This window comes from Amphiura filiformis, chromosome 1 (assembly GCF_039555335.1).
Source record: "Amphiura filiformis chromosome 1, Afil_fr2py, whole genome shotgun sequence".
NCBI classification, from domain to species: Eukaryota; Metazoa; Echinodermata; class Ophiuroidea; order Amphilepidida; family Amphiuridae; genus Amphiura; species Amphiura filiformis.
Genome location: NC_092628.1, coordinates 51,874,999 through 52,019,177, shown reverse-complemented (window position 1 = coordinate 52,019,177; position 144,179 = coordinate 51,874,999). Strand labels below are relative to the sequence as shown.

Genomic DNA, 144,179 nt, shown 5'->3' with positions numbered 1-144,179 from the left:
AATGACATTGACATCACAATTAGACCCAAAAAAAAAGGTTGTTCGGTTGTCCTCAACCGACCGATCTTAATCTTGAGAAAATTTGCCTTCCGAAAAAGATATTTAAACAATTTTTGTACACATCTAAACTGTTTAAAAACATGAATGAAGTCATACAGTAATGAAAGATCCAAATTGCAGCTTTATTTATTCAGTTAATTTTGGATATATGACCTTTTAATTTTTTTTAAAAATCTAACCGACCAGTCCTATCTACCATAAGGTGATTGAGGACAACCAAACAACTTTTTTTTTTTGGCCTTATACTGTGTCCCCCCCATGCCATTGCTTTCGGTGTTCATGACTTTGTATGCAGCTAGTATAAAATGGAAAGTATCGGTTGTGTCGGCAGGGCAGAATCTCTTCACCATTGCACAAAATTCTTTATTGTGTTGTTTTGTAGTTGGAAATTAATTTTGTTGTTGTGAATATTCAATCAAATGTAGCAGGCCCGTCGGAACCACTACAGTAGGTACGGTCATGGCCGCACCACTTTTCAGCCTAAAAAAATATTTCAAAAAAAATTTACAAAAAAAACACAAAAACACATAAATTTTTTTTATTTGATTTTAATTTCTTAGGTTTGCAGTTTAGTTCTATTAACTTACCATTAAACTTGTAAACTGAGCTCAAAAATGAACCAAAATTACACACAGGATTACTTTAATACTCTACTCAAAACACATGTCAGTAACCAAGCAGTTGTCCAACTGACACAACAGCAAAATGCACTGTCATGGGACAGCTTCCTGGAAGTTCCTCCACTTTCACAGCCCAACATTTGACACCCAGCACAAAAATCTGTGAGAATGCACACAAGATCCTTGCACAGATGATTAAACGGTGCTGCTTTCTGCTTTTCATACACTTTTTTCATGAAACAGGGTTGGGCTGTGAATGTGGTCCAGGAAGCTGTTCCATGTCAGTGCATTTTGCTGTTGTGTCAGTTGGATAACTGATTGGTTACTGACATGTGTTGAGAGTAGAGTATATTGAAGTAAACCTGTGTGTAATTTTGGTTCAATTTGATGGACAGGATTTCAAGATATGACCTTGTGAAAAATTATAAGTTTCTTTTTGAGCTCAGTTTATATTCATTTGCATACCCCCCACTAGCCACTTTCGGCCGCACCACTTTCAAATTCGTTTTGACAGGATTGAAATGCAGATTAGTAATTATATGATGTGATTATGTCCTCAAAGCATGAAATTCTAATGGATTATGGATACAAAAAATACTACTACTAATCCAGGATGTTAGATTTTCCTTATTTACCATGATATGGTTGACAAGTCTAATGTGAGTCATTGAATTGTTGTTCAATAGTGCTTGAATATGAGTTGGTAGCTACAATCTGTAGTACAGGCCATGTGTTTGGCACTGCATATACATGTGCATTATAAAGTTTTAAAACATAAAAATAAATAATATATATAAAAACAATTTAAATCAAGCAATAAATATTTATGCAATGAAGATGGAATTGTTTATGTGTTCATTTAAATTAATTAATAAATAATATACAAATACAATCTGATCAGTAAGCCAATCTCATATGTGCAGAATAAGGGACCCCCTCCATGTACCCCATCAGCTTACGTCAGAAGTGTGGAGGAGGCACACTCACATAACACCACCTCCAATCATCACAGATTTATTTTAATAGTTTTAAGTTAATAAAATAAATTGATTATTTTATACACAGCAAGTCAAATAACTAAATATGAGAACAAACTTACCTAAAAATCAAATGTATTTACTGTAATTCCTTGCCAATTCCTTACCCTGCAGCTGCATCAAATCTGCATGAAACAAGATTAAATGACCTAGAAAATATGTACTTATTTGCCTCAATTGCTGTTAACAAAGTATATTGACTGATTTCACTGCTTTATCACAAAAACAGTTGATTACGGACAAATCAAAAAGTTGGAGATGCTATATTCAACAGTAAAATGTCCTTGACTGCAATTCAACCACTACAAGTTCTACTACACTGAGATTTTTTCCAAGGTTTAAACAGTGTGTGGGTTTTGATCAGAGCCACAAAGCTGGACCTACCTGAAACACAGGAGGGCAGTAGTCATATGAGCTGATATGACCAGTATGTGTTTCAAATATTAATTTTACTACTTTGGATAGTTACAAACATAAAGAAGGAAATAAAGTTACATATACCGTAGGCCTACTGACGCGAGTATATTCCCACCTTTGAGTAAAGTCCCACCCCCAAATTTTCGAAAAATGTCAGAAATTAAAAAAAAAAAAAAAAACTTTTTCCGGTTTTGTAGTGTCCCTTGACCTAGACCTAAATACTAGGATCATTCATGGTTGACGTAAAAAACAAAATTGAATTTTGCACGAAGTTTTGTGTTTTTAATATGAAAATTGATACTTTGTTTTCATGTCATATTCTATTAATGGTGTAATATGACCATTTGTGTAATTAAGTAGCAAACCTTTTTAAAAAAATTGTGTGAACATGGCCTTAGGCTTGTATTTGCCCAATGTTGCAATCAAAATTTTAGTTTTCAAATGTGTATATATAATTGAAATGCTGATGAAATTTCTTACTGTATCAATTTTTAGTGTGTTAAAAATCTTTGATTGTTTTATAATTTGAGAAATATGTTTATTTAATTCAAATACTAAATGATGAATTTTCTTGTTATGTAAATTCTATTGTGTCATAAATCTTAAACTGTGTAAATTATTTAGTTTCCAAAACATGTCTTTTATGCTGTATTTTGGCAAGTACAGACTTGACATTTAATATGGAATATTTTTCGCAAAAATTCCAAGACTGGTCTGGATTGAGTCTGCATAGACCGCACGAGCTAAATATTAATTAGGGTGTGTCGGGAGATGGTGTAAAATAATTGTTTGATAGAAAATGTGCTTTCCATGTGTTTACATTATGGCGCTCATAATGTAGCGAATTTGCCTAAAATGGCAGATTTAGGGAGGCTGAATTTGAGTTTTGTGGGGGACACAATTTCGGACTTTATGCAACATGGTTCTGTTATTATTAAATTTATAGGAGTTTAAGGTGATATTTCTTAAACTTCGTCAGCAACTGGCATTCATCCCAGCTGAAATACACTAACAATGTACCAAGTTTTTGAACAGGGGAGGAGCTTAAAAATAGGGCTCTTAAAAGCTGTACGTACTCAGAAAGTTTGAATGGCCCCCTGGGGTCAAATGTTAAAAACTTACGGTACAGAAACAACTGTGCGGATTCCTGGTTATCCAATGAACTCACACTGTTTCTTTGTGTACAGTAAGTTTATAACATTTGGCCCCAGGGGACCATTCAAATTTTTTGAGTGCGAACCACTTTTTAAGAACCATATTTTTCAAAGCTCCTCCCACTTTCAAAACTGGTAGATCACAAGTGCATTTCAGTTCTGACGAACACTTATTGGTATTTCGGTTCAGTAAAATTGCCTCAAACCTCAATAAATTTGATAATATCAGAATAATGTTGCTCAAGTTCAGAAATTTCACCCCCACAAAAATTAAATTCAGTCTCCATAAATCCGCCATTTTCACTACATTATGAGCGCCATAATGTAAACTAATGAAAAGCACATTTTCTGCCAAACAATTACTTAAAACCATCTCCCGATACACCCCAATTAATATTTAACCTGTGCCGTTTTTGCAGACCTCTACCAAACCAGTCTGGGATTTTTGCGAAAAAGTATTCCATATTAAATGTCAAGTCTGTATAATGGAAATCTGAAATCTGAAATTTCTTTCTTGAAAAAATTCTGAATTCTTAATTTTATATTTGATAAAAACAATTTGTAGTTAAATTTGATGCGCTGTGTTGGTTATGTATTTTATAATATGTATATGTAAAATATGGGTTAGTTTCCCCATTTTAAGTTCATGATTGTGTATGCTTATATATTTATGTATCCTATGTATTAAAATATTTTGTTTCATTTTTCATTTCATTTCATTTCATATTTATTGAAAATAACATCGTGGCAAATTGCCAAATTGCGTCACTTTTTACAATATTAAAACATCAAAAAATTATTTACTATTATTACACATAAAAGTTATTAAAATACATATTACAAGAAATAAACAAAAGAAAAACATATAATATTCAGAATTATATTGCACATAATTATAAAAGCTTATCTCCACACTCACCCCATCACACCACACTCACACACACCCACTTGACACCTAAGCACACCTCTTACTCCCAAACACAGTGACCACAAATAATACGTGCCACACACCAAATCAAATAGCATCAAAAAGCATAAAAGAAACACAAAATTATATTGCACATAATTATGAAAGCAAACCCCTTAACTAATCTTATTTCCACACTTATCCTCACAAACACCCCCCCCACTCACTCTTGAGCGCACCTCTTACATGCACTTCCAAACACAGTCACCCAAAATAATATGCATACACACCAAGTCACTCAATGCACTCATATTCACTGTCATACCCATTTTCATTATTTTGATGTATTTTAATGTATATTTTTATGTGACCCCTGGGCCTCATGGAAGAACAGAGGATACCTTAAAACATCCACTGAATAAGTAACCCAGGCAAAAGAAGAAATAAAACAAACAAACAAACAAATATCAAATAATAGAATATGACATGAAAACAAAGTATCAATTTTCATATTAAAAACACAAAACTTCGTGCAAAATTCAATTTTTTTTTAAATCAACCATGAATGATCCTAGCATTTAGGTCTAGGTCCAGGGACACTCCAAAGCCGTAAAAATAAGTTTAAAATTTTTGTTTTTGTTTTTGTTTTTTCGAAAAATACGAGTATAGTCCCACCCCCAATTTTGAAAAATGTTCACCCAAAAACAGGGTGGGACTATACTCGAGTCAGTACGGTAATCAAAAGAAAAACAGCTAGACTCAGAGGGCTAGCGTTGAAAGTGTCACCGAGAGGGGGTTAACAGAACTTAACCTGGAACTTAAAGGCCCATTCAGTGATTTGCTCTTCCGGATGATTGTAAAAATCATCAAAATTCAGATTTTGGTACCTTTGTCATTGCCATAGATGTGCTAACATAGCATGCAAGTGGTTCAGCCGAAAGCTGTGTATTTAAGACAAAATAAGACATTTTAAACGAATCTGTAATTTAGATACTAACAGTATCTAAATTAGCTACATGTACATGTATTTGAATGGGGCTTCAACTTTGTCAGTACTGCTGTTTTCTTTGTATTTTGCCAAATTTGTCATTTCAAAAATACCAAATGACAATTTGAATGACTTGTCCTTCACTTTTAAACAATTTATAAATAATTTTTATTTTTTTACACTTGCCCTGGGATCACTGAATGGGTCTTTAACTTCTCTGCAAATACCAGAAAATAAAAATTGGGAAATATGATCTATAGAAAAAAAAACCCGTAAATATCACTATTGCCATGATTGTTGCATTGCAAAATTGACACAAATGATACTGTTACTTCTTTCAGGTTAATAGAATCTCAAATGAATGCTGCATGTATACAATTTCTTCTGACCAATTTTGGCAGTCATAGAGTGTAGTCTGGTTTAATAAAAGTGAAGATGAAGATGATGATGATGATGATGATGATGATGATGATGATGATGATGATGATTAATAATCATAATAATGGTAAAACCACCATGCAATAAATATACAATACTACTACATATAGATTTTAAATATTCATTAACAATATGTTTCAAATAAAAACATGTTACATACAATTTAAACACACAAAATTTCAATTCGAATATTTTGCATAATGCATGACATTTTGAAATAACACTTAGCCAGGATGCTACTTGTTTTACACTGCAAACAAGTTGTCATGCATTATTCATAAGCATGTCATAAGGAGGAGGCTGTGCTTGTTCTACAAGTGATAGTACTAACTCATTTATGACCCTACTGTATTTGTCTAATCGTTCTCGTTGCCTGCCAATTGTTAGCTGTCTAAATACTCCATCTCCTCAGAGAGTATCCTAGCTAATAGCATCAGACAAGATATATATTCAACCACGAGTTTACTGCTGTTACTCTATCATGCTCTCCATTTAATGCACAAAATAATTGCGATATTATTATGCTAACACATTTTCGTCAAATATGCAATTTGCTTAAGTTTATTTTGTAAATATTTGCATAGTTAATACACAGCGACAAAATCACTATACGGAGTCAATTTAGGGAAATGAATTTGTGCAAATCGACAAAATAGCTTTGCTTAAAAAACAACAGCTTATAACAAACATGACAGGCTTATGTTAGGAAATATGAGACACTTCTGAATAAAAAAAGACTACTTTGAAAGACAAAAACTCTTCGGGCTGATGGTGTATATATAAATACATACATGGGTAGATTTGTGGTGTAGCAATTCACATTTGGGCTGCTTGGTTTGGAACCTTTTTGGGTTGCCACTAAATGGCTGCAACACAGAGAAGGAAAGAACAAAATGTCAAATGGGCCAGTTGAGTTCAATTCCTAAAACTCGTTCACAGAACCAGTTCACCCCTACATACACACACACATAATAGTTCAGAAAGGCTATATGTAGGCACACAACATTTTGTCAAAAATATGTTGAAAACCAGACAAAAGCTGGAAAATTGTAAAAAAAAAGAGCCAAGAAAGTTATAGCACTGAGATGCTGCTAGAGATTATTGAAAATGTCCTATTTTGTTTGTTTGTTTTAGGGCTCATATTGAAATTCCCTTACACAGGAAGGTGTGCGCCATCCTGCAGCTTTCCTGTGCTAGCCTTCTTTTGTTAAAATCCTGGGCAGGGTGTATCACTGATGCATATAATCCATCCGTTTTATGACCGAGCTTTCCTGAGGCGCGCGCTTAGCGAGGGGAATCCTGCCTTCTTTCTGTGTGAAAACGTGGTAGGGTATTTCAATATGAGCCCTTGATCAATTTTTTTTCCTTTTTGTTGTTGAAAATCACTACTATTTTTTAATCACAACTATACTTGCAAATATACCCATTTTCATTCAAATTTTAGATAATTATGCATAGTTTCATACATATAATCCATACAGAGTTTGAACCCCTGGGAGAAGAGCCATTATAGAGTACCGAAGTGTGATGTCATAAAATTGTCTTTTTTGCATTTCAGCATTTTATGACCATATTTCAGTAGAACATGATGAAAAACATCCACAGTCCAAATTTGGTGGGAATCGGATCATGAGTGTCCGATATATTTCTGCATTAATACCTAATTAGCCCCATTGAAATCAGTGTAAATTGGCCTGGTTCATAACTGTTTGGAACCAGGCCAATTTACACTGATTTCAATGGGGCTAATTAGGTATTCATGCGTCCATATCTCGGGCCCTCATGATCCGATTCCCACCAAATAAAAGTTTTCTGTGACGTCATCACTTCGGTACTCTATAGTACAAATCTATACTTTTTTTAATTTTTTAAGTTATTGCTAAGTGGACATTGTCACAGAGCATTAATTTTCGTGTTTAAAACAGCTATCGTAAAAATAAAAACGTGTAAATAATTATGTTCTGGTATGAATAGTGTATGTACGGAAACTAAAATTTGCAAATTTAAAAACAAGCCAGGTAGTCAAAAATCAGCGAAACAACAAATTACATGTGCGAAAATACCACTTTATCAGTAGTAGTTTTCACACAACTGATGACGTATTATTATGATTTTCCTCATATGATGTCAATACCTAATTGGCTAACAGCATATTCTTGATGGTTTTAAAAGCATTTAGATTTGCCTGAAGATTGAGAGCAATTCTATTGATCATTACTATTCATATCAGGTTTCAGTATAGAACAGATAAAACAATGTAACTATTGCATCAGTATTGCACAGAGATTCTAAAACATATCTGGATTATAATATGCTTGCTTGTCTAAAAAGAAAAAGACTAAGTATTCAAATTTGATCATTGGGAGATCCCTTATGTATATCAATTCCATTCTGATATGTGTATCAGACTTTTATTCATATTTTAATATTTATTTAAACATTTTAAAATACTTCCACAAACATTATGTATAAAATTTCCTTTAAAAGGGATACCAATGACAGTTGAGAGAACACAAATAAGTTGTGAATGTCCAGTAGAGCCAAGGATTTCACTGATACCATATTCAAAACTTGAGAAATCTATAAAAAATATTATAAACCAGGTGATTATAGCCATATTGTAACATTTGCTAAGGAGCTTTCAATATTCATTAAAATCCTGTTTGTTACATGATTGTAATATACTTTATTAATCTGGCAAAAATCAAAACTTTAGGTGCTATAGTTCTGTCAAAATCTGAGATTTTGAATAAAGCGCAGGAACTGTTGTTTAATTATTATGATGGAAATATAAGTCGAACACGATGTTCATAACACAGTACGAACACGAGTGTACTGAGTGACACACATTGGATACATCATCGCTGGTAGTAAATTCCAATTTTCTTTGCTTTACTCCATATTTTAGGTCACCATGAACATAATAATTGATTTCCATGATTTGTACTTCATGGATTACAAATGAAATTGGATAATTGAAAGCCGAGACTAGTATAAAATGTAGTAGTCTCAGCTTAAAAGTACAAATTATAATGTACACTAACTGTACCTATTTTTATGTTGTAACTTTCCTACCGACATATACATGTACTTTCCTATCATTTCTGTACCAAATTACAAACTTTCCCAGATGATCACACTTGCAAATATGTGACATTTATGTCATGCCCACGTGCATACTACAAGATATTGATTAACTATAATACACATAATAAATAATTTTATGCATGATTTAAAAAGCGTTACAGTAATAGCATTTCCGAAATGAAAGATAAATGTTGAATGGATTATGTTCTCCCCTGCCGTTGCCTCGGGCTTGTCAAAATAGTAATGTCAGTACGAATCTACTCAAAATGATCTCATATAGATGACACACTACTGCACAATAAATCCTAAACAAACATCCAAAACATTATATCATTTCCCGTATCTTCTTCCTCACCTGAAAACAAACACCAAATCTGAGATCTCATCAAACAAGATAATTTTGGTGGAAATTGTGTGGAATTGGCCCATTATTAGACATGCATCGTGATGCCCAGGTGTATTATTCACACACTCGTACTGTATTGATTCAATATTGATTACTGTACAATGAACGCTTGCTTTTACCCGCGAGGGGGTGGGGGAAATCTCTAAGACGTTAGTTTTTTAATGTACCAACCTGGACGCCATTCACTATGTTCAGTGACACATTGAACTTGGTTTCCCTAGCTACCAATCAATTTTGCGCTTGTTGCATGCATAGCACTTAATGTACAGAAAATGCTAAATCAATTTGTGGGCGGTTTCTATATTAGAGTCTTTTGTTGATGTGACTAAATGACTTGCAAATGTTGAAAACATTTATGCATTGCAAAATCTTTATCCTTTGGTTATCAAAAGAGAATTGCTGCAGTCTCCGGTGAATGTTATTGACTACACATATATATATCTGACGGATGATACTTGGCTTAGGTCTTACGAATTGTGTAATATATATTCCATGTTAAGATAGTTTGCAGTTATTTTATTTATTTTTGTGACTTTTTTTGTAACTTTTTAACAATTGATTCTTGTGATTTGTAATTTTGTTTATTGTATTTTTTCTTTATATAATAAAAAACATATGAACATAAAAAATAAAAATAAAAGATATTTTGCAGTTTGTTTGATAGCAAGATGACCCTAATAATGTTGCTTAAAAGTTGGAAGTATTCAAACTACAGATAAGAATAATTTAGGGTAATAGTAACTTTAATTAATTTGAATGAGATGCCCTGAAGGGCAGGGATAAGCAAATGGTCAGATAACAACACCCATTAATTACCTAATTTGAACACTGCCTCACACCATCCAATTGTCCAGCAGTTTCCTTAAAAAAGAAAAACACCCAGTGGTTAAATCTAGCATTTTCACATTCACTTAGCGTATATTCCTATACATATCAAACTCTGGCTCATCCTTTTCTTGCACACCGTTCAATTCACATGTATTTTTAATAGCAGGATATTTCTGACAAACTTTCCTTTTCAAAACTCACACTACAGAACTACAATAATTAACTACTCACATATGCAGCTCTGTCTCATCTACAATGTACACATCTTAACACTGCATCAATTTTTCATAGCAGTAATCAACAGTAACACCTGTTTTTTGATACAGTGAAAATAAGAAATCGCACAAAACTCAACGCCATTTTGCAGTATTGAGTACGGCGTTGTAATTCCCCTATCTAACCTACAGGACAATGTACTAATGTAATTACCAAGAAGAATCCATTTATACCGTCCGGGGAGTTTCTAAATAACCTTAATTAGGCCGGGTACAAAAACCTATCGTCTAGCTAGACATCTTGGACTACTTATAAACACCACTTTTTTCCCTGCCTGAAAACTATATGACATCATTTGAGTCCCAGACAAGGTTAACAAAATCACATTGTAGGAAGAATAAAATGAGTGCTAAGGTTGTATAAATACATCTTTAAAATCAATGTTTATTCAAAACATTAAATATTAAGAGCTTTTTGATAGAAAATTGTCGAAGGCATACCCTGACCTTTTCAAAGATTCCATGCACTGTTTTTCGAGCAATGTTCTGCACGAGTATAACTTTGCAAGTCTAAATGCCAAACACTGTCTACGGCTACAATGGTACACTCGATAGATAGGATATAACTAATACCTTGTAATTCAAATCTCACTTGAGTCGAAGGATTTTTACAGCATCGTTTTAGATCGTGAAGATTTGTGCGTTGAATTAGGGCTGAGTGTTTGCATTAGATCCCATGAGAAGTGATTGGATGATGAACTAAATCTATGTAATATAAAATGGGTTAATGATAACAACTTGTCTCTATCCCCAAGGCATGGTATAACAACCTGGATGCACTAAAGTGCATTGATATCGCGATGGAATTTTGTAGGGTATGCAATTGATTGCCAGTGTACGCAAGGTCATAACTTAAAGTGTAAATGTGTATTAAGGTTATAGAACTATGACATTAGACATTGGAGTATGTGTTAGATCCTGGCTAATAAAAATAGCAAACAACAAGCATGATATTGTTGCATACAAATATTCAACTTATCATCATTGTATAGGCACACAGGAAGGGAAAGGCCTGCCAACAAGGGGGTTAATGCGTTAATGGGGCAATCAGGCTTGGGGTCATTATGGGAAGGTTAAGAATACACAGAGAGTCCAGAGTTAAAACAATTTAAACAAATTGCCTTTTGAAGAACTACTTTGGTGTAAAAAATATCTTTTTGTGAGAATTACAAAAAAAAAAGCTAAACTTTATGTCTCTTTAACCTTGACCCTAATCCTAACCCTAACCTAAAAACATATTCCGCCCTAAAGCTTGATCCTAACTCTAACAAACAGTGTCTAAAGTAGGAATTGAATACCTGAGTGGAAGAAGGGCCCAACTCCATTTTTTTTTAAATGAGTTAGACCCAGCATTTTATTGCCTGCAGACTGTTCTTCCTTGTGTGAGAAAGATGAGCCAAAATCCACTCTCTAAATAGTCTTCCACATACACTTAATCATGGTTTTCATGGAAGAAAGGCCCAACTCCATGGAGTTGGGCCCTTCTTCCACAAATATAGTGTTAAAGAGGAATTTTGTTCATCCATGAAATCTGCTTTTCACAACAATAAACTTTCATATTACATGAGTTCTACTTGTGCAATAAATGGTGATCACCTTCTTTCTGTAGCTATTTATAACACAGAACTGGCACTTGCAGTATATTAGTGGAAGAAGGGCCCAACTCCAGGTCGTATTAAGACCTGTACCGTTGCCATGGAAGCATTATATATAATTTCGAATGTTTGTACTTTTGTATGTTCATGTATTAAATGTCCCCTGAAGATGAAAACACTCTGTCTATACAACTTTTCCAAATATTAAGTTTTTTCTTAATATCTCAAAAACAGTTTTGATGGAGTTGGGCCCTTCTTCCACTCAGGTATTCAATTCTCAGTAAGATCATGCCAAGCATGAACCAATATAATAGGCTACCCCTATCATTGAGCACAATAAGTCAGCAAGCAGACCATCTCACAGGCTAGCTTACAAACTTTGTGGAGCAAAAAAAAATGCCTCAGAATATTGCACTGTCATAGTAATCCGCACCAAGACTGTGAATTATCTCATCAAATTCTATTGATCCAAAATATAATTTGATTTTGTGAACTTACCATTATTCGAAGTGAGCCATTTAGAGTGTGATTACTTACGTAAATGAACAACTCAGTACTGCAATTAATATTTGAAATATTGTTTGCACTGACATAATGCAACCAAAGGTAAAGTCAGCACGGGCAGTGTTCTTGGTGATTTCCTTTCCAACCCACATAATAAAATGCTTTTTACCATACCATAACATTTAGCCCTAAGCATATTTGGTCAATATTTTTGCTACCTGCCATTAAAAGCCCTTTGTCAGGTGAAAGTATAACTATTCTTATTATCAATATATTGCTAATTTGGTTATATTTGCCTTAGTTGTTTTCAGTAACTAAACACATCTAGAATTGCAGCACTTTAAACTTGCAACATATATCTACAATAACACATATTGCAGTCTTCAGTATATAACACACCATTTTAAACCTACAATATACGTCATACAACACATGATCACTTATAGTATAGCACAAATTGCTTTCCTCAGTAGATAGCACCAATTTCAACCTACAACATACAACACCATGATCAATATAACAAATTGTTATGTGCAATAAGATTAAAACTTTTAATCTACAGCATAATTATTTGCAGTAGATAGCACAAATTGCTATCTTCTGTAGATAGCACTAATTTAACTCTCTCCACGCGGGTGTCGACTGCAGACGACAGGTTTCAAAACATTTCAGAATTGTAAATTTTCATGACCATATTTGGAATCAGCATTAAAAATGCATTAAAATGAGTACAAACAAGCCTAGTATTGGTTCAGTGGTTCTTAAGATTGCTCTGATATTTGGAGAAAATGTCTCCAAACTTGGACTCTTTATGTTGAAGCCTATGGCCAGCATGCAGAGCATTAAACATACCCCCTACAACATAATTGCCTAGAGTGTAACACAAATTGATATCTTCAGTAGATAGCACCATTCTAAACCTACAATATACAATACAATTATCTCCAGTAGATAGCACAAATTGCTATCTTCAGTAGATAGCACCATTTTAAACATACAGCATATTTATCTACAGACAAATTGCTATCTTCAGTAGATAGCGCTATTTGACACGTACAATCTACAACATCATAATTATCTACGATAGATGGCGCAAATTGCAATCTTCATTAGATATACAATTTTAAAACCTAAAACATACTTATCTACAATAGATTGCAAAAACCTGCTATTTTCAGTATCATTTTATAACTATAAAATACAATATAATTATCTACAGTAGATAGCACAAGCTGCATGCTATCTTCAGTAGATAGCACTATTTTAAACATACATCCTACAACATAATTACCTTCACTATATTACGAATTGCTATCTTCAGTAGATAGCACCCAGTCCTGGAAAAATGTTCATTTCCAGGCAATAGAGATAGATTTCCCTCCAACTTAGCAGGATTTCCCACCATTTCTTATGTATTTTTTTTACCCAGAAAAGCAAAATTTTCCAATCAAATGACAAATTTCTCGGCATGGAGAGTGCCAAATTGCCAACTTTGTCCAGGCCTGATAGCACCATTTTAAGCCTACAACATACAACATCATTATCTCCAGTGGATTGCTATCTTCAGTAGACAGCACCATTTTATACCTACAACATAATTATCAACAGTAGATAGCCCAAATAGCTGTCTTCAGTAGATAGCACAATTTAAACCTACAATGTAATTATCAACAGTATATAGCACAAATAGCTATCTTCAGTAGACAGCACTATTTTAAACCTACAACATAATTATCAACAATAGATAGCACAAATAGCTATCTTCAGTAGATAGCACCATTTTAACCCTACAATGTAATTATCTACAGTGGATAGCACAAATTGCTATCTTCAGTAGACAGCACCATTTTAAACCTACAACATAATTATCTCCATTGAATAGCACAAATAGCTATCTTCAGTTGATAACACCATTTTAAACCAATAGCCTGCAACATAATTATCTGCAGTAGTTAGCACAAATTGCTATATTCAGTTGATAACACCATTTAAACTGACAACATAATTATCTACAGTTAATAGCACAAATTGATATCACCATCTACAGTATATATCTTCAGTAGATAGCATCATTGATAACACCTTCTTTAAAAACAAACTGATATCTTCAGTAGATATCACCATTTTCAACCTACAATATATGAAATAATTATCTCAAGTGGATAACAAATTGCAAATCTACAGTACATGTATATAACATAATTTGCTACAATTTCAATATCTTCAAATGGAGCATCCTTCACCCATAAAGATTGACAACACAAATTGCTATCTTTGGTAGATAAGCCTATTTTGGTATATCGTATTATTTCATTTTATAAATTATTTTACTGATATGATTAACTGTAAACACCCAGCCAACAAATCACCTTGAAATCTGTCATCAAATTCTTGTCCATTTGCATTGAATCAACTTAGAGAAAATAAACCTTACATTAAAAACAACAACTAAAGCTACAACAACAGCCTTGCTTATTAAATTGATGACACAATACCTGGTACAGCATGTGTACCTTACTTTCTAACACCCCATGTGCTGTTCTTTTAAACACAATCGCTTGAAAAAATAATCATACAACTTATTACCTCAATCCCAAGTCACACTGCTGTTGGCGGCTGCAAAATTATTTCACGCCCGATCATGATCCCTCGTTACACCTTTCCAAGCGAGGTTTTTTCATCAGTGCCACTTTGAGAAACATCTCTGCAGTGTACATGTACATTTAAACGCCGCTAGAAGAATTTGTAAATTAATATCAGCACATCCGCTATTTAGTATTTCGCATGACAGGGAAATTCACTGTAGTGTATTTGGAGGGAATCCCAGCATTGCAGCAAGCAACAACTCTTTGACTACAAATCCAAATTTTTACACCATCCCCAAATAAAATGTGTATTTCCAATGAGAACCACTACCCTCTAGACAAAGCAAGCCTCAAATGTCATTCTCGCCCCGATTCACACCTGGTTTTTATTAAATACCAATACCATTACATCAATTTTTTAACCACTTCTATTTTCAAGTCATAAAATGCTTGCAAGATTTACTTAACATCTTCAGGGCACAGAAGAAAAACCGGACAATACTTATGGGTCATCCACTTACTGTTATTTGACTGTGGGGCAAATTGTTGGCCAACTATTCATATACATTACATCCCTTTGACCACAGTAGCAGTTCATCCTCGCCGATTTACTCGTGGTCTAGACATAAACCGCCCACTTTGTTCAATTTATACGCACACTCTATTAACATACTATACAATTTATTGACTGAAAGGGTTGATATAATGTGTGCGCACTTCAGGGTTAATTCATGCAAGCGCAGGCAGTAATTTGAAACAATACAAGATAATTGGCCATGGAAATTCTAACGATGTTTGCTATGATATAATAAAGCACATGCATTTCTCCACAGGGTATATAGTTTTGTGCTGTACCACACATAGACATATGGAGAAATAGATTTCTATAAACTGGAAAATAAATTTCAACCTGCAGTCAAACGATTTTACTTTTTTGTTGTTGTTGTTAGCAAAAAAAATCGCTAACAAATATCTTTTACATTTTGATCAATCATGATCATGATATTCATCAGAACGTTGCACCTAAGATTAACATAAGTTTTCATTTTCACTGGAGGGCAGCATACTTATATTTAGATGATTCAATAACTGATACTGATGCAGCCTATTATATAAAATGAAATTCCTTGAAATTGTAAGCTTTTAATGTTTTGAATTAAAAATTTGCCTTATGCACTGCACCCCATTGAAACCAGTTTGAGTTATTTTTGCATCATTTCGCCTAAAATTTCTTTATGGTAGGCCCATTTTGCAGGTGTGGCATGGAGATATCGGCTGGAGAATTGAATCTAAAATCAAATCAAACAACTTTGTTGAATGTTGTGCATGTATGCATCTATTGAATGTTACACCAAATCTGCACTAGTTATGGTTATGGACCATTACCACCAATTTGGGTTGAAACATGGGGGGGTACAATCGGAATCAAGCACAATGAGTATTTGGATGCAAAAACTGATTTTTAAAAATTCAGGGAAAATTGGGTTAAAGCTTATACAGTTATGGTAAATCACAAGGCTATTTTTTGACCAATCTGAAGTGAATAATTAAAAATATTGCCATCTTAGCCTTAAAACCAGCAAATTGGAAACTAGAAAATCTGCTGCCATGTTTGGAACTCAAAATACCACGAGCTGTTAATATAAAATCACACAAAATGCACTTAATACAGACAGTGCATTCAAAATGCAACATCACAATGTAAGAAAATAAATCATGATTTAGTTTCAAATACTGTCAACATTTCATCTGAATTTGTCACTACATACTGTAAATAGAAAACAAATGTGCCGATTTTAATTCAAAGAAACATCCCACATTCAGAAAATATTGATCAAATTACGCATGTCCTCAAGACAAACTGTAGACTCTTAAGGAGTGTTCAATTTCAAGCTCTTGCCTGCCATCTATATGCATGTGAAGCAAGCCTTGCTCTTCAATATCATTAAAGATACATTCAGTGATCCCATCAAAGCATAACAAAAATAAAGATTTGTAGGAATTGCTTAAAAAGCGACGGCTAAGTCAAAAATATTGTCATAAGTTTTTTATTTAAAAAATGTGGCAAAAATAAAGAAAACAACAGTGTTGATAAATATAATGCTCAATTCAAATGCATGTAGCTGTAACTCCCCAACATTGACCAAAATATTACATTATACCTTTATTAGGTCTGTTTCCATTTTATCACTTGCAGGGTATATGTTAGCACATCCATTCTCTCTCTCTCCCCTATCCATGTTTAATTCTCCATCTGTTTATCTCTCAGTAAAACCTATGAATTCTTATCTCTAAAATATAACACCTGTATATGAAACGACTATCTTTCATGATCTTAAAGTATGATCATATTTTCAAATAAATAATTCAAACTTATATCTACAAGTACAATGTTAAATTCAGTATGTGTATTATTTAGTTATCTTTTATCTCTACTTCCCATCTCCTCTTTCTCCTCACATCTTGAAAGCAAAATTAATTATAATCTAAAATGCTTAAAAGGGGGTATTACACCCCTGCCCAGTTTTGTGCCTAGTTTTGCATCATTCTCAAAAATTATAGCGCATTGGTGACAAGTAAGATATGTATATTATAGGAGCAAGAACTACAACTACTGCACTGGAAATTTTATTTCAGCACAGACAATAGTTGTGGAGTTACAGTCAAAAATGAGGGAAAACCAATATTTGATCAATAAATCAACAACTACTTGCCTTGAATTGCTGAATTTTCAGTGCAGTAGTTGTAGTCCTTGCCCCAATAATATACATATCTTACTTGTCACTAATGCGCTATAATTTGTGGGAAAAATGCAAAAATAGGCACAAAATTGGCCAGGGATGTAGTACCCCCTTAAGCACTCAAATTCTTTTCGCCAGCCCATAGGGCTGGTACCTAATTCTGAGATGGGGTTTGTGTACACTAAAGATTAGCTAAGATTATAGCCTTCTTCTATTGGTATGAATTATTTTTTTACTTCTCGTGGTGGAAATGTTTTTGATGTCTGCTAATTCGATTTGCAAGGAAAAGAAAGTATGTTTTGCCGTTTCAACGAACTAAAAACGATTGAGTATTGCCAAAGTTGTTTGAATTAATTATGACTTAAAAAGTTATCATAGGTTAGGCCTACACATATAAACATAAACTTGTTCAGCAATCAGCATATCAAAAAAATGACATGGTCAAAGCAGGGGAATGATCACGAGGTCATATAAGTGGACTACTGAGCATAGCATGATGTTTGGTTGCCTGTGAGTGCATAATTGATATGTTGATAACAGATCTAAAAATGTTGTAGAATCAAAATCTTCATTATATGGACCACATTGAAGTCAAAGTAATTATCTATCCTATCCTGTATCGTTTTATGGATAAAATTGACTCAAAATGTTATTGATGATATTATTGCTATCTTTAACATCAGTTTTGTCTTTTCAACGGGAAAAATCCGATTGAAAATAAAGTTTTTAGGGCTAGCTATAATATTGAACAATATATCCCATATTTTGACATGCACTTATAGAAAATAAATAAATTATTGTCTTACTTTATAAATTATAAATACTGTAAAATGACACATAACTAAAGTGAGGCCAATTTCTATCTTTTTATTTGATTCATAAAATTACAGGCAACAAAATGAGTGAAGACTGAGAAAACACACAATGCAGACTATTACAGAATGGAGTAGGTAAGATGCCATGTGCCCATGTCCATAGCTTTGCAGGAGTTTCGGACTAACAATCAACACATTCAAAAAATACAGTTTAAAAGTGAAGATTGTAGTGAATGATCAGTCCTTTATCATGTGCTTGCCACTATCTACTTTATAGTAAACTATACATTGCGAAATAATATAAAATTATTTTAAAATAAAATGTGCATGTAAGTTGAGTTAACATAGCGAATTAACTAACAACTGCAGTGTATTTCTTGATTTTAATAATAAGCATGGGTAAAAAGCAGTAAAGACAAAAATACAGAACAATTTGGAGTAATGAATTAAAGAGTTGACAGGAGTTATAGGAGTTAATGTTTTTTGCTGTTTCAGTGTGCATGTTCTCACCATTGATGGTTTGGTGAACTGTCATGTAACATGGATGTAAGCGTGATCCTAAAAAATGCCTTTCACGGTGACCCAAACTATTTACAAGACCTCTTCTGCATTGAGGCTGGCCTTCCCTTTTAAAGGGAATTTTTATTAAGCATAATCATCATGTAGTACACGTGTGACATGAAGCATGTGCATTAGTTGGACCCTGTTCCAAATAATGGGTGCTGGACAGTTTGTCAACAAACATTCAATATATCAATATACCTTTTCAGCAGATGATCAGAAATCTTCAGAATTTAGTTCAGAATCAATTGTTGGAGATTTGAAACGCATATTCGACCAAGCAGTGGACACCGTGTTCAATATTCTGCATCAAACAAGACCAACAAAATTTGTGATTAGTGTGAATATTTATACCACATCATGCGGTTATCAAACGCTCCGTTACCAATGTGTGATTGGTTGTGGTGTTTTTGTTTATCTTGGTCGTGCATGACCGGTGTTTTTCATAAAAAGGTCTACAAAAAGCAAATATCGAGGGCTCATCAAAACCCTGCCTCTCTCCATTTTTGATGAAAATGAGATTTGGGTACCAACATTGTCAGGAAGAATTTTCTTTTAATGAACCCATTTCAAAGTTGTAAGCCAGTACAACAAGGCCTTGTCATGTGGTTATGTAGTAGTATAACCCTAACTGAACACAAGGTTTTTTTGCTATCGGAAGGGAAAGAAGAAACGAAAAAGGAGGGAAGATGAAGAAAGAAGTCACTTGGCACCCCCGGGATTCGAACCTCGGACCCCTCGCATGCCACGCAGAAGATCCCCAGCATGTAGCCACACAGGTGACGTTGACCCGGCCAGCGATTCCCCGGGTATATATGACTTAGGCTGATTGCGTCATCAAGTCACGTGCAGTGAGATTCAAACTGGAAGATATTAAAGGCAGTGTTGCACTGAGCCCTCAATATATATCTTTATGGGGCAAGCCTATTGGTAATAAATTGACAGTTGTTAAAATGTTGGGCAAGTTGTAGCACAGCAGCTACTTGCCCAAGTGTCTTGTTGTAAATTAAGTTATGCAAATAATATGCCCCCATATAAAGACTGTCATGAAACATAACACTGAATGATCATAAACTTAGAAATTAGAAACTAAGTCAGAGTTAGTTGGGATAATATGAGATTTATGAGTGGAATGGATATTCATCATATACAATAATTTATGAGTTTCATTTAACTTGCACACTACACTGGGACCATGATAATTTTCACTCTAAAATAAGATGGAGGCATTATAGAAGTGCTCTAAGCATGTTTTAAACAGATTGATTGAGTACTGAGTAGAGCAAAGTACACTGATCAATATGCCTTTTGTTTGGAGTAAATCTGACAGACGGTTTTCAAAATATATCAATTTATATTTTCTTTGTATCTTATTGTTTTTATCAATAATCAATAAAGTTAATGAGCTAAAATGACTGGAGAAGCTCATTAACATATATAATTTTAGCCAATATTTTGCTAAAAATCCATGCATAAATGTTCAGGGTACTTTTATTTTGCATACTTTTGCCTGAAACTTGGTCAAAGTGTTTCTAATATGTCCTAATGTATCATATAGTGAAGCCGCCCCCTAATTTGCATATTTGCATAATTAATTAGCATTTATGCAAATTAGCTCATTAATTATGCAAATATGCAAATTAGAGGGCGGCTTCACTATATAATACATTAGAAGATATTAGAAACACTTTGACCAAGTTTCAGGGCAAAAGTATGCAAAATAAAAGTATCTTAACATTTATGCATTGATTTTAGCAAAATATTGGCAAAATTACATATTAATGAGCCTTTCTAGTCCTTTTAGCTCATTAACTATATTGATTATTGACAAAAACAATAAGATACAAAGAAAATATAAATTGATGTATTATGGAAACCGTATGTCCGATTTGCTCCAAACAAAAGGCACATTGATCAATGTACTTTACCCTACTCAATTAAAACATGCTCAAAGCATTTTCTAATTTCTAGAAAATGCATCCAATACCACCTTAATTATGATGTCATTTAGTTGTGCTCACAACTACTGGTCACAATTGGTGCATAAATCATGCTGTCTCGATAATAAATAACCAGGGGTAGAATCCACTGTTCCAATGACTGACATTAAACGAATAACAGTTTATGGATGTCAAATCATAATGTGATTCAATCAAGCCAAATCAGTCGGAAATATTGATTTCCAGATATAGACAAACAAAGGAAAACCTTTCTTTTGTTGTCTACTGTTTTGGAAACACTTCAATTGTTCATATCTTTGGAACTAAATGTTTAATTTCAAAAGAGGTTTCTGCAAAATGTACCTTTGCGAATGCTTTATACAATCCTGTAAAAAACTTGAAATTGAATATACCCGACTTCAGACTGATTTTGCTTGATCGCACCACATATGATTCATTACAAAATATGTTAACCTTTATAACCATCCAAGTCAGTTTGATGATATTCAATGTAGCAAGTCTTGCAAAATAAAATCAGTAGTAAACGGCCACTTTGAATTCTGTCATGGACGGTCGGTTGTGTGCAGTCGTAAGTGAAACACTTTGCCCATTGATTGATATTGATATGATGCTAGCTTGTGTGTCAGATGAGTGCGTAGAGGAGACTGCATGGATTGCAGCAAAAATTGACTTCAAATTTTGCCTCATCTTCTTTGGGGCACAACTTGAATGGGAAATTCTAACGGAATATGAAGTGTAATATGATTCCATGGTAAACCATGTATCTTGAGGGTTTGCTCTTATAAGTCTCACCGTGGGATGAGGAGGATGAGATGATGTGGAATATTCAGGTGGCGGATGACATGATCGAGCCGGCAACTCGTGAAACCGCCCGGTCGTATGGCATTTTCCATATACTCGGTTAGTTTTGTGGGGTTCATTATCGAACCCCAACGGTTTTAGCTTGTATTAATATTATTTATCAACATAGGCCTATTTGTTTGTGATATTTCAAGCGTTTTAAAATTTCAAAATAATCCCATTCAATTACACGGTTGACGATGAAAATTTACTGAATTTAGGGACTGCACGTCATACACCACCTGGGAATATTGATGGAATATTCCTTGAAGAACAATGTCAAAACTCTAAATTGGCAATGCACTCTTATGTCAAGAGGTGTAAACCTCAGATGCCTGTTGAATTGAAATAAAGAAACACATCTATAATAAGCCAAATCGGCATTAGAAGCTTGCAATGCATTGTGGGACAGTTTTTGCATTTTTAGGACACTTTGTCCTTTGACCTATCGCGAAAATTCAGAAAAATTGGTTTTTGTGCATACAAAATATAATTTAAAAAAGTTTTAAACAAATCCAAAAAATACATTTATCATATAAATTAATTATCTAAATATTTTTAATGAAAACATTATTACAATAATAAATAAATAAATAATAATTAGAGCAATTTTCCCAAAATGTCAGAGGTCAAAGTGTCCTAAAAGTGGTCTCAAAAACCGGAAGTCACAATGGCGATTGGGCTTATTACCCCTGGGGTAATATTTCCGGACAACATGCCAAAAAATTGCTTCCCCCCCCCCCCTGGTCTATCAAAATTTGCTTCCCCTTCAGCCTGCCAGAAATCTTTGACCTTTTTCACATGCCAATTTTTTGGTAACACAATTTGCAAACGATAAATGTGATGTGATCATGCTAAATTAGATGTTTGTCACTAATATTGATTTTTGAGATACAGATTATTAACTTCTTTCATATTTTGTTGTTCTGATCAACACTTAAAGTCACTCATAATGTACAATCTTATAATATGAATTTGGCTAATTTTTTTCAAACCTGATTTTTTGGCATATTTGTAATGATACGCATGTCACAACTTGCACGTAAATGGAATCAGCCAAATTTGTTGTGTTTGTAGGTAAACAGAGCAAAGTTCGACATAAAGTCATAATTCAAGAATTATGACTTTATGTCCTCCTATAGAACTGCGTGTTAAACGGCCAAAATAACAAGCAGTGTTTACCTCGTTATTTCAGCTCAAAATGGACAGAAACCATTCCCGATAATTAGGGCCTATTACTGGTATTATTTCAGCATTTTGAATATATAATGACAAATTTAAAATTTGAAGGAAATTGTACATTAAGCCTTTAAGGTAGAAACATCGGCTACTGTGTCATGCACACATTTGGTTTAAAATGATACAGGATGTGTAGTTGGGTGAGAAAAACTTGCCTGCCAAATTTTGATTTTTGCCAACAAAGCGTTTTTGAGTTATGCCATTTTTTATCATTAGGAAACCCTATTGACTTTGTACATAAAGTGGTTTTGACACTAAGCCTCGTTCACTAAAATTGGTAAAAGTTTGAAAATGGATACTATTCTATGTTTAAATATTATTTTTTCTCCTTTCTATCACCTTTATAGAACTGCTTTTTGGATCTTTTTATTACAAAAATGTTACCAAATAATATTAGTGACTTTTTCCCTATATATTGGCCAGTAATAAAGGGGATATTTGAAGGTAATGTTAGTACTTGCTCAAATTTTCTTGATTTGATCTAGAAACACTGAATGACCCAATTTCATAATTATTGTCTGAGCTATAAACCATAGGGCCAATTTTAACAAACAAGGTGTCATTATGGAAACTTTCAGGCCTCAAAACTGCTAAATTATTGGTCTAAATAATATAAAAATATACATTTTTAGAATGGCAATGACTTGATGAAATCATATGTGAGGTCGAATTTGGGCCAAAATGCTCATTTTTGGAGAAAATCCAAAAAAATTGTTGGGCAAATTTTTTTTTTAAATTAATTTTAAAAACTAGATAAAAATGTCTAGGACCCGCTTATTTATTTATTTTTTAAAATTTTGACCAACTTTGAGAAAGTTGCACCAACAATGGTCAAAAAATGCTAAATTTTCAACAAAAAATAATCATAAAAAAAGCCCCATTTTTGCTCAAATTTAAAATATTTTTGGTGAAGTTGGTCAAAATTTAAAAAAATGTACTTCGTCCCAATTTAGCCTTTTTTGGAAGTCTCTATTAAAAAAAAACTGCATGATGCAACTGCATTTTTTGTCTGTTCCCACAAATTTTATTTCCCCCCTCCCCACCTCCCCCAGAAACCTGGCTACCCCCTGGGCAAAGCACCAAGAAGCTGTTGGCATTTACAGAAGTTGAGATGTACAAATGGTGCCAAAATTTGACCCATAATGTGATAGGAATTACAATTAACTTTTGCTTGGAAATTTCATTTTTTCTGGATTTCTCAAATAAAAAAAAATGCTATTAAAAAAGCTCCCCAAAATGAAATGTACCATATGCAGCTTACAGGCAACAAACTTGTTTTTTTAGCCTTTTTATACTCATCTTCTTTGTATGCTAATATACCTACTAGTTATTTTCCATCTTGCAGGCTAAAAATACATTTCAATAACTAGTAATATCCAAGTAATTTTTACCTGTTTTTGTGTAAGCTGAGTAGATGTTTTTTTGGTGTCAGTAAGGAATAAAAAAAAAGGTCATGGTACTCAATTATCGGGGAAATGCAGCGTTGTGAATTATACCTGAGAAAATGTTCATTTTGTGTATGTGTAGTGCTGGAAGGTCTATGAATGAACCAAACATTTCGCTTAAACCCATGTTCTATGATAGCGTTTGCTAATGATGTGAGCAATGCTTGGCATTTATATTTTTAGGAGAAGAAAGTAGTCAAGTATAATGACAAGGTGACATCAAAAACCATGAGTATATTGCAAAGATAGTAACAGCGTTCATATTTTAATAACCTCTCAGATGATGTCTGTAAGGCCCCCCCCAAAAAAAAGGTTGTTTGATTGTCCTCAATCGACCGACCGACTCAAAGATATTGTCTCTTATTTAAGCGAAAATACTTTTGCGTGCAGTCCTTAAGGGATATAAAATGAGCGTTTATTGCGGTTCGGCAGTATTTTTTGTGGGACATGAGAGCACCTCAGACCTATCAAATTGCATTCTGAATACTGAAACATGTCTTTCTGATATCAAATAATTTTCATTTTTGAAAATCACAATATAATACAAATTTTATGACAAATTATAAAAATTTGATATTTTTCAAATTTTGATATATAACAGTCCTCGAAGTAAATTATATAAATCTAATGATATATTCTTAAAGTGTATGTAGCAGGAGGAAAAAGCCGACGGTCAATTGAAAATTTTGACCTTTCGTATTAAAGATATGGATTTTTTTCCCAAAAAGACATAATTTTTTTTTGGTGTTTTGGGAAAAAATCCATATCTTAGATACGAAAAGTCAAAATTTTCAATTGATCGTCGGCTTTTCATCCCACCTACATACACTTTAAGTATAAATCATCAGATTTACAAAGTTTACTTCAAGTACTGTTAAATATCAAAAATATCAATTTTTAATGATTTGCCATAAAATGTGTATTAAATTGCAAATTTCAAAAAATCAAAATTATTTGATATCAGAATGATATTCTTCGTATTCAGAATGCCATTCGATATGTCTGATGTGCTCTAATGTCCCAAAATAAATACTGTCCAAACGTTCATACCCCAGTCCTTAAACTAACAATCTGAAAGAGAGGATGAAAATGAACTGAATTGAATGATAAACTATGATAAAATCGTGGATCTTGTTTTTTGAAGATCTAAGATAACATTTATGCCTGGGGTGTGCAATGTATAGGAATATGGTGTCAATTTCTAAAAATATAAAAAGCAATTGATCTGAATGTGGCAGACAAACTGCGATCAACTGCAGTGAGGCCACTAGATATGTGCTCATAAGAACCAATGGAGATCAATTACCCCCTGACGTGTTGGGTTATTTAAGTTTCACATGGAATTTTTTTAATAAAATAGAATGTGATAAAGAGTATAAAGTATGTTGTACTGAATTCTGTGGATCAATCATTGTTTAGATGGGAATATCCAGTGCATATTTCTTTCAGTCAAGCTTTTTCAAAGTTTCATGAAAAACAAGATAATCTACACAGAAAATATGTTAAAAATGTAAGAGAAGCTCAAAATTGAAAAATATTACGTGTGTCTTCATCATTTTTGTTAATTTGTGCAAGAAAAGATCATTTATTAATAAATTATGCATGTGAAAATATTACTTTTGCCACACAAACATTTCCATGAACAAAACTTTAAAAAGTTATATTTAGTTTTTGCCAGAAAACCAACAATAGGCTCTTTCTGGAGAATGGCTCACTCACAAGAGGTTTGAGTGATCACATTCATAAGGCAAAAAAAAAAAAAAAATTGTATGTTTGTCCTCCACAGCTTATTCTTGTCTGGAAAATCTGGAATTTTTTTTTTTTTTTTTTTTTTTTTTATAATTTTTTTTTTTGGATTTGGCATACATGTATTCCTGGACCTAGCTAGAGCTAAATGCTACAATCATTCATGGTGACTTTAACATTTTGTATCTTTAATATGCAGTTAAAGTTATAATTTGTGTTCATGACATAGTCTTTTAATGATTTCAAATGCAATGTATTTTGAAGTCACTAAAAACTAAAGACTAGACCTATGACATGAAACAAGTTATAACTTTGCATATTGAAGACACAAAATGTTTTTTGGGGGCTTTTTTTTATTTTCAACCATGAAAGATCTTAGCATTTAGCTCTAGCTAGGTCCAGAGATACTCCAAATCTGAAAACAAAATTGAACTTTACTTATTTTTATTTAAAAAAAAAATATTGGTCAGGCCTTAATCTGAGGAGCGGGCAGTGGAGGACAAACAAACAACTTTTTTTTTTTGCCTAATCAACAGAGTACACTCTAAATTACAAGGATTTAAAAATAAATCCTAAGGATTGTAGTTAGGGACCAATCAATTTTAGATTTAAAATTAATCTTATAGATTTGAATTTTAAATCTTAAAGATTTAATTTTAAGGCTGTAAGATTTAATTTTAAATCTAATACTTGATTGGTCCCTAACTACAGTCCTTACGGATTTATTTTAAATCCTTGAAATTTAGAGTGTATGGCTTGATAAACTGAGGCATGCATGATTTCTGTGATTTTAGTATAATGTATCCTCCTTTCATGGTATGCTTCAATGATTCGGACATTGGATTTGTGAGTTACACATAATTGCATGTATTGCAGGGCCCCATACGCCACTGTGTTGTCATCAGGTTCTGTCGATAAACAGAAAATACAAATTGAACAATGTTTTTGTCAAAAGACCCAATCTGAATGAAAGGTCATGCATACAAACAGTATGTACCACTGTGAGTATGTACGGCTAGTATAGATTTCTGATGGTATGCAATCTCAACTATTTGGAGTAACTGAGGGAGGGTGTATTGATGAGGTTGTGAATCACCAAATGCCCCTTTAAAGCAGTGGCATAGCCAGCACTTTTTCAGAGGGTGGGCAAAAGGGGCAAGACAAGTTTAAGGGGGAAAACTTTCACGAAAATGGTCAAAAATGGGCTAAAAAATACAAAAAGGCCTAAAAATCTTAAATATCAAGGTGGCCAGCATCCCACAGGGGGGGGGGCAAGACTTCTCACAGGGGGCAGCTTCCCCCTTTGCCCCCCTGACCACTGCTTTAAAGGGAAGTTTTACTCATTGATTTTGGTTAAATGACTGGAGCAGAGCAAATAGTCTGGCACCCACAAGAAGCCTCTGATTGCATTCATGCATTATTAGTAAATACACATGGCACAAGGGAAGTCCTTAATTAGTCGTCCTAGCTTTTAACATCTTAAATATCGGTCATCAATATCTACTTCAACAAGCCATCGCTGTATTTTGCAGAACAAAACAACTCCAGTTCAATTGCACTGAGTCTCCATCTGCATGACATGAAGGTATATAAATATACCTTGGCCTTGAAAGTTGGATATAAAATCTGCGATAAATGCAGTGTTGTGGATTCTGTTACAATTTAAGAATATTCATGCTTTTTCCTGTCAATTTTCTTTCTCATCATGAATAAAACTTGCATGCAATTTCTTTGACACTGGCTTGAGAGGCTTGAGCCTTGAGTACTGGTATTAAATGCATGGGAAAAGTATAAGCATAGACTGGTATACACACTATAGACAGTGGCTGCACCACAGGGGGCATGGGGGAAAACTTTTTCCCCCGCCCCTGTTGCCTCCCCCAGTGCAACCAAAAATTACAAAAATCTCCACTTTTTGCGGCAATTTAGCATAAAATTTGTTGATTTTGTCCCCTGAAATCCACTTTGACCCCCGAAAAAAAAATTCCTGGCGCCGCCACTGACTGTAGATGTATAGCTATCACATGGGTCAGGACATGGCAAATATTGCCAAATTGGCAATGAGAGCTGCAGATGTGAGGCAAGATGCAACTCCTGTAAATTGGGGCAAAACGTGGACAGAGGAATAGTTAGCCCTGGTAAATGTTTTCTTCAAAGAAGAAATCCAAATGATAGCTTCGTTCGAGCTTCGTTAATTTTCATGAAATGTGTACAGTGCAATGTCTTCGTTCGATCTTTGTTCAGCGTAATGTGTACGCATGCTTAATTAGTTAATCAAGATTAACGTATCTTCGTCGAATGTCTATGTCTCTGCATCTTGCTTCATCCTCAATTGATGAGTACATTGTGTAGGAGGATGAGATGGGTAAATCAAGGTTTGGCTTTTGTCTTCCATTTCCAAGATTTAAGACAACGTCTTTTGAACAGAAAGTGCAACAACCTCTTACTTCCATGATTTGATACAACTTACAAGCTTAAGGACTCAGATAGCGACTTTTGCACCTGAGAAATCGTATCAGGTTTTCACATATTTTTTGTTGGACCTGAGAGCAATCAAATTGCATTTTTAAAATAAGGAATGTCCTTATCAAATAATTATCAAATGATTTTTTTTTAAATTCGCGATATAATAGTACACATTTTATGCCAAATGATTAAACATTGATATTTTTTTAATTCAACAGTCTTCGAAGTAAATTGTATACATCTAATGATATGTACTTTAAATGTGTAGCTGGGATGAAAAACCTACAATCAATTTAAAATTTTGACCTTTCATATTCAAGATATTGATTTTTCCCCAAAAAACCTAAATTTATGTTCATGTTTTTCGGGTGCCCTTAAAAGTACTTTTTGTGAAAAATTGGTATATCGCACTGAAACAGCAAAAAGTTAGTATAGAGAAAATCGGCTTCAAAAAGTCTGAGTGGCACATTCCCATTTTGAAGACCCTTTTTTCCCCAGAATTTTTACAGTACATGAAAATAACAACAACAAAAAGTAAATAATGTAGATTATTTAGGCCCACTGTGAAAAGTATGTTGAACAGTGTTGCCAGATTTACTAAGACTAGGTAAAAGAATAATGTTTCTTGTCCGGAATTTTATTTATTTAAATTTGCTTTTTTTTTTTTTTTTTATTACTTTTTCAAGATGAAACGAAACTAAACGATGGCTGCCATGTATGCCTGCTATATTTATGTAGTATATGTGACACGATCTGGTCCATGGGGGCCAAAGGCGGCAAATTTGAAACTGAGATACAGGCAAAAATATGGAATAAAAAAACAATAAAATACATTTAAGCAAATAGACATTGAAAACTTCATAACTTTAGGACCAAGTACGCTAGATCTTTGGTGTTTTCAGTAGGCCTATATGATAGCCTATTAGCTCCTATTGTATGTATTATGTAATAATTACAATAACTCAATTTTCAAAAATGCCTCCTTTGGCCCCCACTAGTACAAGGAACTAAATACGTTGTCCTCATTCACAAACTGATACCCTCTGTCCAAAATTGGTATATATCGCACTGAAACAGCAAAAGGTTAGTATAGACAAACGGTCAGAATTTTGAGCCATACAAGTTTACATGGTGAACTAGGCCCCATGAATCAGATCGTGTCACATTTGGGCTCAAAGGTCAGTCATGAGTAACATGTTTAATTGCATGGTTTAATACATCAATAAACATGATAAATGGGATTACATGGTTTCTGTTGGAATGAGGCTTTGCATACAATTCTTTTCACAGGTTGAGTAAACTTTCAAGTTTCAGTGAAGCTAGGAAGGAGTCTTTTAAACTGTATCATCCCAAGGCCATAATTTTATAGGATTTACAACTTAGTTGGCACTCATTTTTGTGACACACTGTTTTCATGACAGGGAAAATCAGATTTCAGATTATATGCCTTCATCTTTTATTATACAAATTACTGACATTTTTCAGTATAAATTGCTGGAAAGCTTTAAAAGGACAGCAATTCATTGACCCAAAGTTGATATCAATATTAGCTAATATTCAGGGTGCACAAGAAAAAACACAGGATATCAAAATTAAGTTTAAAATTGTGAGGTTTTGGATTATTACTTTTCATGGGCATTTTCTAAATCTAAGGCCAAAAAAATAATAGTTTGTTTGTCCTCCACAGCTTTAAAAGAGGACGTGCAGGCGGGCAGATTTTTTTTTTTTAAATTTTTTTTTTCAGATTTGGCGTATTCCTGGACCTAGCTAGAGCTAAATGTTAGTGTTCATGTCATAGTCTTTTAATGATTTCAAATCCAATGTATTTTGAAGTCACTAAAAATAATAGACTTTGACATGAACACAAGTTTAACTTTTGCATATTGAAGAAACAAAATGTTTTGGGGGGGCTTTTTTATTTTCAACCATGAAAGATCTTAGTATTAATAGCTCTAGCTAGGTCCAGAGATACTCCAAATCTGAAAAAAAATTGAATTTTTACTTATTTTTATAAAATATTGGTCAGGCCTTAATCTGAGGAGCGGGCGGTGGAGGACAAACAAACAACTTTTTTTTTGGCCTAAGAACCACAACACTGAGACATTCCACACAATATAGTTACGCATTCGCATGAGCAAATTCGTGGCTAGACTTCTCGAGTAGAGAGCTGAAAAGGCCCACCTATTAGTTTTACGGTAGTGTTCAGTAAACAGAAAATATAATTAAGAGTTTATATTGTGTGCAATGCTTACCTGTGTAAATACATGTAGTACTATACAACGTTTTGTAGTCCAAGCAAAGCAAGTGTTGGGATGGTGGATGGCCAAAGGTGAGCGCTCCGGATCCAGAGCAAAGCTAAGACAATTGCAGACTTGAACAGTTGCTCATAAACAGACTCCTAAATTTCCACTTTGTTCTATATTTCCCTTGATAAAGCTCTTGATAGAAGTAGAAGGCTCAGTACATTTCGTTCTACAGCAACACTGACTGGTAGTCAATGATCAATGTCAAACCAAGACCACATACACGTGCGTTTGGGAGGAACTTGTAAACAAGAAGACGACAGGGTTGCCAAAATATTTCAGCTGAATATCAGCTGAATCACAGAGCCGATCAAATCATCAAAATTTGCCCAATTTTCTCATAAACCATTGGTGTCTAGGAATAAGAATCTATGTACCAGAAAGTCACGGAATGTGGAAGCCAATGTTGAAAAGTTGCCCAATTAATTGGTTTCTACGAATAGGCACAGGTTAACAAGACTTGAAACATCTCCAAAGGCACCCAATTGGGCTACAATATAGATTTTTGTATAACAGATGGATCCGTTGAGTCAGATTAGGAACGGTCATAAACACTTGTAACGGGATGATGCAAAGAGGGTGACCCTGACATTTTTTTACCCCTCTGAAGGGGGGGGGGGGCTTTAAAAATATGACCTTAATTTTTCTCGTAGAACATGAGTTTACACTATTTTCTTACCAAAATCTTACCAAAAAAGGGTGTCATTCAGTGAGATTGGAAAAAAGTTTTGGTATTAGATATAAATGGGGTTTTTTTGAAAAATTTAAAAATTTTTGAAAAATTTGAGGAAAAATAATGCAAAACGGGGTCATTCAGTGATTTCCCAAAATGTTTTGAAAAAGGGGGTCTTTTGGTGATAGGAAAACAAAAAAGGGGGTCTTGGGTGAGAGTGAAATTCAGTAAAATAAAAAAGGGGTCATTGTGTGAGAGGGAATTGAAAAATGGGGGTCAATGTGGCCGCACATCCCCGTCACCCATTTTCAATGAGTCCCCCCCCCCACCCGGGGGACACTGGAAAAAATGTGAATTTTTCATTTTGCATCCCCTCTGTTACAAGTGTTTGTGAATTAATTAATTAATTCATTAATTTATTCATTCATTCATTCATTCATTCATTAATCCATTCATTCAGCATTCATTCAACAATTCATTCATTCACTCTTTCGTTCGTTCATTCATTCATTCATTCAAGTTTTTCGTTCTTTCGTGTGCATTCATCCATCCACCCACCCATTCATCATTCATGCTTTCATTCTTTTATTCATTCATTCGTACATTCTTTCCTTTGTCGGGGGGGGGCACTCAACTTTTAAGTTTTAATGGTATGCCCGGCCCCCAACTCAACACAAAAGTTGACAACCATGAGAGTTACCAAATCTTTCAAAGGCCCCCTTTGCAATGATTTTTCATCAAATTTACCCCCCTTTTTTAAAAAAAAAAATCCATATCTTCAATATAAAAGGTCAAACTTTTCAATTGATCGTCGGCTTTTCCTCCCAGCTACATACACTTTAAGAATATATCATATATAGATTTATAAAATTTATTTCGAGGACTGTTATATATCAAAAATTTGAAAAATATCAAATTTTAATAATTTGTATTATATCGTGAATTTCAAAAAATGAAAATTATTTGATATCAGAATGACATGCTTCGTATTTATTCAGAATGCAATTCGATACGTCTGAGGTGCTCTGATGTCCCACAAACAATACTGTCGAAACGCCATAAACGCTCATTCTTGATCCCTTAAGGCTGGTCTTAACCCTGGAATTATGGAAACTTTCAGGCCTCAAAACTGCTAAATTATTGGACTAAATAATATAAAAATATACATTTTAGAATGGCAATGACTTGATGAAATCATATGTGAGGTCAAATTTGGGCCAAAATGCTCATTTTTGGAGAAAATCCAAAAAAATTGTTGGGCAAAAAAAAAATTTTAAATTAATTTTTAAAAACTAGATAAAAATGTCTAGGACCCGTTTATTTATTTATTTATTTTTTAATTTTGACCAACTTTGAGAAATTTGCACCAACAATGGTAAAAAAATGGTAAATTTTCAAAAAAAATCATAAAAAAGCCAGATTTTTGCTCAAATTTAAAACATTTTTTGTGAAGTTGGTCAAAATTCTTTAAAATGTGCTTCGTCCCAATTTAGCCTTTTTTGGAAGCTCAAAGACATGTATAGTCTCTATAAAAAAAACCTGCATGATGCAACTGCAATTTTTTTTGTCTGTTCCCACAAATTTTATTTTCCCCACTACCTCCCCCCCAAGAAACCTGGCTACCCCCCTGGGCAAAGCACCAAGAAGCTGTTGGCATTTACAGAAGTTGAGATGTACAAATGGTGCCAAAATTTGACCCATAATGTGATAGGAATTTTTTCTGAATTTCTCAAATAAAAAAAATGCTATTAAAAAAGCTCCCCAAAATGAAATGTACCATATGCAGCTTACAGGCAACAAATTTGTTTTTTAGCCTTTTTATACCATCTTCTTTGTATGCTAATATACCTACTAGTTATTTTCCATCTTGCAGGCTAAAAATACATTTCAATAACTAGTAATATCCAAGTAATTTTTACCTGTTTTTGTGTAAGCTGAGTAGATGTTTTTTTGGTGTGAGTAAGGAATAAAAAAAAAGGTCATGGTACTCAATTATCGGGGAAATGCAGCGTTGTGAATTATACCTGAGAAAATGTTCATTTTGTGTATGTGTAGTGCTGGAAGGTCTATGAATGAACAAAACATTTCGCTTAAACCCATGTTCTATGATAGCGTTTGCTAATGATGTGAGCAATGCTTGGCATTTATATTTTTAGGAGAAGAAAGTAGTCAAGTATAATGACAAGGTGACATCAAAAACCATGAGTATATTGCAAAGATAGTAACAGCATTCATATTTTAAAAACCTCTCAGATGATGTCTGTAAGGCCCCCCCCAAAAAAATGGTTGTTTGATTGTCCTCAATCGACCGACCAACTCAGAGATATTGTCTCTTATTTAAGTGAAAATACTTTTTGCGTGCAGTCCTCAAAACTAACAATCTGAAAGAGAGGATGAAAATGAACTGAATTGAATGATAAACCATGATAAAATCATGGATCTTGTTTTTTTAAGATCTAAGATAACATTTATGCCTGGGGTGTGCAATGTATAGGAATATGGTGTCAATTTCTAAAAATATAAAAAACAATTGATCTGAATGTGGCAGACAAACTGCGATCAACTGCAGTGAGGCCACTAGATATGTGCTCATAAAACCAATGAAGATCAATTACCCCCTGACGTGTTGGGTTATTTAAGTTTCACATGGAATTTTTTAATAAAATAGAATGTGATAAAGAGTATAAAGTATGTTGTACTGAATTCTGTGGATTAATCATTGTTTAGATGAGAATATCCAGTGCATTTTCCTTTCAATCAAGCTTTTTCAATTTTTTACAAAAAATAAGATATTATTAAATCTATCCAGAAAAATATGTTAAAAATGTAAAAGAAGCTCAAAATTGAAAAATATTACGTGTGTTTTCATCATTTTGTTAATTTGTGCAAGAAAAGATCATTTATTAATAAATTATGCATGTGAAAATATTACTTTTGCCACACAAACATTTCCATGAACAAAACTTTTAAAAAAAGTTATATTTAGTTTTATCTGCCAGAAAACCAACAATAGGTTCTTTCTGGGGAATGGCTCACTCACAAGAGGTTTGAGTGATCACATTCATAAGGCCAAAAAAAATTGTATGTTTGTCCTCCACAGCTTTGAAAGAGGGCGTCTTGGTGGGCGAGGCGGATTTTTTTTCTCCGGATTTGGAGCATTCCTGGACCTAGCTAGAGAGCTAAATGCTACAATCATTCATGGTGACTTAAAAAACCAACATTTTGTTTCTTTAATATGCAGTTAAAGTTATAATTTGTGTTCATGTCATACCGGTAGTCTTTTAATGATTTCAAATCCAATTTATTTTGAAGTCACTAAAAATAATAGACTATGACATGAACACAAGTTATAACTTTGCATATTGAAGACACAAAATGTTTTGGGGGGGCTTTTTTTATTTTCAACCATGAAAGATCTTAGCATTTAGCTCTAGCTAGGTCCAGAGATACTCCAAATCTGAAAAAAAATTGAATTTTATTTATTTTTATTAAAAAAAAAAAAAATTGAAAAAAAAAAATATTGGTCAGGCCTTAATCTGAGGAGCGGGCGGTGGAGGACAAACAAACAACTTTTTTTTTTTTGCCTAATCAACAGAGTATGGCTTGATAAACTGAGGCATGCATGATTTCTGTGATTTTAGTATAATATATCCTCCTTTCATGGTATGCTTCAATGATTCGGACATTGAATTTGTGTGTGAGTTACACATAATTGCATGTATTGCAGGGCCCCATAGGCCAATGTGTTGTCATCAGGTTCTGTCGATAAACAGAAAATACAAATTGAACAATGTTTTTGTCAAAAGACCCAATCTGAAAGAAAGGTCATGCATACAAACAGTATGTACCACTGTGAGTATGTACGGTAGTATAGATTTCTGATGGTACGCAATCTCAACTATTTGGAGTAACTGAGGGAGGGTGTATTGATGAGGTTGTGAATCACCAAATGCCCCTTTAAAGCAGTGGCATAGCCAGCACTTTTTCAGAGGGTGGGCAAAGGGGGCAAAACAAGTTTAAGGGGGAAAACTTTCACGAAAATGGTCAAAAATGGGCTAAAAAATACAAAAAGGCCTAAAAATCTTAGATATCAAGGTGGCCAGCATCCCACAGGGGGGGGGGCAAGACTTCTCACAGGGGGCAGCTTCCCCTTTGCCCCCCCCCCCCTGACCACTGCTTTAAAGGGAAGTTTTACTCATTGATTTTGGTTAAATGACTGGAGCAGAGCAAACAGTCTGGCACCCACAAGAAGCCTCTGATTGCATTCATGCATTATTAGTAAATACACATGGCACAAGGGAAGTCCTTAATTAGTCGTCCTAGCTTTTAACATCTTAAATATCGGTCATCAATATCTACTTCAACAAGCCATCGCTGTATTTTGCAGAACAAAACAACTCCAGTTCAATTGCACTGAGTCTCCATCTGCATGACATGAAGGTATATAAATATACATTGGCCTTGAAAGTTGGATATAAGACCTGCGATAAATGCAGTGTTGTGGATTCTGTTACGATTTAAAAATATTCATGCTTTTTCCTGTCGATTTTATTTCTCATCATGAATAAAACTTGCATGCAATTTCTTTGACACTGGCTTGAGAGGCTTGAGCCTTGAGTTCTGGTATTAAATGCATGGGAAAAGTATAGGCATAGACTGGTATACAAACTGTAGACAGTGGCTGCACCACAGGGGTATGGGGGAAAACTCTTACCCCCCCCCCCCTGTTGCCTCCCCCAGTGCAACCAAAAATTACAAAAATTTCCACTTTTTACGGCAATTTAGCACAAAATTTGTTGATTTTGTCCCCTGAAATCCACTTTGACCCCCCATGCCCCGAAAAAAATTCCTGGCGCTGCCACTGACTGTAGATGTACATGTATAGCTATCACATGGGTCAGGACATGGCAAATATTGCCAAATTGGCAATGAGAGCTGCAGATGTGAGGCAAGATGCAACTCCTGGGATGTAAATTGCAGCAACACACGGGGCAAAACGTGGACAGAGGAATAGTTAGCCCTGGTAAATATTTCTTCAAAGAAGAAATCCAAATGATAGCTTCGTTCGAGCTTCGTTAATTTTCATGAAATGTGTACAGTGTAATGTCTTCGTTCGATCTTCGTTCAGCGTAATGTGTACGCATGCTTAATTAGTTAATCAAGATTAACTTATCTTCGTCAAATGAAGGAATTTTCTAATGTGAACAGGGTCTATGTCTCTGCATCTTGCTTCATCCTCAATTGATGAGTAGGAGGATGAGATGGATATCAAGGCTTGGCTTTTGTATTCCATTTCCAAGATTTAAGGGGGTACTACACCCCTGGCCAATTTTGTGCCTATTTTTGCATTTTTCTGAAAATTCAGCAACTCAAGGCAAGTAGTTATCAATGATGTATTGATCAAATATTGGTTTTCCCTCATTTTTGACTGTAACCCCACAACTCTTGTCTGTGCTGAAATAAAATTTCCAGTGCAGTAGTTGTAGTCCTTTCCCCTATAATATACATATCTTAGTTGTCACCAATGCTCTATGATTTTTGAGAAAAATGCAAAAATAGGCACAAAATTGGGCAGGGTGTAGTACCCCTTAAGACAATGACGTCTTTTGAACAGAAAGTGCAACTACCTCTTACTTCCATGATTTGATACAAGCTTAAGGACTCGGATAGCGACGTTTTCACATATTTTTTGTTGGACCTGAGAGCACATCAGACATATCGAATTGCATTTTTAAAATAAGGAATGTCCTTATCAAATAATTTTGATTTTTTTTTTAATTCGCGATATAATAGTACACATTTTATGCCAAATGATTAAACATTGATATTTTTTTAATTCAACAGTCTTAAAAGTAAATTGTATACATCTAATGATATGTACTTCAAATGGCTGGGATGAAAAACCTACAATCAATTTAAAATTTTGACCTTTCAATATTCAAGATATTGATTTTTTCCCCCAAAAACCTAAATTTATGTTCATGTTTTTCAGGTGCCCTTAAAAGTACTTTTTGTTAAAAATTGGTATATCGCACTGAAACAGCAAATTGTTAGTATAGAGAAAGTCGGCTTCAGAAAGTCTGAGTGGCACATATTCCCGTATAAAATTTTTTAAAGACCCCTTTCTCCCCCAGAATTTTTACAGTACATGAAAATAACAACAACAAAAAGTGAATAATGTAGATTATTTAGGCCCACTGTGAAAAGTATATTGAACAGTGTTGCTAGGTTTACTAGGTAAAAGAATAATGTTTCTTGTCCGGAATTTTTTTTTAATTTACTCTTTTGTTTTATTACTTTTTTCAAGATGGCTGCCATGTATGCCTGCTATATTTATGACACGATCTGGTCCATAGGGGCCAAAGGCGGCAAATTTGAAACTGAGATACAGGCAAAAATATGGAGTAAAAAAACAATAAAATACATAAATAGACATTGACAACTTCATAACTTTAGGACCAAGTATGCTAGATCTTTGGTGTTTTCAGTAGGCCTATGATAGCCTATTAGCCATATTGTATGTATTATGTAATAATTACAATAACTCAATTTTCAAAAATCCTCCTTTGGCCCCCATTAGTACAAGGAACTTATACGTTCTCCTCATTCACAAACTGATACCCTCTGTCCAAAAGTGGTATATATCGCACTGAAACAGCAAAAAGTTAGTAGGGGGAAGTGGGGCAAATTGGTCCACCTAATGTCCCATTTTGCCCCACCAGATTTTACTCGGCTATAATACTAATACCCGACAACTTGCGACAAGTGACCACTACAAAACAAAAGGTACATCACCAAGTGTCTAGTAGACTTACGTTTCACAAAAATTGGTGCCGGTCGGCCTCCGGCTTCATTATTTTATTAAGGTGTCTTTAAGGCGTCCCATTTTACCCCACTGCAAGATTTTTCTGTAACAGAGGCTGGGGTAAAATGGGACAGCTGGGGTAAAATGGGACGCCATTGATTTACTATGGGACTTTTTTTGTTGGGGCAAAATGGGACAGTTTGAGTTAGCACACAGTAAATCAATGGCGTCCCATTTTACCCCAATTTGGCATATTTCTAAAAGAAAGCTTTTCTTATAATTTTCGAAGAAAAAAGTTACAATTGTTTTCTTATTTAATTGAAAGGGTAGCTTAGAAGTTATTTTTTAATTTGAGAAACACTAATCCGGACCATTGATTCAGATATTGAGCCACAAGTCGTGACCTCTGCTTAGACATGACAAAAAAATGGAATACTTATTTTGATGTGTTAAGCTTACGGCCCTCAGAAGTTCCTGTTTAATGAAGAATGGTGCTTTTAAACGGTTTGAAATATAAATAGACATTATATCAAAGTTATTTTGTTGCAAAAATGGGCAAAATGTGACTATTTTAAGGTATAAAAGTATTTCTGAAATCACTGTCCCAAATTACCCTGTGTCCCAATTTGCCCCAAGTTACCAAAATTCTGACAAACGGTCAGAATTTTGATGAGCCATACAAGTTTACATGGTGAACTAGGCCCCCATGGATCAGATCGTGTCACATTTGGGCTCAAAGGTCAGTCATGAGTAACATGTTTAATTACATGGTTTAATACATCAATAAACATGATAAATGGGATAACATGATTTCTGTTCAGTGAAATGAGGCTTTGCATACAATTCTTTTCACAGGTTGAGTAAACTTGCAGTGAAGGAAGGAGTCTTTAGAAACTGTATCATCATCCCAAGGCCATAATTTTATAGGATTTACAACTTAGTTGGCACTCATTTTTGTGACACACTGTTTTTCATGACAGGGAAAATCAGATTTCAGATTATATGCCTTCATCTTTTATTATACAAATTACTGACATTTTTCAGTATAAATTGCTGGAAAGCTTTAAAAGGACAGCAATTCATTGACCCAAAGTTGATATCAATATTAGCTAATATTCAGGGTGCACAAGAAAAAACACAGGATATCAAAATTAAGTTTAAAATTGTGAGGTTTTGGATTATTACTTTTCATGGGCATTTTCTAAATCTAAGGCCAAAAAAATAATTGTTTGTTTGTCCTCCACAGCTTTGAAAGAGGACGTGCGGGCGGGCAGATTTTTTTTTTTAAATTTTTTTTTTTCGGATTTGGCGTATTCCTGGACCTAGCTAGAGCTAAATGTTACAATCATTCATGAAAAACCCAACATTTTGTTTCTTTAATATGCAGTTAAGGGGTACTACACCCCTGCCCAATTTGTGCCTATTTTTGCATTTTTCTCAAAAATTATAGCGCATTGGGGACAAGTAAGATATGTATATTATAGGGCAAGGACTACAACTACTGCACTGGAAATTTTATTTCAGCACAGACAGCAGTTGTGGAGTTACGCTCAAAAATGAGGAAAACCAATATTTGATCAATAAATCAATAACTACTTGCTTTGAGTTGCTGAATTTTCAGTACAGTAGTTGTAGTCCTTGCCCTATAATATACATATCTTACTTGTCACCAATGTGCTATAATTTTTGAGAAAAATGCAAAAATAGGCTCAAAATTGGCCAGGGGTGTAGTACCCCCTTAAAGTTATAATTTGTGTTCATGTCATAGTCTTTTGATGATTTCAAATCCAATGTATTTTGAAGTCACTAAAAATAGACTATGACAAGTTATAACTTTGCATATTGAAGAAACAAAATGTTTTGGGGGGCTTTTTTATTTTCAACCATGAAAGATCTTAGTATTTAGCTCTAGCTAGGCCAGAGATACTCCAAATCTGAAAAAAAAATTGAATTTTTACTTATTTTTATTAAAAAAAACAAATTGAGAACAAAAAAATATTGGTCAGGCCTCAACCACAACACTGAGACATTCCACACAATATAGTTACGCATTCGCATGAGCAAATTCGTGGCTAGCTCTTCTCGAGTAGAGAGCTGAAAAGGCCCACCTATTAGTTTTACGGTAGTGTTCAGTAAACAGAAAATATAATTAAGAGTTTATATTGTGTGCAATGCTTACCTGTGTAAATACATGTAGTACTACAACGTAGTCCAAGCAAAGCAAGTGTTGGGATGGTGGATGGCCAAAGGTGAGCGCTCCGGATCCAGAGCAAAGCTAAGACAATTGCAGACTTCAACAGCTAACAGTTGCTCATAAACAGACTCCTAAATTTCCACTTTGTTTTATATTTCCCTTGATAAAGCTCTTGATTTTAAAATAGAAGGCTCAGTACATTTCGTTCTACAGCAACACTAGTCAATGATCAATGTCAAACCAAGACCACTGACCACATACACGTGCGTTTGGGAGGAACTTATAAACAAGAAGACGACAGGGTTGCCAAAATATTTCAGCTGAATATCAGCTGAATCACAGAGCCGGTCAAATCATCAAAATTTGCCCAATTTTCTCATAAACTATTGGTATCTAGGAATAAGAATCTATGTACCAGAAAGTCACAGAATGTGGAAGCCAATGTTGAAAAGTTACCCAATTAATTGGTTTCTATGAATATGCACAGGTCAACAAGACTTGAAACATCTCCAAAGTCACCCAATTGGGCTACAACATAGATTTTTGTATAACAGGTGGATCCGTTGAGTCAGATTTAAGGAACGGTCAAACACTTGTATAAACGGGGCCAAGAGGGTGACCCAGTGCGGGGTGACCCTGACATTTTTTTAATCCCTCTGAGGGGGGGGGGGCTTTAAAAATATCACCTTAATTTTTCTCGTAGAACATGAGTTTACACTATTTTCTTACCAAAATCTTACTAAAAAAGGTGTCATTCAGTGAGACTGCATGGAAAAAAGTTCAAGATAATTTATTTTTTTGACAAAACAATTGAGGAAAAATTGAGGAAAAAACGGGGTCATTCAGTGATTTCGTGATCCTAGCATCCTCTATTTATGTCATTTTCATTAGATATCCACGAAAAAAACCTATTCCCAAAATTTCAGTTGATTCCGATTTTGCGTTCGCGAGTTATGCATGATTTATATGTGTATTACACTGCATGCTCCATCAAATTTCACGATATCTTTGCGAAACAAATTAATCTGCAAGAAATATTTTGTACATAAACATTATGTAGCCAGAGGTTTCTAGTGATGTAAAAATCTCAACTTTTTTTTGAGAAAAGTGGGGGGATGAGGCTGTGGATCACGAAATGCCCTTTTAATATCAGAAATTTTCCCAAAATTTTTTGAAAAAGGGGGTCTTTTGGTGACAGGAAAACAAAAAATGGGGTCTTGAGTGAGAGGGAATTCAGTAAAATAAAAAAGGGGTCAGAGGAATTGAAAAATGGGGGTCAATGTGGCGCACATCCCGTCACCCATTTTTAATGAGTCCCCCCCAACCGGAGGACACTGGATAATTTGAATTTTTCATTTTGCATCCCCCCTGTTACAAGTGTTTGTGAAAGGTCCCTTATTTTCGTAAAATTAGCCACGATCATATTCAGGCCTTACCGTTTGAGGCGAGCGATCGCTCTCGCTCGCCCAAACTCGATTTTTAGTGAGCGATTTTCCACTCGCCAGACACTACTTAAATATAGCTCGCTATGAAACGCCCAAAAGCAGCCATAATCAATCAGCCAATTCTGCATTTAATCAATTTGGTGCCCCTCCAACTTAGGGGAGAAAGTCACAATTTTTAGCGCGATTCGCGCGCATTTCAACCAGGGCCGTTCCGACCATTAGGCCAGGTAAGGCGGTCGCCTAGGGCGGCAAACGCAGAGGGGCGCAAAAATAAAAAAAATATATATAAAAAAAGGGCGAAAAAAGAAAAGAGGAATGGCGAAAGAAAAGGGAAGAAAAAATGAGGGCGGATAAAAAGTAAAAAATGGGCAAAACTGATGAGTTTTCAAGGAGGTATGTTTTGGTGGGGCGGCAGGGAGAGGCTTTGCCTAGGGCGGCAAAATCCCTAGGAACGGCCCTGATTTCAACATAAGTACATCAATACCGTTTTAAAACCGAATCTCTATTTGATTATATCCAAATAATAAGTGATATTTGTGAAAGTTCAACCACTCGCCTAGCATCTGAGACGAACTAGCATCAAGCTAGCGAGTGATTAACCACTCGCCTTTAAAATCTAGATGGCCAGGCCTGATATGTCCCAGAAAAGTGCTCTAAAAAGTGTTGGGTTTTTCGCGACTTTTCTATCTTCTTTATGTAGTCCTATTATAGCATATGTATAAATCGACTCGCAGTCAGTGGCGGCACCAGGATTGGGGGGGCATTGGGGGGGCAAAGTGAATTTCAGGCCGGGGCAAAATCGACAAAATTGCCGCAAAAAGTGGAAATTTACGTAATTTTGGGTTTTTTTGCCTCAAAAGTGGGGGGCGGGGGCAAGAAAAATATAAGAAAATGCCCCCTTGCCCCCGTAGAGCCGCCACTGCTTGCGGTACAATAAAGCTAGACTTGATCCACCAGTCCTTCAACTGCTTACGCACGGTCATCGGGTTGTGCTTGCAGGAACGAGAAACGGCCATTTTATTCCGCCATTTTGAATTGTTTCGAGGTCGGGGCCAAGGGACTCAGGCTACAATAAAGCGTGATCGCGAAGATCTATAGGCAAAAAATTGAATAATTCAATTAAAACTAGTTTTATAAAAGAGACAGGGAATGGAAACTAGAGGGCATAAATGCAGGGCTTAAATGCAGACATGGTCACCAGGTGGCACTGCGTGTCTGACATAGTATGAATATTTTGATTAATTATTATTATAATTCATTCATTCATTCATTCAGTTTTTCGTTCTTTCATGTGCATTCATCCATCCACCCACCCATTCATCATTCATGCTTACATTCTTTTATTCATTGACATTTGTACATTCTTTCCTTTGTCCGGGGGGGCGGGCACTCAACTTTTAAGTTTTAATGGTATATATGCCCGGAATGGTATGTGCCTGTCAATAGGCCCCTTTTTTGAAGTCGAATATACCCGAGTGACCCCTTTTTATTAAAGTCATACCTGATGAACCCCTTGTTTTTAGGTCCGGCTACCCAGGAACCCCCCCCCCCTTTTTTTTTCTTCTAAATTGCCTAAAATGCCACAAAATAATACAGAACCTTTAAAATTCTGTTATTTTAGCACTTTCAGCAAATTTGTATTGTAAATTTGGGACAAGAAATATAATTTTGCTTCATTTTTCTACACGATGACCCATTTTTTGACATTTTAACCCCCCCCTTTTTGAAGTCGAATATACCCGATGACCCCTTTTTTTAAAAGTCATACCCGATGACTCGACCCCCTTGCTGGTCCGGCTACCCAAGGACCCCCAAATAATACAGAAACGTTCAAATTCTGTTATCATTAGCAAATTTTTCAGCAAATTTGTATTTGGGACAAGAAATATAATTTTGAGGGTACATGCCACAAAATAGCTTTCCATAGACTTTACGTGCAAAATAGGGGTCTATATGCACCCTTGATCCATTTTTTTTTCATAATGACCCAATTTTTGACATTTTATATACCCCCCCCTCACTTTTTAGATTCTTGAGCGCCCTGGCTAAAAACAATTAGGATCTACAATTCACAATTTAGGCCTACTAGGAACAAAAATTCGGAAATAGCCTATGCTCGAAGCCTACACCCCCACCCCCACCCCTACCCCATCCGATTGGTCTAGCGACGCCTACCGTACTTTTCAGTAGGGCCTAACATTGGCAACTGGAATTCGTTTTCAGAAAGCAGATTAGCCTTTTTGAAGTATGGCGGGCACAAAAGGAGAGGGTGTAGGCTACTTTGGTTTGCTTCTCAGCTGACAAAAAGATTACCCAAATCAAAGTACGCCATGCCTCTCTTTATGTGCCCGCCATATTTCAAAAAAGCTTATGAAAATCCATACATTTCTTTTATATTGAAAATTTACTCCTCTGTAAGGGGGTGTGCACTATAAAAATTATCACAACGCATGTGATGTGACTTCAATGGCTTGCCATACTTGTGATTTTTTTCTTCCAGGATAATGACGTCATCTTGTTAATATTCATGAAGGTTTTGCTGTGCAGGGCATATAAATAGTGAAAATTAAAAATGGCAGCGTACTGGAAAATGTGAAGTAAGCTTATGGCTAAAAATACATGCCAAGGACATTTTACGTAACGTAAAGTACCCATGCTACGATTACAAACAATTTTACTTAATTTGACGCGAAAGTCAACTTACTCACTAAGTAACTGCTATTTAAATTATAGGTATGTTTGCTCATTTGACTTCTTCGTGTTCCATATCTCTTTCCTTGTTGGAAAGGTATAACGTTGAGGAGATAGGAACATGTACCGTCATCCGGGACCTACTCTGCCATGTTTGACTGAGTAACGGTACATGAACACGGTCTTTTGTGCCTATGTAAATTAGTCATTGTGTAAAGCTGTGTTTATACCCATGGGTTGCTCATCATCAGACTGAATCCTTGACCGACAGAGGGTGTCAATATAGGCCTACGTGTCGCTTTTGAAAAACAGCGATTCATGCGCATGCTCAGCAGGCAAATCTGACGGCGATTTAGTACACTGATCATGCGTGCGATTCAGATTTCTGCAAAAGCGATTGAGTATAAATGAGTCTTTAGAAATGACTGGCGATTGTGTGTTCTCAAGTGGGTTTTATCATGTTAATTGGTGACCTAACACACATTTGTATTGGTTCGATCAAGCATTGATTTTTTGTACTGGATCGTTCAAGCATCTCCAACAAATTTTTCAATGTAAGTGCCTCTGGCCCTAGTGGAAGTAAAAACGGATACTATGGCCAGAGTTCTAGGGCTAGTGTTCCATGATGTTGTGTTTCATCAATCATGTATTCATGATTTCATTTTTTATGCATTGATGTAGTAAAGCTTAAGCTTACATTATTTTTTTTTTAAAGAATTCCTTTGACAAATTAAGCATTCTGCCTGCCGTTCAGCGCATATTATTTTCAACAAGGTCCTATGATGGCATATGCTAGGTATAATACAAAAAAAATTGAACTTTTTTTGATTCTCATCAAAGTAATCTCATATTAAAGAGGTAAATGAAAGAAAACTGATGAGGCATAAATGAATGTCATACGACATGTGGTTGCGGAGATATGCTAATTTTAATGTCTCAATTTTTCAGCCAATTTCCTGTACAAACTTTTTGTGCATGCACATATTAAAATGCTTATAGGCCTATACTGTGCATTGTGAGTACACAATTTAAAGAAACAAGCACTTGCTATTTACCGGTACTGAACTGTAAATGTAATCCTAGATTGATTGAATTTGAATTGATGTGAACATAAGGGCCTATCATTTTTCTTTGGAAGGGGGTCCCAAATATACAGGGGGGGTGTCATAATTTTTGGAAAGAAAAATAGGGGGGTCATAAAATTTTGATGACCAAAATGTAGGAGTCGAAATGACCACAGATAGTTTGTTTATCTTATTCAAAAAGACTGAATACAATTTTAGCCTCTTCAGGGGTACATGACTTGTAAGGTGTATCAGTGGGTGATGGGGGGGGGTCATAAAAGTTTGTTGCGAAATAGGGGGCATAATTTTATTGATGCTGACTTTTTGAAATTTGGGAGCCCCATGAAAATGATAGCCCCTAATATACAAATGAACATGTATGAGTAACATTTTGTTTTATTTCTGTTTTCTGATGCAGATTCCAGCTTTGACAGAGGATGGAAACCAGGGACTGTCTTTTGGAATTTGCAGGAGAGCATTACATAGCTCTTCTAGAGCCTTCAAGAGCTGTTTAGAACATTAACAATAAAATGTAGTGAGAGAATGGTCAACTAAGGAAAGCTAAAAATCACTCTCCGATTTAAGGAGAGCAGAAGAGAGCGATTGCTCTCGCTCTCCTCAAAAGGCAGTCCCTGGGAAACCACAGTGAGGGCCAACAGCATATGCAAAAATAAAGAGAAACTTATTCAAAAAAATGAAATTTGTGTTGAAGTGTCTTATTATTTTTTTGTCATTGAAAAACTCAAGGTTTTGATAGTACCCACCCGAGTACACCTTCCACACAAACAGTCTGCCAATGATAACGAACGAGGTCTTTTTGATTGGCTAGCCGTTTCCCATGACGTCATCCAGCACGTGCTGCACGCGTATCTGATTATACAGCCAGGAGTTCAACCCACAGGCAATCAAGTTCCCGGATGCAGCACTGCTGTTCGGTTCTCATTGACTTTGCATTGTCGCCCTCTTACATTGTAGCTAATCAGAAACGCTGTATATGTGGTCATTGGCAGACTGTTTGTGTGGAGGGAGCATAACCAATCTGGCTGCGTAGGAGACTACATCGACGGATGATGTCTTGCATACTCTATGCAAAATCATGCTAGAGTTTCTAGACAGAGAACAGAAGAAAAGGGTGCTTATTATAATGACTTATTAAAATTAATTACATGTATCTATCATATCTACTTGGCATGATTGAACACTACCTCACAATTGCGCACAACTTAAGTACACAAGCGATCTTAATTTTAAGTTAACCAAAATCATATAAATTTCTGCTGCTCATTTTAATCTTTCATGTAATTCTCACGTTTCACGATACGATGCGCTGCCAGCGGTTGCTCTTGACAGTCAAATTTTTGACTCCAGAGTCAACATTGCCATTCTAGCTGCTATTGAATTTTCATGTGAGTGTGATAATAAATATGTTGAAAACAGCTCCACGAAGGATTCCCTGTGATCAATAGATAGAAAACGGATCTACTATAATTGTAAATTGTTGTTTGAGTGTGCGTTCACATGTAACATTAAATACGGTAATGACATTTAAACCCACAATGATGTATGTTCCTGTATTGTTACAATTGAAAATGTCGACATCCAAAGCCCGCTTAATACGAATACAATAATTGTATTCGTATTACGCGGGCTTTGGATGTCGACATTTTCCCATGATGCCCTGCATATTTTGGCCTTGACTCAGCGACCGCTGGAAGCGCATCGTATTGTGAAACGCAAGAATTGTTTTACCTTTTCCCAAAAGCAAAACAGGCGCTTGACCAGATTTCTATTTAGTGGTGTAGATTTTTATTTTGTGGTGTAGAAATACTAAACACATAGCAAACTGCTTTCTAATATTGGAAAAGGACAGCAGGAACGATACAAGGAAAATTTGTGAAGCGATACACATTAGGAGAGACCCGCAGCCCCAAATCAACACCTCGCAGGGGTACAAACAGTGTTGTAGTCGAGGACCTCAAGGCCAAGGCCAAGGACTTGGTGTCCGAGGCCAAGGCCAAGGCCAAGGACATGGTGTCCGAGGCCAAGGACAACCCTCCGAGGCCAAGAACATTTGTCTCCGAGGCCAAGGCCAAGGACCAAGGACTTTCATAATAATGAACCATACTAAACCACGCCCGATCGGGGGATCATATTGTCGTCAACATAGGCCTAAGGCAATTTTATAGGCCTATGCACAATAAATAACGCTGAACGATAATCCTATTTATAAAACTCTATCAAATAAACATGCCTAATTAATTGGGCTCTTTGTCCTAGTTTAAACCAACAAAACACAAGTAGGCCTATGTTGTATTTTCAAACTTTTTCATTATACCGTGTTGTTTCTTAGTTTTACAATGTATCTAGACCAGATGCATCCATAACGTAGTGAAGATTACAATATAACATGCTTTTATGTGTTTGATCCGCATATCTACCATTATTTTTGATGTCAAAAAGCTAGATAGTGGTGTAGATTTCTTGTTGACATTGGGAGGGGATGGAGTTGGAACATTTTCTTGAAGTAATTAATGTGAATCCAGTCCCTTTTGGCGACAAAATAGGTATATGGTACAAAAACGTGTGTAGTGTAAAAATTGCCATATTGAAGCAAAGCGGGTGAAATATAGTTCAAAAGTGGAATAAATTTGCGCGAAGCGCACAAAATGTGGCACTTTGGGGGCTAAAATGGCCAAATATGAGGTTAATTTGGTTAGAAACCCACATACAGGGGTCAACATTGGACCATCCCCCAGCCCCCTGACAAAATATTGGGGATTTATCCCCCATCCCCGAATCTACTCCTATTGCATGGTTTCGCCATGTCGAGGAGAGCTTCGATCTGGCAGCATGCATGAATGGGAATTGAACCAGTCATATAACATTGCGTAAAGTTACAAAATGTATGTAATTCTTCCTTTCATTTCATGCCAGTTCAAGGCTTTCCTTGGTGGAACCGTGCAATAGGCGAATTGTACATGGTATAATATGTGTGACAAAGCAGCCAAAAATGGGCATCTATCTTAAGATCAAACACAGCAAAATGTAGCTGATGAAATTAACCAAAATAGATCAAATTAGTTTGATCACATTTAATCGAAACGCGTCCTACAATAGCTTCCAATGAGTTTCTTAAAATATTTAAAAAACCTCTTCTCTATTCGATATTCCTATTTTAGGAATCATATTGGCTGAGTGGAATTTTAATTAAAAATAAAGCCACATTTTTGGCCTCCATGTGCATGTTTTGCAAAAAGCAAAGATGATAGTTAAGAGTGCACCAAAATAAATAAATATTTTTGTATTTCAATCAGGTACAATAAAAAGCTATTCTTGTCATGTTTCTCTAAAAGGTTCTTGATAACTAAACAGCAGATTGTATAACTCTATCACTCAGGGTTCGATTTAGAAAATAAAATGTACATGCACAACTCCGATTTTTCCCTCAAAATGGGCCAAATAACACAAAATTTTGCATGCACAGGCAAAATTCTACATGCACAGAGCCAAAGTTACATGCATATGTGCATGTAAAACCCCTCTAAATCGAACCGTGCTATCACTCATTTGCCTGCATTTTTGATGATTTTGCCTGTCCTTGTCGTGTCCTTGTTGTCGAGGACCAAGGACTTTGAGGTCCGAGGCCAAGGCCAAGGACTACACGTCCGAGGCCAAGGACTACATGTCCGAGGACCAAGGACTTCACAACCTGTCCTCGAGGAGTCCTCGAGGCCAAGGACAGTACTCGAGGACTACATTACATTACATCACATTACACACAAGGCATTTATAGGGCGCCATTTCATAAAGACCACGGCGCCAAGATGGAACACAAAATAAAACAGCAAAACTGAAACAAAGCCACCAGATTATTGTGGGAACAGGAAGGTTTTGAGGCCTTTCTTGAAACTTGGCAGAGAAGCAGCAGTACGGAGTTCAGATGGAAGTGAGTTCCAGAGTGCAGGTGCGGTGAGAGAAAAACTCTTGTCGAAAGCTGATTGCAGGCCTTTAGGGTTGAATTCTGTTACAGAGAGGCGTGTAGTGTCTGTTGCAGAAGCATAAGCCGAGAGCGAGTTTGGTTGTACAATGAAATTGATTCGATGAGATAATTTGGTCCATATCCATGCAGACATTTGAACACATAGAGCATGATCTTATATAAAATTCTCTGCTTCACAGGAGCCAATGAAGTTCTTGCAAATACTGGCTGGCATGGTCATACTTAGAAGCAGAGAAAATTAATTTTGCACTCCAGTTCTGCAAGCGTTGTAATTTCATGATGTAAGTTGCATTAGTTCCTGCTAATAGTACATTGCCATAGTCTGGACGTGACAGCACAAGAGATGGAACAACATGGGTGCATGTTTCATTATCAAGAAAACGACGGATCCGAGTAATATTGCGTAAGTGATATGTGATGTTCTTTGACAGTGAAGTTATCTGCGGCAACATACTCATAACATCATCAAAGATAACTACAACACTGGGTACAAACTATACCGTGTGTCGAAAGTCCGTTCCGCCTATATTCCGACTTCCCATGGAGCGTAGCGTCAATATGGAAGTACCCCCTCTGTTTATTTGCCTTTGGGCTACTAGCTACAATGAATCCAAAGGCACATTGCAAAGAAAAAAATATGTCGGCCGTTGTTTTACATTTTTAGAGCTAATTTTGTATGTGTTGACGGATTCAAAGATCTGCAAACCTCAGATTTCAATGGAAAAACAATACTGACTGAGGTTTGCATACCTTCGGAGGTTATCGACCATAAAGAGACAACAACTTCAAATAAATTGCTAAGTGACATTTTAATTAATCTAAAACAATAACCAGTAACAAATTAATATCAAATTAATTGTGTAAGTTTAATTTAAAGCATCTTAAAGTGGTTTTCTTATGGGGGGAGGAACAGACTTATGACACACCGTATATCTCCAGTGTACATACAACAGCTTGCTGAAATCAGTGAAACCAATTGGCAACTCTAGTGAAAGATCTTCTAGAAACAACACTGATCTCAGCAGCATCTCACACACCATCACCCACTGAGGAAGGAACCAGTTGGTTCTGAAATATTTGGGAAAATAACCTGGTGAGTGCAGTTGAAAGTTTTAATCTTTTTACTTCTTGCTTTCTAATAGTTGGATATTTTTGATGTATTTTGTTTATTTATATGCATACATACTCAGATCCTTTGATCAGCACAGTGTATCTACCAATCCAGTCGCCATGTCTGTTGTAAAGCAATATGATGATGTAATCAAATCTGAGGGTGATGAGCGGGTATACCGAGGCTTAGAACTCAGTAATGGAATGAAGGTGATGGTTGTTAGTGATCCAACCACAGAGAAAGCTGCTGGAGCTATGGACGTGAACATAGGTAAGCTACAATGTAGTTAATGGTTAAATACATCAGAGAAGATGTAAGAAAGAGGAGGTTGATCCAGCTATCCTCAAATAAAATATGTGTGAGACCGCTCATTCAAAGTAAATGACCGCCCATTCAAAGTAGATGAATCACCCTATTTAGCCACTTAACAATAGAATACCACAATGGGGTTTGAACCTTGTGTGAGTGAGTGTGATACCCAAGTTACAGATAACTACCGGTACTTTTAGGGATAGGTCATTTGATTAGATTAGCATGTGCAATTCGAATCTGCCACTGCGAAATTCAACATTGTGTTACCCGCAACTTGAAGCAAAACACATTTTTTACAACTAAGCAACTGAACATCTTGATCATGCATCACCGCAGGTACACACCGATTCTCCAAAGTCAAGGGCTTATTACTAGTTGACCAAACTTGACAGCTAACAAATGAACAAAAGAATGTTACAATATTATATAGCACTAGATTTCGCGGTTCTCGGGTTGGGTGGTTCTTGTGACTATCTCTGATTACCCAACACCCGTTACTCATATAGGCCTACTTGCCCCGACCTTTTAAACTACTATGATATACGTCTCTCAATGATCAAGACCCAATTTGACACAATAATCAACTTAGTAGTTGTGTAGCTGTGATGCTTACTTGGCTGTAATCTGGAAACCCATCGTTCGCCTCTTTGCATCCCGGAAATAGTCATGTTCTGCTACTAATAAGCTTCTGCATGTGTGCCGTTTTGAAATAATGTGTTGATCCGATGAGATGCACCTGCACGATTAACCACACTGTAATGCTTTCCGATGCTCGCACTGCGCCTACGCGATAGCGAGCCACGCACACACGATAGCGCGCAGACAGAGGTACGGACGGACGGACGGACACGCCATGATTAGTATTATGATAAAGAAATCAAGATGATGATTTGAATAGTTTTGATTGAGAATTGCATACTATATAATCTGGCTCATCTTGAGAGTAAGGCCATGTTGGATTTTGCAATGGCAGATTTGAATTGCATACGCTAATCTAATCTCACAGGGCGTATACACACATGTACATGTAGATGGAAAGTTTGTTTGTACATTGTACGCGGGTGACGTAACTGCACTGATGTGAATCTGTCACTGCAAAATCCAACATCACATTACTCTCAACTTGTGACAAGACACACAAGACAAGTCCCACATCAATTGTTCTCTTTGTGTTGTTTTTAACAGGTTCCATGTCTGACCCTTGGGATATATCAGGTCTTGCCCACTTTTTGGAGCATATGCTTTTTCTGGGCACCAAAAAGGTAGGTTCATTCATGTTTAATGCACCAATACTTTTAAGCGAGTGTCCTGTCTTAATGACTTGTACCCATCATTTAATTTTGGCACTAAAAAGTTTTTTTGTCACCTTATTTGACACTAACAGCCATCTCTTTTCCATACTTTTTTGTGTGCAGGTATTACGCATATGTTGAAATACAAGTGACCAGTGTATCTTTTACAGTTTATTGATAGATCTCTTACACTAGCCCCTGTGCATAGTACACCACTTTCTTTTTATTATTTAAATATTCAAACTACCACATTGGTGTATACAGGTACACTTCAGTTCACTAACAAGTATGTAATTGTTTTTTAAAAAATGTAGATATTTATATAGCGCTTTATGCTGTAAACAGCCTCAAAGCGCTTTACATTTATTCTGCCGTCATTAGAATATGTCGGAACCACGTTTGCAGCCTACAAGTGGCGCAGGGTCCATCAGTACAACGACTGTGACTACCCCTAACAGCTTCCCATTGCACCTGGGTGGGGTGAGGCAAGCAAGGCAAAGCGCCTTGCCCAAAGGCGCAACACGGTGGTGGGACGGGAATCGAACCCACGCTTACGTCGAGCAAGCTCTCAGATTATGAGTCCAAGGCCGTAACCACTGAGCCACCGTGCCCTATGTTTCCATCCATCACTTTTGTGACATTTCCAGTTGTTTCTAGAAAGAAAATTTCAAGTGGTTTTGAAAGAAGTTTTATCATGGACCAAGTTGGTTTGACTAAACAAAAAGCATATCACTGACAACTTTAATCCCAGGTCAGAATGGCCATCAGGTTTATGGAAGGGTAGTTTTTTGATCCTAGCTAAACCCCTGATGACCAGCATCATGTGCATATTCTGTGAAGGATTTTCCAATTGAAATTTTAGCATTTTTATGAAACTCCTCAGAAATTGTGCAAAATGTTGCTATCTTGGTGTTCCAGGCTTGGAAATGAAAATGTACAGTGGGATATTGTTTTCAGAGACACAAAAATAGCTACTGAACCATGTATGATATGATATTGCACTAATGCTAATCGTAATTTCTCTTTCTTTTTTTTCCTTTTCAGTATCCTTCAGAGAATGAATACACTCAGGTAAGTTTACTCTACCTATAAAATGAAACAGAAACAGCTGGGCTCCATTTGGGCAATTGAAATTTGTAAATGGTTTGAGCAAATTGTAAGCACCTGTTACTTGAGTGTTACATGTATAATCTAGTAGTGAGCCAGCTTGCTCATTGTAATGACATAATTATTGTTAACTTGTCTTGCTTACTACTAGTTGTTGCATGTAACTTGAACTACAGTAAGCCAAAAATTAAGGTACCAGTTATGTTCACCCCTGTATATCCTAAACAAAGACAGATATGTCATAATTGGAACCAGCAGCCAATAGCTGCATCTTTTAGCTCGAATTTAAGACCTCATTTGTTGAAATTGTTCTAGAAATAAAAACACAACGATCCAAATACCCAAGGAAGATGCCAAATTAAAAGCTGCAGTTTGCTCCATTGGAAGCCTTATTGATGTGTACACAAAGCGTTTGCGAACAAGAAAAAATGCGCCGCGCTTCCATTGATTAGCACTAAAACTAGCGTCTTGCTTTCATTGATTAGAACACAAAAGTGCAACTTTTGATTTTGTTTCTTCAGTAGGTTTTAGATCACCGTTTCTTTAATTCTCAACCAATTTCAACAAATAAGGTCTTAAATCAGAGCTAAAGAGTACATGTATTAGCTGCTTGTTTTAATTTCACATTCTTGTCTTTATTTAGGATATACAGGGGTGAACACAACTGGTACCTTAATTGTGTGGCTTACTGTATAGTATATAGTTTTTGCTGTTTGATTATTATTAACGTTTCTGAAAGCTTGTCTGTAAGAAACCAGTTTACCCATGCAGAGAAATGGTTGCTTCCGTAATGACTGTTGATGTAAGGTCATTGTGTTTTGAACCGTGAGGTTATTGTTGTTATGGTTTACGAGTGCATCATACCACGTCCAATCGTAAGGCCCGTTATGGCCTAGCCATGAACCAATGGGAGTAGACCTAATGTTGATGCGGGTTTGCTTTTGGTTCATATCACATTCAGCTTTCATCAAATTCGGATCGAGAAAAGAGCAGTTTATCTGCTTGAAATTTTGTTATTGTCAGTTTTATCTATCTGTTTTGTGTAATGTTGGTTTAGTGTTTCTGCACAGTTTTTACACTTCTGTGGACTTTGGAATTGGTAATTTTTGGTCATCAAACATTACCTAATTGTACATCAATTGTTTCTTGTCTCCTGCATACTATTTATCACAACTGTTTTACATCTTTGAGTTGGAAAAACTAATCAGTTTTTTATCATTGTGTTTTATCTTTGACAGTTCTTGAATGCTCATGGTGGGTTTTCCAATGCGTACACCAACAATGAGCATACCAATTACTACTTTGACGTAGCACATGAGCATCTTGCTGGAGCTTTGGACAGGTGAGAGGCCATAATTTGTAATACTGTAAAAGTGGAAATTTTCGCGCAATTAATTTTTCGCACTTTGCCAATTTTGAACTGTTACCCTTGTTTTTAATTTGCGATTCTAAGTCTGCTTACATTGACCTATACGCAAAAGGAATATATTAGTGCGTTGTTATTTTTGCGGTAGCAGCTTGGAACGCAAAAAGCGCGAAAATAAATGTAGTGCAAAAATTCTGTTTTTATAGTAGTGCCCAATATTACCCATTTTATATTTCAAGGGTATACAGTTTATTCAATTAAGGTTCACAATAACATAATAAGGAAAAAGATTTGGAACTAAACGTGGGCTGTTGAATTTTTATGCCTCCACCGGAGGTATTATGTTTCCTGGTTGTCCGCCCATCTGTCCGTCCTAGCTTGCAAGTGCAATTTCTTGGAATTGGTAAGGCGTGTAGTAATGCAATTTGGTGGAGGAGTGGCAATTGGCGGTCTCCAAATTTCATTAGATTTTCGTCGCAAAATATGGTAATTAAGTACCTAATTTGCATAATATGTTTCCTGGTTGTCCATCTGTCCGTCTGTCCATCCGAGCTTGCAAGTGCAATTTCTCGGAACTGGAAAGGCGTATAGTGATGCAATTTGGTGGAGGTGTGGCAATTGGCAGTCTCCAAATTTCAGTAGGTTTTGTCACAAAATATGGTAATTAAGTACCTAATTTGCATAATTCATGCATATCTAGCTTAATAACCTTGTGCACAGATTATCTGGAGATCCGTATGGGTTACAATGATGAAACTTGGTGGAGATTAGCACAGCCAAAGGTTCTTCACCTGATTAGATTTTCAGCGCAAAATATGCGTAATTGCAAGGTCATAGTGCAAGGTCATAGTGGGGTCATTTTGGGTCATCCAGGGTCAAATCGCCATATTTTGTTGCAGGTTCATGAAATTTGGTGGGAACGACCACCCTAGCAAGACAAAAAATATAAATGTCATTTTGAGGTCATTCGGGGTCAAATCGCCATAGACTGCTGCAGATGTATGAAATTTGGTGGGAACAACCACCTTAGCGAGGCAAATAATATGACAAAAGGGGTCAAGTGAAATTGCACCAGTGAAAATGAAGCACGTCAAGGTGGAGGCATTGCGGCCAACGCTTTGCGTCGAGAACCGCGCAAGTCGAGAACCGCGAAATTCTAGTTTCATATGGTGTTTTACCTTATCACCAAAACAATGTTATTCCAGCTGGTTTGGATATTAGGTGTAAACACCTGTATCGCAATGGGCCATATAACAGTACGTATCGTATATCACCGTGGGGAAGAGGATATCACTCTTTGTTCATATCATCTAAAGGAAATGTATCTCAGGCCTAAAATTTTATTGGGGTTATGAGAAAAATATGAGCTTTCTACTGATACCAGAATAATTTGATGGGGTAAAGTTGCACAATATTAGCACAGCAAAGAGACCACCAAAAGGATTGAGCTCCAAGACCTGCTTCAAGAACAGTTTCAAAAGAGACTTCACTTGTGATTGCGGATTCACTTGATTGTGATCTGCCATCTACTTCCAGTATCCCAAAAGTTACTACCAGATCAACACCTCAGAAAACTAAATCAATTTAAAAAAAAAGGAACTTAGTGATACACATAGTTCAAACTGCACCACCTCTTACAACAACTTACTCTGAAAGTGTATCAAGGAAACAGCACACAAACAACACTCACTCCATCTTGCCCATTCTTCAGAAGTGAGGATGGACAAATCTAGCTTGCTCCAGAAAACCTTGGTATGTAAAAATGTTAAGGTTCACTTTATTCAGGTTGCCCAGGTACTAACCATATTGAGACTAATGTAATAACATCACATTATTTCAATTTTATTTAGGTTTGCTCAGTTCTTTCATAGTCCACTGTTCAACCAGGATACACAGGAGAGAGAAGTGAATGCGGTTGACTCTGAGAATGAAAAGAATATCAAGAATGACTCATGGCGATGCTTTCAACTTGAGAAAGCCACTTGCAAAGATGGACACCCATTCACAAAGTTCAACACAGGTGCGTGTCATGTAATAAATGGAGTTGAACCCTGTATCATATATGTTATGAGCTATTTGCTGTGCAAGAGCTCTACATGTACATCTCCGGAAAGGTCCAGAGGTGTTACAATTCAAGAATTATTTTAAAATCAGAAAATTTACCAAAAACATATATTGCAACCCAAGAAAACATAATGAACATCAGTCAATTATGTAATAAATTAAGTCAATTTGAACATCAACTTAAACACCCCAACATATTTGCATATTTGAACATTAGTTTAATTCCACAGTTAAGTGTATCAATTTTTACGGAATACATATTTTCACTAAATGCCCTTGACGTGAACTACAAGGAATTTGAAGGTTTTATATTTGGTGCTCCCATATAATATTAGATTCAGGAAAAAAATAAATACCAATTTGGAATGCAACTTAAATGATGCACAACCTGAAACAATTCAGTAGTGTTATGAAATGGCATTTAAGCATAATAGAGATATTCATTTTAATATTTTACCTAATTACTAGTCAGAGGTCATTGACCCAAGTTTAAATGTACACCGTATGCAGTATGTTATCAGTGTATTTGACTCTCTCTCTCTCTTTCATGTATACTAATGTATTTGATTTCATGATTTTATATATAGGTAACAAGAAGACATTAGTAGCAATCCCAGCAGAGAAGAATATTGATGTGAGGGCAGAATTACTCAAATTCCATGATACTTACTACTCATCCAACATCATGGGACTTGTAGTCATAGGCAGAGGTTAGTAACCAGTAATATGTACATTAGTAGCAATCCCAGCAGAGAAGAATATTGATGTGAGGGCAGAATTACTCAAATTCCATGATAATTACTACTCATCCAACATTATGGGACTTGTAGTCATAGACAGAGGTTAGTAACCAGTAATATGTACATTAGTAGCAATCCTAGCAGAGAAGAATATTGATGTGAGGGCAGAATTACTCAAATTCCATGATACTTACTACTCATCCAACATCATGGGCCTTGTAGTCATAGGCAGAGGTTAGTAACCAGTAATATGTACATTAGTAGCAATCCCAGCAGAGAAGAATATTGATGTGAGGGCAGAATTACTCAAATTCCATGATACTTCCTACTCATCCAACATTATGGGACTTGTAGTCATAGGCAGAGGTTAGTAACCAGTAATATGTACATTAGTAGCAATCCCAGCAGAGAAGAATATTGATGTGAGGGCAGAATTACTCAAATTCCATGATACTTACTACTCATCTAACATCATGGGACTTGTAGTCATAGGCAGAGGTTAGTAACCAGTAATATGTACATTAGTAGCAATCCCAGCAGAGAAGAATATTGATGTGAGGGCAGAATTACTCAAATTCCATGATACTTACTACTCATCTAACATCATGGGACTTGTAGTCATAGGCAGAGGTTAGTAACTAGCAAAATTACATATTGAAAACCAAAGAGACAATGGCAATAACAGCAACAATGGCTAATGCTTTTAAAATCCACATGCCCCTTATGGAAGATTTTGGAAATATCTTTCACTGGGGGGGGGGGGTATGAATAATAACTGTAATTAGCACAACTCTATTCAAAACTCATCCTCCCACTGTGGAAGATTCAGGTTAAATCTTTCTCAGAAGGTGCATGAAATTCAAATGGAGCTGCCTAATGTGTTCATGCAATTCAACTATTTTATATTTGATTTATAAGGACATCTCTGTTATCTGGCTGTATAGGCGTCAAAGAAAATATTAAGTTTTGTCCCCTTTGCTTTATTTCTATGCATTCTTAGTTGAGCGTGACATTGTTAAGAGCATAAATAGTATCTTTTGGCTTATAAGACCCGGGGCAGGAAAAGGAGCAGGAATGTGGGACTGAATGCGATGGTCAGAAAATATTAACAAGTGACAGAATATAAATAAAATAAGATGACTTATAAAATGCAATTAATTACCAAAATTGTAAAAAAAAAAAACTTCCTTATTCCAATTTTAGCCCAACCTTTGGATAATCACTGCAGGCAGAATAACACATTGTTCACTTATCCAGATTGTTCACTTACTTTACTGGCCAGTTCTTTGTCCCTTTCATAGCTGGATAACTAAGATTGCACTGTTTTGAAATTGTTTTTATGTGGTATACAACAGAATCTGTTGATGAACTGACCCAGATGGTGACTGAACTGTTTGCAGATGTAGAAAATAAGAATGTAACAGTACCTGAGTGGCCAGAACATCCAGTGGGCCCTGAGCAGGTCAAGGTAAGATGGAACACAAAAAGCATGACAAATATGCCATATAAGATTCCATCTACAAGCATATATACGTCTCTAAATGAGGGGTTTTTGACGACAGACAAAAGGCAGACACCCTCTACAAAAACATTTGGAGTCTGAACAACTATATTACTGGTACAGGTGGCTGTATAAACATGAAAGACCAATCCATTGTAAAACTTTTGTAGAGTGTGTCTGCCATTCATCTCTTTCATAAAAACACCTCATTTAGAGGCATATATGTGATGTGTCATGTCAAAAGCAGACACTTTTGGGCAGGATCGTAAATGGAGAAATAACCAAAAATCTGCCCCGGGGTGAATTTTTAACAATTTGGGTTTGTTGCGAATTTGTGATGTTATTAATGTGAGAAAAATATTGTCTGATAGTTTCAGACCGGAATATAACTGGCATCTGGCATACTTCCTACTCTCAACATTGTCAATAATATTTTTAAAGGCCGATATCTCAATTTCCAATTATATAATACCGTAGCTTACGAACTAAATATCTTCGCTTAGGAACGTCCGATTTCATTGGGGAAAACGGGATTGTGGAGCAAAATATCTCTTTATTTAAGATATGTAAAAACCTCGAAATTGATAACCTGCCCAAAAGTGTCTGCTTTTGACATGACACGTCACATTTGTTTGTAGATGGAATTCTACAGCACCTAAACAGATGAACACCACTCCAATCTTTTAGAGCATTGTACCATGTCTGGTGTATTTTATTGTGCTAAAATTCTATTCCATTTGCAGACAGTCAAGTATGTGATATCATCATTCTGTCTGCTGTACTTTGTTCACTTCTGTGAAGATAAATGACATATGTTAACTAAATATCCTAACAGATGGAAAAGTTACATGGTGATGAAAGACCTGTAAAATGAAACAATTTTATATGCTCATTTGTTATTTTTGCAAAGAATTTTGGCACAATTCATAGAGATTATACACAAAGAGAGCGGACTCTTCCATGTGTGCATGTCACACATGGATGGCAAATTAGTGTACCTTAGGATTAGGATTATTATTTTGTTATGTGCCCAGTAAACTTTGATTTAAAGTGTATGCTTTAAGTTATGTATGTGTGTTTTTTCCTATAACAAATGCCAAGTCCTAAGCATACAAACCTAAAGATAAACATTTTTGTTTTATATATCCAGCTTTTTATAAAATGCTAGAAGTGACAATATTTTGGTCTCCATGTGTCTCCATACGTCACAAACCAATATGGCAGTCAGATTTACCATATCCTTGGGACAATTACATTTACTAATGTCATTTGTCAGCAATGCTGGAATGCAAGGGCTTGAGCCAGCAATGTTTCGGATGAGTGACATCAATTTGGGAAGTGATGAATTTTAAACTTAACCAACATCAAAATAATAAGATTGGCGCTCTCAAGTCCAAGTTAAGTCCCAGCACTATTTTTTTCACCAACTTGAGACAAGTAATGAAAAGTTATCCTTCACCAAGATTTGCACCTGGTAAAACTGGGCCTCAAGACCTGTGGCTCTTTCTAACTGTGTGAAATATCAAGAAAGCTTGTGTTGATGGTGTGAACTGTATGAGCACAGGCCCCAGATTCCAAAGTGTAGTCCCTTGCAAGCAGCATACATTTTGTACATTTCAGTAGGTTGCATATATTTTAGGGCTGTAAACCTGAGGTAAACATTATTTTGTTTTTGTATGTTTTTACAGATGCTGTGCAATATAGTTCCAGTAAAGGACCTGAGGCAATTGAACGTATCATTCCCTATTCCAGATTTACATGAGTACTACCTCTCTAAGGTAAGATGCACAGAAGATTTTAGCAGTAGTATGATTTAGCTTGCAGGCCAGTCTGACATTACTCACTTAAATTATACAACTTTGTTGTTAAATTTGTGTTAACAGAATGTTTTACTGTGTGAATGGATTTCATTATTGAATATGTAAAAATCACCAAACATTGATGTTCCTGTCAAGTCAAAACAAGATGATAAAAATAGTAGTATTAAAATATGTTTGCCACTTTTGATCCAAATACCACAGGCCCCTGCCATACATATTGAGTACTAAATATCTGAATGATTAGTTTTGTTCATGTAATTTGCTGATCTAACAAGAACCTTATCAGTTTTGATAATTCATGAAGGTTTTAAAGCCTGTGCTTAAATTTCTTTGTTGCAAAAGATTGTCTTTTTCTCTACCCAATAATTAAAATGTAAACCAGTCAATCAATTGTATATATCATACTGCTTCCCCAATTATTTATTATTAAACTTTTTGTCTACAGCCTGCCCATTACCTAGGCCACCTGGTAGGTCATGAAGGCAGTGGGAGTCTTTTATCTCAGCTGAAAGCCAAAGGCTGGGTCAACACATTATGTGGTGGAGCCAAGGAAGGAGCTAAAGGATTCATGTTCTTTATCATTAATGTGGACTTGAGTGCAGAAGGGCTAGGTAAGTGTGTAGAAACCACTAATTTATTTATGACTTGCAGACAAAGAAGACATTTGGCTTATGGACAGGGTGTCAGTTGAGTGAGCGAAGGTAGTATACTGGTCTAACCTGTGAGTGAGGGGTACTGTAGGGTCTTTCAAAATTTGAGGTCACAGGTCATATAAGATCATGCAGCAAGGCCATTGAAATGGTTAACGTTTCTGTCATTTGTGTGCATGCTTAGATGGATTTTGATGCAACTTGGACATTTCTTTTAACACCCAATCTACCAAAAAAGTAGGTGACGCATTTGTTCAATATGATTTTTTCCCTCTTCGGTGAAGTGCGTGTTGTGGGTGTGCGTACCCCTGTCAAATGCATGTTTTCATTACCTTGTATGCTTTGCAAAAGCCTTCTGGCACGTGGCTAGAAAAGCGCGAGAAACAAAAGTGCACTTATGCACACATGTTTGCAGGGAGAACATCGTTTTGGTAGCAAGACGGCGGATCCATGCAAAGGGTGAATAAACTGCTGTAAGTTTACATAACTTACTGTACCTTCCATGTGTTTATTCATGTCAGATCATGTGGATGACATCATATGTCATATGTTCCAGTACCTTAACCTGCTAAAGAAAGAAGGACCCCAAGAATGGGTTCACAATGAGTGCAGAGATCTTGATGCTATGAAATTCCGCTTCAAAGACAAAGAAAGACCAGCAAACCTGTGTACAAGAACAGCAAGCCTTATACATGTACGTATGCTTTATAAAAATTGTGTTTCTAACAGAGTCTATTCCATATTCCAAAATAATTTTGCAGTATTTTCAAGGGTGACAAATGTAAAGATGATATGGTTTTCCAATAGTACTCTAAGATTTGCTTAATTGAGCAGATAAATTTTAATTTCAATACCGTAAACGTTCGCCTAATGGCGCCCCTGGCCTCCTTTGCCTTGGGGTAAATTTCATGTACAAAATAATATAGAGCTCCCTCCTCTAAAAATCCCAACAAGAATTAAGGATACATGCCCTTATTTGCTGGTGGAATTTTTATGGGAGGGCACTTTTAGTTTGTGTCTAAAATTTCAGTTATGTCAAGAGAGCCCATAGCGCCATTAGGCGAACGTTTACAGTATTTGTTCAAATGTTTATGAAAAGGGGTACAATTTCTTATTTTATTGTGATGTTCAATTTTGAAGGCTTTAGGTGTTAATATAATTATATTTTTCATAATGATATTGTAATTTCAGGAGTTTCCACTGAAAGAAGTGTTAAGTGCTCCTTACACTATGCCGGACTTCAAACCAGAGCTGATAGAACTCGTTCTCAGTCACCTTACACCCGAGAACTTAAGGTAAGGATGAATCAAGTTACACGTCTGCTTCCAGTTTCATTCTGATAAGAAAATGCAGTATTGACAGGGAAAATATTTTTCTTCTACTATATTTGCACTTGCGTCTTTGTGCCGGCAAGAAATAAACATGCCATAAAATAATGTGAGCAGTGGTTCACCTCTACTTTCAACTAAGAGTGACATTCATCAACATTAGTCTAGCATGATTTTGTCACTCGCCGTCAGTTGAGATATTGTCCTACCTGACAGGAAAATCATCACTATAAAATTGAGAAAGTTGAAAAAAAAGCCAAGCCTTTTCAGCAAGTACTTATTCAGATCAGGGCTATATGTTGATATCTCTGGAATGAAACAGCTTTTAAGGTTGGACTTAACCCTGGAATTATGGCAAACGTGTTTGTCTCAGTACTGTTAAATTATTGGTCTAAAGTGTATAAAGTAAATATTTGTTTCTTTACAGAGTTGCTGTGATTTCCAAGTCATTTGAAGGCAAGACAGACTGTGTAGAGAAATGGTATGGTACAGAGTATCATATAGAATGTGTACCAGAAGAAACAATCGAGGTAAGTTACGTGGCTCAGTTCTCGGTTTTACTATTGCATAACTATAGTTTTGCTAACATATTTTATCACTTCTATTTTTAAGTTCTAAAGTTCCAATGAAAAGCTTGAAAAGAGGCTGACAGCCTAATTGTGAAAAACTGAATAAATTGTGCTTATGCCTTATCCTTAAGTTCTGGTAACTCCTATTGTCAAATTCAGAATTAACCGGTCCCTAATTGAACCCAGATTTTCTTGATGTCCCTAGTTACGTAATAATCGGATTAACTACCATAGCAATAGGTCAAAACAATTTTTGAATATACCGCGCTGCACTGACACGTTCACACGATACCTCTGCATTGAACCATATCATGCTGGTCACTTGCACCTGTAAGATTAGTATCTTTGAAAAGACCAGTATTGTATTCAATCTATGATTGCAGACATACACAGGTGATTAGTTCAACCTGTTTGTAGTGCAGCGCGATATGTTCAAAATTGTTTTGACCTATTGCTATGGTAGTTAATCCGATTAATTATGTAACTTCGCCAGCGTATTGTGGAACACAGAATAAATTATAAACAGCTGTGTTATTTAATTAAATGAAATATCAAACATTTGGACCAAGGAGAGTGAATGCTCATCTTATGGAAGTCATATTCAAAAGAGAGAGATTTAAGATTGCAGCATGGATACTACTGAAGATTTAAGATTGTTTCAAACAAGGTACACAGATGAAATGAATAAGGAGAGAGGTAGGAGGATGGCTATGCTCATTTCTATTTCAATAAGACATCATCTCACATGGTACAACACTGTTGGAGATGAGACAAAATGAGTAACAAGAAGAAATTATAAATTTATGATGAGCCTTTAAAGATTTGGTTATTAGCTCTTATCAAGCATAATTTTTTGGGCTTTAAATAGCGCTTATATGACTGGTAATCCAACTTTTCAGTGTGTCCTGTTATTTGGATATTTGGTTTGTATTTTATTAATTTTATATTATTTTTTTGTGTAATTTTGTTTGTCAGAGATGGCAGGATGCTGGGCTCCATGACAACCTAGCTCTCCCGTTGAGGAATGAATTCATAGCAACCCAATTTAATATCAAGAAACCGGAAGAGGATGCTTCCAATCTACCAACCCTCATCAAAGATACAGCTATGACTAAGCTGTGGTTTAAACAAGATAACACATTCTTTATGCCAAAGGCCTGTATCTATATGGAGTTGTACAGGTAACTCACAAATTGTAGACATATACTTATGAAATAGATAGTGATGTGGTCGACATGCCTTATGTCGACATAATGTCGACGTCGGCACGTATGCCGACATGTCGACATCAAAAAATCATTTTAGTTTTCAAAAAATATTTTTGGCCAGAAAAGCAAGTTATAGGCCCAAACTGACTTGTTATTCAAGGTTGGAAACCAGAGAAATACTGCTACTAAAAATTAAAAAATGCCAATTTTTTTTACAAAGTTGGATGAACTTGTACATTTTGATTACCTTTGCTTCTATTGAACAGTCAGGGACACATTGAATTAGTATGCATTGCTAGCTGTTCAATAGAAACAAAAGTAATTAAAATGTACAACTTTTTCAACTTTGTAAAAAAAAAAATTGGCATTTTTTTTTTTTTGAGTAGCAGTATTTCTGGTTTCAACCTTGAATAACAAGTCAGTTTGGGCCTATAACTTGATTTTTGGCCAAAATATTTTTGAAAAAAAAAAAAAAAAATTTTTTTTTTTTTTTTTTTAGAATTTTTTTATGTCGACACACTGTCGACGTCGGTATACGAATTATATCGACATGTCGACAATAAAAAACGGTGCCGACCACATCACTAGAAATAGATGCATTTGTAGGATTGCAGATTAAAATGATTTTCCAATTGACACATCCAAAATTACTCACTGTTTTTAGACTTTGGCTTCTTCAGAATGATGACTGGGATCCACCTTTCCCATGGGATTGATCTTTACCTCCAGTGCTTTTCCCCGCGATTGACCGAGTAATGCAAAAAGCACCTGAAGTAACGGTCAATCCCCTGGGAAAGGTGGATGGCAGTGGACATTCTGAAGAAGCCATCAGCCAAGATGGCGAAAGTCGTAAAAACAGCAAGTAATTTTGTCAATTGGAAAATCTATGCAAATATACATATACTCTAAGCTTACTGAGGAGGGCACAGGTTAATTTAGTTGTTAAAGAATTGTGACAGAAAGTTGTCACTGGACTGTAATTTGTTTAATGTTTGGTGACATATTTGAAAGTAAGTTCTTAGTTTTTGTAGCAGTCAAGTTAGCTCAATTGATAAGGTGTTTCACTATGGTGCGAGAGGTTGCGGGTTCTAACCCTGGCGGTGCCTATTATATGCTCTCGTGGAAAATTGAGTCAGCTTGAATTTCCCTGGACAAGGAACTTACTGCTAATTGTCTCGTTGTAACCCGCATTTAAACTCGGGGAGCTGATCCTGGTTGCGAAGGTTATTTGTGGAATGTCTAGGGTGTGCGCTCTTGTAGCAGCAAAGTCCCTGTGTTGTAGTTAAATGGTTTATGGAATGATGTGGGCCGAAGTGGTCAGCGACAACCTGTAAAGTGTGCTGAGGCTTGTGGGTCAACGTATAGGTGTTGTGCCTGTGCGTAGCGCACTATAAATCACTGCGTTTTTGTTTTTGTTTTCATCTAATTATCAACTATTATCTTTATTTCTTTGTAGCCCCTTGGCATACATGGATCCATTACACTGCAACCTGACGTGCCTTTTTGCTGTCCTTTTACGAGATGAGCTTAATGAATATGCATATGATGCAGAACTGGCAGGGATTAACTATAGCATTGAAAGCACAATTTATGGTTTACTTGTAAGTGTTAACTTTTTTGTTTGGGTTTAACATAATGGAAGTATAATGAGACAACTTTTAGATTTAATACAAAAGTGCCATATATAAACTGACCTCAAACAGAAACTTATTTTTTCACAAGGTCATATCTTAAAATCCTCTCCATAAAAATGAACAAAATTTGCACACAGGATTACTTCAATACTCTACTCTAAACACTGGTCAGTAACCAAACAGTTGTCCAACTGACACAACAGCAAAATGCACTGACATGGAACAACTTCTTGGACCACATTCACAGCCCAACAGACTTCTTTTGCTGGGTTCCAGCATGTCCTTACTCAGTGACTACTGAAATGTTTTCAGCGCCATACAGTACTTGTTGCTTATCAGATAAATATCTGTATAATTGATTTACACTTTTATTTTACAGCTACATATAGATGGCTACAACCACAAACAGCTGATATTACTGGAGAGGATCATGGAAAAGATGTCATCATTTGTCATTGATGAAAAGAGGTTTGATGTCATCAAAGAGACGGTAAGTTCATTGCAGATAAGAATGAACATGTGCTGTATTAGTGCACAAGCAAAATAGAAGCCAGATAGGTCAAACTATACTTTTTCTGGATCTTTGTGACCAGGGGAACACGTTGGCATGGTTTATAACTCAATTTGACCAACTTTGAATTTTTTCCCTGTATAAAGTTCGATGACCATATTGGACAAAATATTTTTGGCCCTCCCATACAAAATCTGACATGGTGCAATATTCTGGTTCTGGTTCTGGTTAAATACTTCCCAACACTTTCTACAAAGCCAGGCGAGAAGGGTATTGTGCATAGAACGTCAGATGCTAGTTGTTACGAGCTGTGTTTTGATGGTGTTTAAGGACTTCTTTCTTGAATACTTTGGTTTCTGTAATGTCGACTATGGTTTGAGGAAGCTGGTTCCAATCTTTGGTTGTGTTGGGGAAGAATGAGTAAACCCAGCAGTCTTTCTTGCCCGTTGGTCTTTGGAAGGCTTTTGAGTGGAGATTTCTGGAGTGACGCCTGACAGGCTGCAGAAACGCTTGCTCGGAATGGCTGCCTGACCACTGGTGATTTTGTGCATGAGGGTGAGTCTGTCTGCTTTGCGCCTGAGTTCTAAAGTGTCCCACTCGAGTTCGCCATCATACTTGTTGGACTACTAGTTTTTCTGTAGTCTCTCATAACAAACCTTGCGGCTCTTCTTTGGATGGATTCAAGCTGCTGTTTTAGTTCTCCTGTATGCGGATCCCAAACTGTGGACGAATACTCGAGCTGAGGTCTGACCAAGGCTGTATAAGCCTGAGCTTTTAATTCTTTTGGGCACGATAGGAGGTTTCTCCTAATGAAGCCCAACTGGCATGTTAGCCTTTGCTGTTATGTTGTTTATGTGTGCATTCCACCTTAAATCACTTGTTATTTCAACACCTAGGTAACTATGGCTTTGGGTTTCAGTTAGAACCTCCTCGCCAAGTTTATACTCTGTGATAATTGGGTTTTTTATGAGTGATGCGCAGCAGAAAGCATTTGCTGGCATTAAATGCCATTTGTTATGTGTTTTGCCACTTTTCAAGTGACTCCATATCTTGTTGCAGCATGTGTGTGTCCTTTTTGGTAATTATGGTTTTATATACTACGATAATCGTCTCATAAAAGACGACATTTGACTTCAGGGTGGCTGGTAGGTCATTCAAGTAGAGCAAGAACAACAAGGGACTCTACCACCGCCCCCTGGGGACACCTGATTTTACTTCCACCCAGTTTGAGTTCTCACCTGCAATTACCACTCTCTGTTTTCTTGTAGTAAGAAATTTATTTAGCCAATGATGGATGTTTCCAGTAATCCCACATTGTGATAGCTTTCTCAAAAGTCTTTGATGCGGAACCGTGTCAAAGGCTTTTGAGAAATCCATCACAATGAGGTCGGTTTGTTGTTGTTTCTCCAGTGTGTATGCTAAATCGTGCACTGTTTGCACTAACTGGGTCTCACATGAATGGCGGGCTCTAAAGCCGTGCTGCTTTTCTGTAAGGATTTTGTGGACCTCAAGGTGTGACATGATGTGACAATGAAGTATGTGTTCATAAAGTTTACAAGTCACCGAGGTCAGTGATACTGGGCGGTAATTGCCCGGGCAAGTTTTATCTCCTTTTTTATGTATAGGAGAAATATTTGCCATGAGCCAATCATCTGGTGGTGAACCATGGTCGTAAGAATATTGAAATATGGTGGTTATGGCGGGTGCAAGCTCTTCCGCTGCCATTTTCAAAATCTTACCAGGAATTTCATCTGGACCACAGGCTTTGTTTACCTTAATCTCACTAAGCAGTTTTAATACCCCAGGGGTGGTAAACACGATCTCAGAAATATCAGGGTATTGGGTGGGTACAGTGTGGGAGTCATCCATAGGTTTTTCAATGGTGAACACTGACTCAAACTGGGCATTAAGCATTTCTGCTTTTTGAAAATTGTCCGAGACTAATCTCCCATCACTCCTCAGGGCAGCAATGCCCGAGTTGTCTTTTTTCATTTTGTTAACAAAACTCCAACACTGCTTAGGAGATTCAAGGCATTGTGATTTTACGTACTCCCAGTATGCTTTCTTAGTTTCTTTCTGGACAAATTTCCTTTGTTTTTTTGAAATTGTCCCAATGCTCGGGAAGATTTGTCTTCCTTGCTTTATTATAAGCTCTTTGTTTTCTTCTTAGGAACCTTTTGATTGTTTGGTTTATCCATGGTGTGTGATGTTTCTTTCCAACCATTTTGCTTGGTATGTGTGAGTCCATTGCCTCGTGGATCCCTCCTTTAAAGGATGTCCAGAATACTTCTACCCACACACACAAGTAAAACTGCCTTTTTTTTCCAGAAAAAATCAAATTACGTATGTAAGTACATCCCCGTTGTTTTAAATGAACAATGAACGAAACCATTATGAACATCTAAGCTGCCAAATCGCGTTCTTAATTACGCGAACACATTATCGCGCTATCATTGAAGATCTACAAGCGTGCCGCCGTTGCGTGTCGGCGCGCTCGCTGTCTTATATGGCTATCCACTATCGTGTCATAATGGATGGGTAAAAGCCAATCAAATTGCCTGTATTCTTGACAAGACGCACCAACTGAATTAGAGTCATCAATCAAGTAAGTCACTGTTCTATATTATGCTGCCCAGACTGTTTAGATGTACATTCAAGTTGGTTATTAGCAAATTAACATATTAGTTAGCATTATGTTGGAACTCTTGATACTTCCACTTTGTCTGGAGGTGGATCTACACTAATGTACCAAACCAGTGTCTTCACTGTGCTAATACAGTGATAGGACAAACTGGAGCATTCAGCATTCATTATTGAGGGGAAAAAGTTATGTTCAGAATCAACCCTCTATCTCCAACAATGGGCATCTTGTACATACCATCTATAATCCTGCCTATTAAGAACTGATCATAGTACAAGTCCTTATGTATAGGTACTATATCTGGAAACATACTTTCATTTGATTCTCATGGCAGTTGGCCTTATAAAACTGAAATAGAACCCCTTTGTGTATTTTTCATGTATTTCAATTTAGAGGTATATAAGACAAGTACAAGTTTGATCACAATGCAAACCTGTAATGAAACCATTGTGTGTTTTGTTGCTTTCAGTACACACGGATGTTAGCCAACTTCCAGGCTGAGCAACCTCACCAACATGCCGTATACTATACATCAGTTTTAATGGCGGAACAAGCATGGACAAAAGATGAGATGCTGGACTGTGTTGAGGGTAAGTCACATGTGATGTGTCATATCAAAAAGAGACACTTTTGGGCAGGTTATCAATTTTGAGTGTTTTACATATCTTAAATAGAGATATTTTGCTCCACAACGCCATTTCCCCCAATGAAATATGACATTCCTGAGCGAAGATATTGAGTTTGTAAGTTCTGGTATTATGAAATTGGAAATTGAGATATCGGCCTTTAAAAATATTATTGACAATGATGAGAGTAGGAATTACCTTCAAAAATGTCTCAAAAATACAAGATGCCAGTTATATTCCGATCTGAAACTATTAAACAATATTTTAAACATTATTAATTTGCAACAAACCCAAATTGTGAAAAAATCACCCTCAGGCAGATTTTTGGCTATTTCTCCATTTACGATCCTGCTCAAAAGTGTTTCCTTTCGATACACCACTTCACATATGTCACATAATTTGCAGCTAGTAGCCTGATAGAATTCTTGCTGTTCATAAATTCTTGTGAAATGTTATCTTTGGAACAATGATGTTAAACGAGGATGGTCCTAACAACAACTCCATCCCCATCTTTTCTCCATTAAAATGGAGATTTTGTTATCATTGGGAAGCACATATCTTTCTCATTGACCCTGTGAATTTTAGGGCTGACAGATGTTTGATTTGAATTTTGTAAGGCAAAACGTGTACAGAGTGGGTTAACCTATTTATCATTCCAACATTATTTGATAGGGCCTCCAAATGCACATTTTTATCTCTTGTTATATAAAAAAGGATTGATATTACAGCATGAAACTTCATACATTCACTACCAGATTCCTATTGCGACAGCCTGCACACTTACACCATCACCTAGGTACTTGACTGATATTGTGCAGTACATGAGAAGTACCAGTGGAGTACACTGGTAGGTCCTGTGTAGTTGTAGCAATTGGTACTGTAGGTACTCTGTGTTTACCAGTCAGGTACCTTGGCAATGGTGTACCTGTGCAGCATGCCTCAGTAGGAATCTTTGTAGTGTAGGGAGTGGTGGTCAATGTCATTGAACTGTGGTGAAATTGGTACATAGTAGAATACCATGAAGAACAAGGTGACCTAACAGTTACAGGCCGGGGTACTCAGTACAAATGACCATACGGGACGTGCCGCAAATATGGGTAGCATTTTCAGCCTCTTGGTATATCAATGACCCCTTTTTCAAAGCCTATTTTGGTATATGAATGGGTCCTTCTTTCAAAATTTTCTCAATTTTTTCGGAAAATAGCCCAATTTTTCCTTAATCTTTGTAAAAACTAAGACAATTTGGGTTAAATTCGGCCGAAAATTTTGACTTTTGGTATATCAATGGGTCCAAATTTCTTGAAAAATTGGTATATTTATGGGTCCACTTTCAAATTCTCAGCGGCACGTCCCTACCAAAACCAAACTTGAGTACCCCGGGTTACAGGCCAACATCAGGTCCAACGTGGTGTGTCTTTGAGGGCTTAGAGGGTAGTCATACCAGTGTCATTGTTGTTGGCTGCCAAATGGTATGATATATCATACTCTTTATTCTAGAAAAATACAGCGGTAAATTTTGGGATTAAAACCATATCCTGTTTTGCCAAGTGAAACATAGATAAATCCCTGGGCTAAATCCTAATTCTTTAGTTAGTTCTAACTGGCAATAGTTTTAATATTTGGCCAATTTGTGGAAATAAGAACCAAAATAAATTGTACTTTTAGGGTGTTTTTTGCATGCTGTGACAATCAAGCCCAAAGACTTGTATTGTACTAAGACTAATTTTAGGTTATGCATTCTAATTTTTGGAAAATGCAGTTTCTAATATCCTTTATAACCACTTATCAAAATTAATATAAAATATTACATTTTCTAGCAATAGCTTATACCAAGTCTTTGAATGTTGTGACTGAAATTGTTAGAAATCAAAATCACATGTTTTTGGCCCATTTCTCCTAAAATTTCAAAACTATTAAAATTTCATTTTTATTGCCAGTTAAAACTAACTAAAGGATTAAGAATTAGCTATGTTTCATTGGGCAAAATAGGATAATATGTTTTTAATCAAAAAAAAATTGGTGCTGTATTTTTCTGGAATATGAAGTAGTGTCAGCAGAATAAATATAAAGAGCTTTGATATCTATTAAATTACATATTTAAGACTGGGGGTCTGGATCAATTCAGCAATGTGCGGACAAAGCCAAAAATAAAGGTTCATGGAATTTGCCTAAATCTTGTGATAGGAAAGGTATTTGGGTCTAATGATTTTGTAACTTGATCAAAATTCGAAAATCCCTTGTTGCCATGGTAACGGTTCTTTGAAGATTGCCACAGGGAAAGTACATTTTTTCAATTTTACAGTTCGAAAAAGACACATTTTTCTAGCTAGCACTAATGAAATTGCTAGAAGTATGGAACAATTTAAATTACTGCTGATAAATACCTATGTATTAGACATTACAAAAATAGTATTGCCAGTTTTCTCACCCACCTAGAATATTGTGTAATATGCAATGCAAAATCCCTCTTTTTTGCAAGTTTTTTCATTAGTAAAAGTGGTATAATGAAATTCAATAACTCTCAAGAAGAAGTTTGCTGATTAAAGTCAGGGGTTGGATGAGAATGACTATGAATGGGGATGATCAACCAACCAATAAAAAAAATTGGGGTCTTTACCCCATAACGAAGTTTTACTTTGAAGAAAGTTCGCTATTTTCGATAAAAATGAGCTAATTACATAGCACTTTCACAGTATAAAAATCCTTTATTGGCTTGTGATTTGCAAATAACATACCCAGAATAGTTCATTGGCCCATCATAACCATTGGTTATCATTTATTTAAGTAATTTTCACTTAGTAAACTGCCAGTGACCCTCCCCCAGCCATATGGTTTAATGTATGAAACATGTGCAAAGTTGGGCGCTAAAATGGTTACCATGGGCATTAATTTCTTGGTGGTGGTTATCTGTCTTTTATAATCTCTACTCTTCCTAAACAATGGATAAATCGATTATAACTATTGAAACCAAATAAAACACATTATATTACAGTTGGTCACTACTCTGGAGTAGGCTAGGGGTTTTCCATGTATAATAATCATTTCTACTTCTTATTTAGGTCTATATTCACTACTGGACTCATTGATTGACTTTATCTGAAATACCTCACCAATAATCTAAATATGGTTTAAACATAATGAGAATGTGATAATTTTGTGGATTTATAATATTAAAGTCCTTTTTACCAGTTGTTTCTACCTTATCTGGGGTTTATAGCAACAACAGCAACTGACATACCAAGTAACATTTTTCTTTGTTTTATACAATGTTATCTATACATTTAGTTCTAAGACTGCATGATACTGAAAACAAATCTCAAATGTAAGAAAGATCAAACATTGTACAAAACAATAGAAAAATGTTTATAAAAACATGGGGGACTGGACAATGCACTTGAATTATTGTTTTTAAAATGCAATGTCACAGGTTTTTTTTTTTAAAGTTAAATGTGGACATGGTGAAGCCATTGCCAACCCATCATAAAGTGATGCTCAAGTCTATACTTTGTGTAGATTGTTAGAATTATAAACGGAGTCGCTCATGTGTGGGATTTTCTAATGAGATCATGAACAGTGCCTGACAGATGTCTGTGAGAGTTTTGATGCTGACACTGCTAAGTTTGTCATCTTGTACTCTAAATAATCTATTTGTCCCCAAAGTAATAGGAGTAATGGGATGATAAAGTTCTGGTTTCTGCACCGCTTCCTTTAGGCACTCTTGATATACCATTGTATCTGCAGGATCTGCAAGTTCATCATTGATCTCTCAAAAAAAAAACTACTTGTGTGTTGTGGGGTCAGATACTCGTCTCAGATGTAGGCCTGCTAAACATGCTAAATGCCCTCTTGTTGCTATTTTACATCCGCCAAAAACGCATTTGCTTAGCAACAGCAGAAGGGTCTCTCTATTCCCAGCCCGGATTCCCAGTGACCTCTCCATGCTCATACCCATCAATAATAAATTCTTTCTGCTTCTTGGAAATTGGGTTTGTTTGTTTCTTGCTGACTATAGGTTAAATACCACTAATGATGTATTACACGGGTTTCAATGGCAAAATGGCTAATTTCGGTGGACGCTTCTCATATTCAGAACTCTCACAGTTAAATGCCACTAATATCAGGTGAAACTATGTGATTTAGATGCCAAATGATCAAAAACTCAACATAGGTTGACCTGAGACTTTTCTTGTTTTAACGCACTGAACCGTAAACACCTCAAAATGGCAGTGCGCACTCAAGCTGAAAGTAACAATATGGTAGGGCTTAATATTTACTAAAAACCGTAGCTGCATGTATGAATTTTGGTACTATTACAAGAAAAATGTCATATAATGAGAGAAAATATACCATTTTGAAGCATCAAACCCTAAAAAGTACTTTTTGGCTATATTACTTGGTCAATTTCAGCGATTTTAAAGCAGTCTTTTCAGATGCCATGCAAACAAATAGTTACTCGTCAGATTTTCATGTATCGCCCAGGCCTATTAGTGGTATATAACCTTTAGGGCCAATTCATGACCTAATCATATCTCTGATTCAGAAAGAATGCATTGCTGTCCGTTTGTATTTCCTCTTATCTTGGCTAGAAGGCTTTTTAATTTTGATGTTTGTAATTTTGTCATATTTTCCTGACTGAATGTGAGCTACTAGCGTCAATGCTTTAATGCTTTATGTATGTCGATGTACATGTTTCCTTGGGTAACTGAATAGCGTTTGCAATACCTCTTGAATCCACCGTAGCTAGTAGATTCATCTACTGAAGATAACGCTTCACATACTTCCTATTGCTGATTGGTGTTCTCGTAGAATTGGTGAACACTGTTGATTGTACTGGGTTAGTACTAGTAGCTGCCTGATGTTAAAAGCAGCACATAGTTCATGATGTTGATGATTTTCAAATGTTTCTTGGTTACATTTTCTGATGTTGAATTCCCTGAAGATCCATCTGCTGGAGATGAAACTTTACATGCGTCCTGATGTTGAGGGCTAGGCTTAAAACTTCCAAACGGCGTACAAAAGAATTGCTTGCCCCTTCCGCCTGCCAACAAATCTTTGCCCCCCGCACATGACATATGCTTGAGTTCCCAATTTGCAAACCTTATAATAATGGTATAGATGTACATGTATATTATACATTGTATAATGCAAGCGTAGTGAGCAAAGAATTTGGCATATTTGAACATTTCTGCACTGTTTTTCTAAGCCCTTATCAGAGCGTGTCTGTAGTATAGTCTGCCCGTAAATGTGCTCCAATGTCCATTGCCGCCACCTAGCTTGCAGTGGCAAACAAAAATCTGGGCAAATCATTATTGCACAGCCCCTGATTGGTGTTCTCGAGAGTTGGTGAACTCTGTTGTTTGTACCGCTGTACCAGCTGTCTGATGCTAAAAGCAGTGGCAAACTTACAAAAACCTGGGCAAATCAGATATGTCGTTACCGCTAAATTGTCACTACCCAATGAGCTCCTCTGCGACGGCTAGGAACCATGGTATAGGTTCATGTACTAGACCCTGACCCCTTTGACCTGCCAAAATTGCTCCCCCCCTTTTTGGGGTTGCCAAAAGTCTTGGACACCCCCCACCCATATTCACCCTTCCTACAGGGCTTATCATTATTGCACAGCCCCTAATTGGTGTTCTCGTAAAGTTGGTGAACTCTGTTGTTTGTACTGGGTAGCTAGCTGTCTGATGCTAAAAGCAACATGTCTTCCAAGCGCTGCCATCTGTACTTGAATAGCGCTGCGATCTGTCTCATCTGCTTAACATGCTTAAAAGGCCTGTATGTATAATATAGTTTTTTTTGTACCATTTAAAACTGAGACTCAAATTTAAGAAGTCACTTAATCTTTTCATCAATAGAAATATATTCAATAATTATTTCATTACGGTTATTTAAACACAATCCTTTTAAGCGAAACTTGTCTTTTTTGCCATAAATTCCCCTTAAAAATACACATTTTTTCAAAAACTTGGTACTTTTAAAAAGCCAGAACTTCTTAGAAGTTGAGACCCCAATTTGTTGAAACTATATATCTGTCAGCAAGGGTTCACTCTAGCTATGCCACCATCACAATTACAAAATATCAACTTCTTCTTTACAGTTACACCCCTTCAATGTTGGGGTAAAATGACATTTACAATTTTGCCCAAAAATGTGTTTTTTCTACTTAAAATTAACGGATCTTTTAAAAGAGTGACAAGCTCTTTCTTCATTTGCAAGGACTACCAAAGCATGCTCCTATCTGAAGAAAAAAATTAAAAATGATATCACATCTTATATATTTGTGGCATTCGACCAAACTTTGCCGCTTTTTCAAAAATGAAAATTGTAAATTGTGGTCATTTTCGACTAATATTTGTTTTGTCCGTTACCATGCCAACAGGCCAAATGCAACTTTTTAAATGTCATTTTTAAAATGTCCCCCCTAAACCCTTTCCATGCTAAAAGAATCAAGGATTTCTATTTTTTTTAGTTTGTCCACATATTTAAAATTTTGCTTGACGGTAACAGACCCCTAGTCTTAAAAGGTGCTAATAAGTGCATACATTTATTTTATTATTTAACCTCGTGCATAATAACAATATGGGCTTCAAATTTGAATGCTTTTACACATGTGTGAATGTATTGATCATTGTCAAACATGATTTATTGCAGAGGTGACAATACCAGCTCTGAAGGCCTTTATACCACGCCTATTATCAAGGCTACACATAGAAGCACTAGTACATGGAAACATGAATAAACAGGTAAGAATATTGATATTCAATCAAATTTAAGTTTGACGACATCTTATAAATGGAAGTGTTTTTCGTTAGGAGCTTTATCCTCTCCTTCCCTCCCTCCCTAAAACATGTGTAAAATGTTGAAAATTCCAACATGAAAGATCAACTTTAACCGATATTTTAACTAGTTTTGTAGAAACTTTTGGTTTGTACCCTTATACAGGGTGTCCCAGAAAAAATTACCGGGTGAATGAATTTGGACATAAGTTGAGAAATAGACATTGGAATCCAAATATTTTAAAAGCAGCGCTTAGCTCATTTCATTGTTCATCATATTTGCAAATTTTACTTGATTGACTGGTTGCGAAGAAATGAGCGATTACATAGTACATACAACAGTGCAATTCATTCCAAGTTTGATTAACGGGTGCTTTTTAATACTCGCTCAGAGCGTACTAAAGTGTGTGTATCTCATTAAATTTAGTCCTCTTATCTATTTCATAATCCGATGGTGTTATATTATTCATGTTTTCAATGAAGGTGAACAACCTGAATATAACTTAAGCCCTGCCGTTACATTGATACACATTTGGTTGAATTATAAGTAATATGACTTTTTAATTGGATGTTATTGAACTTTTGGTTTATACCATTATAGATACCGTATTTCGTCAAATAAAGGCCCCCGGGGGCGTTACATTTTCCCAAGGGGGGGGGCATTTATTCAAGGTCAATTTTAGAATGATAATTTCCGTTAAAATCATTAGGTAAACTTAAAACTCACGCTAAAATGACGAACTATGAACTAGAAACACTGACTTCTGGTTCACTTCTGGGTTTCTGATCTAGATTTTCGCCAACTTACGGCAACTTGGTAAGCTTACTTCACAAGATAGCATGGAAATATCGGCATTTTTGAAACATCTTGGTTGAAAAAAGTGGTGGTGGGGGCGTTTATTTGAGGTGGGGCGACTATTTGACAAAATACTGTAGACTGATTTTGTTGTTAAAGCACAGTTTACACGAGGACTCTATTGCTGGAAATTTATTTCCAGCAAGGGAAAGTCCTAGTGTATATTGGTAATTTTGCCAGGCAATAACCCTGGACCTCTGACCTTTCATAGTTTCTTCAAAATAGAACAGGGGCTATTTTTTCAAGACAGAACTACATTCTCCAGAGAGTTTCTCTGGAATGTTGATGGCTTTTGCACACTTTCGTTATGTATTTACCTGGTTATGGTTTTATAGGTCACATAGGGGGGCCCCAGATATAGTTGATTCAGATCACATTGCTGGAAACAAATGTCCCCATGTAAATTGCATTGCCAGGGCAAGTCATCCATCAAAATCAAATTTATGGTTATTATGTAGGCAAGAGTAAAGTCCTCATGTAAATAAGGCTTAAGGTGGTTCTGGACCCATTTTGGAAGTGCTCTATTTATGTTTTAAACATATTAATTGAGTAGGGCAGAGAACACTGATCCATATGCCTTTTGTTTGAAGCTAATCGGACATACGGTTTTCATAATACATACATTTTAAATGTCTTTGTATTGTATTGTTTTTATCAATAATCAATACAGTTAATGAGCTAATATGACTTGAAAGTGCTCATTAATATGTAATTTTTTTGCCAATATTTTGCTAAAATCCAATGCATAAATGTTCATAACATTTTTATTTAACAGAATATTGGTTTCAAACTTGGTCAAAGTGTTCCTAATGACTTCCAGATAATTTATGCATAATTAATGAGCTAGCCGCCCTAATTTGCATAATTAATTAGCATTTATGCAAATTAGCTCATTAATTATGCAAATATGCAAATGAGGGGGCGGCTTCACTATATAATACATTAGAACATATTAGAAACACTTTGACCAAGTTTCAGGGCAAAAGTATGCAAAATAAGAGTACCATGAACATTTATGCATTGATTTTTAGCAAAATATTGGCAAAAATTACATATTAATGAGCCTTTACAGTCCTTTTAGCTCATTAACTATATTGATTATTGATAAAAACAATAAGATACAAAGAAAATATAATTTGATGTACTATAGAAACCGTATGTCCGATTTGCTTCAAACAAAAGGCATATTGATCAGTGTACTTTACCCTACTCAATTAATCTGTTTAAAACATGCTCAAAGCATTTCCTTATTTCTAGAAAATGCATCCAATACCACCTTAAGTGGCACCTTAGTTATAACAGTATGATCTGTGTGTGTCTTTCTGTGAATCTGTCAAACTGCTGTTTGAGATGTTTAATTGTGTATTGCTTTCACAGAATTAGAGAAGGAGAACCGGGACTCCCTATACCGCCACGTACAATCGCGCCGTCAGCTATGGGGAGAAAATTGGGGATATTCGGGTCCTTGCCAACGGTGCACGGAGACGAACGAAAACAATTCTGCGTCTCATCTGTAGCGTCTTGGTACTCGCGTGCAGGTAGCATCAAGTGCGTCTCTCAAATGCGCCCATTATCTATGTCGTGCCTGCATGACAACGAATGCCTCGAGCGCATTCCGAGGGAAACCGAATACCCCCAATTTTTGCTCCATGCCTGTATCAAGATGGCGGTCGAGTCCTGGTTCTCTGGTTTTAATTCTGTGATTGCTTCATATTGCCAAGGCAAACCAGGTACATCCTGGCATGTATCAATACTAGGTTGACTTGTACAGGGTCCATTTGTAGAAGGCAAAAGTCAAACAAATTGTTTGATAGGCGTAACCCGACCGACCCTAAAAATAGGCCCAACCCTAGACTTTTTTTTTTTTTTGTGTGTGCAAAAAATTCAAAAATTACGCCAATCAAACAATATTTTTCTAGGCCTTAAGGCCAGAGTAATGGAAGACACATTCGACCACGACCGAATTTGAGATTTTTTGATATTTATCAACACTAAGATGTATTCTTTCACTTGAAACTGATCAAATACAACTTGCTAATATTTATTCGTATTTTTGCTTGATTTATTTCACTCTTTTCAACTCTAAAAAGTCACATGGCTCAAGACAGCTTAGTAAATTGGCGGAAATAATGAGTCAGAAATGCGCGAATCGCGAAATATTGTGATTACTACATAGCGATTCGCGTCAGCGTGACGTGGCATAACTCTGCTTGCGTATGTCCAACGCAGTCAAGGCGCATTCGGTATGTTGTTAACGCCAGCAAATGTGGTGTAAACAAAACAAAAATTTGCAGTCAAAATGCCACTTATAGGGGCCTAGATTTTTTAATTATTTTGAATTTTGGTGCACTGAAAGCAGACATTATAGATTCATTGGTGCAAAAAGATGCATATTTAGACCATGCACCAGATACAACTTTTACAAGTGTGAAAGTCTTACCGTTTTAAAATTTAAGGACGTTTTGTGCATAATTTTGACATTTTTTTACTAAAACGTCGATTTCGCAGAGTTCACTTCTGACAATATTGCGCGATTTTTGTGACAAGATAACTCGAAAAATATGCAAGCAAAGGGTAAACTTTTTGCACTATCCTTTAGAGTACATTAAAGTCTAGGGAAGGTTTTTTCATTTTTTCAAAATATTTGTTTTAAACAAAAATATACACCATTATGTACAATTTTTAGCTAAAAAAAGTAAAAAAATTGCATTTTTCACAAGTTTTTTAAAAAAAAAAAAAAAAGAGACGAATTTCAAAAAAATAAAAAAAACCTTCCCTAAGTTCATGTCTCTTCTTCATGAAAAGCTAACTGATTTTTTTTTACTCCGAACGGATTTTTTTCTAAGTTGTCACAAAAAAATTGGGGTAAAAAAGTGAATTTTTGTGATTTTTTCAAAAACTTGAGATTTTTGTACAAATCTGACGTCACCATGGGATTCCTTGACTCATTTCCTTTCCAAAAATGTATAGTTTTATATACTTTGGACATACAATTCAGAAATAATGAAGCTCGAAAAGGTCCATGTTCTCTCCCATTACTCTGCCCTTAATGTCATTTATCATTCACATTTTTAAAATGCCAAAGTATGGTGGAGCGAGTTGGCGCAGCGGTAGTTCCCTCGCCTTGCACCACTGAGGTCCCGGGTTCAAGCCCGATTCCATGCTCGCTCTCACAGGTTTTCTCCGGGATCTCCGGTTTCCTCCTGTATCGCAAAAATCTGTGATTAGTTGTTTGGTTATCAAAACTTCCTTCACCCAATGGAATTTGGGGAGCTGCACATAGAATTGGTGGATGTTACAATCTAAATGCGGATAGGTGTGCGCCGTTCGGCAGCAACTGGCCTAGTTGATGCGATCTGATTGTGATGATTCACCATTGCAGCGAAATTACAGCGCTTTGAGTCCTCTAAGATCTGGAGAAAGGAGCTTTATAAATCCAAAATTTATTTATTTATTATTATTATTATTGTACAAACCCCATTAACTTCTTATGGTAACAAAAATATGAGTGATTCTTTAATTTCAATAATAAAGTATAACATAAGACACAGGGGAAGGAAGAATTACGCATCGTACACTAGCACAATTAAACATGAATTTACAAATGGAAACATAACATGCATAGGCAGATATACCAGAGTAAAAACTCTGGACATACCTGCCTGTGCGGGGACTTAAACCCCAGACCTCTCGCTTGCCGGGCGAGCGCTCTACCACTGAGCTACACAGACTGTCCCTGATAAACAGGACTCAAGTCTGGTACTTATGGATATGAGCAGTCAAGGGTGAACAGTACAAACAACACATTACATACCAGTGTACGAGATCAATTAATGATGCTTACCCGCCAGCCTAATATAATCATACAAACAGAGAAAGAGCATCTTTCTCTGTTTGTATAACATAAGAATGTATCTCCTGTTTTTATCAATTACTCCAATTCAATATTAGCAACATCAGACGCATTCCTCTTGATCATATGTGACACAATCTGGTCCATGGGGGCCAAAGAAGGCATTTTTGAAAATTGAGTTACTGTAATTATTACATTAGGTCTAGCATACTTGGTTTTAAAGTTATGACGTTTTTAATGCCTATTTTGATTGTATTTTTACTCTATATTTTTGCCTTTATTTTAATATCAAATTGGCCTCATATGCCCCCATGTACCAGATTGTGTCACATATGATCAAGAGGATTGCGAAACTGAGAAGAGAAATTTGAAACTGAGATAAAGGCAAAAAAAACCAATAAAATACATAAGAAAAAAGATTTGGCCCCCATGGACCAGATCCTGTCACAGCGTTGTAACATACCACAATGCGCGCATTAACAAAAGCAATGCAAGCAAAACACCTAAGAAAATGTGTAACTGCAGGAAAAGGGACAGTTGCCCCTTAAAAGGGAAATGCTTAAGTAAATCAGTTATTTACAAGGATACTGTGAAATCTCAAAATGTAACAAAAGAGTATATAGGCCTTACAGGAAGCTAATAAGCAAATGTAGGCATGGCAACAGACCATCAAGCCATGTAAAAAAGAAGTAGTTTGTGCTTGGTAAAAAGTCACCTGAGGATTGCTGTGCATGAAACATCGTGTTGTGACACTGGGTGTATAAACCATATTATTTTGTATTACAGCTCGACCCATCTGGGTATCGAGCACTCTCAAACTGTTAGTGATACTTTTTACATATGTTTAAGGAAATAGGCATTAAAAAATGTCATAACTTTAGAACCAAGTATGCTAGACCTTTGGTGTTTTCAGTGAATGATAGCCTATTGTACATGTATAATGCAATAATTACAGTAACTCAATTTTGGAAAATGCCTCCTTTCGCCCCCATGGACCAGATCGTGTCACATATTACATCTATATTCTATAATTCTATTAACCAATTGAATGTTGACAAAACCATTATTCAGTGTGTTATTTACATTTTCTTTAAAGCAACACTCCAGCAATCACAACATTATGTCTTATATGTTAGAAAAACAATTATCAAGCATGAATCACATGGTTTTATTTAAAACAAACTCATATTGACCATAAACAGCCGGCTCTCAACACGCGATATTCAAATTTCCCGAACACCAAAATTGCCTGTGGCAATGACGTCATGGTTATTTGTGCTCAGTTGTCGTTAGGCTTTATTTTGTGACTTGAAAATGTATGGGCCCTGTGTACAGGCAATTGTGGTATGTTTTAGCCTGTAATATTCAAACTGCTAGAGAAATTTAAGGGTATACGATGTATTGTTGGTCGAAAAAGCAGAAAAAAAGTAGTTCACAGCATCTTGCGAATGGTAGTGAGCTTTAGCAAAAATTGCATTGCTCAATTCATAGCGAGCGTGTAGAAGAATCCAAATATCACAGATATACTTTTGTAGGTCCAGTGGTTCTTGAGTTCAGTTGTAAAGAGGGCTGAAACAACAACACTTTTGTAAAACATACATAACTCATTAACAACAATAAATTAAGCAAGTATAAGATTAGTAGAATGAACTTTTGCAAAACATCAAAGTGTTATTTTTTAATAATATATTGATTCAGATAATGAAAATCGATTTTTTTTTTTTTGGCTGCTTCGACCATTAATACAAATACCCTTAACTCAAACCTTTGAATCAGAATGTTCTGGTGATAAGCAATTATTAGCGAGGTAAAATCACTTAGTGAAAAAAGTTCACCTAGTCAAAAGTCAGAGTGATTTTAGAAATAGCCTTGGGTATATTGAGGCATTGATCTTTATTTGGCCTTTCTGATCAATGGATGCATGAGAGAGTATTATATTAGTCTATAGTTTCTGCCTATTTAACTTCAATAAAGTACCACTGCCACAAATAAAGCACTTCATCAAAAAAGTGTAAATGGTCATATGTCATAAGTTGGTATGAAAAAAGTTACAATTTGCAAATTGAGAGAAAAGTCACCAATTCTGATTCAAACTTTTATTCTGGACATCCAATTGATATGAGGTAAACATATTTCTAAAAGAGCTGATACTATAAAGATACAGAATATGTTAACATCAAATTTAGTTATTATACATTAAAAACAAACATGATTAGGAATTTCAGTAAAAAAAACCACCAGTCTTGCAATCATCCCTCATAAAAATATACAGGGTGGCAATAATCAGGTATCAAATAATGGAAAATTACCAAACTTGGGTCATAGCTGCACTATGGGAACCCTCATCTATTGACAGTGTTTAAGGTCATACACTGAGGTCAAAGGTCATTGTATTGTAAATAGGCTGAAAATACAAAATCTGGTCCCACATGAAAAGTTTACATCCTTTTGCAACCAAACTTGAGCCAAATCTGCATTATGGGAGCTTGCACGTAAATTGTAATGGTGGTGATCAAGGTCACATACTGAGGTCAAAGGTCAGTTTAGGTCAACTTGTCAAATTGGCTGAAGATACAAATCTGGTCCCACATGAAAGGTTCACATCCATTTGCAACCAAGCTTGAGCCAAAGCTGCACTGAGCTTCCATGTAATGGCGGTGTTCAAGGTCATATACTGAGGTCAAATGTCATTTGAGGTCAACTTGTCAAATTGGCTGAAAATGAAACAAAAATGCTAAAATTATGTTACTATCTGTAGTATCCACTACAAATATCTTCAGACAACCTAACTGGGACCGCTGACCCTATTTTTTTAAACCTGGACTCCAACGTGTCTAATGATACGAAAGTAAAACTTCATCTAGTTGATACAAATTACTAATTTTGTCTTTACAAAATTAGTAAGCAAAAATTCAGAAAAAAAAGCTGTATGTATACATGCATTTGTGAAATCAGATTTTGACTATTGTTTTTTACATTGTAAGATTCTGAAAACAGTTTTGATGAAATTGAATGGATTTTATTTTGTTCAATATTTAATCCATCCAATTTTATATCAAACATGAGTCATGGCTGCAATATAGGAACTTTCATGTAATGGTGGAGTTCAGGGTTACATACTGAGCTCGCCCATCATTTGAGGTCAACTTGTTTGGTAAACTACTTGTGAAAGTGGGTAAACTTATGGTTCGAGAACCACCTTGTTGAACTACGCTTTGTATGTTGAGGCATCAAGCTTTGCCCTTTATGTAATAATTAAGGTACCAGTTACGTTCACCCTCTGTATATCCTAAACAAAGACACATATGTCATAATTAGAACCAACAGCCAATAGCTGCATCTTTTAGCTCGAATTTAAGACTTCATTCGTTCGTTGAAATTGTTCAAGAAATAAAGACACGATGATCCAAAAACCCAAGGAAGATGCAAATTTAAAAGTTGCAGTTTGCCACATTGCATGCCCTATTGATTTGTACATAAAGCGTTCGCGAACAAGAGAACTAGCGCCATGCTTTCATTGATTAGCATAAAAAACAAGCGTTGTGCTTTCATTGATTAGAACACAAAAGAGCAACTTTTTATTTTGTATCTTCATTAGGTTTTGGATCACCGTTTCTTTAATTCTCAACCAATTTCAACAAATAAGGTCTTAAATCAGAGCTAAAGAGTACAGGCGTCGATTGCTTGTTTTAATTTTGACACATTTGCCTTTGTTTAGGATATACAAAAGTGAATACAACTGGTACCTTAATTCTTTTGCTTACTCTACATGTATAGGTGAGAGAGCTATTATTAGTCTGCAGTCAGTTTCTGCCTTTAACTGCAATAATGCTACCAATAAGCCTCGCTTATGTGTGTTCATAGGGTGTACAAATTCATATTGATTCTTTTATAATGGGAAAAACAATAACATAAAACAAATTGTGAGCGAGGGAATCACAGAAAAGGCTGAGAGGCTTGTGAGCTTGTAATCTTTGTAATAGACATGTCATCTCAAAATATGACAGCAGATTTAATAGTGAATCTCAGGACTACCCGCAAAGGCTTTATGGATTTACCGAAAAGGTGAATGCCATGAGTGTCATAAATCAGAAGAAGATTATTTAACATGTAAAATGTTAAAACTTTTTAGTTGGGCTAATTTCCTTCTTTCTATTGACCTTTTGGCTCATTCCCACTGCCACTTATATCCAATACTATTGGTGACGTAATTTAGGTCCGGTAATAAGTGAATTATGTCCGATTGTGTGAACACAACTTAAGTTACTTGGTTTATCCCACACGCCATAATCGCCAATTAAATTACAAATAACTTTAATGCCAAAGCATTAGAGGCATTTTAGAATTGTTTGAATGATGATGAGAATCTTTATTAGCACTATCAATTGTACATCCTCAAGCACTTGTGTTAGGCTAATGAAAGTTGGTATATATCTTTTGCTTAGTGGTGACTCATTCATTATTTTGTTAACATTAATTGTCTCGAGACAGCAGGAAAGCACAACAACGCAAAGAATAGACTCCGCATTGCCCCACGATCATGAGGACCATTTAATACACATAAGCTTATTTATAATAATTTCACAATCTCATAGAAATTAAGACTATATTGAGATAATAACAGATTTCATATCAATTAAACAAATTATATACATTGAGATAATTAATTGCAGCAAGCATTTGGAATTATTGACTATCTTCATATAAATCAATAAATACACGAATTATTGGAAAATGTGTACAAGTCAACTATACAGGCTGGACAAACAAAAGTTGACTTCTGAATCACATTTAACCAAATTTCATCTTAAGCAAATCTTAAGCATATCTTAAACATATACATCTTTGGATCAAACAGAGGATTGGATTGGAAAACAGCATTTTTAACGTCAATTAAATAATTAGAAATCTCCAAAAGAATAAACAATGCCAACACTAGCAAACGAACATTTTGTATTCAGCAAGATCTGGCATCAATGCTTAAACCATTTACAAATATATAATATATTAAATCCACCATTATTTACAACCAAGTAAATAAAGATACTCCAAATAAGCAACAAAGCATTTATAACCCTGGTATGAAAACGCAGTAGAAAGGGAGGAAAGCATGAAGGCAACCAATAGCCCACTATAAAACGCAGTAGAAAGTGGAGACAATCTACTGACGAGATTCTTCAGGTTTTGAAGAAACTCCACCACCCTCAATAAAAACGCAGTAGAAAGTGGAGACAATCTACTGACGAGATTCTTCAGGTTTTGAAGAAACTCCACCACCCTCTATAAAACGCAGTAGAAAGTGGAGACAATCTACTTACGAGATTCTTCAGGTTTTGAAGAAACTCCATACAAAGCTTTCAATATCCCAATAAAACCATTCAATACTATAAAACGCAGTAGAAAGTGGAGACAATCTACTGACGAGATTCGAGCTAGGAATGAGAGCAAAAAGTAGGAAGTCACCACGGTACTTTCCATGGAAACTTTTACCAAACCGACAAAGTCTCCACGGAAGAAAAATCAAGAAGCACAAAGTCACCACGGATATCGATCGTGAAGGACGCTATGGTGTCTTTTGAAATGTCCACGGAAACTATTACCAAACAGGCAAAGTCACCACGCTGATCGATCGCTATTTGCATAACAATGAAACAGGAACGGGGGTGCTGGATGAGCTGACCTTTGACTGTTGTCTTGTCACAAGCAAGCTAAAGCTTAATCAAGTTAATTAGTCGGGTGGTGGAGGAAGTGGAGGAGCTCTGTGTAATTCCAATGGGAAGTTGGTGTGCATAAAGAATTTCTGCACTTTGGTGCATCTAACTAAGTTAGTACAACTGCATTTTCATAGTGTTAATCTTAATTTTAAACTTAAGCAATTAAGAATTTAACATTAAGCTTTTAATTTATGCAGTGGAATATGTGTGTCATGCAATTCCGTAGGGTTTAAACAACTTTTTAAGGCATAAAAGGGAAAACTTGAAGACTGTAACATGTATAAAAATAAATTGCATGATTTATTATAAGATTGTTTTTGTTTGATGTTCAAAGTACTTAATAAAATAAGAAATTAGAAAAAACCTTGGAAAATCAATATTATTTGATATCAGAAGAATTCAATTTGATATGTCTGATGTTCTCTCATGTCACACAAAAAATATTGTCAAAACGTTCATACCAGAGCACTTAATGTAAAATTTCCTTTGGCTAAAACTGGCATTAGGCCTACTTTTATACATATAAATATCTAATTCACATATAGGGTGTTCAAAAAAAATCTGGCATGAGTACGGGTCCGGGGACATTGGAAATTGGGACCCAAGTACGGGTACTATACAAGTCTGCCTTGAAGTAAACTTTATATTAAATTTAATGATATGTACTTAAAGTGTATGTAGCTGGGATGAAAAGCCGACCAAGCCGATCAATTGAAAATTGTGAACTTTCAAATATACATTTTTTTCCCGAAAAGACCTAATTTTTTTGTGTGTTTTTGGAAAAAAAATCCATACGGTATATCTTCAATATGTGATGTCATAATTTTCAATTGATTGTCTGCTTTTCTTCCCAGCTACATACACTTAAAAGAACATATCATAATCATTAGCTTTATAAAGTTTACTTTACAATCCTGTGTTCTACACAGTGCATTTATCTAATTCCAATCCTGAGGGTGGTGTAACTCAAAGATCATACGTATTGGTCTGTGTGAGAAGGTTTTCTAACTTAGACTTTTATCTTCACACTGCCACCACTAACAACGCGATATAAATGCGCTATAATTTTTGAGAAAAATGCAAAAATAGGCACAAAGTTGGCCAGCGGTGTAGTACCCGCTTAAGCATTTCAGTCCAAAGAAAATATGCGATAGCACAAAATTTAATACAACATTTAAAACATGCTCCAAATTCACTAAAAACATCAAAATCTTCGTCTGGGCCTAAAGATCACAAAAATGTAAGTAACACTGCACATAGAACATAATAATAGTTACTAAGTTATGAAGCTCAGCATGTCTAAGATCAGTTCAATTTGCATGTTGTACAGGGCGGTTGAAAAATGAAAGTTGCTCCGATTTTTTTGTTAAAGTGGGGCAAACTGTTCCTCAAGTTCAAGTGATTCAGGGAAAGAATAGTTACTATGTAAAGTTCAGAAGAGAGATGATAAATAAATATTTAATCCTATTGAATCCAACATTATTTAACTCTTTGCCGTGTACATACTAACTAGACATGGTAGATGGTGCAAACTTTTCATTTTCTGAAGCCTCTAAGCTAGATGAACAATTTGTCTTGATTTTTACTAAAGTTGGAGCAACTTTGGACCCATTCACAACAAGCAATTCGACCTTGGACCTTTTGTGTCCCATAACTTCTTAACTGTAGATTGTATGCGACAAACATTTCTGGGATCCTTGGGATGGATGAATAATTTGACATCTTGGAAAGTGTTCTTGGTATCAAATTTGCCCCCCTATATACTATCCTATTGGGTCTTTTTGAAGGTCACAGTCTCAAAATTCTGCCTGGCAGACAATTGAATCAAATTCAGTATACCCAATTAAAAAATTTAAAAAAGCTGGTTGTCAACTTTTACGCAAACTGGCTGGTTGGAACACGGTCTAGTAGGCCAATCAAATTAAGATGAGTAAGGGGTTAACCCATCACTAATTGCAACAGGATCCATTTAATCACCATTCATTTCAAAAAACATTATTATTAAAGAAGTCCCCGAAAATCCAAGTAATGGAACAGTACCTAATTTGCATAAATCCAAAATGGCTGCTTATACAGGGGTGGAATTTCAAAGTTGATCAAATCCTGTTACTTGCTGTTAAAGTAAATTCACACCAAACCTCAATCCTTTGTGCATCCTTTTAAGGTTGGTCTGAACCCTGGAATTATGGAAACTTTTGGGCCTCATAACAGGGCTGTCAACTTTTTGGAATTGCTTGGCGTGAGACAGAGACGCACCGGGATTTGGCGACTCTAATGTTCATTTTGACCCATGATTATTTGAGCCTAGTACACTACCCAACAAACACACTTTTACAAAAAACGTTAAAATGTCCGGTTTTATAAAGGGTATAAAATCGTTTAAATAACACTCAAACATTTTTGAAAACTTTTTGAAATCAAGTTATGTTAGGTTCATTAATGTTTTTTTTTCTAATGATTTAGTAATGTCCACATCTCACATTGTATTACATTTTCATGTCATAATTTGTATTATTATATATATCATATATATTATATTATATTATATTATATTATATTATATTATATTGTATTATATATTATATTATATTATATTATATTATATTATATATTATATTATATTATATTATATTATATTATATATTATATATTATATTATATTATATTATATTATATTATATTATATTATATTATATAGTATTATAATTATTCTTATTATATGTCTATTATAGCATATGGAGGATAAAGTGGTCGGTGGTCACAATCAAGAAAGTGTGACGTGATTCAGTATGCAAATTTTATATAAACAATAGCAACAATCATTCATTCTGTTAACACTAGAGGTAGTGTAAATGCCGATTTATATGTTCCAAAGTGCAATACAAATTATGGTAAAAGCTCTTTCCAATACAAAGGTAGCGTATTATGGAATGTTATTTTGAAAGATATTCGTCAAGTCAACTCACTAATGCAATTCAAAAAGAAACTCAAAGAAGACCTGAAATTGTAGCACAACTAATTCTGCAGCTCATACATGTCAAATGTTTTTAAATACTTCGTGTTTCTCTTTCAATTATTATTAATTACAAAAACTTGGTTTTCATGCTGTATAATATTTATATAAGGTATTTTAATGCTGTGTAATGTTTATGTAAGCTCAATTTCTTATGGTTTTTAATAATGTATATTCCAGGAAATTTGATCAACTTGACCAAGGTATCAGCTCATATGCAAATGCCGCACTGTATGCATAAACAATAGCAACAATAGCGGGGGTATTATTCTATTATCAATAATATTCAATAATATTGTTTGGTTCATATCTACTTAAATAAGAACTTATGACTAAATAATAGAGGATAATTATTTGAAGTGGTCGGAATCCAGGAAGTATGATCAACTTGACCAATGTGATCGGCTCATATGCAAATATCCTATTGTACACGCAAACAATGGGAACAATTGGGGGATATAATTCTATGTTATTCACTATAGGCCCTACTACTTGATACTATACTACTGCAAAAATATTTGTTTGCTTAAAATTGTATTATGGTAAATTAAGATGGGTTCTTTGTTTATTTATTTATGTTTATGTGTATATTCGTTGTTTTGATTAAATTATAATTATTTGTTAATTAAAAGGTGGTACATCGTTATCAGGCCTCGGCTTTGTGATGTACCTACCTTCATCAAATCTTGTTAATACACAATAATTGTATATAATAATGCTATAATGTTTGTATGAGATTGATAAAAATAAAGATTGATTGATTGATTGATGAAGATAATTAGGCCTATAGGCCTATGATATGATAATATGCAAAATATAGGATGGGCTTTTACGACATCTAATTATTAAAATATGCACTGCATACATTAATAGAAAATAATGATTTACAATATCTTGGTGTAGATTATTCATCCAGTAGTTCAAAACATTATTTTATAATTATATTCAATCTAGGCCTAGGCCTATATAGTAATAATACTTGAACTAAAATTTGCAACTCGCTTTGCTACGTTGCTTCCGATCAGATGCCTGATGAAATCCGAAGTTTTCGGACGCAACACGAGCAAAGTGAGTTGCAAATTTTATAGTTCCAGTATGGCAGTATTAGATTGAATTTATAAAATAATGATTTACAATCTTATAGAGATTATAAGATGTGTATCTTTAATGAATGAAGGAGTGAATGAATGAATCTGAGACGAATATATGAATGAATGTATTGTTGAACGAGCGTATGGATGAATGAACGAATGAACTTGTATATGAATGATAGACTATCACCACACCACCACCCCAAAAACCCAAACACCCCCACACACACACACGCGACCACCCACCACCAAACACTATCAACATTATAAACAGCAACGATAAAATATAATGTATAATTATCGTCGCACAAAACAGTAGTTTCGAGGATTCGAATAGTGCACTGTGCAACCAGCATTACGATTTTCAACAAGCGTTTCAAAGCGACTGGATTGATAGACTACCGTGGCTACTTTTACAAAAATAGAGAAGTCACCATGTCTACTTTTACCAAAATGACAAAGTCGCCATGGGTGTAAAATAATGTAAAGTGAGCTCAAACTCTATTTTTCTGAATTCTGCGCTCAAAATCAAAAGCTATAAATTAGGCCCTATATACATTGAAGATATAGTTGATGAACGTGGGGTCTGCAGGTATACATGTGTGGGGTGTGTGGGTTTTTGTTGTTAGTGTGAATATACGCTTTACATGCTTACTCCAAAAAAGTTGAGACCATTGTATACTGTACCACCAGAAACCCTCATCGGTGCTATCTACTGTAGATAGCAAGCTACACAATCTTACATGTGCTATCTCAGTAGAGATGGTATTAATTATGTTATGTATCATGCTGTGTTCCATATGTATAGAAAATTATAATATACTGAGTGTGTATAATTATGCCCTTATAGTCCCAGTATCTACAGTATGCAGTTCAATTGCGGTACCTCTTCAGGTTCGAATATAATTTATAGGTCTTTTGGTGTCAAGTTGATCGCTAATCTTAATGGGCGCTTCGTATAATCAACATCATCATCCCCCATCATCATCTTGCTCCAAGGCCATAAGATGGTATATAGCCAGTTTTAATTATGTATGACATGGTATGTAGGCCCTACTATCATGCTTTTTAATATAGAAAATTAGGCTATAATATGCGAGTGTATAGGCCCTAGACCCAGCAGTGTTCACGTCACAGCATGCATTTTAAGTGTTCAATTGCGGTATAGGCCTACCACTCTAGTCTAAGTTCACTATATGATTTATAGGTCTTTTGGTGTCAAGTTAATAGCCAATCTTAATCTTCGTAATCACTGACATCATCCCCACCCGCCTTGCTCCACAAAACTTATAATATTATACCATCAGAAATCTGGGAGTCATAGTTTTGTGCATGGGCTTGTTTAGCATAGTCATGACTTTGAGTACAACTTTGTAAACAAGCGATCTGCTAGACACTAGGCATACAGTCATGGAGTTATGTGAGCAAAGTCATGGAGTTATGTGAGTCATGATAATACGGTGCTATCAACTGCATGCGGTATGATAATAATCATTTAGGCCTACAAAGCGGTTTAATAGCCATATTTGGCGGTTCTCGGCCGGCCGCGATTACCTGGCTGATGGTGACTGTACCCACTAAGTTTCATGCCCAATATGACAGTTTTTACTAATTTGACCTCAGAGACCCCTGGTGACCCCAAAATGACCTTCCAGAAATTTGGCTCTAAATGTTGACTGTATATAGGGCCTACCCACCAAGTTCCATGCCCATACGACAGTTTTTACTAATTTGACCTCAGATGACCCCTGGGTGACCTTCCAAAAAATGGGCTTTAAATGTTGACTGTACCTACCAAGTTTCATATCCACACGACACTTTTAGTAATTTGACCTGAGATGACCACTGGGAGGTGGCCCGGGGTCAGATGACTTAGTGAACATAAACTTCTTCTTGCCAGTACAGAAACTACGACTTAACGAACATAAACTTCTTCTTGCCAGGACAGAACTACACCCACCCAAAAAATCTAAATGATTTGATCATAAGGATATTCTTCAGTATTCAGAATGCAATTATTTTGGTGTGTCTGATGGCTCCACAAAAACACCATACAAACGTTGTTGTCCAATTAGCTCCAATTCCTTAAGCCTATTTCAATATTATATAGGCCATATGGCCCTACTTTATACTGAGTCGGTTTATTTTTTTTTTATAGTCTTGCATGCTATATATCACGCATCTTACGTAGGCCTATAATTAGGCGTATTATAGCACTAACCGATTAAATCACGAAGACAAAGCATGAGGATAATTATTAAGTATAGGCTATATTGTGTGCAATGTAATGTAAGCGACAGGAGGATAAAATTCGATTGTAAATATAATTATATTGTTCGCTTCATATCTACTCAAATACGAGTATATCCCTTTCAAGTTGAAAAATGTTGCCAAAAAAAAATTAACACAAGTCCCTTCAGTTTATACATGAATTAACTTAACAAGTTTTGTCAATTATACTATTTATCTTCAGGCCCGGCTTATCTACGGCCCTGCTTCAGTCAATTTTTTTAATAACACATTATTTTCTTGAATGTTGAAGACTATAATGAGCAACCAGTATTAATGTCTGATTTTAATACGTTTTAAGCGACTGGGTCAATAGACTACCGTGTCTACTTTTACAAAAATGACAAAGTCACCACGGCGTAAAATAAAATGGACTTGTTATACCGCCCTCATACACGTGATCACTCTCGTGGCGACTTAGCTATTTCTGTAGGAGTTTCCATGGCGTCTTTGCCATTTCTGTTCTATATTCCGTGGAAGCTTTTATGGAGACTATGTCATTTTAGTTCAATTTACTACCTGGAGATTCTTCAGGTTTTGAAGAAACTCCATACAAAGCAATCAATAGCCCAATAAAACCAACAAATAGCAAAAACGCAGTAGAAAGTGGAGACAATCTACTGACGAGATTCTTCAGGTTTTGAAGAAACTCCATACAAAGCATTCAATAGCCCAATAAAACCAATCAATACCATAAAACGCAGTAGAAAGTGGAGACAATCTACTGACAAGATTCTTCAGGTTTCGAAGAAACTCCACCACCCTCTATAAAAACGCAGTAGAAAGTGGAGACAATCTACTGACGAGATTCTTCAGGTTTTGAAGAAACTCCACCACCCTCTATAAAAACGCAGTAGAAAGTGGAGACAATCTACTGACAAGATTCTTCAGGTTTTGAAGAAACTCCATACAAAGCATTCATTCCCCTTCTATAAAACGCAGTAGAAAGTGGAGACAATCTACTAATGATATTCTTCAAGATTTGAAGAAATTCCACACAAAGCCTCTATTTTTAAGCATAAAGCAGCATAATTGGACATACCATTTTATTGGAGTATCTTTAACCATATTTAGTTAACTGATTCACCCTTCCAGCTTTTGGGAGGGTGGGTGGGATTTTTTGGTCCATCAAGATCGAAGGAACAATTGCAAGTGCATCACTAGGAGAACTATGGACATGACAAAGGAATGAAAAAATAAGACGGGAGACCTGAATGGCTGCACACCACTAAAGTGACAGCTGACTGGACAGAAAAACTTGAGCTTGTTGCTATAACAACATAACAACAACCCCTAAATTAAAACTGAATTGACCAGGAGACCAAAAAACTTTAAGTGTACTTGAGAATGCTCAAGTGGGAATAAGAGGATAAGCCTCTACACCTAGATGCACATGACAGCCTAATGTCCCCTGCTGCTGAGACAATCTAGTTTTTAAAAGACTTGCAACTTTAAAAAACGGAATTATTTAACATATATCTGGGTTTTTAATGGTAACCAACAAAACATATTGAAGGTGAGAAAATAAGAGGTCAATATATATGCTACAGCTTATAGTACGTTTCCTGATTGTACGTCATGTAAGATGGGAGCGAGTGCAATTTCTCGGAACTGGTAATGCGTATAGTGATATGATTTGGTGGAGGGGTTGCAATTAGGGGTCTTCATATTCCAGTATGGTTTGGTTGCAAAATATGCTAATTTGGTAGCTCATTTGCATAAATTTCATTTTTGGCCCCTTGGCCCCCACACATATATGTGGGGCTTATGTTATCATCCAAATGGTTGCCTGCCCGGTTGTTTACCTGTTTGTTTGTCTGTTCGGATGGAACATATATCAATATATTTTATTTCAATAATTATCTTGTGACATCTCGCCAGAAGCAAATTAATAAGTCCTATACTTTATCTACTTTCTATAACATGCACAGTATAGACCAGACAAGTCAACTATATCTGGGGCTGCTAGGAATACGCAATTGCATTATTTGCAGCACAATCTGCATATTTTTGCTCAAAATGCACTTTTTTGACTTTTTGAGAAAAATCTAAAACAAATAAAAGTTACAAATCTACTCCTTTTCGATGCAAAATTGTAATTTTTTTGGTAATTTTTTTTAAAATCAACCATGAATGATTGCAGTTCTTCATTCTAGGTCAAGGGACTCTCCAAATCTGTGAAATAGAATTTTTTTTTAAATATGTAATTTTTATATTTTTTTTAAAGATATTTTCCAATTTTTTTTAATGATAGCAGCTCTTGACATTAGGTCAAGGGACTCTCTAAATCCACCAAAAAAAAAAGTAATTGAAAAAATTTTGTGTTTTCTGGTAGGAAGTTGTGAATTTTTGCATTTTTGGAAAATCGAGGTGCGTTTTTGGCCTCCAAAACTGTGTATTCTTAGCAGTCCTAACTATATATCACTCTTAACATGGGTCTACTTTTCATAGTGATGTGCGATGGGAAATTGACAATCAACATTCATAGCCTTATCCATCATGTAACAATGACTTGAAATATGTCCATTGTCATTCCCAGACTGAATGTGCCCCATTATGCATGTAAGATTGAATGAAGTCTGCAAATTTATAACATTAATGTGAAATATATGACAAAGTTCATGCATGAGAATTTTCCTGTTCAAGCAGGAATTGATTTTTTTAGTTGGTGCACAATGTTTTTTTAATACTTATTTTAGCAGTGTGGAGGCATTTTTAGATATATGACATCACAAGTCATGTGTCTGTGCGTAGGTTTTTGCCAACAAATGAGAACGACTCTTGTTTTTTACATTCAAACTGTGGTCCCCTCTGCAATGGGGGACTGTCCTCAGTTCAAAATATGTCCCCTATCGTACTTGAGAATTGATGTCCACTGTTGCTAGATGAATTACATATTTACAAAGATACACACACAAAATGGTGGAAAACCTCCTTGGTGTTGATTGAGTACTGATTCAGATGACCATATTTGCATAGTCCTTAATGGCATCCACATTTGGGGGTGATTACACGTGGGGGTGTGTCCATCAGTTTGTTGGTCTCATATGAATAGTTCAAATCCTATGACAACCAAACTTAGGCTATAGCTACACTATGGAACTTTCATGGATTAACCAGGTGTTCAAGGTCACACAAGGTCAAAGGTCATTGGCGGTCAACTTGTAAGATGGGCTGAAAATGAAAAGATCTTCAGACAACATATATCTGGGACCGTTATCCCTTTGCCATATTGTCATTTTTTTTTTAATGCAAGGTGACCAATTGCCCATTAGGAATGAAAAGTGAAAATTTACGTAATTTCGTACTGTTGGAGAGTGACAAGATGATTATATTATTGTTAATGACAATGTTATTATTGTTGTGTTAATTCCTTCCTATTCTTGTCAACAGGATGCCATAGATACCATAGGATATGTTGAAAAAGTACTCCAGAATGTGTCAAAGACTAAACCTCTTCTACCTAGCCAATTGGTGAGACACAGAGAACTACAACTTCCTGACGGTAAGATGATGGATGTATGTGTGTGTACTTGCTTATAACGGGGATACATTTCTGTTCCTGTACTTATAGACTAGGGATACGCCTGCAAATGGGGATATCCCCGGTTTACTTTTTTATGCTAATAGGGCTATACAACCCACCTTGAGGGTGCTAAATGCATTATTTAGGCATAGGGGCACGGGGGGGGGGGGGTTGAGATCCCCAGTACAGAAACAGATATCCCTGATTCACACATTTTACGAGTAGTGGTGTATGTGTTTGGGTACCGTTTGTTTTCACCGACAAACATGAACTCATTAAGTATGGACCTATGGCAACCGTGGATGTCCAAGGTTGTAAATTTTAATTCATGGGGTATTTAATAGGTCCCCCATTGTATGTGTAATACCAGATCTTTTAGAAAAAGATGAGTATGAAATGCACGCAGTGATATGCAAACACCATTTTCCATTGCAATCACGCGCAGCTACCTTGGCAACACTGACAAACGCAAGCATATAGCATGCATGGTGACCACCTCGACTCGTCGATTATAAGTGTGGGTGTCGCCTGTACACTTTATATATTTTAAAATTTAAACATCTCCAAAAAAGTAACTAACCCCCTTGAAATAATAATGGCCATTATTCAAAAAACGCGCTATTGTATTACAAATCTGTAAAATGCGTTACAAGCAGAATTTATTTCTGTACATTTTGACACCTCATTTGTAGCAATTGACTAAATATTGACGTCACAGCGTACATTTTAATCAATGTAACCCAAGATTTAAAAGTTGAAGTCAATTTTATTGATTTGCATTTAGTATAGACCACTTGACATCACTGTTTATCAACAAAGGCGAGGGACTCGTCTATCGATATGCTCGAACGAGCCACTACACTGATCAATGGCTTTCTTGTACTGTATGAAATGTGGCGGGCGATTTAAAATGCATGTGCCCTTAGCAGACTGATGCGTACACACACTGCAGGGCAAAGAACAATGTAAATTGTCATAATGCGCACGCATACTGCCGGGCAATGACGTCACATGCCAAGTGGTCTATAATATAAGGAAATTTGTGCAATGATATCCGAGTGTTTTTGTATTGTTGTAAGTGCAACTTTCAAATCTGGACCTCACTACATTTGACCGGCGTTTTATTGTTTTCTGGGCTATCATATCAAATGAGGTGTTAAAATGCGTATAAATAAATTCTTTTTCCAATGCATTTTACAGATTTGTAATACAATAGCCCGTTTTTGAATAATGGCCATTATTTAAGGGGGTTAGTTACTTTTTTTTTGAGATGTTGTTTTCCTGGTGATTTATAAAATTAAGTGGAAGAAAAGGAAGTTATATAAAATGAATATTATAGCAGCCGATCAGAGATAAGTGCGTTTCAACACAGTAAATACGCAATGCACGCTTAAAATGCACTCTCATCAAAGGTTAATTTGGAAAATATTTAGTGGGTAATACACCAAGAAATTGTTGTCAAGAGCTATTCTCTTCCTTTGCATTGAAACATCACACTTGATGATCGTTTAATTTCCTGTGAAATGGCACAATATGCACATTGATTAATTGAGCAGATTCTCTCTCAAACTTTGTCATTTGTATGAAAAAAGAAATAAAGAATACCTGGAAATGTGTGTAATTTGTATAGTGGAAAAAGAAAGGCAAAAAGGATAAAAGGTAAATTTCTTTTGTAGTGCTATTTTTAAACTAGTTGAATAATATTTCCTATTTTCTTCTTTTGTGTGTTTCCTGCTTAGGCAGTAACTATGGCTAGATGTTCCTGTTATTGGCATCAATAGAAATTGATCATAAAATATATTTCAACAACAAAATTTGATTGCAAGTAGGATTTAGTAATTCCCTGGAGAAGTCTTTTTCAGAGGGCTGATCTTTTGGTACTCTAGCAAGTGCCAAGCAAACTTGGGGCATAAGTGTAGTATGGGGTCTTATTGTTGTGTCACATAATTTGAAGGTTATTTCACGGTCACAGGAGGTCATCTGAGGTCAAACTAATCAAGTTTTGGTTAAGTTTTAATAAAAATGTTCTCAGGTGAACAGTTCACATATCATTGCAAGGAAACTGGGGGTATTATGTGTAGTATAGGGTCTTCAACTCATGAGGGGTGGGGTAAGAATTGAGGGATAGGGGGTGGAGTAAGGAGTGGGGCATGGGTAGGGGTGTCAAGTTTGTTTGACTTTTATAAGGCGAAAATTGTTTGCCTTTTGTTACTGCGCGTGTCAGTAAAGTCCCAGCTCATGCTTGCGTAAATTCACATCCGCGTGCGCCAGTCACCCATTATGCAACACACAACTAGCGTAAGCACTGCAACCAACTGTGTGCATGCCATTCGATATCAAGACATAGTGTTATGAGACTTATTTTTTCTACCTTATATAAGACGAACAAACTTTAGTTGGGTAGGGTAAGCACAAAAAAAAGATAACTTTTACAAATTTGGGGTATAATCACAAATTTTAAGTCTGACCGTAAATTTTAAGATTTTTCCGAGTTAACCATGTTTTCTTCAAGTACTCATTTCCCAAGAATATAACGATATGCCACACAATACATGCAGGTAAAGAGTATAGAAAATAGATTTAGTACCATGAAACTAGACCATGTTTTTGGGAACGTGTGTTAAGGTTCACACCCCCTGATGAATTTTGTGACTAATTTTGCATTTTTCTCAAAAAGTAACTACATACTGGTAACAAAAGTAATGTATATTATCGGGACAAGCAATTCAATTACTTCACTGAAATTTCAGTGATTCAAGACAAGTGGTTCATTATATATGTTAAGAAATGAGGTACATTCTAGCGGTACCTCTTTTCTTATCATAAATAACATACCGCTTGTCTTGAGTCACTGAAATTTCAGTGTACTAACTGGATTTCTTGCCCCTATAATATACATAACTTTTATTACCAGTGTTTTATTATTTTTTGAGAAAAATGCAAAAATAGGTCACAAATTTATCAAGGGGTGTAGTACCACCTTAAAAGATTAGTATTGCCGTGATGATTGCAAAGTACAGGGTCAAGTTTTAAATTACTTGCATATACTTACTTTTATTAATTGCATATACTTATTTCAACATTAATTAACAATGAACATTTAGTGAATAGATTCATCAGGTTTGATATCAAATCAAGTAGTAATTTGTGCTTGGCAAAACCAGTAAGTTTTTACTTACTAATATTTCGTCCTCCGACGAGATGAACGAAATATTAGTAAGTAAAAACTTACTGGTTTTGCCAAGCACAGATTACTACTTGAACATTAAAGATATTGACAAATGACATTGATTGAAATGCTTGTTTACAATTTCATAGAATTACATAATTGATAAATGGAATAGTGAGGATAAAATCATGAGATTGTCCATTACCAAATCAACTTCTGCAATTTGAAATGTTAGTCGTGGAATAGATTTGAGATATATATGTAAAGATTAAGTAATAGACCTCAAGGGCAAACTAGTATTATACACACACAAAATCTACATGCAAGATATATAAGACCTGAGAAAAATACTTGTTTGGTTAGTGTTCGCACTCCTCAAAAAAGTACAGTCGGTTGGGCATCAAAATATTTTATTTATTTATTTACCCATCCATCACTGTCTGGGACACCGTTAGTGAGCCGTGAACCGTGTTACTCAAAGCTACTTCTGGGTAAAAATGGCAACCATTGTTAATTAGACCTAACCATTATTAGACTAAATGGTTATTAGACCAAATGGTTATTAGACCAAATGGTTATTAGACCAAATGGTTATTGGACCAAATGGTTATTAGACCAAATGGTTATTTAAAAATATTAGACAAAATGGTTATTAGACTATGTGCTTTTTAGACCGACTGGCTATTGGACCAAACAATATTAGACTATACATGTATATAGACATTAGACAATATGATAATTACACTAAGGCCAAAAATAAAAAGATGTTTGCTTGCCCTCAACCGACCGACCCAAATTCTGGAAATCAGAAAAAAGGTGTTTTTTTCTATACTGTACAAAAGAATACCGACCCTATTTTTGGAAATTCCTGAAAAGTTTTTTTTTTTTCTTTTCAAATTTTTGCATTCTGAAGATGTAAGAAAAAAGGATTTTAGAGCTTGTGTTCAACATTTTAGTTGTTTTGTAGTAATGTTAGTGGATTCATTTTGACACCAAAATTGTCTGATTTTCCATATTTTGAGCCTTAATTAATACAAAAAGTAGAGTTTGCTAGTAATTAAATCCCGACCGACCGACCCAATTGTTAAAATTCAATTGAGGGCAAGCAAACAATTTTTTCCTTGGCCTAAGTGGTAATAAGCTTTTCTGGTAATAGACCAGTTGTATATAGACAAATTAGATATTAGTCTCATGATATTAGACTGTATGCACTATCAATACTTCATACCATTAGTGCATCAAAGGTGCATAGGAAGAAATATTCCTGTAGAACTCGTTATAATTGATACCACCCATAAGAAGGGAAAGAGTGCAGCTAATGCAACGAGAAAAAAACGCTGTTCTATGTGCCAGACAACCCAGATTTTGGGTTTTGTCGATTTTTTCTAAATGCATATGAAATTAGCCATTTGTTAGGCAAAAAAATGATTGCTTTTGACTGATAAACATACAAGCGAAGCGAGTGAAAAACAAGTGCAATTTTTCAAAAGATTTCGGCGATTTTAAGGATCATTGAAAAATTACATGTCTGACCGTACTTCAAAGGTCTGTCCGCCCATAGAACACCGGGGGGGGGGGTTCTCAGTACAAATGACCATACGGGTCGTGCCGCAAATATGGGTAGCATTTTCAGCCTTTTGGTATATCAATGACCCCTTTTTCAAAGCCTATTTTGGTATATAAATGGGTCCTTTTTTCAAAATTTTCTCAATTTTTTCTGAAAATAGCCCAATTTTTCCTTAATCTAGCCAAAATTTTCAAAATTTTCCCAAAATTTTGGGAAAATTTGTAAAAACTAAGACAATTTGGGTTCAATTTGGCCGGAAAGTTTGACTTTTGGTATATAAATGGGTCCAAATTTCTTGAAAAATTGGTATATTTATGGGTCCACTTTCAAATTCTCAATGCACGTCCCTACCAAAACCAAACTTGAGTACCCCCCCCCCCCGGGCATAGAACAGGGTAGTTTTTTTGGCGCCTAATGTTGACAGACTAACCGTTTGAAATTTCTGATACGTTTCAAGTAAAACTCCCTGATTCTTGCATTAGTCAAGGCATAAAGACAAGGGTTGATACAAGAGTTGAAATACAGTAAACAATTGAAAAAGGTAATAAGGAGTATTGTTCTAGCTGCCGTTGTACGTGTGTAGAATCGGTGACGGTAGAAATGTGTGAGGACAGTCATAGTGATTTGTGGCAGTGTGCACAGTAGAAGGCTCAGCACAAGCGCAATGTACGTCACCACCGGTTTGATGTAACGTTTACGAATCGCAGCTCGTCCATCTCCCGTTCTGGACAGCGTTGCCGTAGAGGCCTCGCTGGTTCCATCAACATTTGAATCACTGTTTCTTCTAACATTGGCATCGTCTTGTCTTGCACTAGAGACATCGCCGACCTGTTGGAATTGTACCAGACGGCGATGTAACTTGTAAACAATGAAAACACCAAGAACACCAACTGCTGCAACTCGAGCTACTGACAGTATCAAGTGTGTCAGAACCCAGTTGGCTATGTATGTTGCGGGTGTCATGCATATTGTGGCATAATTGGGTCGTCGAAATGGTGGTATTGAATTTAAAGCCCACTTCCATATGATGTTTCCAACCAAACTTTTCATTGAAGCAACACACCAGGTGAAGACTATTGCTATTCCAGTGAATTTACGAGTGTGTTGTTTCAGGTACTTGGAATAGTCCATAGTCAGCATTCTGTAACGATCCCAGCTTAACAAAATGATGGTGTACTCACCGGCTAAAACAAAAGTTGATGATATCAAGTTACTTATCCGGCAGCCAATTTCTCCAAATGGCCAATGTCCGGAATATCGCACATAAGTTATCCGTGGCAAGATGAAAATTGCAACACCTAAGTCAGCACATGCCAAACTTAACAGAATCAAGTCACTGGGTTTGCTCCTAACTTTAGCACTGGTGCAAAATGCCCAAATAGTTCCAGCATTTCCAAGTCCTGCTATAATGGCTATGATAATCAAGATTGGAGATGTATCAATGGCCGATGGAGGAATGCCGGGCATCAGACGTGACGGTGTCTCCTCTGGTGGCAAAAGAATGTCCGATTTATTGGTATCCATGCTGGGATAAACAGTGACAAAACTATTGTAACAGAAAATAAAACCAAAGCAGATGATTGTTATTCCCTACACAGCCACATATAGAATTGCACGCAAGCTAGTAGAAAAGTTGATGACAGAGAATTCAATTTCAAATCCTGAGAAATGAATAATTTGCATGAAAGTAAGTCCACTGCACTGTCCCTTAGAAACGGCTTTGTGCTGAGTGTTTTCTCAGCATGTGCGTGTGGAACAATAATTGTGTAGTAATCACTGGAAATAATACTATTTGAATGGTATATGGAGGCCTATAATGTAGAAAACTTTGTTTAGTGGACATCTTTGCCACAAACTCCAAATTTTGTGTTTGAATCCATATACAAGCAAAATATTATGGCCTGTTATATAGAAAAGCTTGTTTAAAGGGCTTATTATAAATTCTTTTTTAAAAGATTGTACATTATGGCTTTAAGGGGAGGAGGTTCAGTTCCACTGTCTTAACTGACAAAGAATGGGGTCAAAATCTTCCAGTTTCAGAGTATTTTATCACTTTTCTTATATCTCTTTCAAGGAACTATCTAAACGTCTTACAATTTCATGTATAAAAGTGTTCGTTAAATGAAAGTACATTCTAGTATTCTAACTAGTATTTTGGTATTATTTGTGTTGGTTTATGAATTAGACATCTGTGGAAAAAAGAATCGGCTATAACAAATAATCATGAGATAATTCCAAGAAGTAGTGCGGCACCAGACTTTTGTTGGGGGAGGGGGCGTAATTATGAATTCAATGAAAAAATTCCTGAACTTTTGATATTTTTTGGCCAAAATAAAGAATTTGTCAATGATTTGTTATGTTTTTATTGGGGGGAAATGGGGTGTGGGGTTGGTGCAGCCAAATGGGGAATGTCCCAAGGGAATGTCCCAATTCTCCTCCCCTTGGGAGTGCTACTGCTGCAAATAATTCAGTTCGCTCGACCTACTCAAAAAGTTTCAAACTACAATATAAGGACTATGATAAGGCTAAAACAAAATTTGTTGTGTCTCAATGCCCCCATGCACATTCATTTTTCTTAGCGCGTCCTTGTCAGCTGAAACGGCAAATTCATTTTTTTATAGTTTTTTGCCATAAAATCATAAATTCTTGAGACAAACTTGGAAGAAAAGTTACCTGATTCGATACTCGCATTGTTTTGGTATAAAACAATTGATATTTTTATTTCAATTGTGTAAATCAACCACAATTTTATGCTGTGTACTTTTGAACACTCGAAAATGACATCTTAATTTAAAATTTAGTTTAATCTTTCAAAAAATTTAAATCTTTCAAAAAAAACCTCATTCTGCATTCAATTTTGAAACTGACATGGGCTTTGAGACATAATATTTTTTTTTAGCTGAAGTCAAATGTATTTTCAAGTCAACCAATGTATGATTGCATTTCTAACATGTAGGATGTAGACTTCATATTAGGCCAAAATATTTAAAAAATTTAAACCTTGAGTTTTTAAAAATCACACAAATGTTAAATATTGGTTCTTTCAATGTCCATTAGGGACATTTGTCAATTTTGACTACTGGATACTAATAGATAATCAATTTAAGACTAGTTTTTCAATAATTTTTTTAGTGAAAAACATTGATTTTTTGAACATATCTGTAAAAATCGTCATTAAAAAAAAATTGTTAGCCTGACTTTTCACGATTTCAGGTTGGTCGCTGAGGGCAATACAACAGGGTTTTTTTTTGCCTTATTGTGAAAGCAAGTCCATTTCAGAGCATATCTTATTGGATTCAGGTTGCTATGAAATTAAGTATCATGCAGTTTTATTTCCCAGGTTTTACTATTAGCTTATATTATTGTTATATGCAATAGAAAATGCTTTAAGAGTTTTGTTCCTTCTAATGAGATTTTTGTTTACATTAGTTAGCGACATAGAAAGCAACTGGAGAGAGAATATTTGATATTGTCCTCTTTTTATGTAGTTCAGTAGGTTATCTCATAATGATGCAACTCTGGGTAATATGAAAAGATGTTTATGTATAATATCACTTTTGGCCCCACAACAACCTGTGTTGTATGAAGCTTTTGTTATAGTTCAGATGGGTGGTTGGTTTGTTGGTTGTTTGGTGGCCATCTGTCCAGGTGGATGCCTTTTTGTCCATGATAGGTGAAACCATCAATCGTTCACCCATCATTCTGTAAACAAACCTGTTGAAATATATTTAAGAAATAAAGGGTAATGCATGATCCTTTACACGAAAATAATGTGTCGAGGCAGTAAAAGCGTAAATAATGGGTGAGGCTAGCCGAACCCATTATTTAAACGCTTTTACTGCCGAGGACACATTATTTTTGCGTGTAAAGGATATAGGTGAAGAGAGAATGGCCAAAAAGTGCTCTAAAAAAGGGGGAACTGGCAACTACCGTCCTACCAGCTAATTTTGGTATTTTTGCAAAGTATGGGTCCTTACCATCTCCCAGATATAAAATTGCCCAAAATATCTGTGGGGAACATGCTGGAATGAGCGTCATCAAAATGGCGCTTAAAATTACAAATTCTAGCACACCATACTGGAAATGGCTTTATTTCATTAGTTTTTGAAACATTTTGAGTTACTTAAAGTTCCAATATGTTATATATTCAATTTGTAAACATACCTTACTTATCTAGAGTTAATCTAGAGACATTGGAACATCAGAAATGATAGAGGGCACTTTCAATATGGCCGCTAATTAGCCAATTATGAAGTTTACATGATTTAAACAGATTAAACATGGCAAAATTTACTCCCTTTTACTTAATATGATATTTATATACTTTGCAGATGTTTGGTATATGGTATAATGCTCTATTTATCCCATATAAACTATTTCAATTTGCACATTATATTATTTATTAACCAATATCTGATTGCGGGATTATTAAAATGTTTAGCTTTTATTTGGATGATAATGGCAATATACATATTTAAAAACAGTAATACACACTATTTACAATTAAAGTTGCAAACTAATAAAATACAGCAAGGTTGCCAGACAGACACACCCCACTCCACACCCCACCCCACACACCCTACTCACCCCCATCCCCTATACACCTTCACGTATAATCCCCTCCAAACAGAACGGATACATTTCTTTAAAAGGGCATATCTTCAAAAGTTATGAGCCGATTGAAATGATTGTTTCGGTTTATTAAAGCTAACGGGTAAAGGCTGCATTATATACCAACATAAACTTGATCAACTTTTCTGAAATAGGAGAAAAGGAGGGCGCAATGAGGGGCCTCTTTGTTTTTGGGACACCCTGTACATGCATTTGCGGTCGTTTGCAGACCTCCGGAAACCAAGGACGGTCTCACATTTGTTACGAGTCGTACTTGACTCAAGGCCAAAATCACCTTTTACCCGAACTCACACGAATGCACAACACAAATACACTGTTCGTTTAAGCTAACAAAATCTAAGTCTTTAATTGAAAGCAAGTTTCGTTTGGTACAATATAATGACTACAAATGCACATATACATTAATCAAATATAATCACTCTTTATCTATTTTGTACTTAGCCAGCATTCTTCTTCTTGGTGATCATAAAGTTCTTGTAATGTTCTGGACGACTGATGTAATATATCCCTATTCACTTGTCCTGCGACAATCAGCGAAGTCCTTTGTACACTTGCATTGATAACTCCTTGCGTATAAAATCCTTACACGAAAATGGTGTTCTCCAAACACGTTTACAACTCCTTGCGCAATTCTCCTATACTAAACTCCTTGCGCCGTCCTCCTATGCTAAACTCCTTGCGCCGTTCTCCTATGCTAAACTCCTTGCGCAGTTCTCCAAATTTGGTACTATTTCCTCCTTTCACACAATATCTTCAGGAAGCAGGACTGCGATGCAGTTGTCCCCACTTATTTTGACAGTTGCGTTGAATCAAAATACCAGACTTCAGCAAGTCGACAGAAGAATATATTTCCTTTCTTGGAAGAATAACGTTCTTTGACGTATTCTAGATCTTCTCCGACAACACTGGTAAATAGTAGTACTTTGACTACATAAAATATTTCTGGTTTGTAATTTCCTTTCTTTCAAGGAATTGGACTGTAAGCATAGCCCAGATCAACACTATCAACTGTGAATCATTGTTTACATTTTCTTATTATATACCAAGCTTGGGAAAACCCCATTCTATTCTGGGCCATTTACTGCCTTCACATTATGCTCAATCTGGGGAATTCCAAAGTCTTAATTATAACATTAACCTTTCACATGACATCACTTCCTGAGGGGAAATCCCATTACATCACTTCCTGAGGGAAATCCCATTACATCATTTTCAGGGGTTTCCAAATATTCCAAATTAGATATGATTCAGCTTGTTTTGCTCAATTTGAGAGGGGAATTCCCCAAAATGTCATCACTCATGTAACTTTGTAAACAAAGATAAATCATCAAATTAAATTACTCAGGGCACATCACACATTGCAGAGTGGTCCGCGGTTTGAATGTGAAGTGCGAGTGTGTGTGTGTCCCCGTTTGCTGGCAAACACCTATGCACCCCATACACAACCACTACACAACCGCGTGCAGCTTTTTACAGTTGTGTTGTAAAATCTTCCTAGCTAAGAAAGCTGGATGACCAGGTGGAGAATAACGAACATGAGCAGGACAAGAAAAAATGAAGATCAAATACTTCATAAAGCAGTTGGCATACTTTGTCCAGAAGTGGAGAAGTTGTACAATAATGTACAAGAAATTGATCTTGACGCTGACGCATCATCGGTATTTGTTCCTGTCTCACTTCAGGCAGTTCTGCAGTGGCTTTTAGATAAGAAAGCATTTGAATCAACAGATCAAGAATGTAAGTCGTTAGATGATGTGAGACGTCGATACATTAAACTAGCTAAATGCCTTATCTACTGCAGTCGCCGCGGTAAGAAGCAAGTAATACTACCGTTTCAAACTGGTATATTCGTCTCAGGTTTCACATTGGGCTCATGCCCCAACTGCCTCATGAGTATGGCAGCAGCAGCTTAATTAAAACTCTTAATGCTTATGGTATGTGTGCTATCTATGATGAGCTTCGCATATTTTAAACAGCGACAGCAGAAGAACAGGTAGCATATGCTGCAGATGATGTGTATGTACCACCACGACTTCTGCCCAGGACAGCCTCTTCAGGCAGGAGGGTGATGACAATGAAAATATCAATGGAGACACTGTAAATAGAAAAACTTTACCACTAAATGGCAAGAGTAGAATTCCAAGATCATACCTTGACGGATAGACAAACAGAATCTACAAAGTTTCAGCGTACAGAACGCAGAAGTGGTTGGAGACTTCATTTTTCGCGAAACCGATAAATCGACCAGAACCAAAGCGGATGCCTAAGAGCAGCTTGATCGGTTTGAGCTATTTCATTGTTTAAAACACTTAGGAATTTCTACGTCAAATACCACATGGAAACTTACCAATCCGGAAGGGTGTGCATTTTGTGCACTCAGGTCGTTCCATTTTGGACAGGCTACAATGCAACAGTATCGCAATACAATCCAAATGCTGTTGCTGTAACTACATATCCACCCATAATTGAGGCACCTCCTTCTGACATGAGAACAGTTTACACTACACTAAAAAGAAGAAAAGATCTGGCTGAAAAGTGTGGTCAATAATGTCTTTTGGTTTAGGTTATAACAGTTGTATGCAGTGGCACAGGTGGTAAAGCTGAACAGAGACAGGAGTTTCCTTATCTTGTCATACGGCTAGGTGGATTTCACAATCATTCAACATTCATCGCTTCTAATGTATTGGACGACTTTGGGGCAATTTGGTTTGAAAGATATGTTGGCAGATTCAGAAATGTACGCTCCTGCCACTGTTGAAAGTATGTTAGCTGGAAAGAAATTTTATCGGGCCACAAGAGGTCTTACTCTGGTATATGAAGCCCTTGTTCAGATTTTATCACAAACTTCCTGAAATGGTTTGAAGATCAAAGGCATCTTGAGAATAGAGTGATAAGTGGTGTACAGAAGACCTTCATTGGGCATGACAGTGTCCCACCAGAAATTATTGGTCTCCTCTGACCAATTTTAGCAGAGTAGATTACACGGGATCGGCATTCTGCAACATCAATGCTGAAATAGAAGGCAATTGGAAACTGCATCCCAGAACTCAAGTTAAATACGCTCTCTTACTTTTCTGTGGCTGATCGGCAGAACTATTCTCGTTGGCGATCACTATAATGCAACAGTGATGCTATATTCACTACCAGACACAGTTCAAGATGCGTTTTCCAATAAAGGGTTTTCAGTCAAGCAAACTCCAGGAACATTAAGGGCATATGGAGCGATATGGGGGTGAAATCCACCATCATTAAGGATACCAAGAGTGATAGTACCATCATTGGCCTGTCAAGAAGGGGATCTGGTGTGCTTCGATGGACATGCCACCTTCTTGATCAATATAGTGGTACAATGCAACTTCGCAGTGGCACAAAGTCAACCACAACAGAGTCACATGAACAAACAAAACCAGCAATGATGACAAAGGATGAAGCTCATACCCAGCAAATTCTTAAGCATATGGGGCATATGGGAGATAACAGGACAGATCCATTCGATGTAGAGTCACATCCTGAATTACTAGTTGATTTAGGCAGTGGTCTAGTAGCTATTTTTGATTTGAAATCAGCAATTCCCTGTTGAATGCTGTGGATAAAGGGCGAATGATGATGGGTGACTTATGACGCATGAATGTTTAACATAATATACAGAACTTCCAAGACGTTGCAGAAGACTTCCGCAAGAACATTACAAAGTTGCTTGAAACTGCACAAGAGGTACATGTTGTTTTTGACAGCTATGATGAGGAAACATCGCCAAAAGGTGAAAGAGGGCCCGCAGACAAGTACAACGGCAAACACAAGTATCCGGTTGAAGGAGCTTTTCCATATGGAAATCATTTATGGGATTGTCATCCAACAAGTCACAAATGGCAATTGGTTAGGCTACACATCTGGTCTTACAACCAAATGTGTGACATCTGCAGATTTGGTTGAAGTTTAAAAGTTGTTTTCCACACATGAGTTCCATTCAATGGACTTTGACAAGAAAATGAATTCCAAGAATGCAACTGGAGGGATAATCATTCAATCACCAGACACTGATGTAATGGCTCAATTAGTACATCACATGCCACGGATGCGAGTGGTTCTTGAAATTTGGATGCAGACTGGAAGGATTACTATGAAAACCATTTACCAGCGGAGAATGATTCCAATTCATATTACTATTGTCAAATTGTCAACAGTTTGTGGTGTGTTATACTGCAGTTACTGTCCGTTTTCCTATACACAATACACAGTGCTCTCACCCATTGACGCGTGACCTCTACAAATAGTGTATGTTAGAAGTATAGGCAATTGCCTATAGTTAACGTCACTGTCTGAAAAATAACCGGCCAATATTTAAAGTAGTTAAAGTTTTGTAACATGCCCTAAATTTTTAGCTAATTTAGATGTTTGGAAATATTCGCACTTTGGTGTTTTAGTGTATGTTATAGGTAATAGGACATTGCCTTGTTAACGTCACTGTGTGAAAAATAACCGGCCAGTATTTAAAGTACTCTTCTGAAATTCTAGAAAATATAGTTTTGTAACATGTCCTAAATTTTTAGCTAATTTAGGTGTTTGGAAATATTCGCACTTTGTTGTTTTAGGAAGGATATGTAAACGACAGATAACACCAAAAAATATGAAGAAATTATTTTCAAACCGTGTTACGGACCACAGTCATTATGTTTCTCATTTTCAAGAATGCTGATTAACAATATGCACACTATTGTCTCATTTCGTGAACAAATGCCCACTCAGTATTGTTACCTTGCGTTCGCTTTATAATCGTTCACCCAACTGAAACTATACTACCAGCTCATTACTCATTGCACAGGTAAAACAGAAACATGTGTAGTGTGGATTTAACCAGAGAAGATCTGATGTAACATAGTTGAGCTGTTTTCAATGAGTGTTATCTTGGTTATCTTTTAATGGGGTTTAAGTCCTGCAAAGGTCGTGGTGAATTCTACTGTAGACATGACTGCATCATGTTACCTGCAGTCCACGCTCTCACTGGCTACGACACAGTGTCGTCATTTTTTTGGCGTAGGCAAGAAGAAACTGATGCAGACAGAAACAATCAGATTCAGACCCTGCGCATCAACAGGCATTGAACGGGAAGCTCATAATTTGCTAATTGGCGCCATATTGAAGGCGCCTCTATCATTTCTAATGTTCCAATGTGTCTAGATCAACTGTAGATAAGTAGATAAATTTACGAATTTGATATATAACATATTTGTCCTTTAAGTAACTCAAAATGTTTGACAAACTAATGAAATAAAGTTATTTTCAGCATGGCGTGCTAAAATTTGACATTTTTGGCGGCCATTTTGATGACGTCACTTGTTACAAAACAACATCCGTGGCCAGTAAAATATTTCGTTTGGGGTAAATGGAGCATTATACTACCTGACAAACATCTGCAGTATATATTAATGTTATTTTAATTTAAAAGATCGTTTTTGTCATGTTTTGTTCTAAATAAATCATGTAAAATTAATAATTGGCTAATTGGCAGCCATATTGAAAGCGCCCTCTATCATTTCTGATGTTCCAATGTGTCTAGATCAACTGCAGGTAAGTAAATAATGTTTACGAAGTGGATATATATCATAACTTAAGTAACGCGAAATGTTTGATAAACTAATGAAATAAGGTCATTTCCAGTATGGTGTGCTAAAATTTGGGCGGCCATTTTGATGACGTCATTTCAGCATGTTCCCCCACATATATTTTGGGCAATTTAATATCTGGGAGATGGTAAGGACCCATACTTTCCAAAAATACCAAAATTAGCTGGTAGGACGGTAGTTGCCACTTCACCCCTAAAATGAATCTCAATCTGCTGGCCTAATAATGCTGCACCCTTTATTTCTATTCTATTACCACAAAATAGTGTGATTTAAAGAGAAAATATCAAATTTTTTTTTTTTTATTTCAAGTTGTTTACCTCAAGGTGGAGCGCATAAGCGTAGCCAAAGCGTATGTACATTCCAATAACACAACCTAACATTCCATTCTCCCCCATAAGCAGGTATGTACATACAATAACACACCCCTGACATTCCATTCTCACCTACATAAGCAGGTGTGCTGTGCGCTCTGCTGTGCGCTGTGATGATAGAAGAACATAAAGTTTGTTGCCCTTGACACTTTATCGCTAATTAATGGTCTGTCACGTGACACGTTTCAACAAATCACAGTGCGCGATTTTGAATAATGGGTCGTGGGGGTAGTAGAATTATCAATAAACGGCAAACTGGTCTTAAATTGTTTTAAAACAAATTGAAGGAAAATATTGACATTACATCAATTTCAGAAGAATTCTTTAAAAGACCACGGGTAACAGCAAAATAAGAAAGTATAATCTTGTTGAGAGGGAGTGGAATAAATGGGGTAACCATGGTATCTGTAGCTGCACATCCCAAGCACCCATTTTCAGTGAGAACCTTCCATCCTTGATGCAGTTCCTCATAATAATGTATCATTTTGTAATTATTTCCTCATATTGCAGCATAACACACAGTGTCAACACCCTATATTATAAATATTTTTTTCATACAGCTCCATACTCCGTTGGTGAAATCAATATTCTATTATTGACATAGATAAAGAAAGTTTACATATGCATTGTAATATACACGTGTGATCGAATATTCTATTATACAAGCACATGGATCTTAAATGTGTTCCTTTATATAATTGTAATTCTCAAAATTAAATATATCACAATTTTAACTTACGATTTAAAAATCGTTACGCCAAAAATGCAGTAAAAATGTATCCAGAGCAAACAGCAATGGCCGCTAATTCGTGTATTAATTTCAAGTTAGTGTATTAAAAACAAAACCTGGGAATTTCCTTGTAATAGCAACACCATATGGGATACTTGAGCATGCGCAAATCGTAATAATGTGTATAATAGAACTTGGTGGTATCTCATATGATAGTCGTACTATGCTTAGCCTGAGTCGCATTTCGGCCTATCTCGAACAAAATCGCCATGCGTAGCTATTGAAAAACGAGAGGATCGCCGTACTATCACGGCAATTTTTGACACGAAGATATAGGGATGATGACACTGTGTAACATGAAATTATAAGTTGTGTTGTGGCTATTCTTGTTAAATTTCAAGATTCCTGCTCCAAATTTAGACTTGTCATTGATTAGGCTTGTAGTATTTTGTCTATTTATATACATGTGTAAGGAAGTACACAATTAAAGTTACAGATTGATTGTGCACAAAAAAATCCTTGGCAGTTGTTGGTATTGATTTCAACACAGAATATTAAAGCTGGTTAGCCCTAGGCTTTTTGATTGACTTTGAAAATCTGTGGACTAAGCAGGCAGAATATTGGTAGAGTATGTTGCTTATGTTAATATATGATCCTGTGTCATATACTGTACCCAATATACGGTACCCAAAAAGGTGGTTTTGTTACATTTTGATGTGCAGCTTGGATTTCAAAACACTGTCTCTTGAGTATTCCTTCACTCAGAAGATTCAATTAGGTCTGAAATTGAGGCTAATTTATTCTATATTACTCATGTTTTAAACCTGTTTTAAAATAATTTTTAATTATTTTCTAATGACGTTTGGCATGAAATGTGCCAAGGGTGGTTGAGGATTAGGAGGAGGAGGATTAGGGGGAGGGATTTGTATCGTAAATTTGATCTAAAACCCCCATTAGAAATTTGAATCTAGTAAAAAAATGTCTAAATGAACTCCCAGACATCTAAACCAAGTAAATAGATACAGAATGTCATTTAAAAGACTAATACTTGCTCAGAATGATTGTAAATGTGGAAAAAAGAGGTGGGGATAAATCCCACCTACTTTGTGATTGTTTTTGCCCACACTCTCTCATTTTTTAACTGATTTTCATAAAAAAAGGTGTAAAAATGCTCAGGAGGATGAACCACTTCAAATGAGACGTGTAGGTAAAATGTTTGAAACATTTCACTTTTTACTATGTAACACAAAGGTACCCAAGGTTGTGACACAGGACCATATATATATATGATTCAAAATTAAGTTAAGTTCAGAGCACATTACACAACACAGATAGCTACAAAATCAACTATAAATTTTACTATTGTCGTTCTACAGATTAAAGTAAAAGCTTTTAGAATTGGTTTCCTTCTTTAATGATCTAGATGAAAAACACATACAAAAACGTTGCTTTGCCTTATATGAAATATAATATAACATTCATAGAACACTTGTCATGTGTCTTAAAAGGGACATTTCAGGTAGCTATTAAATTAAATACCAATCTTGCTATTGTTACCCTACAGATAAAAGCTTTTAGAGCTTGATTCATTCTTTAGTGAAAATCATGCAAAACGTTGTCATGTGTGAGCAACATTTTTAAACATATCAGCTTGTAATAACTGCACTATGAGGTCTTCAACTAACCTATCTTCACGTATATGTAAATTCTGTCAGCGGGTTACTATACAATGTGGTGTTGGTTTTCAACAAGATTGATTTAGGGATGCAATCATATTTCACCAATGTTAATCCTAACTGAACCAAAATAAGAAAACCTAAATTCACTAAGCATCTGCAAGTGCGGGTATCCCAAGTGATGTGATGGCGTCATCATTCGAACAGTCATATGGGCAAGGAAAGCTTGGCCAGCGAAGGTATCGCCGTGCACGTGTCTGCCACCCAAGGGGTCCCTGGTTCAAAACCGCACCCGAGAAAAACATTTTCTCTTCTTTCTTCCTTCCTTCTTTCCTTCCCCCTCGCCAGTGGCGTAGCCAGTAGGGTGGCTGGTGCCCCCCTGCTCGTCATGGCCGTCGGTTCGGTTCATGTAAAGCCGTCGGTAGATGGAAGGCGTTGGTGAAAACAAAATTGGGTTAACAATAGACTATTTTTTACCCAGGGTGACAGAAAAAGGGGAGAATTGTAAAAAAATGATGAAAAATTGTGAATGAAATTGAATTTTACATTAAAATGTTGTGGTTTTTTTTTTTGTGTTTTTTTTCACTTTTTCAAACCATGCAAAAAAAAATTGAGTCAACAAATCGCAACTTCCATCGGCAAAAAATATTTCCGTCGGTACATTTACAAGTTGGGCCCCCTCGCGCGGTTCCAAAATCCTGGCTACGCCACTGCCCCTCGCCAAAATGGGCCTGGGGCAGTAGGGTCAATAACACCGTACTTTTCCTCCTATATGAGTAATGTAACCCTTAAACATTTTTAAATATTCCAAAGAGAGGAGGATGGAGACAAAGTCAATCTCATTGAATTTACAAAGAAAGGTTTTCAATTATTTTCAGTTATATAATGGCAAGAAACAAGATTTTTGCATGGAAATAGCACTTGAATATGACTGTATTTTTGACATAACCCAAATCAGCAAACCTCAGACAAATGCAGAAATGTAATTAAATATACAAACAATTATGATTGTACTTAAGGGATCTAAAATGAGCGTTTATTGCGTTTCGACAGTATTGTTTGTGGGACATGAGAGCACCTCAGACCTATCGAATTGCATTCTGAATACGAAGCATGTCTTTCTGATATCAAATAATTTTCATTTTTTGAAAATTACAATATAATACAAATTTTATGACAAATTATAAAAATTTGATATTTTTCAAATTTTGATATATAACAGTCCTCGAAGTAAATTATATAAATCTAATGATATATTCTTAAAGTGTATGTAGCAGGAAGGAAAAGCCCGACGGTCAATTGAAAATTTTGACCTTTCATATTGAAGATATGGATTTTTTCCCAAAAAGACCTAATTTTTTTTTTGGTGTTTTGGGAAAAAAATCCATATCTTCAATACTGAAAAGGTCAAAATTTTCAATTGATCGTCAAACTTTTCATCCCACCTACATACACTTTAAGTATAAATCATCAGATTTATAAAGTTTACTTCAAGTACTGTTAAATATCAAAAATATCAATTTTAATGATTTGCCATAAAATGTGTATTAAATTGCGAATTTCAAAAATCAAAATTATTTGATATCAGAATGACATTCTTCAGTATTCAGAATGCAATTGATATGTCTGATGTGCTCTAATGTCCCAAAATAAATACTGTCCAAGCGTTCATACCCCAGCCCTTAACAAAATCAACAATATCCTTGGATGTGACAAGAATACAAAATGTATATTTTCGTTAGTAATGCTTGAACAAATTAAAATCCGAATTTTAATTTCATTATTAATGCTTGTTGCTGTGAATAAAATAGGGGAAATAAGAAAAGTCATGTTGTTTTGGTTATGAGATATTTAAGAAAAGGAAAGTACACATAGTGAAATGTCATAACATTGCAACATTATTATTTTTATGTAACATTAGAATGCCTTGTGTAATTAATAAATCAAGAGTAATATAATCGTGCTGCAAGAGTTTATTTGTGTATGGAAGCCTTTAATGGCAACCAAGTTGAACATACAAATAGGTTGGTAAATAAGAAGGTAAATAAGAGAGTAAATAAGAAGGAAAGATTACCTTCAATGGAAACTAGTTTTTGGCCATGCATCTTACTTGCTCACTTCAGCTGTACAATAAATTGCATATAATGTATAATAAACAAGCATTTGTGAATAACAAATAAGTCATGTGTTATATTTCAGGTTTAGATTTTATCAGGCTTCCTGATATTTTATGTCACATTTGTAATCTTGTTTATATAGACCACTTGGCATCACTGTTTATCAACAAAGGCGAGGGACTCGTCTATCGATATGCTTGAATGAGCCGCTACACTGTTCAATGGCTTTCCTGTACTATATGAAATGTGGCGGGCGATTTAAAATGCATGTGCCCTTAGCAGACTACGATGCGTACGCACACTGCAGGGCAAAGAACAATGGAAATTGCCATAATGCGCGCACATACTGCCGGGCAATGACGTCACATGCCAAGTGGTCTATAGACTTGTATAATTAATTTTTCACTTTGCTTTGAATAGTTTGAATTTTGTGTGAATCTTTAAACGTATCAATTTGCATCAAAATTTTAGCTCTGGGGTGTCATATGGTTGTCCACATCATGCAGTGGTTCTCAATAGGCAACCTGTAGGCCAGATCCAGCCTGCAAAAATAAATGTTGGTATTTATACAGCGCCTTTCACATGTGAACATGTACCAAAGCGCTTTACATTTATTCCGCCGTCATTAGAATATGTCAGCTGCCATACAATGCCCAAGGCATGCTCATACCTTTGGGCGGCGCTCAATGGACAGTATTCATAACAGCTCCCCCATTTCACACCTGGGTGGAGAGGAGTAATCGAGATAAAGTGCCTTACTCAAGGGCACAACACGATGGCGTCGCCGGGGCTCAAACCCGCAACCTTCCGATTATGAGTTGTTGCCCGTTCCGCTCGACCACCGTGCTCCCAATGGTTGGCTCTTGAACAGCTCAGAAATGCACAGTAACTATAGCAAAACAAGATGTATTTGGCCCTCAAACACAAATCTTTGAAATGATTTTGGCCCTCTGTGGCCTGCGAGCAAATGTTATTGAAAACCCCTATTATAATACCGGAAAAACCCGATAGTTAGCATATGTGCTTACTATTGAGCACTTTTGAAAACATGAAATTGTACCAAAGTTTGGTGCTTTACCAACTGAGCTAATGGGGTTGAGACACAAATTTGCAGGTTTACTTGTTCGTATGCAACTATGTGTATCGATGATTTGCTCAAAACTCTTTACACTTTTGTGGATGGGGCTCTTCATATTTGCATGTTTCAAAAGCACTCAATAGTAAGCACATATGCACTATCGAGTTTTTATGGTATACATATTAATTAGATTATACAAGGAATAGTATAATAGAGAATTATACTAGAGATGATTTCTGATTAACAACAATAAACCACTAATATGTCACCTTTCTTTTGATCTTGTTGTATCTTTACAGGTTGTTATTATCAACACCGTCGTCATAATGAGGTCCACAATACAGCTGGGATAGAGGTGTATTACCAGACTGGTATGCAGTCTTCTAGGTATAATATGCTGCTGGAAATCTTCTGTCAAATGATTGGAGAACCTTGCTTTGATACCCTCAGAACCAAAGAACAACTAGGTACGACAAAATAATATAAAAACTATTTCAAATTCCTTGATGCTTCTTTTTCCGGTTCTTCTTTATATAGTTTTTTTAGAAATAAAAAAATACAATTAAATCTTAGCATTATATCTTGATTTTGAAGACTGCATATGGATATGATAATTGTGGGATAGTTTAAAACAAACCCTCAAATTAGCTTGTTAGTTGTGAAAAAGAGATGCATGAAGAACAAGTCCATGTACGATTCATCATCCCAACAGACATACTAAGGGTGTGAGTGAGTCCAGGGAATTCGAGTCCCGCCCGAGAATCCTATTACCCGGGCAGGAAATTTCCTGTCCGGTACCCGAAATTAAAAATAAAAAATAAAAAAATTCTCAATGTTTTGTGTTTTTAATATGAAAATTGATAATTTGTATTCATGTCATACTCTATTAATCATATCAAAATACATTGAATTTGAAAAAAAATTACCCAAAAATCACACCCCTAAGACATACCCCCACACTTCTAGCACACAGGCCATACATACACAAACACCCCTACCATGGACCACCATCCTTTTCAAAGACACCAAACTTTAATGTATAGCCTCAGAATAGCGATGTGTTGCCAAAAATATCCTAGCAATGACTGCGTTTGTTTGACCCAAAGTCCTGTAAGAATGGAACAGTAGGGCTTGTGATTATAGATGATTCAAGTCCATATACATATTATAATAATACATATGTATGTTACACTATAGATTACTTCTGAGGACCCATCCAAAGGAGGGTATGCTGGTCGAAAAACTGGTGTTTAGGTCCTCAAATATATTATAGAAGAACCAACGAACACACACACTTTTTAAAATGTTTTTATAACTACTCCCTCATGTAATTTGCTCAACAGGTTACATTGTCTTCAGTGGTGTAAGACGTTCAAGTGGTGTACAAGGCTTGCGATTTATCATCCAATCAGAGAAGCCGCCACAGTATCTAGACAGAAGAATTGAAGCTTTCCTGAAGAGCATGGAGGTAAGGAAGGAAATAAGCCAATGATGGGCAAAGAAAATGTCTGCTTCCACCTAGATAACTAGAAACGTTGTGGTTTTCGACGCAAGGCGTCAAATGGAATGCCTCCACCCGGATGACCCCAAAATGACCTTGCAATGACCCCTTGATGACCCAGATGACCCTGAAATGACCTTCCAAAAATTTGGCTCTAAATGTTGACTGTACCCACCAAGTTTCATGCCCATACGACCAATTTTATACATTGGACCTCAGATGTCCCCTTGGTGACCCAGAAATGACCTTCCAAAAATTTGGCTCTTAATGTTGTCTGTACCCACCAAGTTTCAAGCCCATACAACCAAATTTATTAATTTGACCTCAGATGACCCCTTGGTGACCCCGAAATGACTTTCCGGAAATTTGGCTCTAAATGTTGACTGTACCCACCAAGTTTCAAGCCCATATGACAATTTTGAGTAATTTGACCTCAGATGACCCCTTGGTGACCCTGGATGACCTCAAAATGACCTTCCAAACATTTGGCTCTGAATGTTGACTGTACCCACCAAGTTTCATGCCCATACGACAGTTTTTGTAATTTGACCTCAGTATATGACCTTGAACCCCACCCAGAAAAAGGTAGCCAGAGTTTTTGACCATGACCAACCTATCCTGAAAATCTGAAGTCAATCCACCCATCCATGCCCGAGATACAGCATCTGGACGGAAGCTCGGACATTGCAAAAACAGTATGCCTCGCGGTGGAGGCATAAAAACACTTGACTTACAGCTGTTTGATAGAAAATATTCTTCAGTTTCCAGTTTCTCTGATCAGCCATAGTTAAGACCTCTGACTCTTACTCAAATTTTATAGCTCTGAACATTCGGAGGGCCGTCATGCATGTTTTCCATTCAAGGTCAAATTATTAACATACACGATCTTTGCAAAAATACCAACCAAAAATCTTGATCTTTTAATACAAGGATAATAAGCCATATTTCTCATCATATGCAAATTCCTGATTTATGACATCGCACCAGTTTTAAAATATTGTATTTTTTGTGACTTTTTTTTTTATCTCAATCCATGCCAAACTTTTTGTTTGTGTGCCCATATCATATTCCTTGCAAAGTTGTGGTATTTTTTGTGAACATATATGGAAAGTTTAAAGCCTTACCTGTAGTTATTTATAAAATATATAGCTTCAGGGAGTTGTCTGGAGAAATTTGGCAGCTTTTAGATCTATAATCCAAACTAAGCAAATGTGAATTTTCGCTGTGTGCGTATTTATAGCGTATTCCTTGCAAAGTTGCTGTATTTTTTGTGAACATAATGGAATATTGAAAGCCTTACCTGTAGTTATTTATAAAATATATAGCTTCAGGGAGTTGTAGAGGGAAATTTAGCAGCTTTTAGATCTATAATCCAAACTAAGCAAATGTGAATTTTCGCTGTGTGCGTATTTATAGCGTATTCCTTGCAAAGTTGCTGAATTTTTTGTGAACATAATGGAATGTTGAAAGCCTTACCTGTAGTTATTTATAAAATATATAGCTTCAGGGAGTTGTAGAGAGAAATTTAGCAGCTTTTAGATCTATAATCCAAACCAAGCAAATTTAATAATAGTGCATCAAAGTTGAATAGCCCTCTGAGTGTGAACTATTATAATTGTATTTAAACTTCTTACCACACATCAAGAATGATAACCAGTGAAAAATAAAGTCATTGACCTTCACTGACCAACCATCCAGGATTCAAACCAGACCTTTAGTTTAATAAAGAGAGAATTTAGCAGCTTTTAAATCTGTAATGCATACCACGCAAATTTGAATTTTCGCTGTGTGCGTATTTATAGCGTACAGTTTAATAATAGTGCGTCAAAGTGTAATGGCCCTTCGACTGTGAACTGATATAATTGGATTTAAACGTCTTACCACACATCACAAATTATAGCCAGTGAAAAAGGTCACTGACCTTCACTGACCATCCAGGATTCAAACCAGACCTTTGGTTTACAGATCCAATGCTCTACCAACTGAGCTAAATAGTCAGATGGGGAAAAGCAAAAGATTTTTGATCTATTGGTAGCCATGGTCACATTTTAACATGTGAGGGCGGGCTTCATTAAGCTTCATGTGCACCAAGATCCTGCCTTAACTGTGTAATCCAATATGAAAATGAAGAAAATTTGGATTTTGACCCTCAAAACTCCAACCTACATGTAGCATGATTTTTAGAAAAAATGCATCTGTGGAATACTACTTACTATCAAGTAGTGAAAGCCACATTTCATGAAACATTAGCACATTTTTGTAAAATGGCCCTGCGTGCTCAAAAATTTGGCCCTAAAATACATACACACATGTTAAGACATGGGAAGCCATTGATAATGCTGGGACACACAATTTGGGAATTTCAGACGAGCTACTTTTCCTCATAACATTGCCAATTGTAGGCCTACATACATGATTGACCCCTCATTTTTTAAGTTAAATGATTCTCTTTTTAATGAAAGCAATTTTAGATGAATTTATTAAATTTCAAAATTTTATGAACATGCCTACTATTGGTATTCAGTTTGATCCTCTATTATCTTCTCATCCAAGAAGCTAGAAAAGGGTTTTTGATTTGGAAATCACTTCCGAAATCATAGGTTTTAGAGAAGAGTAGATATTTTTCACTGGTTATCATTCATTTTATGTGGTGAGTAGTTTATATCCAATTATATTAAGTATACCTTGTTTATCAAAGCCTAGAATTGAGCAAATGCCACAATGTAAGTTTATAAGGAAATTGACAGGAAAGTGTATGTACATTCAACTCTATAGTTATTCCATGAAGTTACCCACAAGTTGAAGCCACATATTAAGGTAATACACTATTTTAAAGTGTTGCGATTTGGTAGTTCACAACATCTTGCGAATGGTAATGAGCTTTGGCAAAAATTGGATTGCCCGTTTCCTTGCCAGCGTGTAGAAGAATTCAAATATCACAGAAATAATTTTGTAGGTCCTGTGGTTCTTGAGTTATGTTGTAAAGAGGGCTGAAACAACAACACTTTTGTAAAATGTACATAATTCATTAACAACAATAAATTAAGCAAGTTTTTAAATTATATAATTTGTAGAATGAACTATTGCAAAACATCAAGGTGTTATTTGTCAATAATTTATTGATCTAGAGAATGAAAATCGACACCTCGTCTACCCTTAAGTTGATGAAACGTAGCTGCATATTCGCCAGCGAAGTGGTTGCATAACTCCTTGGTAACTGGATCACACACCTTTTGGAATTGGTAGTACCCATAGACTTTGTGTTGCGATCATTTCGATCGTGGTGCAAAACTCAAAAACGTGATCCAGTTGACATAGTGTTAATTGGATTACATGCAACACTTCGCTGGCGAATTATGTTACACTCTGTGTTATAAAGCTGTCTAGTAGTTATGCCTATGCAGCTATCTCTCTCCCAATAAGCCACATTGGGTTTATTACAATTCTGTGTAATAACTCAAGTATTCCAGTACCAACCTGTCACATGTATATAAGTACAACAAATTACACAAAACTTCTCTTATTTGTTGTAGACACATATAGAGGAGATGGAGGAGGAAGCCTATCAGAAGCATGTCACCGCACTGGCATTACGACGTCTTGAGAAACCTAAGAAGCTAACCAGTGAAGCTAGCAAACATTGGGTAGAAATCACATCCAAGCAGTATAACTTTGACAGAGGTATGTAGATTTTGGAGTAGACTTATTAAGGGGGTACTACACCCCTGCCCAATTTTGTGCCTATTTTTGCATTTCTCTCAAAAATTATAGAGCATTGATGACAAGTAAGATATGTATATTATAAGGGCAAGGACTACAACTACTGCACTGGAAATTTTATTTCAGCACAGACAACAGTTGTGGAGTTACAGTCAAAAATTTATTGATCAATAAATCAATAACTACTTGCCTTGAGTTCCTGAATTTTCAGTGCAGTAGTTGTAGTCCTTGCCCCTATAATATACATATCTTACTTGTCACCAATGTACTATACTTTTTGAGAAAAATGCACAAGTAGGCAAAAAATTGACCAGGGGTGTAGTACCCCCTTAAGCCACCAGCATATTTGTAGTTCCCCAGTGATCTGAAGGTTGCCGGTTCAAACCTGGCCAAGTGCACATGCTTATTTTTTGTTTCTTAACATTTATATGAGCCAACATATCTGGGGAAAATAGAATTTTTTCATCCTAATCACCCACAATGCTATGTTATATCTTAATCTAACCAACAAGACTTGTATGAAATAAAAAATATCATTCTGATGCAATGCCCTAGGAGTAAGACAAACACAGATCAAACCCAAGACTTAAAATATAATGTAGTGCTTTAAGGTTATTAATTATTTTAAACCGTTGTGATTTGGTAGTTCATAGCATCTTACGAATGGTAGTGAGTTTTGGTAAAAACTGCATTGCTCAATTCATAGCGAGCGTGTAGAAGAATTAAAATATCACAGATATACTTTTATAGGTGCTGCGGTTCTTGAGTTACGTTCAGTTCAGTTCAGTTCAGTTTTATTTCATCAAATTCATCCATTAAATAAATACAATATAAAAAAGCTTTTACAAACATCGTATAATATGGTGAAATGATGAGGATGCCACTGAACGCAGAGCGTGTTGTTGTGGCACCCTTTACAGAAGTTAGTATTAAATAATTATGATAAACTTTAGACTTTAAATTTTAGAATAATAATAAATACAATAGCAAGATATATGCCTTGTGGGTTAGGTATAAACTAATTATCACAAGAGCTGTGCTTTCAATTATAAATCAATGAGTAGTGATGGTGAAAATAACAACCAAACCTACACAGTAGGTGTAAAAGGGTTGTAAAATCCCATTATAATATAAAACAGTTCAGGCATGGCATAAGTATTACGGTACAATAGTAACAAAAATGTAAAAATTAGCCGGGTGAAAGCATAAGCACATGATTGCACGTGCACTTGCAACGAAGTCTATATAATGAGCTAAGTTATAACTAACATAGCAGGTAACTATATATTTAATGCAATATTTTGTAAATTAAATCTACATATTTAATGGAACGATAAATTAATAAGGTAAATGGTGTATAGTTCTGCAGAGCAAGAACAATGAAATGCAAAAGTGATAATCTGCATACAAGGCAAAGCGAGCTAACAAAATTTATCAAATAGCTTATTTTTTTTACAACAAAGTAATAATAATAATAAATAAAGACTGGAACAATACAAACAGACAGACAAACGGGTCCGATTTGTTGTGGAACATATATACTGAATTAATTTTATGCAAGTAGATCCTGAAAAATGAGAAGGAAAAAACCAAACAAAAACAACAACTGCAGGTGTAGGCTAATCAGTGTTGTACATATGTGCTGATGAGGATTTTTCTAGAGTTGGATTTGAAAGATGGCACTGAACTACAAGATTTGATAGACTGGGGAAGTGAGTTCCAATAAAGGGCTCCTTGAATACTAATTATATTATCAGCCAATTTGGTATTGGACATTTTAACGTGGAAATCATTGGAAAACGTTGTAAAGAGGGCTGAAACAACAACACTTTTGTAAAACGTACATAACTCATTAACAACAATATATTAAGCAATTTTGCCAAGTATACGATTTGTAGAATGAACTTTTGCAAAACATGAAGGTATTAATTTTCAATAATATATTAATCTAGATAATGAAAATCGATTTTTAGGTTGCTTCGACCAACAATACCTCGTCTACCCTTAATTATAATGTTCATTCAGTACTTGTGTCATGGTGTACAAAGCGTTGGTCTAGAGATCACAAAGTCACCAGGTTTGAGTCAAAGGAAGTACACATATAAATGGGTTTTCAATAAGTATATTTCCTGGCCACTCTGGGAAGAAGTGTGCTTCTTCTGTTGTACAAAATATTGACTTTGTTTTTTGTTCTCTGCAGTTCGTTTGGGCTTCGCTATAATTATTTCTTATGTTTTATGAAAGTAGAGCAATTCTGTGCACAGCAAAATGGTACAGCATTTGCTGCAAAATTAAAATACATGCAAAACATCAGATTACAGCACTGGTCTTTAACCAGGCACCAGACCTGTATATGGCAGATAGTATAAAAATCATGAACCATGTAGTTCTTTGACATAGTTTTATTACCATATCTTTTGCAGCAAACATTGAAGTGGCAGAGTTGAAGAAATTCAGCAAAGCAGATGTGCTTGCATTCTATAGAGATCTGTATATGGCAGATAGTAAAAAATCATGAACCATCTAGTTCTTGACATAGTTTTATTACCATATCTTTTGCAGCAAACATTGAAGTGGCCGAGTTGAAGAAATTCAGCAAAGCAGATGTGCTTGCATTCTATAGAGATCTGTTATCTGTTGAATCAGAGAGACGTCACAAGATATCAATCCATGTGATGCCACCAGCTATGCCTCATGCTGCAGGGGATATGCCTGATATGGGAGCAGTGCCTAATAGTGTCAATGTAAACCCAGCACCACAGGAAAAAGAGGTAGGTAATAATAGGTGCAGGCCAATTGATACAAGATATCAATCCATGTGATGCCACCAGCTATGCCTCATGCTGCAGGGGATATGCCTGATATGGGAGCAGTGCCTAATAGTGTCAATGTAAACCCAGCACCACAGGAAAAAGAGGTAGGTAATTGCAGGTGTAGTCCAATTGATACAAGATATCAATCCATGTGATGCCACCAGCTATGCCTCATGCTGCAAGGGATATGCCTGATATGGGAGCAGTGCCTAATAGTGTCAATGTAAACCCAGCATCACAGGAAAAAGAGGTAGGTAATACTAGGTGCAGGCCAATTGATACAAGATATCAATCCATGTGATGCCACCAGCTATGCCTCATGCTGCAGGGGATATGCCTGATATGGGAGCAGTGCCTAATAGTGTCAATGTAAACCCAGCACCACAGGAAAAAGAGGTAGGTAATTGCAGGTGTAGTCCAATTGATACAAGATATCAATCCATGTAATGCCACCAGCTATGCCTCATGCTGCAAGGGATATGCCTGATATGGGAGCAGTGCCTAATAGTGTCAATGTAAACCCAGCACCACAGGAAAAAGAGGTAGGTAATAATAGATGTAGTCCAATTGATACAAGATATCAATCCATGTGATGCCACCAGCTATGCCTCATGCTGCAGGGGATATGCCTGATATGGGAGCAGTGCCTAATAGTGTCAATGTAAACCCAGCACCACAGGAAAAAGAGGTAGGTAATAATAGGTGCAGGCCAATTAATACAAGATATCAATCCATGTGATGTCACCAGCTATGCCTCATGCTGCAGGGGATATGCCTGATATGGGAGTAGTGCCTAATAGTGTCTATGTAAACCCAGCACCACAGGAAAAAGAGGTAGGTAATACCAGGTGTAGTCCAATTGATACAAGATATCAATCCATGTGATGCCACCAGCTATGCCTCATGCTGCAGGGGATATGCCTGATATGGGAGCAGTGCCTAATAGTGTCAATGTAAACCCAGCACCACAGGAAAAAGAGGTAGGTAATAACAGGTGTAGGCCAATTGATACAAGATATCAATCCATGTGATGCCACCAGCTATGCCTCATGCTGCAGGGGATATGCCTGATATGGGAGCAGTGCCTAATAGTGTCAATGTAAACCCAGCACCACAGGAAAAGAGGTAGGTAATAATAGGTGTAGTCCAATTAATACAAGATATCAATCCATGTGATGTCACCAGCTATGCCTCATGCTGCAAGGGATATGCCTGATATGGGAGCAGCGCCTAATAGTGTCAATGTAAACCCAGCACCACAGGAAAAAGAGGTAGGTAATTGCAGGTGTAGTCCAATTGATACAAGATATCAATCCATGTGATGTCACCAGCTATGCCTCATGCTGCAGGGGATATGCCTGATATGGGAGTAGTGCCTAATAGTGTCAATGTAAACCCAGCACCACAGGAAAAAGAGGTAGGTAATAATAGGTGTAGTCCAATTGATACAAGATATCAATCCATGTGATGCCACCAGCTATGCCTCATGCTGCAAGGGATATGCCTGATATGGGAGCAGTGCCTAATAGTGTCAATGTAAACCCAGCACCACAGGAAAAAGAGGTAGGTAATAATAGGTGCAGGCCAATTAATACAAGATATCAATCCATGTGATGTCACCAGCTATGCCTCATGCTGCAGGGGATATGCCTGATATGGGAGTAGTGCCTAATAGTGTCTATGTAAACCCAGCACCACAGGAAAAAGAGGTAGGTAATACCAGGTGTAGTCCAATTGATACAAGATATCAATCCATGTGATGCCACCAGCTATGCCTCATGCTGCAGGGGATATGCCTGATATGGGAGCAGTGCCTAATAGTGTCAATGTAAACCCAGCACCACAGGAAAAAGAGGTAGGTAATAACAGGTGTAGGCCAATTGATACAAGATATCAATCCATGTGATGCCACCAGCTATGCCTCATGCTGCAGGGGATATGCCTGATATGGGAGCAGTGCCTAATAGTGTCAATGTAAACCCAGCACCACAGGAAAAAGAGGTAGGTAATAATAGGTGTAGTCCAATTAATACAAGATATCAATCCATGTGATGTCACCAGCTATGCCTCATGCTGCAAGGGATATGCCTGATATGGGAGCAGCGCCTAATAGTGTCAATGTAAACCCAGCACCACAGGAAAAAGAGGTAGGTAATTGCAGGTGTAGTCCAATTGATACAAGATATCAATCCATGTGATGTCACCAGCTATGCCTCATGCTGCAGGGGATATGCCTGATATGGGAGTAGTGCCTAATAGTGTCAATGTAAACCCAGCACCACAGGAAAAAGAGGTAGGTAATAATAGGTGTAGTCCAATTGATACAAGATATCAATCCATGTGATGCCACCAGCTATGCCTCATGCTGCAAGGGATATGCCTGATATGGGAGTAGTGCCTAATAGTGTCAATGTAAACCCAGCACCACAGGAAAAAGAGGTAGGTAATAATAGGTGTAGGCCAATTGATACAAGATATCAATCCATGTGATGCCACCAGCTATGCCTCATGCTGCAGGGGATATGCCTGATATGGGAGCAGTGCCTAATAGTGTCAATGTAAACCCAGCACCACAGGAAAAAGAGGTAGGTAATACCAGGTGTAGGCCAATTGATACAAGATATCAATCCATGTGATGTCACCAGCTATGCCTCATGCTGCAGGGGATATGCCTGATATGGGAGCAGTGCCTAATAGTGTCAATGTAAACCCAGCACCACAGGAAAAAGAGGTAGGTAATTGCAGGTGTAGTCCAATTGATACAAGATATCAATCCATGTGATGCCACCAGCTATGCCTCATGCTGCAGGGGATATGCCTGATATGGGAGTAGTGCCTAATAGTGTCAATGTAAACCCAGCACCACAGGAAAAAGAGGTAGGTAATAATAGGTGTAGGCCAATTGATACAAGATATCTATCCATGTGATGTCACCAGCTATGCCTCATGCTGCTGGGGATATGCCTGATATGGGAGTAGTGCCTAATAGTGTCAATGTAAACCCAGCACCACAGGAAAAAGAGGTAGGTAATAATAGGTGTAGTCCAATTGATACAAGATATCAATCCATGTGATGCCACCAGCTATGCCTCATGCTGCAAGGGATATGCCTGATATGGGAGTAGTGCCTAATAGTGTCAATGTAAACCCAGCACCACAGGAAAAAGAGGTAGGTAATAATAGGTGTAGGCCAATTGATACAAGATATCAATCCATGTGATGCCACCAGCTATGCCTCATGCTGCAGGGGATATGCCTGATATGGGAGCAGTGCCTAATAGTGTCAATGTAAACCCAGCACCACAGGAAAAAGAGGTAGGTAATAATAGGTGTAGTCAATTCTCGCTATTCACAATAAAGGCGCGCCAGCGCAGTTTGCGATATAATCGTGATGTATCATGGGAAAAGGTCGACATCAAGTCCAGCATAATACTGAATATTACCATGCTATTACATAGGAACACGTGACAATATTTGTTTAGTTTGTCAAAATAAAAGGTGTTACACGCGAATCGATACTCAATAATACTTAATAATGTGATTTGAAATGTGCACAATTAATTTTTTCTCTATCGATTTGCGTGTAATACCGTTATATTGACAAAGCATGGTAATATTCAGTATTATAGCGCTGACGGTCTAATACTTTTCCCGCTATCTTTATTGTGAATAGCGACAGAATTGATACAAGATATCTATCCATGTGATGCCACCAGCTATGCCTCATGCTGCAAGGGATATGCCTGATATGGGAGCAGTGCCTAATAGTGTCAATGTAAACCCAGCACCACAGGAAAAAGAGGTAGGTAATTGCAGGTGTAGGCCAATTGATACAAGATATCAATCCATGTGATGCCACCAGCTATGCCTCATGCTGCAAGGGATATGCCTGATATGGGAGCAGTGCCTAATAGTGTCAATGTAAACCCAGCACCACAGGAAAAAGAGGTAGGTAATTGCAGGTGTAGTCCAATTGATACAAGATATCAATCCATGTGATGCCACCAGCTATGCCTCATGCTGCAGGGGATATGCCTGATATGGGAGTAGTGCCTAATAGTGTCAATGTAAACCCAGCACCACAGGAAAAAGAGGTAGGTAATAATAGGTGCAGGCCAATTGATACAAGATATCTATCCATGTGATGCCACCAGCTATGCCTCATGCTGCTGGGGATATGCCTGATATGGGAGCAGTGCCTAATAGTGTCAATGTAAACCCAGCACCACAGGAAAAAGAGGTAGGTAATACCAGGTGTAGTCCAATTGATACAAGATATCTATCCATGTGATGCCACCAGCTATGCCTCATGCTGCTGGGGATATGCCTGATATGGGAGCAGTGCCTAACAGTGTCAATGTAAACCCAGCACCACAGGAAAAAGAGGTAGGTAATACCAGGTGTAGTCCAATTGATACAAGATATCAATTCATGTGATGCCACCAGCTATGCCTCATGCTGCAGGGGATATGCCTGATATGGGAGCAGTGCCTAATAGTGTCAATGTAAACCCAGCACCACAGGAAAAAGAGGTAGGTAATTGCAGGTGTAGTCCAATTGATACAAGATATCAATCCATGTGATGCCACCAGCTATGCCTCATGCTGCAGGGGATATGCCTGATATGGGAGCAGTGCCTAATAGTGTCTATGTAAACCCAGCACCACAGGAAAAGAGGTAGGTAATTGCAGGTGTAGTCCAATTGATACAAGATATCAATCCATGTGATGCCACCAGCTATGCCTCATGCTGCAGGGGATATGCCTGATATGGGAGCAGTGCCTAATAGTGTCTATGTAAACCCAGCACCACAGGAAAAAGAGGTAGGTAATTGCAGGTGTAGTCCAATTGATACAAGATATCAATTCATGTGATGCCACCAGCTATGCCTCATGCTGCAGGGGATATGCCTGATATGGGAGCAGTGCCTAATAGTGTCAATGTAAACCCAGCACCACAGGAAAAAGAGGTAGGTAATAATAGGTGTAGGCCAATTGATACAAGATATCAATTCATGTGATGTCACCAGCTATGCCTCATGCTGCAGGGGATATGCCTGATATGGGAGCAGTGCCTAATAGTGTCAATGTAAACCCAGCACCACAGGAAAAAGAGGTAGGTAATTGCAGGTGTAGTCCAATTGATACAAGATATCAATTCATGTGATGTCACCAGCTATGCCTCATGCTGCAGGGGATATGCCTGATATGGGAGCAGTGCCTAATAGTGTCAATGTAAACCCAGCACCACAGGAAAAAGAGGTAGGTAGTAGGTGTAGTCCAATTGATACAAGATATCAATCCATGTGATGCCACCACCTGTTTTCATTTAATGTGCTGATAGAGTCAAGCAGAGGGTGTGCATAGTCTGCTGCATTATATGCATGATAGGTGGTATCCAGTATCAGGGTTAGCGGTGCCTGGTTAAAACAGGGGGTCCAGTGGAAGCTATTTGGACCCCTTAACCCCACCTTTAGTCTGAAAATAGGGCGTCCAAACCTAAAAACAAAGGGTCCAAAACGCCAAAATCTTTAAAAATAAAAAAAATTGAAAAATACCAAAAAAGTTAATTTTTTAACAATTTAATTTAATTTAATTTAATTTAATTTAATTTAATTTAATTTAATTTAATTTAATTTAATCTAATCTAATTTAATCCAATTTAATCTAATTTAATTTAATTATTTTATTTCATTTTATATTATCTATATATTCCATGTCTACCGCCTGCTGAGGCTGGTCAATAATTAATTTTATACTGCCTGGAGAGGGCAGTATATCTTTGTTTATCTTAAAACCAAGATGGTGGACTCGATCTCATAAAGTTCGCGATCACGGCAAAACATCTGAAGTTACTGTAAATTCTACTTCACAAATCAGTATTACTGTGTGATATATCAATTATTGAAGTAAATTAGTCCATAATTCACCATTTTAGGGGTTCAGTTGCTTGGAAAATGATGTGCATATTATGCAATTTGGGGCCTAGAATGCCGGACTTTCTGAAAGTTTTGGAAGGCTAAAATAATGACCGGCGCGACGATATGAACTGAAAATTGACGGCGCCCAGCCTTGGATATTCCTAAAAACAACGACTTTTTGTGGCCGATTTTGAAAATTAATGACACATTTAATGTAGATAAACAGTTAACATTGTTAAATGGGAGGATTTTTTATTTCTACACAGTAAATCCGGCTGCGATTTGGATGCGCCCAGTTGAGATTTTTTGGACCCCTTAACCTCCTTGGATTTAGAAATTCAGTGCGTCCATATTTACCCATTTTCAAAATTTTGCGTCCAGGATGCAATGACGCATTAAAACGCGAACCCTATCCAGTATGTCAGTTTGACGTTTATTCCTTCAGTAAAGACTTTGGTACACCATACATGAGAAGAAACAGTTGAAATGCGAGGTCTGCCATTTTTGTCAAATTTGTGCACTACCTTTTCTTACTGGTCAAGGGTTGTCTCTAAGCCCTATTTCTCTGCAATGTTTTGACTTAAAATGTTTTCTAACTTTTTATTATCCCCAAATGCAGCCTACTGTAATAGAAGACATCACTAGCTTCAAGAGCAGCCTACCTCTGTTCCCGATGTCAAGGCCATATAATGGAGGGGCAGCAAAATCCAAATTATGATCTGTGTGAGGAAAGAGAGACACAAAGCAAAGCAAGACTACAATAGTTTTACCTCGTTTGATGCATTTACCTTAAAACTTACACCAGTAAAACTGTCTTTTATTCTGCTAGCTAGTTTTCTTTTATTACCTGTATAACAGAGGAATAGTGAAATCAAAATTATGATCTGCACAAGAAAAGAAAGTCACCAAGCAGAGAAAACCACAATAGATAACATTATTGTAGAGAGTACACAGCAGAATTCCAGGGGAACCCTTCTTAATATGTGATCAAGTGTAATCACCATACCATTAAGATCTCACTCAGTGCACTGTCAGAGGCAGAGGTGGATACCTAACAAAACTTGTTTGGAAAACCTTGAAGGTTTCCTCTGGAATTTTGCTATGAATTCTTTATAAAAAAATACTATTTGACTCCTGAAGAGGATGTTAAATACAATAGATAGAGTGGTAGAGCGCTCGCCCGACAAGCGAGAGGTCTGGGGTTCAAGTCCCCCCACAGGCAGGTATGTCCGGAGTTTTTCTCTGGTATATCTGCCTATGCATATTATGTTTCCATTTGTAATTTCACGTTTAATTGTGCTAGTGTGCGATGCGTAATTCTTCTTTCCCCTGTATACAATAGATAGTTTAAAGATTTATATCAGTAGATCCTTCTTTTCCTCTACTATAGTATTCAGCAAAGTCCTTCAGCGGTGTCTGATTGCTCTTCCTGATTGTCACACATGGAATGAAGTGCCGATGTGATGGTGACGTGGTTCAATTAGCCAATCACAACCCCACCTCAATGTTTACGCTATAAACAGCACCAAATTGGCAGACTGAAGAACCTTTCTGAAAACTATAGTTGTTTTTGTGGTATATCCTTAAGTGGAAAGTTCAAATTTCTTGACTTGACTATCAATATGTGCAATGACATTAGATTCAGTAGGATATTATTGAATGTACAAGTGAGCCTCAAGTGAGGTCAGGCCTCAAATTGCACATGTAGATGGTCAAGTCAATTTAAAATATATCTAATACAAAAATTATAAGTTTGTGCAGCACTGAGGGTTGATTGTTATTGATATATTTTAGTTGTTTATAAATGTTTTTACTCTGTCTTCTGGTTTTTTTCACAAAAATGAAAATTTTAAAAATGTATGTGGCATATTTATTTTTTAGCTTAAACTAATTGAGTTATGTGCTGGGCATCAAGTGTGAATGTAGAATTGATATACAATCACACTGAGTGGCTGATCAACAATCACAGGCATGAAAATGTTCAGCGTTGATGTTCAGCTTGATGATCACCATCACTTTACCTGGAACGCTGACAAATTGGAAAATTTACAGTAAGATACGTTGTTTAATTATATACCATAGTGTTATGTCAAAATAATAGTGAGATCATAGGGTGTTTGATTGATTAATTTTATATTGTTTTAGGCATTTTAGGTAAATATTCTTTGTAATGTTATCAGAACATTGTTTATTGTTTGTAATTACTAGAGTGTGTATTTGACTCTGTGGATAAATAATTAAAGTGAGTTTTGAACAGTGTCCAAAATACTAATGTATAATTACTATAGCTGAAAGCTTACTTGGTCATGTGATATGTAATTATGAGCAAGTGCAATGATAAAATCTACCCCTTTTGTATACTAATATTAGAGAGTTAACATTTATATTGATTTTCCTAACTTTATGTGATAATTTTGAAACTGTTCTATCAAAAGATAAAAGATTGGTAACAATGTAAGGACTTTATTGTAGAGATACATGATCTGAGATTAGCACCACAATCTAAAGTTATAGGATGCACTCTTATGTGTAGTTGTGAGTTAGGGAAAGTTAGGTGGTATATGTGTGAAAATTAGCTTAAAGTTCACTACTTATTCTCTGGTTTTAAATGTTAAGTAAAATGATATGAAGTGAACATTTTATATCTGCATGATGCACAGAATTAGAGAAGGAGAACCAGGACTCAACCGCCATCTTGATACAGGCATGGAGCACAAATTTGGGGTATGCGGTTCCCTCTGAATGCGCTCGAGGCATTTGTTGTCATGCAAGCGCGACATGGATGATGGCCGTATTTGAGAGACGCACTTGATGCGTCCTGCATGCGAGTACCAAGATGCTTCAGATGAGACGCAGTTGTTTTCGTTCGTCTCTGTGCACCGTCGGCAAGGGCCCAAATACCCCCAATTTTCGGTATAGGGAGTCCTGGTTCTCTTTCTCTAATTCTGTGGTATAGGATGCTTAAATAATCTCACATTTAAGGTGCAAAATATTAAAGAGGAAATAATAGTTTTTCTTCTTATTAATTATTATCATTATGTTCCTTTTTAATGGCAGGATATACCAAATTAAGTTATATCCAAAGAGGTTAAACTATGAGAGTGCCAACTTCGCCATGTTTGCATGGTGTATTTTTTGGCAGGATAGATCAAATTAAGTTATATCCAAAGAGGTAAAACTATGAGAGTACCAACTTCGCCATGTTTGCATGGTGTATTTTTTGGCAGGATATATCAAATTAAGTTATATCCAAAGAGGTTACACTAAGAGATTACCAACTTCGCCATGTTTGCATGGTGTATCTTTTGGCAGGATGTATCAAATTAAGTTATATCCAAAGAGGTTACACTAAGAGTACCAACTCTGCCATGTTTGCATGGTCCTCCTTACTGGAAAATAGTGTGCCAACAGATTAATTTGACATGTGCTTGGCCAACATGTTTGTTTGGGATCTACGTGTAATGTATCATGCCAATGAGCTAAGCACTACCTGCACAAACTATTTTATCCATTCCAAGCCATTGTTAGAAAATGGTGGAGGAACAGTATTTTGGTCCCCATGTGCAACAATTCAATATGGGGTGTTACACAAGGGGTTCTACTGAGTCTGGACTCTCTTAGTTGTAACCTTGTTGGTAAATTCAGAACTTTCATGTCATATAAGCACAGCTATGATATGGGCTGAATGTCTAGGCTAGGTAACATGGTAGTTTCCAATTGATTAATTATTACTCAGTTTCACATAAAAATATATATATAAATAATTATGTCAGCAATTATTTAGAAATGTTAGCACTGTCATGAGCAAGATAGAATGATGTTTTTTTACAATATTATTCTTGAGGTGAGGTCCCAATTTCTGTGTTTTGCAGTTTGTCAAATGAATCAGACTTGCTTTTGGGGTTTTTTTTGTGCAAGATATCAACGAATACCAATCGAAATAACCACTTGCATCTCCTCTGGAGAAAATATTGGCTGTCTAACCAAAATCAGTGAACATAGGATGGTTAGCATAATCATTTTGTAATAATATTTGTTTGTTATGGTTTTAAGTATCTGTTAGTAATACCTGTTGTGTTATAGCCAAATAAGAAATCATCAATTTCAGTCAGGAAACATTACATTTTAGCATTCCCAATCTCAAAAATTATGCAAGGAAGTAGATTTTATGCCAATTTATATTGCCAATTACTGTCATAGGAAACAGGGTTCGCATAAACTGTCCATCTTTTTTCCTTCTTGCATCATTTTGTAATGTACTGAAACAACGTGTCTTAGTGTGACAGAAGGCAAAGGTTTTCAGTGTTTATTCTTGCAATGTTTTGTTACCAATAGAGGTTCATTATACTAGTCTCTCTAGGGATTTTGACAATAATGTAATTATGCAAACACAAAATACTATATTTTCATTTCCATTTCATATCAACAAAACTTTGGCAGGACAATTTGGACAATTCTATTTTGTGTTATTCCTACTTTGTAAATGTGTAAACTATGTGTCTTGTATGGACCCAAACATGTTGTTTTATCAATGTGTGGAAATGGCCTCATCCATGTTTTAACCATGGCTTCATTTCATTTTCATGTGTACAAAAAGAACAGATAAAGCAATAAAAACAAACACTTGAAGGCTACAAAGTCCGCCACTTTTTTTCCAAATAGTTTTCTCAGTCGTCAATCCAGATGAGATGATTGACACATGAGGGCAGCAGTCTAGGGTGCACATGTGATGTTATATGCTCTCTTCTTTACATCCTTTTTCTTAATACAAGGTATGATACTGTGAATGTTGCCTTAATTTTATGTAGAGTCAGTCATATACATATTATATTTGTGGATATAAAATTATAGAATGCCAAAATATTTTGTCACACATCCCGTTTGGGTCGTGCACACTGCTCACAGCTTGACACATATTAGTAAGATAACAATAGTCATGGGTTCAAACCCTGGTAGCAGAATACTGCTATTCACTGTTTATTTGCCTCTGCACCATGTGTATGAATGAGCCGGGTGCAAAGATAAAAAGTGAAAATCTTAAAAAGTTTGATCAGCTCATAATCGGCGGGCCTTATAACATTGCGGATTATTATCAATATATATTATTTCGAGAATTGTCTTGTGACATCTCGTCAGAAGTATGCAAAAATTAATACTTTAGTCTTATACTTTTGTCTATGTTATTTAACACGCACAATATATACCAGATAGGTCAACTACTAGTATATCACTCTTAACGTGAGTCTACTTTTCGGCGTAGTTGTAAAAGCCTAACAATTCCCGCCGATTACGAGCTGATCATACTATAGACTTATGCTGGCAAGAATATGTAGATTTTGGTGTATTTAGTGTTTTCACGATGATAGAACTGAAGAATTTTGCAGATATGTTATGTACATCTGGTATGTCATTTGATGTAATTTATGATAATTAATGATTTTAGAAATACAAATAGTGAGTCTATCAGCTGGGAATACATGTAGAGTTGTATGACTGGTCAGCACCATGTTGGACTGGTAGCATGCCATGTTGTTCATCATGGAGAACATCTGGATTATTTTGCCATGCTCCTAGCATTCTGTATGACTCAATCACATAATATTTCATGTTTGTGATTATCTAACATAGATAAGCAAATTTGCTTGGTACTTTTCATGTTGAATGGTCTACCTGGACAATTGTAATCATGTAATAAAACAATCTTTTGAAGTTCAGTTTTAGTTACCATAGAACTATTGTTTTATTTCTTGATCTGATTATACTAATTTCTTTCCAAGTCAGTGACACCAATGTGATGAGGAAGCTGCTTTGCGCATGCACAATATATAAATGTGTGGACACGTATGCCATCGCTTTGAGCAAATGCTCACAATTCAAAGCTGCACCCAATGACATGTGGACTGACTTCTGTTTGTCAACCCTCGAATTTCTTGGTTCATCTTCTCTCGGGCATTAGGTTGAACCAGGACTCATTTTCAAAAACATTAAAATCACAGTGGTCCTTGCATACTCACACACAGAGCTATTCTATATTTCCCCCTAGTTCTGTTGTTGCGTTGGAACAAAAATGCATCAAGCCCAAATAAGACAAGCAACTCATCTTGTTAGTTCCAATACCTGCTGGTATCATTTATGTTTAATTATATCCCTTCTCAATATTAAACAAATAGCTTTTAAAATATACAACATACACATTTACAATTAATTACAAAACTGATTTGAATGAATCATACAAGAAAAAAAGTGTTAGTTCATTTGATTTGAATTGGAGTGCCACATTCAACCTAATTGGTTCCCTGTGTGCTTATAATATAATTATGTACATGTACTGAGCAATGGGCTATTCCATTTAAATTCACACTACCCCTGTGGAAGATTTTGGAAATAGGGACCACAGGGGGAGTATGAATTTTAAATGGAATTAGCACATTAGGCAGCTCCATTTGATTTCCATACACCCTCTGAGAAAGATTCAAGCTGAATCTTCCACAGAAGGAGGTTGGATTTCAAATAGAGTTAGTTAATGAGCTAATTCCATTTGAAATTATCTCCCCTGTGGAAGATATTTCAAAATCTTCCACAGGGTAGTGTGAATTTTAAATGGAATAGCCCAATGAAGTCCAACTAAACATTTTCCATGCTAGTCTCGGCTGCAGAATAAAATTCGCTGGTCACATCACAAGCAGACCTATAATATAAGTTTAAAACCATTTTAAACAAAATTGTTTCACATACAGAGCTATAACTTTGATACCATGTAAGTTGTAACACAATTTTACTCGAAAGATTGGCATGTAGAATTCACTAAAATTAAAACTTTCAAAAAAATAAACTTAATTTGGCAATAAATAAGTTTGAAGCTAAATCTAAAACCAGTATTGTATAGCTCTGTATGTGGAAAACTTTTGTCTGTTTTTGTATAGAACAGTATGTGATGTGACCGAAAAAATGTTACAAATGTTAAAACTTGATGGCTCAGATTGTTTTCTATGCAAATCAAATGTAAATTTGAAATCCCTCATGGACGTTAACAAGGGTGCTAATTAGGTTGAATATGGTAACCTTCATTTCTTTGGATCTGTTATTGACCAACAGACTAAAAGAACTCCATACTAACACTACCATTGTGCTGCCTGAAAGATAGCAGTTATACCTATATAAATCTCATATTTTCAACAATGGTCGAGGACCAATGTCCTGTAACCTCAAAAATCACTTTGAACCTATTATAACATAAAAACTAACAATTTGAATTATGAATATGAGTTTATTTTTTGACATGATGGTGTCGAGTCTTGTGATTCTCTTGCAGTTTCTGAGCAAGAAAGGGTTTGTTTGGAAATATAATGTAGTTTAATATATTTTCTACCCATATGAACCCCAAGACCCAACAGAACAGAACGTACAGAACCATGTGAACTTTTCATTTTTTGCCATCTCTACCACAAACTAGGAGAGTCCACATTCTGCCATGACTGTGTCATAGTCCAACCTGTGGATTATTTTGCTATGTTTCTGGCAAATTATAATCTTACATGTGTGCATGTTTATAATGTGTTTGTAATGCTGAGTTCTAAATTATGGGCTCAGCACTTCATGCCAAAACCTCGGTAATGCTAATGCTTGAAGACACAGATTGTTTGATTTCAGGCCTTCCATAGGACTACATGAGGTGGTTATCTGGACTCTCGTAGTGTATTCTTGACCACAATACACATTTCACTATGACAACACGGCTGTGAATTCTGATACTCTTAAAAAACTATGGTACCCTCTGCATTGCCTTGAGGTTGATGTCATCAGCCATCAACAAAAGGAAATCATTGGACTTCTATACCATATTTTACCCTGATGTGGCAGTGATGTCAGTGCGCATTTCATTTGGGTGCAGCTTCAAATAGCTATTGTCTGTTAAAGTGCTGGTGTACACAAGCACATGCAGAATAGATGCATGCTCATGAAATAAACTGCCTCAATGCATTGACATCACTGCCACATCAGGGTGAAAATTGGTGTAATATTATTTATGTGGCCTATGGCTGATGTTGGTAATTGTTGGGTGAAAATATAGGAAGTCACAATTTGTCACAATGCAAGAAGATTGTTAAAGCATATTCATAACCTCATTAATCTACGCGATATGTTTAATCCAATCACAGATAATAACTTTCAAATATGCGGACGCAAATTGAGGTCATTGAAAAAGTATGATAACCGCATCTTGTGACGTAGTTAAAAGTATGCTTTACACTGACCGCGTTACGTGGCGTGTTATGCATTTAGAACAAATTACGTGGACGCTGGCCACCATATTTGTACATCGCATGATTGCGCGCTAGTGTGATTGGTCGGTCGCTAGCGGTATTTCCTTACTTGGCTATTCGATTTTTTACAGGGAATACTAAAGATACAGTTAAAATTGTGTTTTGTTTTCAAATTTAAGGAAAGAAAATGCAACGTAAATTGAATCATAAAATTGAAAAGTGTCGGTTATGAATGAGGTAAAATGACTTTGTGAAATATCTAAACATTGTGCTTTGGATCTCGGAATATCCTTCAGGCTGCACTCTCGGGATATTCCTCTGTTCCAAAGCACAATATTTAGATGTTTCAGTTAAAATTGTGTTTTTAAATTAATTTATAAAAGTGAAAAGTGTCGGTTATGAATGAGGTAAAATGACTTTGTGAAATATCTAAAGCACAATGTTTAGATATTTCACAATACCCTCAAAACAACTGATGTGCAGTCATTAACCTCTAAATAATAACAAAGTACTTAAACCTTCTTGTATTCGACTCGTGCCATACCACAACCTTTACATTTATGAATTTAGTAATTATGCTATAAAATCAACATTGATACCCAACTTCAAATTCTAGGATTTTCTTGTTTGAGGCTCATGCATTCCAATAATATTTGATTTGCTTACAGTTTGTTAACAAAATAAGTTTTAGAAGTATGTTGAGGGCCCAGTGCAACATTGCCTCATCTACATTTTGATTAACCCCATGAGAACTACCTTGACGATTGGCCAAAAGAAGTTTTCATTATCAATTGGACCAATCAGCAACATTGTTAGAATAATTTCACCACATAAAAAAATTGGGGTGAATTATTTGCAAAGGTCCATTCTGATTGGTGATTAAAGTGAAGATATCACATAATTGACCAATCAGAGGCAATGTTAGATCGGCAGGTAGTGCTCAGGGGGGTAAAAGACAATTTCAGATTTGCTCATACTATAAAACCTCATGAGGCCTAGTTATACTGACTTAGAACTTTGAAATGAATGTGTTATGGAGATGAGGCTTATTTTCGCCAAACATGGAAATGAGACAGGGTTGCACCTAGCCCTCAACATTTTCAAGTTATTTTTGAGAATACGGCGTCTAAAATACACTTTTGAGGGGAAAATGTATCTAAAAGAAAATTTGAATATAAATACAAATGTGAAGCTATACAATATGTTGACTGTGAAAATAACATATTAATTAATGATATACAGGAAATATTAAAATTCACTCAAAATTAGGAAAAACATCACACCTGGAATAACATGCATATTGTATGAAAATAATTATTAATGAAAATATATACATATACATGATCAATGATTTACAGGGCATCACTGCAATCAATACTACTTCCAACAGCAGAAAAATACAGCACCATTTCAATAAATATTTTCATATGAAACAACACGATCCTAGTCGTTTAGTTTGACATAACTGGAAATAAAACCGATCTATTTAAAATTTTAGAAAAAGAGTGTCAAATACCTATATGTTATAAACTATAGGTGTATTTATAACAGCTGCGTTACTTTTTGTGCAGACTTTAGAACAATAAAGTAGAATGACATGTTCAAGACTAATTTATATGTATGTATTCCGATTTTTGGTAAACAGGTTTCCGATAGTCCATTTGGCTTCCTCAAGACAGGAGCGTCCGATTTTGATACATGTGCGATCAAAAAGGCAAAGTTAATGTGCCTTACAGATACACCGCCTTTGATCCTGTGTGTATCAAGATTTTTAATACTAAGACTTTGATTTTTTACTGTTTTAGTTAAAAACATGCAAAATTTAAAAAAATACAGGTATTAAAATCCAACTTTTATTCCCAGTTAAGTTGAACTAAAGATTATCTTTCAAGTGTTATTTTAATATCATTTGTATTTTAACATTGATAATATAGTGCTGTATTACTTTGGAATAGGAGTAGTTAACATAATGAGTGATGCATGGATACTAATGTACAGTTTGCTGATATTGTATACACATATTGTACATGGAATATTATGTCTGGATGTCTTTTCATCCAGAAGGGAGGTCATAAGCTATGAAATGGTATCAGGCAAGATATTGGGTTAAATATAGAGCACAATATTTGATTGTGTGTACCAGGTATTGTATCATATATGATTTCCCTGCATCTCTAGACCAACTCAATTACTTAAATAAGGGTTGAATGTTGCATTCATTGATAAACTATTTTGACTTGTGAAAGCAATTGGGTTACATAAAAATCAAATCGTACTTATCTAAAAAACACTTCATAAATGACATGGCACTGGGTTCAGTTAACAATGAGGGGAGGATTATAGCTCAATTTTTGTATGCTGTACTTCATTGCATGAAGATCTAAGCAATTGTCAGAATAAAATAAAGATAATAAGACACCTGACCAGCTTTCTGACATGCAATACATACCACACATATAAAGTATGAAAGTCAGTGTCAGTAGGGTCTATGAGAGTATGTTTTCTCCCTTAAAACAATGTCCTTCACACCAAGCATCTCAGTACTAAAAGAAATATGTGTGCATGGAAGACCAGGCATCTTTACAGAGAATATTATTATATTAAACACATCTGGCTATACAAGAAAACTAAGCTCAATAGGCATGGGATTTCAAAAGTTTTGCCATTTTCTTTTTAAATTTTAAATGTCATATTCCTGAAACTGTATATTAGATTCAACCCATCGTGGAACGTTTTTTCAAACAAATTCAGGCTACTGGGTGATCATGCATATCACGCTATGCATGACCGGCAGCCTGGATTTATTGGAAAAACATCCCACGATGGGTTGAATATGCCATAATTGGACTGTATAATTTTTGTGTTTAACAGGCAACCATGTGAAAATATTTTAACCCATAGGCTTCAATATGCAGTTGTTAAAATCAGGAAAAATTAATGCAATGAAAAATGAAATTAACCTGTTATAAAGTACTTGGAAACTCAAATCAAATTATTTCCATTTGCAGTAAAATATTGATGAATCATGGCAATTTCCCGGTGCTTTTTTCCGTGCACATATGAGTGGGAATTTCCAATTACTGTGCTAAAACACAGAAATTCGGCAAATCTTTTGGATACAGAAGAGTTAGTCTACAGGGAGTATATGTGACCATAAATGGGCTGTAATGTTGGCAGAGCTTGTTATGAGATATGGCCCATTGAACTTTTCTAAAAACAATAGAAAACAAAGGTTTCTCAACTCTTTTACAGATTTTTACTACCTTACAAACAACCAACATGTAATATGTAATAATATTAAAGCTTTTTTTGAGGAGAATTTGCTTGTCCAATATCTCAAAACACTGACATTACATCCCATTTGTGGTGGACAGCAATAGTCACATTTGTCGATACAAATGATAACCAAGGAACAGTCCAACACAAATTAGAACAAGACATTATTAATATGTGTGTTGTTTGCTACTCCGATCAGGCCATTATGACAAATGGATAACTTGTGCACT

General features: G+C 36.0%; 1 protein-coding gene, 1 long non-coding RNA gene and 1 other non-coding gene across 3 annotated transcripts in view; 1 reads left to right on the top strand and 2 right to left on the bottom strand.

Moving 5' to 3' along the window:
• Positions 1-15,103, bottom strand: part of LOC140148667 (uncharacterized) — an 83,895-nt gene extending 68,792 nt beyond the window's left edge. Inside the window, exon 1 of the long non-coding RNA XR_011858511.1 lies at positions 14,903-15,103. This is a non-coding gene — a long non-coding RNA (uncharacterized lncRNA). The remainder of the gene's footprint in view (positions 1-14,902) is intronic.
• A 29,577-nt stretch (positions 15,104-44,680) lies between these two features.
• Positions 44,681-138,123, top strand: LOC140148626 (insulin-degrading enzyme-like). Its single transcript, XM_072170651.1, has 24 exons — positions 44,681-44,868; positions 51,081-51,271; positions 52,499-52,575; positions 53,650-53,676; positions 54,951-55,054; positions 56,929-57,098; positions 57,730-57,852; positions 59,238-59,350; positions 61,072-61,161; positions 61,649-61,814; positions 62,375-62,547; positions 63,045-63,148; positions 63,609-63,711; positions 64,726-64,931; positions 66,415-66,559; positions 66,972-67,082; positions 70,214-70,334; positions 77,025-77,116; positions 97,359-97,470; positions 118,755-118,922; positions 119,799-119,923; positions 123,490-123,637; positions 126,239-126,447; positions 133,029-138,123. Exons 1-24 carry the CDS (start codon positions 44,789-44,791, stop codon positions 133,125-133,127), a joined length of 3,057 nt encoding a protein of 1,018 aa, XP_072026752.1. The 5' UTR covers positions 44,681-44,788; the 3' UTR covers positions 133,128-138,123.
• Trnaa-ggc (transfer RNA alanine (anticodon GGC)) lies at positions 81,665-81,736 on the bottom strand. Its single transcript has one exon. It is a non-coding gene; the product is annotated as a tRNA-Ala (tRNA).
• Positions 138,124-144,179: the final 6,056 nt, after the last annotated feature.

Coding starts and splice junctions, on each gene's coding strand:
- LOC140148626 (XM_072170651.1), top strand. CDS start 44,789: ATGCTACGATTACAAACAATTTTACTTAATTTGACGCGAAAGTCAACT. Junction 57,853..59,237: donor ACTTGTAGTCATAGGCAGAG/GTTAGTAACCAG, acceptor GGTATACAACAG/AATCTGTTGATGAACTGACC. Junction 62,548..63,044: donor GAACAGCAAGCCTTATACAT/GTACGTATGCTT, acceptor TTGTAATTTCAG/GAGTTTCCACTGAAAGAAGT.